This window comes from Amblyraja radiata, chromosome 10, assembly GCF_010909765.2.
Source record: "Amblyraja radiata isolate CabotCenter1 chromosome 10, sAmbRad1.1.pri, whole genome shotgun sequence".
NCBI classification, from domain to species: domain Eukaryota; kingdom Metazoa; phylum Chordata; class Chondrichthyes; order Rajiformes; family Rajidae; genus Amblyraja; species Amblyraja radiata.
The window spans coordinates 2,264,302-2,408,480 of NC_045965.1; the positions used below are offsets into that span (position 1 = coordinate 2,264,302).

General features: G+C 43.6%; 2 protein-coding genes across 4 annotated transcripts in view; both read left to right on the forward strand.

Moving 5' to 3' along the window:
• The first annotated feature begins 21,051 nt into the window (after positions 1-21,051).
• Positions 21,052-95,751, forward strand: kif14 (kinesin family member 14). 2 transcript variants are annotated; one of them, XM_033027887.1, is made up of 30 exons: positions 21,052-21,157; positions 22,814-23,863; positions 26,283-26,537; positions 28,947-29,028; positions 30,295-30,393; positions 36,883-36,935; positions 43,034-43,064; positions 43,207-43,314; positions 45,741-45,857; positions 48,344-48,462; positions 51,395-51,567; positions 52,457-52,604; positions 58,152-58,215; positions 59,674-59,858; positions 60,374-60,476; positions 62,457-62,617; positions 65,034-65,181; positions 66,890-67,036; positions 68,206-68,341; positions 68,742-68,835; positions 70,058-70,196; positions 74,655-74,749; positions 76,083-76,174; positions 78,894-79,118; positions 79,399-79,583; positions 80,424-80,582; positions 82,086-82,208; positions 87,788-87,862; positions 90,824-90,962; positions 93,729-95,751. In XM_033027887.1, exons 2-30 carry the CDS (start codon positions 22,824-22,826, stop codon positions 94,118-94,120), a joined length of 4,887 nt encoding a protein of 1,628 aa, XP_032883778.1. In that variant the 5' UTR covers positions 21,052-21,157; positions 22,814-22,823; the 3' UTR covers positions 94,121-95,751. The 2 variants fall into 2 exon arrangements, with proteins under 2 accessions (XP_032883778.1, XP_032883779.1); XM_033027888.1 differs by having other exon boundaries at positions 82,086-82,205.
• Positions 95,752-104,882: 9,131 nt separating this feature from the next.
• Positions 104,883-144,179, forward strand: part of LOC116977450 (adhesion G-protein coupled receptor D2-like) — a 316,744-nt gene continuing 277,447 nt past the window's right edge. For both annotated transcript variants that reach the window (XM_033027889.1, XM_033027890.1), the window contains exons 1-12: positions 104,883-105,297; positions 106,236-106,277; positions 106,372-106,405; positions 106,496-106,729; positions 115,781-116,422; positions 126,383-126,577; positions 132,045-132,130; positions 133,158-133,442; positions 135,469-135,580; positions 139,020-139,154; positions 142,360-142,465; positions 143,783-143,933. In XM_033027889.1, the coding sequence (XP_032883780.1) occupies positions 105,208-105,297; positions 106,236-106,277; positions 106,372-106,405; positions 106,496-106,729; positions 115,781-116,422; positions 126,383-126,577; positions 132,045-132,130; positions 133,158-133,442; positions 135,469-135,580; positions 139,020-139,154; positions 142,360-142,465; positions 143,783-143,933 (2,112 nt within the window). In that variant the 5' untranslated portion in view covers positions 104,883-105,207. The remainder of the gene's footprint in view (positions 105,298-106,235; positions 106,278-106,371; positions 106,406-106,495; positions 106,730-115,780; positions 116,423-126,382; positions 126,578-132,044; positions 132,131-133,157; positions 133,443-135,468; positions 135,581-139,019; positions 139,155-142,359; positions 142,466-143,782; positions 143,934-144,179) is intronic.

Genomic DNA, 144,179 nt, shown 5'->3' on the forward strand with positions numbered 1-144,179 from the left:
TTGTTTTTCCTTCTTTTACGGCTGCTCTTCCTGGGACTACCCCGTGCTCCCACGGTTTCCCACTCCTTCTCAACACTTTCTTCGTTATCCTCTCTTCCACTGGCCTCCATACCACTAGACCCACTCTCTCCCTGCTCTCCTATCATTTTGTAACAGCAGGGAATAGTGCCAGAGCACCGTTTACCGGACCTATACAGGCCGTCGGCCGATACCCCGATACAATATGCCCTCCGCGTCTGCGACGAGCCGCCGCTTCCTCTATGTGTAAAACTCCTTGCCACTCCTCAAGATAATGACTTTCCTACGTCTTCCGAGGAGAACCGGCCAGGCGCATCGCTCGGTCGTTCTCCAAGTAGGTTAGTCAGAGGGAAAGAAGATTTAAAAAGAGCGCCAAAGGCCCAGGTTCAAGTAATTTACAAATTAGCCCTAAAGTAGTTGATTAGGTAACAGATAGAGAATAGTTGATTTGGCAACTGTAGAGGTGAGGCCTTGTTGAGGTGAAGTGCCTTGGTGAGTAAACTGTGAGTATTTGGCTTGAGAGTCTTCGGCGAGGAGACCGAGGTAAGGAGGCCACACTTGATCGAAATTTGTGATTTTTGCCCACTGAAGAAATGGCAGGCAAGTTGGTGCAGTGTGTTTCCTGCAGGATGTGGGAAGTCAGGGACACCGATGGAGCTTCTGGAAACTACACCTGCAGAAATTATGTTCAGGTGCAGCTCCTGCATGAACGTGTTGGGGAACTGGAGAAGTAGCTGGATGACCTCAGGGCCATCCTGGAAAACGAGAGTTTCCTGGACAGGACCTACAGTGAGGTTATCACGCCAAGGATACAGGAAGAGTGAAGGCGGGTGACTGTGAGAAAGGGGAGTAAATGTGGAGTGCAGGAGACCCCAGTGGCTGTGCCTAATGAAAACAGGTACGCACTCTTGGGAGCTGTCGGGGCAGACGACGCTTCCAGTCCGAGTGGCGGACAGGTTGCTGGCTCCAATCCTAGCGATGAGACTCGATCGGCGAGACCGACGTCGGGCAGAGCCATAGTAGTGGGTGACTCCATTGTCCGAGGTGCGTACAGGAGATTCTGTGGCAGCAGGCGAGACTCGAGGATGGTGTGTTGCCTCCCTGGTGCCAGGGTCCAAGATGTCACGGACCGACTTCAGAACATCCTCGAGAGGGAAGTTGAACAGCCAGAAGTAGTTGTGCACGTGGGCATAAACGACATCGGGAACAAGAGGAAGGAGGTTCTGCTACGTGAATTTAGAGAGTTAGGAAGAAGACTGAAAAGCAGGAGTGGTTATCTCTGGATTGTTTCCAGTACCTCGTGCTGGTGAGGGCAGGAACAGGGAGATAGGAGATATGAATGTGTGGCTGAGGGGCTGGTGCAGAGAGCAGGGATTTAGATTTATTGACCACTGGGATCTCTTCTGGGGTAAGGGTGACCTGTACAAAAGGGACAGGTTACACCTTAACTGGAGGGGGACCAACATTCTGACAGGCAGGTTTGCTAGGGCTACATGTGTGGGTTTAAACTAAATAGGGGGGGGGAGGGATTGACAAATTGGGAGTATAAAGATGTAGTTAAAGGGGAAGAGAGTACAGGAAAAGTTACAAAAGACCCCCGAATTAATGGGAAGGAAAGTTTGAGAAGGGATAAGAGAGTAAGGTCAGGGCAGAAGGGAAAATCGGAAGTGTCAGTATTACAGTTGAGCAAAGGGGACTATGGAGCCATGAGGGAGGAGCTGGTCAAAGTTGACTGGAAAGATAGCCTAGCAGGGATCACAGTGGAACAACAATGGCAGGTATTTATGGGAATAATACATAAGGTGCAGGATCAGTTCATTCCAAAGAGGAAGAATCATTCTAAAGGGAGCAAGAGGCGACCGTGGCTGACAAGGGAAGTCAAGAACAGTATAAAAATAAATGAGAAGTATAACATAGCAAAGATGAGCGGAAAGCCAGACGATTGGGAAACTTTTAAAGAGCAACAGAAGATAACTATAAAGGTAATACGGAGAGAAAAGATGAGGTACGAAGGTTAGCTAGCCAAGAATATAAAGGAGGATAGTTAAAGCTTCTCTAGGTATGTGAAGAGGAAAAATTAGTTAAGACAAATGTGGATCCCTTGAAGACAGAAACAGGTGAATTTATTATGGGGAACAAGGAGATGGCAGATGAGTTGAACAGGCACTTTGGATCTGGCTTCACTAAGGAAGACACAAACAATTTCCCAGATGTACTAGTGGCCAGAGGACCTAGGGTGATGGAGGAACTGAAGGAAATTCACATAAGGCAGGAAATGGTGTTCGGTCGACTGATGGGACTGAAGGCTGATAAATCCCCAGGGCCTGCATCCAAGGGTACTTAAGGGAATGGCTCTAGAAATCGTGGACGCATTAGTGATCATTTTCCAATGTTCTATAGATTCAGGATACGTTCCTGTGGATTGGAGAGTAGCTAATGTTATCCCACTTTTAAAGAAAGGAGGGAGGGAGAAAACAGGGAATTATAGACCAGTAAGCCTGACATCAGTGGTGGGGAAGATGCTGGAGTCAATTATAAAAGATGAAATAGCGGCACATTTGGATAGCAGTAATAGGATCGGTCTGAGTCAGCATGGATTTACGAAGGGGAAATCATGCTTGACTAATCTTCTGGAATTTTTTGAGGATGTAACTAGGAAAATGGACAAAGGAGTGCCAGTGTACCTGGACTTTCAGAAGGCATTTGATAAGGTCCCACATAGGTGATTAGTCGGCAAAATTAGAGCAAATGGTATTGGGGATAGAGAGCTGACATGGATAGAAAATTAGTTGGCAGACAGGAAACAAAGAGTAAGGATTAACGGCTCCCTTTCAGAATGGTCGGCTGTGACTAGTGGGGTACCGCAAGGCTCGGTGCTGGGACCACAGCCATTTACAATACACATCAATGATTTAGATGAAGGGATTCAAAGTAACATCAGCAGAATTGCAGATGACACAAAGCTGGGAGGCAGTGTGAACTGTGAGGAGGATGCTATGAGGATGCAGAGTGACTTGGACAGGTTGGGTGAGTGGGCAGGTGCAGTTTAATGTGGATAAATGTGAGGTTATCCACTTTGGTGGCAAGAACAGGAAGGCAGATAATTATCTAAATGGTGTCAAGTTAGCAAAAGGGGAAATACAACGAGATCTGGGGGTCCTTGTTCATCAGTCACGTGCCTATTATACCAAAGCAAGTGGCAGCAAAATGATGATCACCAGGCTCAGGGAAATTAGTCCCTCATTCACTGGATGGCCCACAGTGGAAAGGAGGCTATAATGGGGGGAGCGAGAAAACATAGTGATAAAGGGGAGGTGGTGCTATGCTTGCAACACAAAGAAGAGACATTCCCAGATTTTATAGCCCGATTTAAAAGTGGGAGGAACATGCCGGAAGGTCTCTAGCTGAAAATGGGCCTCTAGCTGTTCACACTTTACTAAATTGTTTGCGGCCCCGACTGGCTCAAGCTTTTAAATGGGCAAAATAAGCCGTGGGAGAATGTGATCACAGCGCTTTGTGAACATGACAGAGGAAGGGGACAATGGCAATTAAAAGATACAACATGAGGTACACGCTGGAGATGTGGTAAGAAAGGGCATTGGGCTGGAGATTGCAGATGTTCCCCACAGCTACAGCAAGGGAACGCCTAACAGGGAGGGTGTCTAGCCCCTTCCCGTTACTGGAAAGACAGGCTCTATGCAAACTGGGAGCAATTAGCGGTGACCCCTCATTTGTTCTCTGGGGTCCCGGGACTAGGAATAACTAGACTAAGAGGGGGTGTGGGGGTGTGTGGGGGAAGGGGGTGGTGTGGGGGGGAGAGGGTGGTGTGGGGGGGAGGGGGTGTGTGGGGGGAGGGGGTGGTGTGGGGGGGAGGGGGTGGTGTGGGGGTGATGTGGAGAGAGGGGGTGGTGTGGGGGGGAGGGGGAGGTGTGAGGGGGAGGGGGTGGTGTGGGGCGGAGGGGGTGATGTGGAGAGAGGGGGTGGTGTGGGGGAGAGGGTGTTGTGGGGGGGGGTGTGCGGAGGGGGGTGGTGTGGGGGAGAGGGTGGTGTGGGGGGGAGGGGGTGGTGTGGGGGGAGGGGTGATGTGAGGGGGGGGGGTGGTGTGGGGGAGAGGGTGTTGTGGGGGGTGGTGTGCGGAGGGGGGGTGGTGTGGGGGAGAGGGTGGTGTGGGTGGTGTGGGGGGAGGGGATGGTGTGGGAAGAGGGGGTGGTGTGGGGGGGAGGTGGTGGTGTGGGGGGGAGGTGGTGGTGGGGTGGTGTGGGAGGGGGGGGTGGGGTGGGGGGAAGGGGATGGAACGGGGACGGGTAAAGAGGAGGTGTGGGTGTGTGGGGGAAGGGGGTGTGTGTGGGGAGGGGGGAAGAGGGGGTGTGGGGAGGAGGGGGAGGGGAGAAGGGGGGAATGGGGTGTGTATGGGGGGGGAGGGACTCCACTCAGCAACCACCAGCCGCAGCACCACACAGCACCTCCTGACTCCATACAGCGGCTTTCCCGACTCGTCTCTTGCAGACTCAATTAACACGGCTAGTTTACTCAGCCCCTCCTCCGGGACTTTATTCTCCAGTGGGTGCCGGAAGGAGTGTTACCTTCATGGTGGCTGACAGGCGAATCTGCTGATCTCACGATTTTTTAAACCTTCGTAACTTTTCTCATATTTCACCGATCGGAACAAATCTTGGTGTCTTAGAGTAGAGGAGAACGGTTAGTAAGGTGGCGAAAAAATCCTAGCGATTTCGGGTAGCATTTTTGCGCGAATTTAATTACAACGCAGATTGGAAGTGGTCAAGATGAGAGTTTTAGTAATAGTAGATATAGATGGGCCACCTCTCTTAAAACCAAAGGGATCAATTTGAGGTGGGAGACACCTCTGAGTCACACTTAAAAGTAGCTACTAGACCTCCAGAAACAGTGAAAGAAATAGGAGAAATTATAAAAAGGCTGAAGGACAAACAGTCAATTCATGTTTTAAAGTTGCAATTGACACAGAAGGAAAGATCACATGGAATGGTCAGAAAGGAATGGGACACTATTTATGAAAAGCAACAGCCACCTACTGGGATCCGCCAAGGTTACCAATGGCTCTGGACAAAGTACCCTTTGAACTATGGGCAAAGCATAAGAATCATGTGGGACGAGTGCATTCAGCCCCTGAACATAAAGTGACTTTAAAAAAGGGTGCTGCCTTGCCATGTTTAAAACAGCATCGACTGACCCCGGAGGCTGAAGAAGGGATAGCTAGTATAGTCATCATGTCTTTATTACAACAAGGAGTATTAGTGAAAACATAAAGTCCGTGTAATACTCCTGTTCTGCCAATCCCGAAGACAAAATGAATGGCGTTTTGTCTAAGACCTGAGAGCTATTAAAACAAAATAGTGATCCCTATTGCTCCTTTAGTACCTGACACCAATATTATTCTGTCATCTACACAGGCAGAAGCCGACACCTTTACAGTAATTGACCTATGTTCAGCATTTTTCTCCATACCCCTGCATAAAGACAGCCAGTTCCTGTTTGCTTTTACCTACAAAGATCAACAATACATCTGGACTAGGCTACCCCAGGGATATACTTGAAGCCCAGCCGTATATGCAAGCAGCAGTGAAAAATGATCTGGAGGAATGTCAATTATCAGAGAGGTCTACTTTGATACTCAATTAAATTGCTGCAACATTTGACAGGAAGAGGGCATAAAGTATCCCTGGGAAAATTAGAGTTCTGCCAGCCTAGTGTACAGGATCTGCCTGGGATTCCAGCTGCAGGAAGGCAGAAGGAGATTTGGAAGTAAAAGCAATAGAGAACGTCCCAGTACAGAAGAAAAAGGGGGACATTCTCCTTCTTGGGCATGGAGGGTTACTGCAGACAATGGATCAATGACTGCATGGAACTAGATGAAGCATTGCGTTCAGCCACCTTGCAGACTGAACACTCCAGAGTAGTATGGACTGCATGCAGAAAGAGACCAGGCGTTTAGAAATCTAAAGAACGCTATGGTTACTGCTCCGGCGCTGGGATTGCCAAATTATATAAAGCCCTTTCAACTCTATGTAAATGAATCAAAGGGGTTTGCAACTGGGAGCCTGGCTCAAGAACATGGAGGGGGAAAAAGACCGGTAGCCTATTATTCTGTGGCTTTACCAGCTGTAGTAAATGGCATGCCTGCCTGCTTACGAGCTGTAGCGGCGACGGCTAGAATGATAGAAAAATCAATCCCCATCGTTCTTGATCACCCGTGTGTAATGACTGGTCCTCATGTTACACAGCATTTCACAGCTGCTAGAAGAACAGGATATGAAGTTATCCTTTTATCACATCAGATCAGATCAGATCAGATAGCCTTTATTGTCATTCAGACCGTCTGCAGTCTGAACGAAATTTCGTGCCTGCAGTCATACATACAATACAATAAAAAACAACAATAAACACATATTAACATCCACCACAGTGAGTCCACCTAGCACCTCCTCACTGTGGTGGAGGCAAAAATCTTAGGGCTGCAGTCTCTTCCCTCCTCCTCTCCCTCTGCGCTGAGGCGATACCCCACCGGGCGATGGTACAAACAGTCCCGCGGCTCACCGAACCCTGCAAACGGGCCGGTTCAAACACCGCGGCCCGGGGTGGTCGAAGCTGCTGCCCTCCAGTCCAGCAGACGCAGCCGCTGGCCCGCGGCTGAACCCCGGACTCAGGTCACCGCCGCCAGAACGCCGTCCCAGCCACCGGAGCACCGTTCCAGCCCCGAGCCGGATCGCCCTCTCGTGAGTACCGTTCCTCCCTCGAGCTGAGCCGCTCCGACGGGAGTGTGGTTCCACCCTCGGGCTGGGCCACTCCAACGGGAGTGCCGTTCCACCCACGGGCTGGGCCACTCCAACGGGAGTGCCACAGCCCCTCACGGGAGAGTCTCGGCCCCTCGCCAGGCCGCCCTCACGGGAGCGCAGTTCCAGCCCCGAGCTGGGCCGCCCTCACGGGAGCGAGCCCAGGGCGAGTCCCGTCAGGCTGCCTCCGGAGTCCCGAGCTCGCCAGCTCCGCCATTAGGCCTCAGCGCAGAGGGAGGCAGAGAAGGGGGACACGACAAAAAGTCGTATTCCCCCGAAGGGAGAGACAGAAAACCCCGTTTCAACCCCCCACATAAACACAACCTAAAAACCAAAAACGCAACTAGACAAAACGGAAAAAACAACACAAAAAAGTAAAGACAAACGGACTGCAGGTGAGCCGCAGCCGTTCCCAGCGCCGCCACATCCTAACTATACTTACCAGCGATCGCCTGCTGTAAACACAATTACTTTTGTACCACAGCCAGAAGAAGGATGTGGCCATGATTATCTATTGATGGAGAAGCCGCTGCCACTCCCCAGCTGGACTTACAGAGTCATCCGATTGATAATCCTGATCTGGGCCTATTTACTGATGCCTCTTCACACCGACCTAGTGATGAGATTATTAGCAGGATATGCAGTAGTCACACCACACCAAGTGCTGGAGGCATATGCTTTACCATCCAGAACATCCGCTTAGGCAGCTGAGTTGTATGCCCTGACACATGCCTGCATATTGGCAAAAAATAAAAGTGCCGATTCTACACCGATTCTCGCTATGCGTTTGGGGTTGTACATGACTTTGGGCAGTTATGGAAAAATATGAGGATTCATCACATCAACAGGAAAGACTACTTAGCATGGTCTTAAATTTATTGGATGCTATTCAATTGCCATGGCAAATTGCAGTTATTAAATGCAAAGCTGATACAAGATCGGATGATGATGTATCAAGGGGAAACAGGTCAGCTGATTATGTAGCCAAACAGGTTGCCCTCAGGCAAACCCCGCAATTACAAGCACAAAGAAAGGTCCCGGTTAACATTGATGTAACCCAGTTACATGATGCACAGAGCCTAGCATCACTTCAGGAAAAGAATTCCTGGAGCAAAGCAGGGTGTTATCAAGACCCCATTGTCTGGGTCCACCCTGATGATGATACAATACAATTGATGATACAATTTATTTGTTGTCATTTGAACCTCATTGAGGTTCAAACGAAATTTGGTTTCTGCAGTCATACACACAAGAATGGTAAGTAAGTCCGCAGGCTCCGCGACTGGAGCCCCAGGTCGTTCCGGTTGGAGGCCGCCCATGGTGCTAGGCCCCAACGACAACGGAGACCCGACAGAGAAAAGACGGACTGCAGAGTCCGCTGCGACGTGAGTCGCGCCGCCCACCCGGATGGTCGGGTAGTTTGCCCCAGGAGCTTATTTTTGCCCTTGTCCCGCGTAGCCCATGGACAGGCTCATATGGGAAAAAGGGGGGATGGTACATGCATTGTCCCAACAATGGTAAGCACCAGGTATATCAGTCTTAATTGATAAAGTTGCAAGAACGTGTCTGTAGTGTATTTTGGGTACTTGGAACTGACTCAAAAGAACTCTCAGATACAGGAGTAAACTAACAAGCTTCTTTATTCCAGGACGCCACCTTGAGTCTCCTCCAGCGCATGTGTCCCCTTACACAAGACATAACATATGCTAATTACATTATATACATTACACTGCTCCCCCTTTAACTTGGAGGCAGGTTACACCATTTACATTATATACATTACATTGCTCCCCCTTTAGCTTGGAGGCGAATAACACCATTTCTAGTACATTAAATATAATTGATTAACACACAGTTGCAAAATTATATTATTGCAGTCATCTTACATTACATCCTCATAACTGTAATAATCGTACTAAAACTTAGCACTTATAATGGTTCATTCCACTCATCTTTCTAATCACTCTAGCTCTACCTGTATCTGCCTCTTCCCTTTTTAAATATCCTAATGTAATTTGCAGATTTCTTCCTGTTCTTGAAATTCTTCTAAAGTTAACATTTCCTCTGTTTCTGTTCTTTATTTGTAGGTGGGATCTGACACATGACTGCAGGTTTTCGTTTTTCAGTCGCTCTCTGTCGCTCAATTTCCTGGCGCTATGTATTTATCTGCTCTTGGTGTATAATGACATTCTGCAATGCATAAACATTTGTCCATTGCTCAGTGAAGGAAGCTCCATGCTGGACTATACTGAAGTGTCCTAATCGCAATCGGTCCTGCATACTTTTGTCTCGACCGACAAGCCTCTCTTCTTTAGACTTTTCTGTTAACAGCTTTTTGCTCATCGTCACACATTTATTTAACCGTTCTTTGCAACGTTTAAGCCTTTTCTGCTGTTCGTCTATTTGTCTTCTTAAATCACCTTTCTGGTTATTCATCAAGAAGTAGGATCTATACTGTCCTTGCCATATAACAGTGGCTTTGATTTGCGCTCTGTATATTTCTCTTACTACATAAGCACGGTAGTGATACTGCACTACAACTGCTGTATAAATCGGTTTGAGGAAGTCTTTCCTATATCATTTAAACCTTTTGTATCGTTTCAGCCTTTTCTGTTGTGCATCTATTTGTCTCCTTAGGTCTTTCCTATACCAACTCATACGGAGTACTGACTGCACTTTTACAGTAGCTCACTTTTGCTTAACCCTCTGCCTAACCACCATATTCTTGTAGGCAGTTTGTATGGTAATAGTTGCATCCCTCATTGACTGATATTGCACAAACTGGGAATGCCCTATTTTGCATGCTTTGTACCATCTCTGGATCGAAATGACTGCTTGTCGCATAGCTCTGTACCGTACCCTTAATCGGTAACCACGGTATGCAGCTTGCAGAGTGACTACAGCCGCCTTTTGCATCAAGAAATGCTTTCTTGTAATGCACATTCTTATGAATGACTTAATACAGCGTGCTGCCTTGGTTTTCTCTACCAATACTCTGGCTTTGATCCCACGGTATAAGGCCTGAATACACACCACTGCTTCTCTCAAACTCTTATACTGTCTCACTTGGACATCTCTTATCTGGCATGCTCTGTATCGTTGCTGTACAGCAATGGCAGACCAGCGTAGTTTCTTAAAATACTGACGCTGTTTATACATCTGATAATAAGTCTGTATGACCTTGACAGATTTATGCATGCCCCGCAGTTGCCTTTGAACAAGCATTCCACGGTAGGCTGCCTAAAGCAGTACAACGCTTCTGCGTACCTTCATGTAAGTTTTGCGATCACTTTCCATTTGAAGGTGTGCCCTATAATGGGTTTGTAATGGGTTTATACTATTATACTATAATGGGTTTGTACTATTATAGCTGCCAATTGTAATAGACAAGGATGTTCATTATCATCGCTGTTATTTGCTTTGGTAATTGAACCCCTTGCGGAAAAAATAAGAACACACCCGGATATTTACGGTTATAATACAAAACACTCAAATAACATAATATCTTTATACGCCGATGATGTACTATTGTACATCACAAAACCACAAATTAGTATACCAAACATATTAGATTTAATTGAGGACTTTGGATCCTTCTCAGGATATAGAATAAACTGGAACAAAAGTGAAATTATGTTGATAAAACCAAAAGACTCAACACACCTCCGGAAATTCCCCTTTAAAATAGCCACAGAAAAATTCAAATATTTGGGAATTGAAATTACTAGAAACTACCATGATATGTTTAAAGCCAATTATAATCCCTTACTTAAGAAACTAAATAATTTGATTAAATTCTGGAAAACACTTCCGATGTCCCTAATAGGCAGAATAAACGCTATAAAAATGATCTTTCTACCACAAATCCTATACCTGTTTCAATCAATACCTATATATCTCCCAAAAAAGTTTTTCAAAAAATTGGATTCAGACATTACAAATTTTATATGGGATTATAAATCCCATAGAATACAAAGAGCACACCTTAATAAACGAAAAGAGTTGGGTGGTCTAGCGCTCCCCAACTTTATGTATTATAATTGGGCAGTAAATATTAAAAATATGATTCACCTGCTGGACAACTCTGCCCAGCAGGTGGACTGGATTGTAATGGAAAGAGAGGACTGCTCTCCGTGTAATATAGGAGCGACTCTCCTCTCACCAATACATCTGAGTAACAAAAATTATAATAAAAATCCAATTATACATAGCACAATTAGAACATGGAAACAAATAAAACAGAACCTAAAATTAAGAAACCTATTTCTTTTAATACCAATAGTTAATAATCCATCGTTTAAACCATCAATTATAGACAAATCATTTATACAATGGGAAAGAATGGGAATCAAAACACTCGGAGATCTGTATGATTTGGGAAAATTACTATCATTTCAACAACTACAACTGAAATATAATTTGAAAAATAATCAATATTTTAAATATCTTCAAATTCGTGATTATCTGAAAAAATACACAAAAGACTATCATAATATGCCTACAGACTTACTGGATGAAGCAATGAAGACAAAGGCGGAATCAGCGAATCTAATATCGTACTTATATAACATCATCTTAAACATAGAAATACCCACAACTGATGGAATTAGAAGAGACTGGGAACAAGAATTAGCTATAAAAATTTCAAAAGAGAGTTGGGATAATCACTTACTACAGGTGCATAAATGTTCGATCAACGTACGACATACTCTCATCCAATTCAAAACATTACATAGACTATATTATTCAAAAACTAAAATAAATAAATTCTTCCCTAATGTCTCACCCATCTGTGATAAATGTCTGTGTCAAGAAGCTACCATAGCGCATTCTTTCGTTTTTTGTACAAAAATTCTGGAATGAAATATTTGACATCTTTACAAAATTAATTAAAATAAAACTGGTACCAAACCAGAATGGATTATTTTTGGAATATCGGAAGGTAACCCTGAACTAAACGTGTTTCAGAAGAATTTACTCAATTACGGGCTAATAATGGGGAAAAAGCTCATACTTAAATTCTGGAAAAATGCGCCTACACCAACAATAAAAATGTGGATATCAAATATGTTTGAAACACTACATCTGGAAGAGATGAGATTCCTCTTAGCAGGCAAAGCAGACCACTTCCAAAAGACGTGGTCTACGTTTTTGGAACTATTATAAGCATAAGGTGCAATAGTAATTAATAAATAAATAAATAAATAAACAAATAAAAGGTGCCAGGATCTGGTAACGGGGTGTAAAAAAACAACAACAAAACCAGACTTGGTTGGTAGTCCCCTTTCTGCGGAGTTTAATGTTATAATAGAGCGATTGTTTCTCCTTTCTTTTTCCTTCTTTTCTAGGGTCTTTTTTCTTTCTTTACTTCCTCCTCTAACTTCTTTTCTAAGGGGCTTTCTTTTCTCAACACTCTCTTGCACCTTCACGACTCTTGCGCACTTTCTTTACTTTCTTTACTTCTATCTTTTTCTTAAAGCTCAAAAAATGAAGCGGTACAAAAAATGTATTAAGACATATGTGTTGTGTAGTATTGTAATTTACCGTACTTCTAATAAAAATAATAAAAAATAAAAAAAAGACTTAATGACAAATTAAAAAAAAAAAAAGAAGTCACCTAATTAGTAAATAGAGTCCACTTGTGTGTAATCTAATCTCAGTTTAAATACAGCTGTTCTGTGAAGGCCTCAGAGGTTTGTTAGAGAACATTAGTGAACAAACAGCATCATGAAGCCCAAGGAACACACCAGACAGGTCAGGGATAAAGTTGTGGAGAAGTTTAAAGCAGGGTTAGGTTATAAAAAAATATCCCAACCTTTGAACATCTCACGGAGCACTGTTCAATCCATCATCCGAAAATGGAAAGTGTATGGCACAACTGCAAACCTACCAAGACATGGCCGTCCACCTAAACTGACAGGCCGGGCAAGGAGAGCATTGATCAGAGAAGCAGCCAAGGTAACTCTGGAGGAGCTGCAGAGATCCACAGCTCGGGTGGGAGAATCTGTCCACAAGACAACTATTAGTCATGCACTCCACAAATCGGGCCTTTATGGAAGAGTGGCAAGAAGAAAGCCATTGTTGAAAAAAAGCCATAAGACGTCCCGTTTGCAGTTTGCCACAAGCCATGTGGGGGACACTGCAAACATGTGGAGGAAGGTGCTCTGGTCAGATGAGACCAAAATTGAAGTTTTTGGCCTAAATGCAAAATGCTATGTGTGGCGGAAAACTAACACTGCACATCACCCTGAACACACCATCCCCACTGTGAAACATGGTGGTGGCAGCATCATGCTGTGGGGATGCTTTTCTTCAGCAGGGACAGGGAAGCTGGTCAGAGTTGATGGGAAGATGGATGGAGCCAAATACAGGGCAATCTTGGAAGAAAACCTGTTAGAGTCTGCAAAAGACTTGAGACTGGGGCGGAGGTTCACCTTCCAGCAGGACAACGACCCTAAACATACAGCCAGAGCTACAATGGAATGGTTTAATCAAAGCATATTCATGTGTTAGAATGGCCCAGTCAAAGTCGAGACCTAAATCCAATTGAGAATCTCTGGTAAGACTTGAAAATTGCTGTTCACTGACGCTCTCCATCCAATCTGACTGAGCTTGAGCTATTTTGCAAAGAATGGGCAAAAATTTCAGTCTCTAGATGTGCAAAGCTGGTAGAGACATACCCCAAAAGACTTGCAGCTGTAATTGCTGCGAAAGGTGGTTCTACAAAGTATTGACTCAGGGGGGCTGAATACTTTTGCACGCCACACTTTTCAGTTTTTTATTTGTGAAAAAATTTGAAAACCATGTATCATTTTCCTTCCACTTCACAATTATGCACCACTTTGTGTTGGTCTATCACATAAAATACATTTACGTTTGTGGTTGTAACGTGACAAAATGTGGAAAAGTTCAAGGGGTATGAAAACTTTTGCAAGCCACTGTAATTTCAAGAAAATGCTATATGGCCAGCATATATCTGCAAGATGCATATTACTCTGTGGCTGTGCATGGTAATGATCGGAGATACTTAAAATTTAACTGGACGAGTCAAGAATGGCAGTTTAAAGCATTGCCGAATGGTTTAACCTCAGCCCCTAGACTATTTACCAAATTATTAAAACCAGTCTTAGCACTGCTAAGAGCTCAGGGCCATTTGGTAATGGCCTATTTGGATGATATTTTGATTGTGGGGGACACTTGGGCTACAACAGAAGCATCGGTGTCAATAGTCAAGCTCACATTCGAGAGGCTGGGATTTATTATACATCCAGATAAGTCCAAATTGTCACCAAGCACAGTAATTGATTACTTGGGTTTCACTATTAATTCAGAACACATGATAGTGACTCTGCCCAAGGATAAAAGGCTGCAGTTAATTGAGGGTTGTATCAAGCTCATTACACAGCATCAACCATCAATTAGGCAGGTGGCAAGCTTGCTTGGCAAACTAATCGCTTCATTTCCAACTGTGCAGTTTGGTCCACTGCATTATCAGCAATTGCAGCGAGCAAAGGTACAAGCATTGAGGAGACATTCAGGGCATTTTGACAGGCCCATGCAATTACCAGTTACAGCTATTACTGAAATATAATGATGGATCAAGAGTGTCTCAAATGTTTCCATGGAAATTCTGGTTGAAACATCTACCATTATTCTGCAGACTGATGTAAGTGCTCTAGGTTGGGGCGCTACTGATACTATTTCCAGCTGTGGAGTTAGATGGAATGTGGAAGAAGTACCATTGCTCCAAGCACATGGGATCAATTACCTGGAGCTTTTAGGTAATTTTATGGGCTTAAAGCTTATTGCTCTAATGTGTAAAACTTGCATGTGCAGGTACTGATTGACAACACTACAGCATTAGCATACGTTAATCACATGGGTGGAATCAAGTCAGAATCTTGTGATTGATTGGCAAACGTTATCTGGAACTGGTGTATTAGCAGAAACATTTGGCTTTCGGCAATCTACCTACCAGGTAGATTCAACATAATAGCAGACACCAGGTCACGTAAATTTAATGACAATATAGAATGGATGTTGAATCGTGACAAATTTAATAAAATTGTTGCACGATTCAGGGTGCCAGAAATTGACTTGTTTGCATCTAGACTTAACCACCAGTTACCTAAATATGTTTTCAAAAAGGAACTGCAGATGCTGGAATATCGAAGGTACACAAAATTGCTGGGGAAACTCAGCGGGTGCAGCAGCATCTATGGAGCGAAGGAAATAGGCGACGTTTCGGGCCGAAACCCTTCTAATTTTCTAAAAGGGTTTCGGCCCGAAACATCGCCGATTTCCTTCGCTCCATAGATGCTGCTGCACCCGCTGAGTTTCCCCAGCAATTTTGTGTACCTAAATATGTTTAATGGGAACCAGATCCTGGTGCTGTAGCGGTGGATGCATTCTTGCTACATTGGGGTGGAATGTTTTTGTATGCAATTCCTCCATTTTGTCTCATTAGTCGATGTCTACAAAGATCAAACAGGACTCCGCTTCAGGAGTATTGGTGGTACCAGACTGGCCTACACAACCATGGTACCCACTGATGTTAAAAATGATCACAAAACCTCTTATGATTATTCCGAAACAAGAAAACTTACTTGTGCACCCTGTAACTGGTGATTCGCATCCTTTACATGATCGTATTGGTTTGTTGATTTGCAGATTCTAAAGAGGCCATATCTCGGAAGAGGACTATCAGATCGTACTGTGGATGTTATTGCGGCAGCCTGGAGGGATAGTACCCAAAAACAGTACATTTCTTACATAAGAAAATGGGAGGTGTTTTGCTTAAGGCAGAATATTACATACCACACTGCAAACATCCCAGATATGTTAGAGTTTCTGTCGACTCTATTTTGATTTTAAGTTAAGTTATAGTGCGATCAATACTGCAAGGAGTGCCCTATCTGCATATTTATGGAGGGAATCAGATCAATATCTTGTAGGGTCACACCCTTTGGTCTGTAGGTTTATGAAGGGAATTTTCAATTCCAAGTCTCCTAGACCCAGGTATACAGTAATCTGGAATGTGAGGGATGTGCTGATGCTCCTTCGTCAATGGACTCCTATTTCAGCTCTGTCTTTGGACAAAGTTACCATGAAGGTAGTTTGCTCATGGCACTAGTTTCAGCACAAAGAGTGCAGACATTGCAGAAACTACGAATAGATGGAAATAGCAGCAGATGCCATTACATTCTATGTCTATGATTTACTAAAACAGAGCAGACCTGGAGTAAGTAGTTTTTTTCAGCATATCCTACGGATCCACGACTATGTGTAGTGTCACATTTACGATGTTACATTGAAGCCACCAGAACCTTAAAAGGTGCAGAATCAGCATTCTTTATCAGCCATAAAAAACCACATAAGAAAGTGTCGGTGCAGACTATCTCAAGGTGGCTGAAGCAGGTGCTGGTTGATGCAGGGATTGATACTGACAAATTTAAATCTCATTCCTCCAGGGCGGCATCAACATCAGCGGCCAAGGAATTGGACATTCCAATAGACCATATCCTCGCGGCCGCAGGATGGGCAAGTGAACGGATGTTTCACAAGTATTACCATAAAGAGATTGCAGAACCTGGGGTATTTGGTGGTGCTTTGTGGATTCAGTGTTAAGTTCCCCTCTGGGAGAGAGGGGTAAAATTTTTGCTGTGATAAATAAACCATTAACTGATTGCATCAATGTTATGGTTTTGCATTGTTTATTACTTTACTTATTCAGAGTCAATCAATGCAGTGAGACGCCTGGATTTGAATCTACAGCATAAAATCAGAGCTTTGAAATCTTCACGTAGTCACTCACGTGACTCCGAAGTAAAATAGTAAGATTAAACGAGAACTTACCAGTTTGAAGTTTGATCTTTATTTTATGAGGAGTTACGATGAGGGACTACGTGCCCTCCGCTCCCACCCCTCATAAAGGTCATCTGGAAGTTCTAGTCCTCACTTATCTTACTATTATGCTTCGGTAATTATTATCTGTGATTTCACACCGCTGCTTTGAAGATTGACACGTGTGCGGCTGGACGGGGTCTTCTTCACGTAGTCCCTCATCGTAACTCCTCATAAAATAAAGATCAATCTTCAAACTGGTAGGTTCTCGTTTAATCTTACTATTCTTTCTCTCATAGATGGAAAGGACCATATTTGGTGCTTCTAACAACTCGAACAGCAGAAAAAGTAAAAGAAAAATCCGATTGGGTACATGCTACTAAATGTAAACTGTATCACTTAGACAGAACCTTCGAAGAGAAGGAAACACAAGAATCGTTAAAGTTTATAATGATAAATAAGAGTATTAAAATGGAGACGTATTCCTTATTCATTATTTTTGTAGTATTAAAAACTTATGAATATACTAGCATTGTGTGGGATCAGAGAGGATGAGGGTGAAGGAGTATGAAATCGACAAACAACTTTCACACAAAAAACAGTGAATTTGCTGCTCTAAGTAAACATCTGATTAGAATGTTGGGTTTATGCCCATATTCCTTCGCATGCACAAGGAGGTATCTCTTTGCCTGCTCAAGGACAGGTTTCAATCAAAATTATAATTGGATATATATGGCTCCATTTGTGCAACTGGTTAATGAGAGAAAATATTATTATCCTTTCTTAATATAAGTGTTGATCATAAAAATCAACAAGGAGGGAACTATGGAAGAAAAATTAATATCCTTCTTTATTTGATTGGAATTGAACAAGGTAACAAAATGGTGTTTTAGAGAAGAGTATTGGAAATCTTTGTTCTGACCAGGTGTAGAAGAGAATCCGTGGGAAACAGCAAAGAAAATTAGATGTTCTTAACTCCTGTTTGGGATATGATGAAGGGTGGATTGTAATGTAAACATGAAATAGTTTAGCTGATAACGAAGTTTGTTTACACTTCTGCAGAGTTAAGTGGATCACCCGCGCCCCCTACCGCTGGCAGTGTAGATATGTTGCAGTAAATGGGAGGCTTATGATCGGCTCAGAATGGCGATGGGTCGCTTGAAAGATCAGATAGAATAATGTCAAGATTCCCTTATATTGTGTTTGACTTGTATTAACCATCTGTTGTTGAATAAGATTACAATAAGCAGAAAGTATATTATGACTGATGAAATAATTAATACCCATGTAGTAGATAGTAGTTATAGAAAAACATATAGCCAAGGATGAAGTATATTTTTGTATAGTTGTATCGAACAAAAAACAAAAGTTATTTACTGCACAGTATAACTGTCAGCTAATTCTGCTGTGAAGTCAGAGAACTGGTGAGCAGTATTCTGCCGCCATCTCTCCATGATATCATGCAATAAAGTCTCTTGAAGCAAATCTGCGACGTCTGGAACTTTTCGTTTTTCGGTGGTGGGAAAGATGCTGGAGTCAATTATTAAAGAGGTAATAATGGGGCATTTGGATAGCAGTAAAAGGATTAGTCCAAGTCAGCATGGATTTATGAAAGGAAAATCATGCTTGACTAATCTTCTGGAATTTTTTGAGGATGTGACATGTAAAATGGATTAAGGGGAGCCAGTGCATGTAGTGTATGTAGACTTTCAGAAAGCCTTTGATAAGGTCCCGCACGGGAGACTGGTGACTAAAATTAGACCACATGGTATTGGGGGTAGGGTGTTGACGTGGATAGAAAATTGGTTGTAACTTTAAGGAACACAAAAATAATAATTTTCTGTTTTGATTCGTTCCTTGGCACATTCTTTCAGTTACCAATAAATTGTTATTCATCTTGATTTATTTAGGAGAAAACAAATGTACTTCTGAAATATTGTTTCTTTTCATAGTTTTGTACAGCTAAAAAATGTTTTTTTCAAATCTTTTGCAGAAAACATTTTAGTGCAGCAGAAGGGTTGTAACTAGAGATAGACCCAAAAAGCTGGTGTAACTAGGCAGGGCAGGCAGCATCTCTGGAGAGAAGGAATGGGTAACGTTTCAGGCCTTCTTCAGACTTCGGATTCAAAGACTTCCTTCTGTGATACATCATTCTTTGAATTTAATGCACGGAGACATACAATTTTGAAGAATTCTAAAGGGCAGAACAAGACACTTTAGACAATCGACTTATTTTGCTTTTAGTTGCGAAGATGTGAAACTGGTTTTGGCAGTCAGATGCCCATCGGTCCGAGCTGAAGCTTATAGCCCCAGTCACCCGCTGGGCAGTGGAATTCATCAGCGGAAAGTTGACCCAGAACGAAAAAATACAAAAAACAACTTTCATAGAAAGGTTACTGAGTGCTGGAGTAACTTAGAGGGCCAGGCAGCATGTCTGGAGGATATGGATAGGGACATTTCGGGTCTAGAAGGGAACTGAGATATGTTTACAGTGCATCTTTTAACTCAGCTTCAACCCTTGTAGCCCATGTTTTCAGTAAAGTCGCTTTGAAAGCAATATTCTAGAGGTGTGTAATAAAACACAAAGTGCGGGTGCAACTCAGCGGGCCTGGGTTGTTCAGCCTCTCTGGAGAACATGGATAAGTAGGTGGACACAAAATGCTGGAGTAACTCGGCGGGGACAGGCAGTATCTGTGGAGAGAAGAAGTGGGTGATGTTTCGGGCGGGGACTCTTCTTCAGATCCGAAATGTCACCTATCTCTGGAGAGAAGGAATGGGTGATGTTTCAGGTCTGAAGAAGGGTCTCGACCCGAAACATCACCCACTCCTTCTCTCCAGAGATGCTGCCTGCCCCGCTGAGTTACTCCAGCACTTTGTGCCTATGTGAGGTTATTCACTTTGGTAGCAAAAACAGGAAGGCAAATTACTATCTAAATGGCGTCAAGTTGGGAAAAGGGGAAGTACAACAGGATCTGGGGGTCCTTGTACATCAGTCTATGAAAGTAAGCATGCAGGTACAGCAGGCAGTGAAGAAAGCGAATGGCATGTTGGCCTTTATAACAAGAGGAATTGAATATAGCAGCAAATAGATCCTTCTGCAGTTGTATAGAGCCCTAGTGAGACAACACCTGGAGTATTGTGTGCAGTTTTGGTCCCCTAATTTGAGGAAGGACATTCTTGCTCTTGAGGGAGTGCAGCGTAGGTTTACAAGGTTAATTCCAGGGATGATGGGACTGTCATATGCTGAGAGAATGGAGCAGCTGGGCTAGTACACTCTGGAGTTTAGAAGGATGAGAGGGCATCTCATTGCAACATATAAGATTGTTAAGGGGTTGGACACGCTAGAGGCAGGAAACATGTTCCAGGTGTTGGGGGAGTCCAGAACCAGGGGCCACAGTTTAAGAATAAGGAGTAAGCCATTTAGAACAGAGACAAGGAAACACTTTTTCTCAGAGAGTTGTGAATCTGTGGAATTCTCTGCCTCAGTGGAGGCCGATTCTCTGGATGCTTTCAAGCGAGAGCTAGATAGGGCTCTTAAAAATAGCGGAGTCAGGGGATATGGGGAGAAGGCAGGAACGGGGTACTGATTGGGGATGATCAGCCATGATCACATTGAATGGCAGTGCTAGCTCAAGGGCCAAATGGCCTACTCCTGCACCTATTGTCTATTCTTCGGTTTAAACCAGCATCCGCAGTTCCTTCCTACACATGGATAAGTAGTCAGAATGTACCCTTCTTCAGACTGAATGTCGATCGGTACCTTAGCTCCAACTGTTCCGATTACTGCAAATTCTGTGCTTTCAAATTAAAGTTTTAGTCCACTAACGCCGCCTGCCTACCTACTTGCCGGGCCTGGGATCTGGCGCCGTCCCCCAACGCGCCGCGGGGACCTGGCGCTGCCCCTCACGGGCCTGGGGTCTGGGGACCTGGCGCTGCCCCTCACGGGCCTGGGGTCTGGGGACCTGGCGCTGCCCCTCACGGGCCTGGGGACCTGGCGCTGCCCCTCACGGGCCTGGGGTCTGGGGTCTGGGGCCTGGCGCTGCCCCTCACGGGCCGCGGGGACCTGGCGCTGCCCCTCACGGGTCTGGGGTCTGGGGACCTGGCGCTGCCCCTCACGGGCCTGGGGACTGGGGACCTGACGCTGCCCCTCACGGGTCTGGGGACCTGGCGCTGCCCCTCACGGGCCTGGGGACTGGCGCTGCCCCTCACGGGCCTGGGGTCTGGGGTCTGACGCTGCCCCTCACGGGCCTGGGGTCCTGGCGCTGCCCCTCACGGGCCGCGGGGGAGGGGCACCGGCCGCCGCCGCAACGTCACGGGCCTGGGGCCAGCCAATGCGCGAGCGGCTGTCAGATTCGAATGAGCGAGGCGGGAGCGCGCGTGGACGGACGGGCGGGCGGCGGCGAGTGAGAGGTGGGCGCGCGCGTGCTCGCGCTCCTGCCTGGCGGCTGTGAATCAAAGAACGAGGGAGGGGGGCGCGCGCCTGACGGGTGAGAGGGTGAGGGAGGGAGGGAGGGGGGAGTTATGCGCCGGCCGGGGTCGCGGGTGAGGGGAGGGGGTGACCGGGCCGGGCCGGGCCGGGACACACGGCGCCTCCGCCGCTCCTGCCCTTTCTTTGTGCCCTTCCTTCCTTCCTTCCTTCCTCATCCTCAGGTCTTCCATGTCCTCCCCCCCCGGTCCCGCCCCTCAACTTTACTTTAACTTCCACTCTGCCTTCAAATTCCCCTGGACACCTCACTCCACAGTCTGAGGAAGGGTCTCGACCCGAAACGTTACCTGTTCCTTCTCTCCAGAGATGGTGCCTGTCCCGCTGAGTTACTCCAGCATTAAGTGATATCTGAGTCCCACAGTAGTTATCTGGATGACTCTTCCCCCCACCCTGCCGCTTACTCTTAGGGGGCAAAAACGCTATCCCCTACTCTCAATTCCTCGGTCTCTGCCACACCTGCACCCAAGGTGAGGTTTTCCACTCTAGGACATGCCAGACGTCCTCTTTCTGTAGTAAATATAGTTTACTCCCTGCTGTCATAGTTAGATCCCTCACTTGCATCTCCTCTCTGATCTGGAGTTCTGATCTCTCCCCCTCCCTCAAACAGAGCAAGAATAGATTACCCAGGTCCTCGCCTTTCACCCCACCAACCCACATGTCCAAAACATCATCCTACGACATTTCCGTCACCTCCAATGTGATCCCACCATCAGTCACATCTTCGAATCTCCACCCATTTCCACTTTCTGTAGCAATTGCTCCCTCCGCAACTCTTTGGTTCACTCATCCCTTTCCACGCAATCCACCCCCTCCCCAGGTACTTTGCCCTACATTCACAGGAGATGTACTACATATCCCCATAACTCCTTCCTCACCTCCATCCCAGGAACCCCAGCAGTCCTTCCAGGTGAAACGGGGATTCACGTGCACCTCCTCTAATCTCATCTACTGCATCTGATGTTCCCGATGTGGCCCCTTGTACATTGGCTAGACCAAGCGTAGACTCTGACAGTTTTGCTGAACACTTGAGCTTAGTCTGCCAAGACCTACTGGATCTCCCAGTTGCTAATCATTTTAATTCCCATTCCCATACTGACCTTTTTGTGCAGGGCCTCCTCCACTGTCAGAGTGAGGCGATGTGCAAACAAACAGCATCAGAAATTATCTTATATAGCTTACATTTCTCCCCTCCACCTCCCCTTCTACCTATAATCCTTCCTCTGGCTTCACACTGCAACTCACTCGGTCACAGGGAGAATGTGCAGACGCCGTACAAGCAGCATCCACAGTCAGGATTGAACCTGGGTCTCTGGTGCTGTAAGACAGCAACTCTACCGCTGCGCCATTGTGCTGTCCACTGAAATTAAGTATTAATTAAAACACCAATTGAAGATTGTGGCAGGATCTTTAAAGCTACAACCCTATTATAAAAGATGTTCTGAAGATTGCAGGATGGGTTCTTGATAGATTGCGTAGAAGTGCAGTATATTTGTAAATTTCGGTTTTAATTGCCTTGCAATTTCATTTTGTGCATTTATGTGAAGTTTATAAGCATGCCTATATCTACTGATGGTACTTCTCCTTTGGTGTGGATTTCTTGATTAGTTGAAATTAGAATAGTTGCTTTTAGGTGATTTTTTCAAACTCCATTTTCCAGAGATCACACCATGGTAATTGGTATGTTACGATCAGTGCCGAATAATCCAGGCAACATTCTGAAGAAAGGAAACAGAAGATTTGGTATCCAGCATCTATCCCAAGAACAGGATAGCCAGACACAAGAAGAGTCAACATTTTCTCTGGATAAAGGCAATGATATTGACAAGACGTGTGTTGTGGCTTCAGGAATTCCAGGAACACCTATGCTGTCTAAAACTGAGAAGTTATCCCTTCAAAGAAGAAAAACAGTCGATAAAGGAAATCACCGTGTTCACGATGAAACTAACATAAATGTTGGTGTGGGTGAAGGAGAAAAAAGGCTTACTTTGCAACGCCGTATTAAAGTGGGTAACTCAAAAAGAACTATCTCTATGCAGGAACATTCACAAGGTAAAATACTAACAGCTTCAACTCTGGGCCAAAGTCATAATCTATTGCAACCAAAATACACTGATGTGATAGGTTTTCGATCCTCTGCAGAACCTTCATTGATGCAAAAGGTGACAGATACCAGAAGTTATCCTGTGACATTTCCAAAGCATGCTTCAGTTAGCAAGGACCAAGAAAATGTAATAACCGTCAAAAAAGAAGAGACTGTGCACAAATGGTCAACTACACTTGTTAAAAAAGTGACAGCTGGTAAATCTACTGATAATGGTAACAAGCAAAAAACAGACAAAAATACCTTTAAAGTATTTACTGAACAAAATGTGTTTAGAACCAGGACCCCAACTAGTGATGGAAACAAATTAGCAATGAAGCTTGGTGATCAGCAAGGATCAAAACACCCAGCTAAACTTTCTGTAAAAGCAATGGCCAAAGGTTTCCAGACCACGGAGCCAAAAGTAGATTGTGAGATCAATAACATGAAATACTCTGGAATTTCAGAGAATAATGGACATCAAAATCCACCTGAAAGTGGTACACTTGCAAGAAGTCTTCCACAGGCAGAGGTATCGTCGCAGAGATCATGCACAGGGAGTGAATGCTCAAATGGAGAAGACAGTGCTGTGACCGTGGCTGTCCGCGTGAGACCTCTCAGCAACAGGTAAATGAATGAAATAAAGATAGTTAAAAAAAATTAGATTGTTTGATTAAACTTCTCAACTGTTCGCAGAACTTAGGCTCTTGAAGTGTTTATGAAAAGTGGGCTTTGATCAATATATTTTTTCTCACCTTAGTGTAGTTTGCATATGGACGCAAATTTGTGTTTTATTAACTATAAGGTCATGTGATAGGAGTAGAATTAGGCCATTTGGCCCATCAAGTCTACTCCACCATTCAATCATGGCTGATCTATCTTTCTCCCCGAACCCCATTCTCCTGCCTTCTCCCCATAACCCCTGACACCCGTACTAATCGAGAATTTATCTATCTCTACCCTAAAAATATCCTTTGTCACTGCTGCGCTAGAATGCTGAAGTCCAATATCGAGCAGAAGCTGGAATGTTACTTTTGCATGACAATTCTATTGTAATGCCAAAACAATTTATTTGTAGAGGTAAAGGAGCTATGTTCTGGAGTTGGGAGTATGATTTTAAATTTGCCTATCATTTTAGTAGATTTAAATGCTGTTGACAGGACTAGACTGGTTTAATGTGTACCTGTTTTTTGGGACACAGTTGTTACTATATATTTGCCTGTGTTCATGCAAGTAAATCAACAGGTTTCTATCGGTGTAACTTGGATCATCATCAGGAGCGAAGATTCTTAGGTGTTCCTTTTTTCTATCGCTTCTAAGAACAATAAATTAGAGTCTCTTTTTTCTTGCGTATCGCGTGCACAGCCTAAAGTTGTCGATCAAAGGTCGACATCCAGGCCAGGACAGCATCAATTACTGGGTGGATGGCTTTGATGCCCCCAGGGAAAAGCCTCAGTGGGCAGTCATTCACGATGTGTAGGATGGCCTGGTATGGATGTCCGCAGTCGCAAGCAGGGCTGTCTGTCATCCCCCACTTATGCAGGTGATGGGCTGTTCTTGCATGGAGGGTGCTGATTCTGTTCAGGGTTAGCCATTGCTTGCGATGGAGGTCAAAACCCGATGGTTTCACTGTGGGGTCTATGATGACCTCTCCGTTGATGGTGTTGGCATCTTTCCAGGCTCTGCGCCACTCAGTCTTGCAGTCAAGTCTTCCAGGGATTTAACGGAAGACCAGAAGGTTTTGCGGGACTTCAGGCGCATGTTGGGCAGATTGTTCAAGTCAGCGTGGATGGGAAGGTCAGGGTTAGCCTCAATGGTGCACCAATCTTTCAACATCTTCTCCCTTCTGCGTATGCTGGGAGGGGCAAAATGAGAGAGGACAGGGAGCCACTGCAAAGGTGTCCCTGTGATGACCCGCACTGCAGAGTTAAGGACAGTGTCAACTCGTTTGGTGCGGTAGCTATTAGCCCAAGCTGTTGAGCAAAACTCGGCTGTTGAGTAGACTAGGGCTAAGCTTGTGGTACGGAGGGTGTGTGCATTGGATCCCCAGCTGTTGCCAGCAAGTTTCCTGATGATGTTGACCCTTGCTTTCAGTTTATCAGCCACCCTCTTCAGGTGTTCACGATAGGTGAGGGTGCGATCCAGGGTGACTCCGAGGTACTTGGGGAATTCTTCATTCTTCACCGGCTTCCCACAAAAGGACACTTGGAGCTTTGCATTGGTGAACCGATTGCTGAGGTGAAAGGTTGTCTTAGATGGGTTAGGGCAGCTCTCTTGTAGCTCCCTTGTAGGCAAGGGCATATCATCTGCATATGCAAACTTCCTGGACACGGTAGTTGGCATGTCACTCACATAAATGTTGAAGAGTAGGGGAGCTAGGACAGAGCCCTGGGGGAGACCGTCATTCAGGGTCCGGACAGAGCTGGTCTGGTTCCCAAGTGAGACCCTAAATCTACGGTTGGTGAGGATGGATGAGAGGGCACGCCTGGTGATTTGGCACTTCAAGATTCTGCACAAATAAATAGATAAATTATAGTGACACTGTTGTTTCAGTTGTAGTCACCTTGACATGGAGTTGATTCTGGTTGAAAATATATTTTCTTGAGACTCATTCCATTTTATTCCTCCTCCCCTGGTCCTAATGCCAGCTCTATTTAAAATTGGGAAGCTCCATTCTATACCATTCAACAACAGCTTTTTACAGGTATAGTGCTTATAAATGTAGCTAATTTGAGGTTATGAAGGGGCATGGATTAAAACAATTCTTATCGCAGAATGTAACAGTCAAGAGTTTTGTTGTCATAGATGTCCCAAATGGAAAAATTAAATTCTTACTTGCAGCAGCACAACAGAATATGTAAACATAGTACACTGTAAAGACCATGTGCAATCGCCATGATGTTAAAGGGATTGCAATGTTGATAACAGTCTAAAAGACAACGTGTTTATTTGCACACACATTGATTTGACATTCTTTACATTATTTAGAGAAGATACGGAACTTTCTCCAATGTTTATATTTAACACATCTCTCGTTTTTATTCAGGGAAAAAAATGAAAATGCACAAGTGGTAGTGTCCATGAAAGGACAGGACACAGTTGTGAAACATCCAGACAGCAACCACACTTACTCATTTGCTTATGACTTTTCATTTTGGTCGTTTGATGAATTGCATCCTGAATTTTCAAGCCAGGAAACTGTGTATAACAAAATAGGACTCCCTCTGCTAGAGAAAGCTTTTGATGGGTACAACACTTGTCTCTTTGCATATGGGCAGACTGGCTCTGGAAAATCATATACGTAAGTTGAATTACACCTTCAATTGTTGGATTAGAATATATCTGACTATATGTTGTTGTCACCCGAATCACTGATGAATGTGGCTGATGGTTAACCAAAGGAATGTTTAAAATTAAACTTCTAGCTTCTCATGTAATAATTCAACATAATATATCCTGATTAGATAGCCTTCTCATCTAACACAAAGTGTATAAGATTCAACAGGCGTTTTAAACGTATTATTTCTTGAAATAAAGATTCACAATGCCAGCAACACCTAATCCTTGTATACTCTTCACAGCAAGAGCAATTTAATTTAATTTGCGATTGGTTTGATTTATAAATTAGAATCTTAAATATCAGATTATCAAATTGGTATTATTTACATATGACATAGTGCATTCAGAAAGTTTTCACACCCCTTCACTTTGTCCACATTTGGTTATGTTATAGCCTTATTTTAAAATGGATTAAATTCATTTTTTATTATCATCAATCTACACACAGTACCCCAGAATGAAGAAACGAAAATAGGTGTTTAGAAATTTTTGCAAAGTAATTAAAAAGAAATAACTGAAATATCACATTTACATAATTATTCAGATCCTTTGCTATGACACACAAAATTGAGCTTCGGTTCATCCTGTTTCCATTAATTATCCTTGAGATGTTTCTACAGCTTGATTGGAGTCCACCAGTGATAAATTAAATTGATTGGACATGATTTGGAAAGGCACACACCTGTCTATATAAGGTCACACAGTTGACAGTGCATGTCAGAGCAAAAGCCAAGCCATGAAGTCGAAGGAATTGTCCGTAGACCTCTGACACAGCATTGTGTCGAGACACAGATCTGGGGAAGGGTATAAAACAATTTCTGCAGCATTGCAGGTCCCGAAGAGCACAGTGGCCTTCGTCATTCTTAAATGGAAGAACTTTGGAACCGCCAGGACTCTTCATAGAGCTGGCCGCCCGGCCAAACTGAGCAATCGGGGGAGAAGGGCCTTAGTCAGGGAGGTGACCAAGAACCCGATGATCACTCTGACAGAGCTCCAGAGTCCCTCTGAAGATGGGAGAACCTTCCAGCAGGACAACTATATCTGCAGCACTCCACCAATCAGGCCTTTATGGTAGAGTGGCCAGACAGAAGCCACTCCTCAGTAAAAGGCACATGACAGCCCACTTGGAGTTTGCCAAAAGGCATGAGAAACAAGATTCTCTGGCCTGATAAAACCAAGATTAACTCTTTGGCCTGAATGCCAAGCGTCACGTCTGGAGGAAACAAGGCACCGCTCATCACCTGGCCAATACCATACCTACGATGAAGCATGCTGTGGGGATCTTTTTCAGTGGCAGGAACTGGGAGGCTAATCAGGATCAAGGGAAAGATGAACGCAGTAAAGTACAGAGAGAACCTTGATGAAAACCTGCACCAGAGCGTCCTGGACCTCAGACTGGGGCAGAGGTTCACCTTCCAACAGGACAACGACCCTAAGCACACAGACAAGACAATGCAGGAGTGGCTTTGTGACAAGTCTGAATGTACTTGAGTGGCCCAGCCAGAGCCCGGACGTGAACCCGATCGAACATTCCAGAACCAGGGGCCACAGTCTTAGAATAAAGGGGAAGCCATTTAAGACTGAGGTGAGAAAAAACTTTTTCACCCAGAAAGTTGTGAATTTGTGGAATTCCCTGCCACAGAGGGCAGTAGAGGCTAAGTCACTGGATGGATTTAAGAGAGAAATTTAGATGGAGCTCTCGGGGTAGTAGAATCAAGCGATATGGGGAGAAGGCAGGCACGGGTTATTGATTTGGGATGATCAGCCATGATCACAATGAATGGCGGTGCCGGCTCAAAGGGCCGAATGGCGTCCTGCACCTATTTTCTATGTTTCTAACATCTTTGGAGGGATCTGAAAATAGCTGTGCATCGACGCTCCCCATCCAACCTGACAGAGCTTCAGAGGATCAGCGGAGATGAATGGGAGAAATTACCCAAATACAGGTGTGCTAAGCTTGTAGCGTCATACCCAAGAAGACTTGAGGCTGTAATCGCTGCCAAAGGTGCCTCAACAAAGTACTGAGTAAAGGGTCTGAATACCTATGTAAATGTGATATTTCAGTTTTTTCTTTTAAATTACTTTGAAAACATTTCTAAACACCTGTTTTTGCTTTTTTATTATGGGGTATTGCGTGTAGATTGATGATAAAAAAATGTTTTAATCCATTTTAGAATAAGGCTGTAATGTAACAAAATGTGGAAAAAGTGAAGGATTCTGAATACTTTCTGAATGCACTGTACATGCTAACTGATCTGATCTATATTCTCAGTTGCAATATTTTCTTATGTATAACTGTAACTATTGCTTCATTTTACTTATAATTCATTAAATTAACTTCTGATCCTTAAACATATCTTTTGCTTTGAAGAATGATGGGCTTCAGTGTCAAGGGAGTCATTCCAAGGTTCTGTGAACAGCTGTTTGCCAGGGTAACAAAACCTGACCAGCAGGTTAGTATTCTATTGACAAATATTCTTAACTACGAGTCATGTTTCATACCTAGTCGCCTTCAATTTGCAGAGAATTTAGTAGATTTTTATTTAGAACATCTGTTCAGAAGTAAACTTTGATTTTTGCCCCAGAGCAGAAATCCAAATGCAGACTTTTGTGAGGCTCCAGTATTTTTTAAATTCTCAGCCACATTTACTTGCCAATGGTGTGCGCTTGGCCTAAATCTGATTGAAGGCTGGTGACTGGCCTTGAAATCTAGCTGGTAGACTGGCTGCAAATTACAAACAAGTAAAGAGGCCCAACATGCAATTTACTTATCTATCTGTCCAATTTCAACAGGTAGAAGGGGTCAAATTCTCCTTGAAGAGTAAAATTAAAATTTTCTTGTCGAAAAAATATTTTGATTTGTTCATGCAATTATTTTATTTATCTGATTGTAATCTAACATCATTTCAAATGTTATTTTTAGCATTTGAGCATAACTGGTATTGTGGTGTTGCCAATTTCCAATTACGCTTAAATTAGCTTGCAGACCATTTCCTGTTGTGGAGATTATGACATGGGTTATGGCGAGACATTCTGTATTACTTTCTATAAAGGATGTTAGTGACCTAAATAGGTTTTTATTTCGTAAGGGAGGTTTCATAATCTTACCAATTCCAGGATTATATAACTATATTTAAATTGCCCAGGTACACTGTTAGATTTAAACTAATTTCATTGAATAATTAGTCCAAGCATCTGGATTACTGTTGCAGAGATGTCACCCCATTGTCCATAGCCTCTGTCACAATCTGTTAACTTAAAGCCCTGTCCCACGGTACGAGTTCATTCCAAGAGCTCTCCCGAGTTTGCCCTGATTCGAACTCAGAGATTTACGGTAATGGCCACTCGTCGGTACTCGGGTCTCTCATGGACATTTTTCAACATATTGAAAAATCTTCACGAGTCTGCCCGTGCTTACCTGCCATTAGCGAGTCTTCCCGAGTACCTGCCGTTACCGTTACGAGCCGCTAAGAGACGTCCCTGAGCTCCGACGTACCCGCTACGTTCATTCTCCGTGCTTACCACGAGTTTGATTTTTTTTTTTAACTCGGGATAGCTCTTGGAATGAACTCGTACCGTGGGAGAGGGCTATTATGTTGCTTGTGTGTCTGGATAGTTCCTGGAAAACCTCTCTACTACAATACATTTCGAGGGGGGTCATTGTTGCCGGGACTGGGAACTGAAAACTGTTTTGTTAACCATATTTTTTGTTTTCAAAGGTTGCTTACTGCATTGAAATGAGCTACTTTGAAGTCTACAATGAGAAAATTCATGACTTGTTGGTTGGTGGAAATGGTAAAATGGAAATAAAACAATCTGTAAGTCTGAAGAAAACAGTTTCCTTAGTTAAAGCTTGTCTTTATTAAATTAATTTTATTTCAGATTTAAAAAAATCAATCCTGTAAATACAAATACTTTCTTTCCCATTTCCTTCTATTTTACATTTATTTGTTTAAGATTTGCATTATTGCTTAGCCCAGGAGTACTGGGAGTGAGCTGCTGTTTTACAGTTGAGGTGAAGTGAATTATTGTTTCCTCTTGAACCTTGCTATAATCTCTCTTTTCATTATCCTTTCCATAAATTGCGAAATGTAGATGGAGAGAAATCAATTGTGCTAATTGGGATTAAATTAGGAAACACTTCTTCACAGCGGGAGATATAAACTTGGAGACTGTAGTCAGTTGTTAAGTTGATGTTGAATTATGTTGATGGAATATTGTCTAAGGATGTGGGACAAAGACAAATACAAATACATCAACATGGGTCAGCCATGGCCGTTTCAGTTCAGTTTCAGTTTATTGTCACATGTACCGAGGTGCAGTGAAAAGATTTTGTTGCATGCCAACCAGTCAGTGGAAAGACAATACATGATTACAATTGAGTCATCCACAATGTATAGATACACAATAAGGGAATAATGTTCAGTGCAAGGTAAAGCCAGTGAAAGATAGTCTGAGGTTCCCCAATGAGGTAGATAGTAGTTGTGGTAGGATGGTTCAATTGCCTGATAACAGCTGGGAAGAAACTGTCCCTGATTCTGGAGGTGTGCATTTTCATATGTTTATACCTTTTGCCTGATGGGAGAGGGGTTAACAGGGAGTGGCCAGGGTGCGACTCGTCCTCGATTATGCTGCTGGCCTTGCCAAGGCAGCGTGAGGTATAAATGGAGTCAATGGAAAGGAGGTTGGTTTGTGTGATGGTCTGGGCTGCGTCCACAATTCGCTGCACTTTCTTGCGGTCTTGGATGGAGCTGTTCCCAAACCAAGCAGTGATACTTGATAAAATGCTTTCTATGTGATACAATGCTTTCTACAGCACTACTGTAGAAGTTGGTGAGGATTGTTGGAGACTGGCCGAACTTCGTAACCCTTCTAATGAAGTAGAGGCGTTGGTGTGCTTTCTTGATTGTGGCTTCAATATGGGTGGTCCAGGAGAAGTCGTTGATGATATTTACTCCTTGGAATTTGAAGTTTTAAAGACACCTTTGCAGAATTGGTTGGATGTGCAAATGGTCTTCTCTTCCTATATTCCATTATATGCATTGATTAACAGGACAATAGTCATTGATTAATTAGAGTTTTAGAAATTCTTAGAGTTTGGTCTATGATCATTTCACTTAAACCAGCGAAACAACATGAAATAATGCCAAAGAAAGGAATAAGGTGCTGTAGTAACTCAGTGTGCCAGACAGCATCTCTAGAGAACATGTAGGAATATTACAAAATGTTGCGATTTAAAAAATCAAGCTTGTAATTTATCCCATCAGATAAAGCATAAAAATAACTAATTTGATACCTAATTCATTTTCATACTCGGAAATTAGCATCTTGTTCCCGGTTGCTTTTCCATTGACTTAACACAAAAGCTGTGACCGAGGACAGTCAATTGACATAAAAGCCCTTAACTTTCTTAAAAATTAAGAGAACTATGACAATAGGCAATATGTGCAGGAGTAGGCCATTCGGCCCTTAGAGCCAGCACCGCCATTCAATGTGATCATGGCTGATCATCCCCAATCAGTACCCCGTTCCTCCCCATATCCCCTGACTCCGCTATTTTTAAGAGCCCTATCTAGCTCTCTCCTGAAAGCATCCAGAGGACCTGCCTCCACCGCCTTCTGAGGCAGAGAATTCCACAGACTCACCACTCTCTGTGAGAAAAAGTATTTCCTCATCTCCGTTCTAATTGGCTTACTCCTTATTCTTAAACTGTGGCCCCTGGTTCTGGACTCCCCCAACATCGGGAACATGTTTCCTGCCTCTAGCATGTCCAAACCCTTAACAATCTTATATGTTTCAATGAGATCCCTTCTCATCCTTCTAAACTCCAGAGTGTACAAGCCCAGCTGCTCCATTCTCTCAGCATATGACAGTCCCGCCATCCCGGGAATTAACCTTGTAAACCTACGCTGCATTCCCTCAATAACAAGAATGTCCTTCCTCAAATTAGGGGACCAAAACTGCACACAATACTCCAGGTGTGGTCCCACTAGGGCTCTGTACAACTGCAGAAGGACCTCTTTGCTCCTATACTCGACTCCTCGTGTTATAAAGGCCAACATGCCATTTGCTTTCTTCACTGCCTGTTGTACCTGCATGCTTACTTTCATAGACTGATGGACAAGGACCTCCAGATCCTGTTGTACTTCCCCTTTTCCCAACTTGACGCCATTTAGATAGTAATCTGCCATCCTGTTTTTGCTACCAAAGTGGATAACCTCACATTTATCTGCATTAAACTTCATCTGCAATGCATCTGCCCACTCCCCCAATGAAATTTTCAGTTATTATAGATTGAAGCATTCTGAAACAAATATGAACATCTTACTTGGATGACCTGAAATTAAAGCATATAATTAGTTAGTTACCCAATTGTAGCTAATTACAAAATTGACCGTTGTGAAGGAAATAGTAATAAACACTCAGACTGCCTTGAAAATTGAAAAATGTGCCTTAACCTTTTTTCCCTGTTGCCATCCGGGCAACCTAGGCAGCTTTTTAGGTTGCCAAATGACAGTTTAGGTGGTTTGCATGACGCGTGCGATAATGTGCTCGGACAAAGTGTGTAGTCACCAGTCGGAATTATGCTCAATGAAGCATTCACGTATTATTTCTGCTTCAAATAAAGTCACAAACTAAACATATTCACCAATCAAGACATGATATATACCATAATGACATGCAGCAAAAGTATAATACAGTATCTCAACTCTTTTTACACATTGCAATTAATGCAATTTCTATTAGTTCTTTCCACTTCCAAACAAAAATGTGGTTGGCTTATTCAGCGTCTGATCAACCTTTGTCAATTAATCCTGGACCATGGTAACATATATGCTTAAACATGCACACTACAGATTGATGCAAGCATGTTTTCTATGAAGGACTGAAAATTACCATGACATGGCCATAGCATGGGTCGTTATTGCTATTGGCACAGAAACACTCGCTTCCGACATAATTTATCCATACCAAAATATACAGGTTGCATGGAAATTTCTAAAAGCATTTTATGATAATGGCTGTTAAAACCGACAATACCCATTGGACAGGTTAAACATTACACTAACTGACAAGAGATGGCCAAAGGACTTAACTGCAGCAAATGTTCTTTTGGTAATATGTTTTAAGGTGTCAAAACGCCACTTTACCGGACATTCAGATTAGATGCACGTGTTGTGAACAGCAATGAAGATACCCTTTTTGTATGCACCAGATTTAAAAAAAAATTATTGATAAACGTTGTTTCCATCATTCCCACTTCTGAATTAACGTTAAAATTTCAACTGAAATATGTCCTGACCAAATTTGTGATGTATATGACCAACTGTAGAAGTAAAACCTGGATAAATCCAACGTATAGTTGTGAATGTTGCTCATTAACTAACTACAGTACTGATACTCCATATTAAGAGCATTGATTTGCCATTAAAATGAATTCTGTAATAACGTGTCAACGGTAGCAGTGACAATCAAACACTGTGGTTTTAATGTTTCACGTGTTCACAATTTAATTTATCCATCTTTATGGACTAAAACAAATAATAACATTGGGAATTAAAACACATTTGATTGCATTCCGTTATCAAAGATAGTCAATGTTCACTCTGAAGACATTTCCAGCACAATAAGATCGGGGGGGGTACCAAAAGATACAAGGTGCAGGGGAACGAAGGGTCGGAGCGAATGACGGGCCCCGCACAGCAGGTGCAGCGGCCGCGACAGGGGCTCCATCTCCCGCACCCTGCCCACCCTGATAGTGGCCGCTGCTTGCAAATCCGCTAACGGCGATAACCGCTTTCAAACCAAACCCTCTCGCGCGCCGAGGCTGTGAATAGGGAGGGAGGGGGAGGCCTCTTTCCGCCGTCTGAAGCAGCTGCACCAAAGATCCTATGGCTATAGGATCTTTGAGCTGCACCGCTCGGCCCCGCACCTTCCTGTTGGCTGGCGGAGGAAGGGAGGTGGTGGCGAGGAAACCCCAACCGTCTCCCCCTTTGGCGGCGGCACTTGGCGGTGGACAGGGCCGGCCAAGGCAACTGGCCGATGTTGTCCGAGGAGCGCTGACCTTCCTTCCTCCCCACCTCGCCCTCTCTCTCTCTCCCTCTTGTACGCCCCCCTCTTATCCTGGGACCCCTCCTCTCCATCCCGCATTGATCCCCATTCCCGCCTCTATGCAGTCCTCACTGACATCCCCATCTACCGCCGCCCCCAATCTATTCATCCTGCCCTGATCACCCTATCCACCTCGTATTGATTCTCCTGCCATTCCCCATCCATCCTACACTGGTCCCCCAATTCATCCTGTACTGACCCCCCTTCCCATCGATCCTGCACTGCTCCCCCATTCATCCTGTACTGATCTCCTCATTAATCCTGTACTGATCCCCTCATTAATCCTGTACTGATCCCCTCATTCATCCTATACTGATCTCCCATTCATCCTGTACTGATCCCCATTCATCCAATACTGATCCCCTCATTCATCCTGTACTAATCACCCATTCATCTTTTATTGAACCCACCATTCATCCTGTACTGACCCCCTCATTCATCCTGTAGTGATCCCCAATTCATCCTGCACATACCCTCCGATCCACACTGTACTGACCCCCCCCCCCATACATCCTGTACTGATCCCCCCCATTCATCCTGTGCTGATTCCCCCCCCCCCCATCCATCCCGTACTGATCCCTCCATTCAAGAAGAATGGGGGGAACAGTCTGAAGAAGGGTCTCAACACGAAACGTTGCCTATTTCCTTCGCTCCATAGATGAATTTCTCCAGCATTTTTGTTCAACCCATTCATCCTGCACTGAACCCCCCATTCATCCTGTACAGATTCACCCATTCATCCTGTACTGATCCTCCCCATTCATCCTGTGCTGATCCCCCCCCCCCATCCATCCCGTACTGATCCCTCCATTCAAGAAGAATGGATGGAACAGTCTGAATAAGGGTCTCCACACAAAACGTTGCCTTCCTTCGCTCCATAGATGAGTTCCTCCAGCATTTTTGTTTACCCCATTCATCCTGTACTGATCCACCCATTCATCCTGTACAGATCCAACCCATTCATCCTGATTCAACACCACTGACATCCCCCGTGCTCTCCCCTCACAATTTTACATACTCCAACCAACATGTACTAATTCACCTGCCTCAATCCATCCATTCCGCACCGATTGCCTTTTCACCCCCCCCCCCGGATCTTATTGTGCTGGAAATGTCTTCAGAGCGAACATTGACTATCTTTGATAACGGAATGCAATCAAATGCATTCACACAAGAATTCACAATTTAACATGATTTTTAAATCTCACTTTGTCATGAATTTATATGCCAAATGGAAGGAATTTAATGTTTAGTTAGCATAAATTAAACCAGAAACATCCACTCTCAAGATAATCAAAATCATTTTTTTTGCACAATACATCTGACTAAAACTGTACTGTGGATATTTATTAGGAAAATATTGATCATGGATAGACAATAACACAAAATATAGATGATTTAGATGTTCTTATGACATGATTGTGCAAACAAATAATGAATTTGATTATCTTGAGAGTGGATGTTTCTGGAATGTGATCGATTGGAATGTTGCCGTTGCCATAAATTTTAAGCCCATATAGGCAGGCAAGACCTGGCCGATTCATATGGGGGCCTAAATAACATTTTTCGCATCATAAGATTAAAATGAAGCCACACCAAAAAGCAAGATAATATGTTAAGTAAATAACATACCTTTAGGTTTGTCCTACACTTGCGATCCGTGATGTTGAAGGCGTTAGAAGTTGCAAGAACATGGATAAGTAACGTTTCAGGTCGGGACGCTTCTTCTGACTGACCCGCTGAGTTATTCCAGCACTCTGTGAAACATCCCCTATCCATGTTCTCCAGTGGTGCTGCCTGACCCGCTGAGTTACTCCAGCAATGTGCCTTTTTTTGGTAAACCAGAATCTGCAGTTCCTTGTTTCTCTATGATATAATGCCAGTTCAATTTTTCTCTCAACGCAAACCCATGGAAAGCAAAGCTGACTGCTCATCTACAGCCAATGGTTGGTGAATTAATAATGAATGTAGAAATTAATGATTAGGTCTGGAATCCACCTGGTCTTTGAGTCTCTTTGCACATGGACATGCTTCCATAGAGTTGTTTCTAATTAACAGCAGTAAAAGTAATTTCCCCCTAAAATTTGACTTCCTATGAAGAGCTCAACTGGTTTTAATGGTTTTGTCATGATGTATTATCGACTGTGTTGCAAATTCTGTGTTATTTTGTCGACTCTTTTCTTTGTTATGTGCAGCTGCGAGTGAGAGAACATCCAGTCTTCGGACCTTATGTGGCCGATCTCTCTTTGTAAGTCCATGTGTTGATACTGAAGTGTTGATAATGAATGTTGCTTTCATAGATACTTAGTCAAGTGTGGTAATGGTGACAAAATAGGAAACAATAGCTTCTTTAAAAACTGGAAATGAATGAGAATTTGTCATCTGTGGGGTAGAGTGGAAATATCATTGTGGAGTCATAGAATCACAAAGAGATACAGCATGGACCTCTTTTCTATCCTTTAAAAGGGATTTGCCTTTCAAAGTGTTTGTACCATGTATGGGTATCTTTCTTCAATGATATTTCCTTCATCCACTCCATTCTTTCATTCCGGAGTCTTACTGGATAAAGATTTTAGCTGTTCTTCCCATTGCCGACAGCATATCCGTAGCCTGTAGAAAGTTTCTGACCCGATATGTCACCTGTCCACGTTCTAAAGAGATGCTGCCTGGCTCACTGAGTTATTCCAGCACTTTGTGTCTCTTTTATACACAAGCATCTGCAATTCCTTGTTTCTAGTGTAGGGGTTTTGCGTTTCCCTTTTCTCCATTTCGGGTCCAACTGCCCGAGTTATTCTCTCCCTTGTCGGAGGGTCAAACGGCCACCACTCCATTCGAGCGGTTTCCAAGAGAGAGAATACAACAAAAGGGATTCCCCTAGGCTCTAGACCTCGGAATTATGGTGGGATATGATAAAAAGGTTGAATTGACCAGAGTGTGCTGATGAGAGAAAACAGAAACCAAGATGGACTCAAAGCAAGTCTAAAATTTACAGGCTTTATTAAACAATGAGAAATCGAATCTCACCAACACTACATAATACGTGGCTAAACTTATGCTTTAAACTAAGACTATGGACGGAAAACTATCGGGCACGTCGTAAAACTTACTTTACACAATTTTACCCCCCCTTGACCTCTTTCCCCTTCTCAACCACTATCCTATTTCGGGAATTTCACCAGGTCACCGGGATACTCACAGCTAGGCCGATGCAGGCCCACGAGCTGTCCAGCAGAGCAGAAAGAGAGCGAGTTCTGGCTTGACTCCTGTTTTTATACCTGAGCTTCCTTTGAAACCCCGAGGTGGTCCTCTGGATAAAAGGGTTATTTTGATGATTCCCAGTTTCGATCTGGCATGAACAATAGGCTTCTGATGATAAGGGGTTTGCTGATGTCATGATCCCTCAGCCTGATCGTTATCCCATCGCCTGGATGGGCTCCTATTGTCTCGATGGATGAGTCATCCAAGATGGTGGGAGTGAGGGTTTCGGCCCGAAACGTCGCCTATTTCCTTCGCTCCATAGATGCTGCTGCACCCGCTGAGTTTCCCCAGCAATTTTGTGTACCATCCAAGATGGTGATTGTGCTTGTGCTGGCCTGTTTACCACCGTCTGCTGAGGCTTGGTTCCTTCCTTTGTGTATCCAAGATAATCTCGTTATCTCCGTCTCAGCCTTTCCTGCCCACGCCATTCGCATAGTTGTGTGATGCCCAAGTCCACAGGCCAGACAGGTTTGAAACTTGAAACTGATTCTTTCTGTGGATTGGGGTTTTTTCCGTTGCAGCCAGCAAATCTGTCTTTTTAAAATATCCATGTCCTTATCCGAGTTCTTCCATAATTTTGGAGGATTTGCCCCAATAACTTACACTAGCATATCCCTATTGTTGCTCAGAGTTGAAAAGTTAATGGGGTATGATGGATCTGTTGCTGAACAGTTCTCGAGCAGAGACTGCAGTGTAGTACTTTGCTCAGCAGAGCACAAGCTACAGCACATCTCTACACTCGCATTCTTTGTGCACCTTCAATGTATAGGAACAAACTGCAGATAGACACAAAATGCTAGAGTAACTCGGGTGAGGCAGCATCTCTAGCGAGAAGGAATGGGCGACATTTTGGGTCGAGACCCTTTTTTAGACTGATGTCAGGGGAGGGGGCGGAACAAAGATTGAATGACAGTAAGACTAGTGGGAGAACTGGGAAGGAGAAGGGGATGCATGAAGACGCTGCTTCACCCGCTGTTACTCCAGCATTTTGTGTCTACCTTCGATTGAAACCAGCATCTGCAGTTCTTTCTTACACAAAGAAACTGCAGATGCTTGTTTAAACTGAAGATAGACACAAAAAGCTGGAGTAACTTAGCCGGTCAGGCAGTATCTGGAGAAATAGAATAGGTGACATTTTGGGTCAAGACCCTTCTTCAGATTGAGAGTCAGGGGAAAGGGAAATGAGAGATATAGTTGATTAATAGGACTGGATGTTACAATCCCTAAGGTTCTTCACCACAACTGACACCCGGTATTCTTGGGGGTGACCACTAGGTGATTTTGCTACCAATCAGACACATCTTCAGTTGTGTACCTCAACATCACTGGGTGTTTCGGCCTTTTATCACAAGACACCCTCAGTCGAGGCAGGCCCACCGCAGGGTGATCAGCCCTGGGTGTGTGTCTTATGGTCAGCCTCTAGATGGTCACGTGGCAGCCCAGACAGCATCTTTTCTCTTCAGCCACAACCAGTGACTGCTCCATTCTGCTTTTTTCCCTCCATCTTCCTCTCTACCGCTGATTGTGGCTAGTTGGGCTCTGGACTCGTGTCCATTGGTGGAACAATACTTGGTTGAGCTTCGCCTGGGTGCTGATACCCTGTGGACTGTGGTGGTCAACCTGCCACTGGACTTCACTCGACTGATTTAGCCTACCTCTTAGAAGGTAATGGTCAATGCGAGGCCCCACACCAAGCTCTCCCTGGCACTTTTCCCTGCCCTGGTGGTGGGAAGTGATTATATAGACTGATTATAGAGAGATCTGGAACAAATGAATGAAACATATATAAAAAAGTAACGGTGATCAAGGAAACCGACCATTGGGCTAGGTGAAAATAAGTTACAGACAAGGAGACTCAACAAGATGACTTTGAACCTAGTACAACAACTTGGGTGGGGGAGGGACAAAGAGAGAGGGGATGCAGGGGTTACTTGAAGTTAGATAAATCAATATTCATACTGCTGGGTTGTAAGTTGCCCAAGAGAAACATAAGGTGCCGTTCCTCCAATTTGCGTTTGGCCTTTGACCAATTTGTATTTGCTTGTATTTTCAATCTTTGATGGGAAATTGGTCTGGTGAACACCCACCATGTTAACCTGATTAAAATGCAGCACCTTTTGGAAAACAATGGCAGGAAGGAGGGTTTTGATTTGGTTTAATTAGCAGTTTAAATGTTTTCATTGTACATTTTTCATTTATTTTCTTATTTTTTATTTTTGGCAGGTGATTAGTTGTGAATACACATTCACAAACATTCATTTTAAATTGAGGGATTGACACGCAGAGATCAAAGGTGCAGGTTTCTAGGTTAATTGCTTGTCCCTAGTGTGTAGCATATATTAGTGTTCGGGTGATCGCTGGTCGTCATGGACTCAGTTGGCCGAAGGGTTTCCACACTGTATCTCTAATACTAAACTGAGTAGTGCAAGATCTGGCCCAAGTTTCACAGTTCAAAGGTGCATCTTTTCCACCAGGTGTTCATAAGCATTGAGAAGAATATTGTGTCCATGAAAACGTTTGACAAGATTCTGCATGGTAGACTGCTCTTAGATTTGGCATGGTTCTGCATGGTAGGCTGTACTGAAAGCTTAGATTGCATGGGATCCAAGGAAAGAGAGCTGAATGGATAGAGAATTAGCTTCATGGAGGGAAGCAGAGGGTGATGGTGGAAGGTTGCTTTTCGGACTAGAGGCCTATGACAGTGATGTGTGGAGGCCTGTGACAGTGGTGTGTCTCAGGGTTTGGTGTTTGTCATCTAAATCAATGATTTGGATGAGAACGTACAAGGCATAATTAGCAAGTTTGCAGTTAACACTAAAGTGGGTGGTATTGTAGATAGTGAAGATGGTTGTTAGAAATTGCAGCAGGACCTTGATCGGTTGGGCAAGTGGGCTGAGGAATGGTTGATGGAATTTAATACAGAGAAATGTGAAGTGTTGCATTTTTGGAAGTCTAAGTACAGGACAGTGAATGGTAGGGCTCTGGGGAGTGTTGTGAAGCAGAGGGATCTTGGAGTGCAGATACACAGTTCCTTGCAAGTTGCATTACAGGTCAAGATGGTGGTCAAAATGTCTTTTGGCACATTGCCTTCATCAGTCAGAGTATTGAGTATAGATGTTGGGTGGTCATGTTACAGTTGTGTAAGATATTGGTGAGTCCACATGTAGAATATTGTATTCAGTTAGGGTCACCATGTTATAGGAATGATGTTGTCAAGCTAGAAAGGGTGCAGGGATGTTTTAAGAGGATGTAGCCAGGACTCCAGGGTCTGCGCTATAGGGAGAGGTTGAGCATGTTACGACTTTATTCCTTGGGGTGCAGGAGGATAAGGAGTGATCTTATAGAAGTGTATAAAATCATTGAGCGGAATAAATACACAGTTTTTTTGGCCCGAGTCGGGGAATTGAGAATCAGAGGACATAGGGTAATGTTTTTACACAAATGGTAGTGGGTATATTGATCGAGTGATCGGGCTGCCGAAGGAGGGAGTTGAGGCAGATACTATCATAACAATTAAGATATATTTGGGCAGGTACATGGATAGGAGAGGTTTAGAAGGTTATGGGCAAAATGCGGGTAGGTGGGACTATTGTAGATGGGACATGTTGGTCGGCGTGGGCGAGTTGGGCAGAAGGGCCTGTTTCCGCACTCTATGAAAGCTTTGCACATTTTTGTACAAACCCTTGCTGATATTTGTGTTAGACATTCTTTTCCAATGGTGTGTGGATGAGAGATGAGGGAAAGTGCTAGATCTTTAAACTCTCAAAGGGTTCATTTGTAAAGTTGAAGAATCATGGCAGCACACATATGGAAACCATGTTGTGACTGTGCATAAGCAATCAAGTTTGTTCTGTTCCCCAGCTTTTTCCTCTTCCTTCAAACCCTACCTTTTCCCCTCCTCTCTGTGATAAATCCAGTTCTATTTTAGCTGTATTATGGTCACATGTACCTAGGTACAGTGAAAAGCTTTGTTTCGTATGCAATTCAATCAAATCAGATGAAACTACACGTAACTTCAATCAAGCCAGACACAAGTACAGTAGAAAGAGCAAAGGGGAAGATTCCGAGAGCAGAATAGTTATCAGCATTGTAGCGCACCAGTCCATAGACAAAGTCTAATGTCAGCAATATGATTGAGGGGAATCGAACTGTACCCTAGCCTTTGGACGAAGAGGGGACGAAGTTGTTCCTGAGTCTGGTTGTGTAACCTTTGGTACACAGAATTGCTGGAGGAACTCAGCGGGTGCAGCAGCATCTATGGAGCGAAGGAAATAGGCGACGTTTCGGGCCGAAACCCTTCTTAACCTTTGGCTGCTTTCCTAAGGTTGCATGATATGGATGGGGTCAATGATGGGGAGCATGGTCTGTGCAACAACTGCAATTTTGTGCAGACTTGGGCGGAGCTGTTCCCAAACCAAGCTGATTTGTTTTGCTTTGAAAGCCACAATTGGAACCGCTTACACCTATTTCAGTGGATCCCACATCTTATTGCTCGGAAGATTATGAGACTAGTGTGGGAGTAAATTCGTAAAAAGGCTGTGATTTTTTTTTTTCCAGATGGTTAGGGATAGGAAATAAATGCCAAAAAGGTTGTCTTATTCTAAATAAAATAATTTCAATTAATTGATGTCATAACTGAACATATCTGTCAAAACAGCCCTCAAAAATAATAATCCCAGCTTTTTCATCTAGCAATGCAGGTGATGCAACGGGAACAAAGACCAGCCCAGGCCTTCACATCCTTTCTATAAAGTGGTGGCTAGAATTAGATGCAGTACTCTAATTGCTCTCAAGCCTGTACTTTATTGAGAAATAAATGGAGTAGATATTTTATGTATTGTCCGAATTGAAACATCAGTAGTGAAAGTAGCTCAGAAATGTTTTGGAAATGAAGAACTAACTTGTCTATTGGTTTGAAAAATGAAAAGGCATGTTAATTTTTTTCCACGTCTTTAGACTTCCCAGCTCATGCCGAATTTCAAGTTATTTCCTATTGTTTGCGAAAGAATTTCCCCAGCTTTGATATAATTTCTTGCAGTGTGCATGTTCTGCCTCAATGCTAACTTTGGAATTCTTTCTATTTCTTAGGAATGTTGTCACTTCTTATGCAGATATTCATGTGAGTATTTTATGCTGTTATTGGAGGTCTAAAGAAAATTATACTCATCTGTCGTGTATAAAAGGCTGTTTTTGCATAATTTTCCTAATTTATTACAACCCATTATTGCAGATACTTTATTTGTTTAATCTTTCCCTATTAGGGGTGGCTAGAACTAGGGAACAAACAAAGGGCCACAGCAGCCACAGGCATGAATGAAAAGAGTTCCAGGTCTCATTCTGTCTTCACACTTGTCATGACCCAAACTAAGGTACAAACTCATTTCATTTAAGCTTGTCAATTTAACTTTTGATGTATTTATCCCAGCTGATGACAATTTAGCTGTATTTTCTTTACATGTTCCTCATTATTAGGAGTCCTTGAGACTCTTGAAAGGCGCCCATAAATAAAATTTATTATTATTGTTGACCATTTTTAGCCAACTTCATGATCTTCTTTATGAATTTTCACTAAACTAAAGCCCTACAACAGATTTTGCCTATCCATTCATCATATAAACAAACACTTTTTTTCCCAGGATGGTATCCCACAAGTCAGTATTTGAGTATTTTGCTATTAAAACATGGTTTCCACCCTCAAAAATTATAAAACTAATGTTTATTCTTATTTGGAGGAAATGTTTTCATGTGTATGGTATCAGTATCAGTATCAGTATATCTTTATTGTCATTTTCCTGAGTACTCACATACCCAGAGGAAACAAAAAAACGTTGCTCAACCAGTGTCCATTCAGTGTGCAGTACAAATAACAACAAATAACTAGAAATAAAAAACATATATCATGAACAAATTAAATTAAACACTCTACTCTCTACTAAACATCAACAGGCGTTCCGATCGACAGCTGCTGCAGTGTGTCCAGGTTGATGGTTGGTGCGCGATACTTTGGCAGGGGGCTAAGTCAGTTTATCAGTCTTATAGCCTGCGGGAAGAATCTGAGGAGCATCCTGCTGGTTTTGCAGCTAATGCTCCTGTACCTCTTCCCAGATGGCAGGATGGAGAATATGTGATGCGATGGGTGGTAGGGGTCTTTGATGATGGAGATGGCTCTGTTGATACATCTTTTTGGTATTTTGGTATTTTGGGAGGTCAAGTGTAAGAGGAAAGTATACATTAATGGCAAGACCCTTAACAGTATTGATCTACAGAAGGATCTTGGGATCCAAGTCCATAGCTCCTTAATGTGATAACAGAAATAGATGGTGGTAAAGAAAGCATATGGCATGCTTGTCTTCATCAGTAGGGTGAGCGTGAGTTTAATGATGAGTCAGAATATAGGAAATAGATTGATGATCTGATCAAATGGTGCCAGAACAGCAACCTTGTTCTCACCATCAGTAAAAACAAGGAACTGATTGTTAACTGTAAAAGAGGAAGGCAGAACTTCTACAAACCTGTATTCAATGGGTCGGTGGTGGAAAGAGTAATCTACCAAGGGACTTCCTGGGTGTGCATAGCTTTGAAGATCTGTTCTGAGCTCAGCACACTGATGCAATCATAAATAAAGCCCATCAACGCCTCTAATTCCTCAGAAGATTGAGAAGATTTGGTATGTCGACGAATACTCTCTTGAACTTCTATAGGTGTTCGGTAGAGAGAATATGGTTGCATCATGGCCTGATTCGGCAACTTAAATGCCCAGGCACGAAGGAGATTACAAAAAGTGGTGCATCACAGTACTGACTTTCCCACCATCGAAGGGATGTACAGGAGATTCAACCTTAAAACCACAGCCAGCATCATCAAGGACCATGCTCACATTTCACTGCTGCCATCGGGAAGAAGGTATAGCAGTCTGAAAACTAACTTCCAGGTTCAGCAACAGCTCCTTCCCAATAACCATCAGGCTAGTAAACTCTACGAATTCCAACTAAACTCTGAACTATGAACTGGCTTGGTTGTACTAGGGACTGGGCTTTATTTAGGTTTTTTGCACTATATAGGGCATTTTATTTATTGAACTTTTTTTAACATTTGTTTTTGTTATATTATTGTGCACTGTGTTTACAAACCTGTTGTGCTGCTTCAAGTAAGTATTTCATTGTTCCATTTCGGTACATATAACAATTAAACACTCTTGACTGTTGAGTCTGATTTGGAGTATTGTATGCAGTTCTGATCCCCAAATGCAGGAAGGATGTGGAGGCTTTGAAAAGGATGCATAAGAGGTTTACCAAAATGCTGCCTGGATTAGCTATTTGGCGTTAAGTTAGGTGTGGCTGAAGGGCCTGTCCCTGTGCTGTACTTTTCAATGTGATACAGATTTCATGCTACATGGAGGGGGTATGGAGCAGCACTGGTATGACACCTTCATTTAATAATGCAACATAAGCTACGGGACCAAACTTTACCTTAAACTCCCAGAACACGAGTCATTTATTCTTTTGCTTTCATGGAATACAGTATTGGAATATGATTTTTCTTTTTATTTCTTTATAAATGGCCCATTGTTTGCATTCTCTTTGCTGTAAAACATTTTTCAAGTGTGCTTTTTTTTTGTCTTGATTAATTAACATTGACAAATTGTTGTAAAATATATTTCATCCTTGGCTCATAACAGCCGTTCCTCAGACATACAAGTCCAACCATGTCAAGTGTTGTGTAAATATGACTGGCGATGCGTGTTACCAGTGAAAAACTGTCCCGCCTATTTATGTACTTTTCCATATTCCTGCAGACTGAATTTGTAGCTGAGCAGGAGCATGAGCATTCTGTAACAAGCAGAATAAACCTGGTGGACCTTGCAGGAAGTGAACGTTGTTTTACATCTCAGACCAGCGGCAACAGGCTCAAGGTCAATGCTTTTCCAGCTCTATTTTCTAGTAAAGATAGTATTTGTCTGAATAGCCCCCTAATACCGCCGTAGGTTTTTCATTCTCTATCAATTTCTTGTTATTGCAACTGGGACTCTTTTAGTTATTCTTCAGTAAGATTAGTTGATTCGTAAGAATGTTTTAGTTGGTTCATAATTCGTAACGTCATTCTGAAAGCACTTGTATTACATGGGTTGCAATGTTTTCAGCAGGTAGTCCACCATCACTTTCTTGAAGGCAATGGAGGGTGGGTAAACATGCCCATGATACCCACAACTGAGTGACTTGGCTTTTGAAGCTGGCAAACTTCTTGTGAGAGCGTAGATTGATTCAGTTCATCCATCTGGCCCCACTAGTAAATGTCATTGGTGGGAGAGTTTGTTACTAATATTTAATTGGATTATTATGTAAAATGTTCAATTTTGGATGTTTGTTTTACAAGTAAAGTTGAGTAGTTCTCAACCTTAAAGTGATTAGATTTGTCATTAATCCTCTTGTATGAAATTCTGCACACATGAATGATGAGAGAAATTGTTTTCTCAAACATCTTCTCTGTTACGGTAAATGTTAATTTATTTGGTAAGGATATAAACTAATCTCTTGTGATTTAGCTGATTTGGCAAGGAGACTGCTCTATGAAAGGACACTGACATTGGTGCACTTGTTGTGTTGGTATATCAGAGGATTGTCTGGGACAGTTATAGTCACATCTCTCCAGTGCTTTGAAATACCTGTTGTAGATCATCCCTACCTTGTTACAGAACGGCAGAGATCATGACCAGAGGCATTGGCAGCTTATAACCCAACTTGACTTCTCTAACTTCAAGTAACCCCTGCTTTCCCTCTCTCCACCCCTTCCCTATCCTAGTTCCCTGATCAGTCTGACTGTCTTCATGACTACATTTTATCTCTGTATGCTTCGTTGTCAGCTTCCCCTAACAAATGATCTATTCTACATTTTCCTTAAACTGCATCCCCTTTGATGTCTCATTTTCACACCTTACTCCTCCATATCTCTGTGTCTCCCTCTCCCCTGACTCTCAGTCTGAAGTAGGGTCTCAACCCGAAATGTCACACATTCCTTCTATCCAGAGTTGCTGCCTGTCCCTCTGAGTTAATCCAACATTTTACTTCAGCAACCATCCTGAGACTGAACCCACGGAAAGCGACTGGCCCAGAGGGTGTCCCTGACTGCATCCTAAGGTCTGCATGGACCTGCAGGTAGGAATATTGGTGAACATCTTAAACCACTCCCGACTCCAATCTGTGGTTCCCACCTGCAATAAAACCACTGTCGACCAAAGAAAAACTGTCAAAGAAAAACAAGGTAGCACCCTAAATAACCACTGTGCAATGACTTATTGATGAATAGGTAGCACCCTAAATAACTACTGTGCAATGACATATACCATCATGAAGTGCCTTGAGAGGGTGGTCATAGCGCATATCAGCTCCTGTCTGCCAGACAGCCTTGATCCACTGCAATTTTCTTTTCCATTGCAACATGTCCATAAGCAAATGCCGTCTCCCTGGCTCTTCACATCCCTAGAGCATCTGGAAGACAAGAACAGCTATATCATAGAAACATTGAAAATAGACGTAATTGGACAAGCTGTCCTGTTCCAACTACATTGACACCATGTCCTAGAGAGCTCATCAAGATCTCCATTTCTCAGGAGACTAAGGAAATTAAGCATGTCTTCTATGTCTTACTAATTTCTGCAGATCCACGAGAGAAACCATCCTATCCAGATGCATCACAGCTTGAAGTGGCATCTACTCTGCCCCAGATATCTCCGAGAGTGTGGACACATCCAGTCCATCACGCACACCAGCCTTCTCTCCCCATCTCCACGACATTCACCTGTCATGGGAAAGCAGCTGACATAATTGAAGACCACTCACATTCCAGTCGTTCCCTCTGCTCCCCTCTCCTGTTGGTCAAGAACAGTTACTTGCCTGCTGTACTCAGACTCTTGAATGAACCGGTCATATCCTAAGGATAAATTCTTTCTCTTGCACTCTCCATTTCACCTCCAGCACATTTTGTGTATCTGCACTTTCTCTGTAGCTGTGACACTATATTTTGCACTATACATTTTCTCTTTTGCACTACCTAATATACTCATGAGTGGTGTGATTTGCTTGGCACACTCAAAGTTTTTCACTATCTCAGTGCAAGTGCTAAAAATAAATCAATACAAATCCTGTGAACCACAGTTTTCATTTTGACAACCTCTTGAAGTATTTCCTTAGGAGGAGAACTTGGAGCTGCAAACTTGCCTCAGCTATTGTTTTCCTTTGTTTTAACCGCACTCGGTTTGATTTGTTTATTATTAAAATATCCGACAGTCTCCTTGCCAGCTGGAATATTGTACGTTTATGATGCTTTGTAAATGACACATACACCACTAGAGGGCAACCCTTTAACATAACAAGCAGCTGAATTTTATCATCTTTATTACAGGAGGGTGTGAGCATAAATAAATCTCTCTTCACCCTGGGGAAGGTGATTTCTGCACTTTCGGAATATTTTCAGGCAAAGAAAAAGGTCTTCATCCCTTACAGGGAGTCTGTGCTAACGTGGTGAGTTTTAATCACGGTATATTGCTACCATCAAATGTTTAGTTTACAGATACAGCATAGACACAGGCCCTTCTGCTCACCAACTCTGTGCCATCATCCACGCACTAGTTCTATTGTACACACTAGGGACAATTTACGGAAGCCAATTAACGTACAAACCTGCGTGTCTTCAGAATGCGGGAGGAAACCAGGTCATCTGGGGAAAACCCATGCGGTCACAAGGAGAATGTACAAACTCTGTACAGTTAGCTCCGTAGATAAGATCGAACCTGGGTCTCTGGTGCTGTAAGGCAGCAAATCTATCACTGCGCCACTGTGAAGGCATGTTTATGGTCCCATGACCTATTCTTTGTTTTATATATATACTAGACCAAGTGGGACCCATTCGGTTGTGGGGAGGGGGGCGTTCTGCGGCGTCACAGACACACACACACACAAAATTACCCCGCACACACACACACGCACACACTAACCACCCCCCTTGATATTATACTAATATTCATTGGCTCCTTTTACCCCATCCCCGCCCTATCCACTGATGCATAGCCCCCAACTCACAGATGCGTCTAGAGAGGGAGGAGGGCAAACAGTGAGGACACAGTGAGAGGGGCAGAGACAGAGAGGGGGAGGGGGGAGGTGGGGGGGCAGGGAGAAGTGGGGGGGGGGGGGGGGGTAGGGAAGAGGGGAGAGGGAAGGGGGGGGGGGGGGGGGGGAAGAGGGCCCGGGGGAAGGGGGGGAGGGGAAGTTAAATCGGTGAATTCCAGGAGGTAAAAAACGGGGAAAAGCAACATAAGAAAATAGTTTAAAAAGCGCGGAAATCACGAAGAAATCTGCTGTCTTTGAAATTAAATGTTAAACGTTAAATGTTAAATCTGGAAGTCTTTAAAGCAATGTTAATGTATTAAAAGTTTCGAAGTTCAAGCAAAAAAATGAAGTTCAAATGAAGTTCAATCAGACTCTTATCTTTCAAAATGTGGAAGTCAGCATGAAGCATCGTTCATCAGTGAGAATAACTGTTGGGAATTTTCTGGAATGATGAGCCGGGGAGCTCACAGGAGTACAGGGAAGCTTGCTGTACTCGGGGGATCTCAGGGGAGCTTGAGTACAGGACCTGACTTGCTTGTCTTTTCAATAACCGGGGTCTGGGGGCGTGTGGAACACAGCGAAAAACCGGGGGGGGGGGGGGAGAGGGGTCGGGGGGTGACGTCACTCGCTGCGCGTGGAACACAACGCAGAGCAGGGCCATTGTGATGTCATCAGCGAAAACTGGTTTTGTTTTCAAAGTTTTGTCTGATTATTGAACATTTTGATGAATAACTCGATAAATAAAGCATTAATTTTTCAGATAAGACGATTTCGGAGTCAACGGGATAAATCTCTACCGTAATATGTAAATTTTTTACCGTTAGCGCGTAGTTTCTTCCCCAAGATATACACGCACACACGCACACACGCGAGCGCGCGCACGCACGCACGCACGCACACACACACACACACACACACACACACACACACACACACACACACACACACTCACTCACACTCTCACACTCTCACACTCTCACACTCTCACACTCTCACACTCTCACACTCACACTCTCACTCACACTCTCACACACTGGGACCCGTTTGGGGTGGGGGGAGGACAGGGGCGGAGAGGGGATAGGGAGGGGGAGAGCAGTGGTGGGGAATAGGTGTCAACCAAAGGATTACGAGTTTGGCGGAGAGGGGTCACGTCACTCGCATCACGTGGAACACCATTGTGACGTCATCAGCGAGACCATCTCTTTTATTTTCAAAGTTTTCTCGGATTTGTGAACATTTTCATAAATTACTCAAGAAATAAAGCATGAATTTTTCAGGTAAGGCGATTTTGGACGCCAGGAGGAAAATCTCTACCGGAATATGTAAAAATGTTACCATTAGTGCGTCGTTTTGTCACGAAGATGTGATTATACACAAACAGATAAGTACACACACGCACACACATCCAAGATCAGAGTTTTATAGTTATAATAAAGGATATAATGATATGATATATATATGGGGTGGCGGTGGTGCAGTGGTAGAATTGCTGCCTTGCAGCGCCAGAGACCCGAGTTCAATCCTGACGACAAGTGCTGTCTGTACAGAGTTTGTACGTTCTTCCCCGTGACTGCGTGGGTTTTCTCGGAGATCTGCGGTTTCCTCCCAAACTCCAAAGATGTACAGATATGTAAGTAAATTGTGTGTGATGGATTCAAGATGGGTTTATTGTCATATGTACCATAAGGTACAGTGAAATTCGAGTTACCGTAAGGCCACACCGAGTGAAAAGCAATAAGACACACAATCACATAATATAAAATTTAACATAAACATCCACCACAGCGGCTCCACATTCCTCACTGTGATGGAAGGCAATAAAGTCCAATCTCTCTCTTTCTTTCTTCTCTCCAGTCAGGGCTGTCGAATTATCTGTGTTCGGGGCCCTCAAAGCTCTCGCAGCCGGCGATCCGAGGTCCTCTCGTCGGGGTGATGGGGCTCCCTCGTCGGGACGGTTGAAACTCACCATGGCTTGGAGCCCCGACAGTCTCTAACCAGGGACAGTGATGTTTAAACCGTGCTCCATGATGTTAAAGTCCACAGGGCCGCGGTTAGAGCTCTCCACAGGTGATCCCCGGCAAGGGGATCGTAGCTCCATGATAGTGTTAATGTGCGGGGATCTCTGGTTGGTGGGGAATCGGTGGGCCGAAGGGCCTGTTTCCATGCTGTATCTCTAAACTAAACTAAATAGAAATTGGATATAAAAAATTACAAATCTGTTCCTAAAATGAGTGTGCATGGGGATATTTCACCATACTGTGCAGTTGGCAGTTGTAAATCTTTTCTCATTTGCAGCTGCTCAGTCACATTTCAGACTCTGCTTTTCTTTGCCATTTATTTGCTGCAGGTTATTGAAGGACAGTCTTGGTGGCAATTCGAAAACAGCTATGATAGCTACTATCAGCCCTTCAGCTTCTAATGTGGAGGAGACTCTGAGTACACTTCGATATGCCAAACAAGCTCGTCAAATTATCAATGTCGCAAAAGTGAATGAAGACTCAAGTGCAAGATTAATTCGAGGTTGGCTGACATTTCTCATTCAAATGAATTTGTATAGTATGTACATTGGTACAAGTTATTAAAATACAAGGGGTTATTAGGAGAAAGTACACTTTATAATTTTAGCATTTTCTCATTTGTAAAACTATTGAAGGAAGCTTATGGTGAATGCAATGCAACTCCATTTTGTTTTAATTGCAGTTTTGTATACAAATTTTAAATTATTAGCCATTAGAAGCCAACTCTATAAACCCTCTTCCTTTGCTTTTGTTGGCATTTAATATATACTGTTTATTGTTTTTGCAACAATAAAGTGTACTTAGGAGCTTATTCTTATGATTGTATTAGCTGCTTGCTAATCACAAAAATATTTGCATAAATGGATAGAGACACAAAGATTACTTTGGTCATCAATAACATCAGTATGCTGTTGTATGGAATTTAAATTGTATTTGTTATGCTCAAGCTCTAATAGGGAAATAAGGGAGAGTATTTAACTTCAAATAGTAAAATGTGGATCATAATTGGATTGTAAAAATTGTTTTACTTTGTGACAATTGAAATTAGTTTTGAATCTGAATTAATGTTATGAATTATGTTTCACCACATTTTAACTGGTACACTTTCACAAGCATGTAATTTTGGTTAGAGCTCCACGGAATATGATGGGGAATAATCAACTCTTCAACTGTCCAGCAAGTGAATCTGTGATTTTGTGTTTATATGCATCCATTTGTTTGCTGGTTATGTTGCTGTTAGCTTCACAGATGTTAAAGTGAAATTTATTCACATCTTTAATTCAGCCTAATCATTAAAAGCTCTGTATTTGTTATATTTGGTATTTTGACATCTCAGCATCGTCATTTGAATCTAATTCCAACTTGTTTCTTTTTATTTCTTGTTTAATCAGATCTGAAATTAGAGATTGAAAAGTTGAAAGCTGTTCAGATGAGTAGCCTAGGAATGCAGTCTGCGAGATACAAATTATCCCAACGTGAAATAGAAGCCTTAAAATTGAAGCTTCGTCAACAGGAGAGAGAAATGGCAGAAGCACACAGGTAAGATGGTAAATCAGACGCACAAGATATAAAATATTTAGGATGGAACAATGAGAGAATTTGAATTCACTTTATTTAAGTGCCACTTACAATCAGTCGCTGTTGCTGCAGGCATACCTTTCAAATGAAAAGTCTTCTTACCCATCACATACTTTTCCCCATCATTTAAATAAGTGTATCCCTTCATTGTTGCTTGCTTGCTGTCGATTGTATTGCAGACTACATGGCTCGTTTGCTGTCACTTTGCAGACTGAAACTGATCCAGTTTTTCAAATTGTTTTCTAGTCGTACAACTGTTCTTGCACACGTTGTTATAGCTGTTTTCTACTTTTGTGTTAAAATAGAAAAATAAATGGCATGTAAATTTCTTTTAACATTTTAATCACACATTGATAACAGTTTATGTTCATAAACTGTCTTTTGGTTTTACCTTCTCATAACTATTTTGCATTTATTCAATTATTTAACCATTGCAACCGGCGTGGGGGAACCGCCATGAGGGTAGGGGGAAGAACAATGGAGGAGCCAGGGTGGGGGAAACTACCGTGGGGGGGTGGGAGATAGAACAAAGGAGGACCTGGCATGGCATACTTTGTAACTTTGTCAGTGCCCTTTATGTGGTGACTATTTGCATACCTTGGGTATGCAAGCAAGGAATTTCACTGCCTTGTCACATGTCTTCTTAGTTTCGTGTCCATCTTGTTACAAATGGTGACCGCTGTAAAGACGAGTGGAAACGCACTAAGTCTTCACTACTGTTTTATTACTAATCACACACATTATTATTCATACACATTCCTGCCCTAGCTGTCTGTGGTCTGTCACCGGAGCTAGAGAGCGATCTGGAGGTGGGGAGGTTACAATTATACTGGTGATATGGGGAGTGGTTAGTAATGGTGAGGTCACTGTGTTAAAGGAACATGCACTAGTCTACATCCTTCCCCTTGGAAACAAAGCAGTACAGCAGTGACAGGGCGACCACGACTCATACGCTACAAGCAGTTAAACACACACACAGTCAGGCAACAGTTAAACAAATTCCCCGTAACGTACAGGCGGTTTGACCAACCGCCCGGAGCGGGTACGCAACCCGCCCTCCCCCTCCTCCGCAGGAACTGCAGGAGCAGGAGCAGGAGCGGGCGAACGAGCCGGAGAACGGGCAGGAGAGGGAAGGTGCGGAGACCGGGGAGGGGAAGCTGGCACAGGGCCGGGCACGCGAACTGGCGAGGGCGGGCTGGCAGCAGGGGAGCGGGGCACATAGAGCTGAGAGGGCAGAGTTCGGGGCATGCGAGGAGCGGCAGGCAGAGAGGAAGAAATCGGGGGGGCGAAAGGGGCAGCAGGAGGCGGAGCGGGCTCATTGACCAGCCGCAAATGCTGGCGGGACCGGCGATAGATGGTACCCTCGTGGTCGACGAGGTAAGACCGCGGTGAGCCGGCAGAGCCAACGACAACCGCCAGACGGTAGTGGCCGGAGAGGGACTGCATCCGGACGACCTGACCAGGGAACAGACGCGGAAGGGGACGGCAGGACTTGTCGTGGGTGCGTTTTTGTATATCTTGCTTTTGGGCAATGCGCTCCTGGACAGCATCAGGGCGGAGGACAGAAGGGACCGCTGGGACACAGGAATCGGAGGGCGCGTGGTGCGGGACATGAGCCGCTGAGCAGGCGAGCCCAGGGCTGGGTCACGGGAGATGTTGCGGAGGTTGAGGAGGGCCAGGTAAAAGTCCGACCGGGAAAGTCTGCAGTGCTCCAGCAGCTCCTTGGCACTGCGGACGGCGCGCTCAGCAAGGCCGTTGCTCTGCGGGTACTCGGGGCTGCTGGTAAGTGACGAAAGTTCCAGGTGGCAGCGAAATCGCGGAACTCCGCACTGGAAAACTGGCCACCGTTGTCCGACTGCAAACTCGCAGGGGAGCCAAAGGTTGCGAAGTGGCGGCGCAGCTTGCCAATGACAGCAGCAGATGTGAGGGAGGGCAGCTGGTCCACCTCGAACCAGCTGGAGTAGAAGTCCACAGGGACCAGGAAGTGCTTGCCACGCCACTCGAAGATGTCAGTGGCGACCGCCATCCATGGCAGATCGGGGGCAGGCTGTTGCAGAAGCGGCTGCCGTTGCTGATGGGGAGAGAGGCTATTGCAGGTGGAGCAGGCGGAGACCCTCTCCCGGATGTTATGGGCCATGCCGGGCCAATAGAACTGGCTCTGGGCCTGGGACAGAGTGGCCTCGGACCCGGGATGGCCGTTGTGGGCGGTTTGAAAGTAGTGGTCCCGCAGCGCAGCAGGCACCACAACCTTGTGGCCCTTCACCACCACTCCGTCGTGCAGCACAAGCGTATCCCGGACCAGGAAGTAGGGCACGGCACCGGCCGGCAAGGTTGAGGGACGGTCAGGCCAACCACGCCGGATGACGTCGGCAAGCTGTTGCAGGGCAGGATCTTTGGCAGTGTGCTGGACCAGGGACTGCATCTGCTGTGAAGGCACAATATTAATGTTTAACACCATCAGGTCAGACGAATCGTACGGGTGTCGGGCAGTGGACATCAGCGGTGCGCGGGACAGCGTGTCGGCCACGAACATGTCCTTGCCCTTGCGGTACACGACCCGAAATGTGAACCGCTGGAGCTGCAGCATCATTCGCTGCAAGCGGGATGAGGCGACGTGGATCGGTTTATTCAGGATCGTGACCAGCGGCTGGTGATCGGTTTTGACAGTGAAGGTGTTGCCCAGGATGTAATCCTTAAACTTCGAGCAGGCAAACACCACGGCGAGGAGCTCTTTCTCGATCTGAGCATGGGGTCATGGTGCGAGAAGCGTAGGAGACAGGCAGCTGCAGTCCATCGTAAAGCTGCAGGCAGGCGGCACCAAGACCGAACTTCGAGGCATTGCAGGTGAGGACAATTGGACGCTGCAAGTCGAAGAACTTGAGAGTGGGGGTACTAACCAGTCTGGACTTCAGGATGTCAAACGCATTCTGGTGCTTCGGGAACCAAGCCCAGGCAGTGTCCTTTTTGATCAGCTCCCTCAGGGGTGCACTCAGCTCGCTGAGGTCGGGAATTAACTTCCCCAGGTAGTTCACCATGCCCAGAAAGCGCTGCAGGCTGGGCACGTCGGCGGGTGCAGACATCCCAGAGACCGCAGCCGTCTTCTGCGGGTCGGGCTTCAGCCCCTCAGCCGAAAGGTGTGCTGAAGGTGGTCAGGTATGAGGAACGTTCATCCAGCGGTATCTGCCGGAAAGAGCTTTTGGCATCGAGGACTGGGAAGACAGTGGCCGGGCCAACCTGTGCAGCGACGTCCTCCACCGTCCGCATGGGGTAGTGCGGTCGCTCGATGGCAAAGTTCAGGTCCTTGGGGTTTATACAAATGCGAAGCTCACTCTTATCCTTCTTTGCAGCAACAACCATGATGGAGGCCCACCGGGTGGGATCACTCACCTCCTTGAGGATGCCCACGGCCACCATGGTGCGCAGAGTCGACTCCACCTTGTCCTTCATGGCAAAGGAGACGCGGTGTGGAGGGCGGACCACAGGCTCGACACCCGGGTCGACAACGATCTTGTAACTGCAGGGCAGCCTGCCCAGCTCGTCGTCTAAATGATCAGGGTACTCACACAGGGGGTCCAGGAGGGTCCGCACCTGGTGGATATCGCGGTGAAAGGAGACCAAACCGAGGTCCTGGCACGCACGGGCGCCCAACAGCGTGATGTTCTCAGTGTCCAGCAGATAAAAAGTGAGGGGCCGAGCGGCCTTCAAAACCTTGCAGATAAGAGTTGCCTTCCCGACTGGTACGAGCACGCCTCCCCCGTAGGCATGTAGACGGGAGTTGCCGGGAGTGACCTTCTCCCCAGACCTTATCTGTTTGAAGAGGCTCACTGACATAACATTGGCCACCGCCCCCGTGCCGACCTTTGCTGGGAAGGTCAACCCATTCACAGTAACACGCACTGAAGGATCCGTTATCAGCGCAGGTGCACTCAACAGTGAAAAAATGCTTGAATCATCATGGGAGGAACTGGTATCAGAATCAGGGAGTTCGTCCGACTGGTACTGTGAACCGAGCGTGCTATCAGCCTCCCAAGGTTGTTTAGCATTCTCCTGGGAGCAGGAACAGGCTTCCCGCGGGAGCGGCAAGCGGCAAGCGGCAAGCGGCAGAGAAATGATTTAGCTTTTTGCAGAAATTACAAGTCTTCCCCAGCGCGGGGCAAACATTAAACTGATGTGATGCAAAGTTGCAGTTGGGGCAACGGCGCGGGCTGCCACCCGAGGGGGCGGGGGAACCACGCTGGCGCTGCGGGCCATCTACCCGCCGGCGTCCAGAAACAATGGCAACGTTAACGTCCTGAGCTGCAGGCTGCACGGAGGCTACAGCCGCCGCCACGCGAGAGGCGTGCAGAGCCTCGTTCAAAGTCAGATCTGGCTTCCTTAGAAGTTCAGCCCGCAGTTTCTCGTCCTGTAGACCAAACACCAAGAAATCCCGGGTCATATGATCGGGGGTCAGCGCGCCCAGGCGGCAACGCCGTGCTAGATGCCGTAGCGCGGCAATGTAGGTGTCAATGTGCTCACCGGGTGCCTGACGCCGATTGAAAAATTTAAACCGCTCTAGAATGCAGTTGGTGGGAATGTCGCACAGACCGGTGAATTTAGCCAAAAGACATACCGGGTCCTGAGCATCCTCACCAGCACCGTATTCAAACGACTCCGATCGCCCCAGGGCTTCCGGGCCAGCCAAGTCGAGGAGCAGGTGTGACTGTGTCGTGGGGGTGGCATCAGGATGGGCAATCGCAATGTAGTGCTCAAAGTCGCGTCGGAAGACAGCCAACCGATGGGAAATGTCGGAGTCGAAAACTAACATATCAGGCTTGCGACAAGAGTTGGCCATGGTAAAGACACGGTGGAGAAACAATGAAGGGTAGGGAACTGGGCGAAAAGTAAATAAAACCCGACAAACAGGAGGCGCATGGTACTACTATGACACCATGTAAAGACAGGTGGAAACGCACTAAGTCTTCACTACTGTTTTATTACTAATCACACACATTACTATTCATACACATTCCTGCCCTAGCTGTCCGTGGTCTGTCACCGGAGCTAGAGAGCGATCTGGAGGTGGGGAGGTTACAATTATACTGGTGATATGGGGAGTGGTTAGTAGTGGTGAGGTCACTGTGTTAAAGGAACATGCACTAGTCTACAACCGCGCTGTCATCGCCCGTCCTGAAAAGGACGCAAGCTTCCGGCGACAATCAGTGGAAGCCATCACTTGTCGCAATAGATGATGGTGGTAGCAGAACTAGCTCAGGATACTTCCAGTTTCCAGCCCCGCGACATAGACGCTTCTGCTATGGGGCCCTTGTCACATGTGACAATAAAGTATTCCACTCCATTGTTTTATTCACACTTTTTATAATGTCTGCATGCATAACTATGACAGGGGTCAAATGCTTCTTGTAATCATCGGGTCTAAGTGACAAAAGCTTTGTTACTTTTGTTATTAACATTCTCTGGCTGATGCACCACACTTTTCTCATACAAACTGATGTGTGATGCCATTTATAGGAAATGGAGGGAAAGATTGGACGATGCAGAGAAGAGAAAACTTGAAGAAGCAAGAGAACTGCAGGTTAGTATATTTTTATGGTTAGTCAAGTTGTCCAAGTCAAGTTAATGAGCAAAGAGGCCCTTCTGCAGTTGTACAGAGCCCTAGTGAGACCACACCTGGAGTATTGTGTGCAATTTTGGTCCCCTAATTTGAGGGACATTCTTGCTATTGAGGGAGTGCAGCGTAGGTTTACAAGATTATTTCCCGGGATGGCGGGACTGTCATATGCTGAGAGAATGGAGCAGCTGGGCTTGTACACTCTGGAGTTTAGAAGGATGAGAAGGGATCTCATTGAAACATATAAGATTGTTAAGGGTTTGGACATACTAGAGGCAGGAAACATGTTCCCGATGTTGGGAGAGTCCAGAACCAGGGGCCACATTTTAAGAATAAGGAGTTAGCCATTTAGAACGGAGACGAGGAAACACTTTTTCTCACAGAGAGTGGTGAGTCTGTGGAATTCTCTGCCTCAGAAGACATTGGAGGCAGGTTCTTTGGATACTTTCAAGAGAGAGCTGGATAGGGCTCTTAAAAATAGCGGATTCAGGGGATATGGGGAAAAGGCAGGAACGGGGTACTGATTGGGGATGATCAGCCATGATCACATTGAATGGCGGTGCTGGCTCGAAAGGCCGAATGGCCTACTCCTGCACCTATTGTCTATTGTTATTGTCAAGTGAGGTCACTTCCATTTTGCTGTTGCGGAATAATATTGCGCTAAAATAATATATTCAGTGTTCTGGGCATTCAGATCGTTCACAAAATGAGTAATCCAACAAAAGTTACTCCAGCTGGTAAATCTACTTAAACTGTCTAATTTTGAGCACCCAGCAAAAGTCCAGGTTTTGGATGGAGTGATGCTCCAGTAGTTTTGTGGGAGATTCTCAGTGCAGCTTAATGATTTTACTGAAGAGCTTCCCATTGTTTTTCCAGTAAGGGTTTCGGTGGCTTTGCTCTGTCAGATTGCTGGAGAATATTAGCAAAAATGCCAAAGAAATTAACTCCTTGGCTTCTTTAAATGTCGCCGGCTCTGCCACTGAATCTGAAAACCTACTCCAGGTCTTCATCTCTGTACCATGTCCCATATCTTGAAAGCAATACATCTTGTGTAGGAAGGAACTGCAGATGTTGGTTTAAACTGAAGATAGACACAAAATGCTGGAGTAACTCTGAAGAAGAGTCTCGACCTGAAACGTCGCCCATTCCTTCTTTCCAGAGGTGATGCCTGTCTCGCTGAGTTACTCCAGAATTTTGTGTCTAAGCAATAGATCAGTAAGTGTTTCAAATATATTTTGATTGATAGCAATTTGAGAGTTGTTGGTAAGGATGTGAGAGTATTTTTCAAAACGATTTGTGATGGGGGGGTGGCAAAAAAAAATCTTTACAGATACAATATTAAAATCCTGCTATTAATCGAACAATTACTTTTAGTAGTAGGGGAAGAACATTTCACCTGCTGACAGGAAACTCTTTCCACAGAAAGCGGGGATTACTTTTAAAGTGGATAACAGTTTACCAAACTTGGTAAATTTGAATGAAGATCCACAGATTTCGGAGATGCTCTTGTATATGATAAAAGAAGGCTCTACAAGAGTGGGGAAGCAACAGCCAAACTCCAAGCATGACATTCAGCTGTCTGGGGCACTCATTGCTGATGATCATTGGTGAGTTGGATAATTCTGAATTTTCTGCACAGCTCAACATGGAGAAAATTATGGCCTATTTTTCTTCTAAACATTTTACACCAATTTCCTTTTGGTATGCGATTGGAAATATTGAAAAGTTGAAATTACAATTTAATTTGTGTGGACTTAAGAAATAGGTCAAACGACCAGGCATTTGGATTGCAGCATCACATGTAACAGCAGTGACACAGAAGTGGCAACCTTGATTTACTTGCTGAAATCTTGCCCTGCGTTTGAACCCACATGATACAGTGCGATTCTTCATAATATTTAATGGGAAGGCAGGATTTTCTTTTACTCCAGTAGGATCCCAAGTGGGTTTGATTTTTATTTTACTAAAACCAAAGATCCTGAGAAAGCAAATTATGAATATAGTGAAAATAAGCTGATTAATATACGTTAATATGCTTTAAAATATTAATTTGGTTTTCAGAGTGTACTTGAAATGTATAATCTTATCTCTAAAATATTCAATGCATAATTCTTACTTGCAGTATCATACAAAACTTAAAAGGTGCAGTTAGCATTGCACCAATAGGAGATGCAAATACATACGTCAATGGACACCATATAACGGAGTCAACAGCACTGCATCATGTAAGTAACTTTAATGTGATGTATGTTAACTGAACAAGCTTTCCTACCAAGCACCATTTATATTTGTTTTGCTCTGCATAGCATGGGTGTTTTTTATGTCATATAAGACATAAAGTAGTTGTTGTCCTGTTTTAAACAGAATATATAGTGTTTATGTTCAAAATAAGAGAATGCCTTTAGGCAACTATTTTTGGTCAATGGGGAAAATATGGCTTGAATGTATAATGCTCTTTTATTTTGAGTTGCATCAAAGTTGAACTGTTCTTGGTGGGAGAGATCTCAAATTAATTTAGTCCATAATCATGCATGGACATTTCATGTAAAGGAGAGCCTCAGAATAGGTTGCCTGCTTATCTATTCAGGAAGAGAAATGACATGACTGTTATGGAGAGAAAGTACTGAATAGAGAGTGGATCAGAGGGTAAATGGAATAAAAACAGAATGCAGGAAGAATTCAGGGGATCGAACAGCATCTGTGGAGGAAGAGAGTTGGTCGATATTTTGGGTCAAGATACCAGGACTGAGAGGGAACGGGAATGATTACTGGTATATAGCAGAATGTAGAAGGGTGGGATAGAGGCTGGTTGGTCTTACATGGAACCAGATGGAGAGGGAATGAAGGGCAAATGGAACTATGTTGAGGGGAGGGGGAGTGGGGACTGTTTGGATAGAGAATCGTGGGTGATAGGTGGAACCAGATGAGGATGGGATGATGGATGCCTTGTACCAGGGGAGGCAGGGAATGGGAGGGATGAACAATGGGGGAGTAAACTACATGGCAGGCGAATGTGCGGGATGAGAGCACAAAGGATTAGGATTGAGGATATACATTTTGAAGAACTGGTTAAATGCTCAAATTTAAATGAGAAAATCTGACTCCAAGTCAGATTTCTCAAATTTCTCAGTAAGTTGCAAAGACTAAAGGGCATAGCTTCAAAGGTTTCAAAGGTTTTTTATTGGAACGTGTACCAATTAAGGTACAGTGATATTCGTATTACCATACAGCCATACTAATAAAAGCAACAAGACACCCAACTACATAAAAGGTAACATAAACATCCCCACATTCCTCACTGTGATGGAAGGCAATAAAGTCTAACCATCTTCCCTCATTTTTCTCCCGCGATCGGGGGAATCAAGCCATCCGTTGGGGGGCGATCGAAGCTCCTGCAGCCGGCGGTCGAAGCCCCTGCATCGGAATGATCGAAGCTCCCGCGTCGGGGCGGTCGAAGCTCCTGCGGCTTGGAGCTCCCAAAGTCGGTTTCTAACCAGAGACCACGAGCTCTACGATGTTAAACTCAGCAGGCTCCCGCAGTTGGAGCTGAGAGGTCAATCCCTGGCAAAGGGATCGCCAGCTCCGCGATGTTAAAGTCCTGCAGGTTCCCGCGGTTGGAGCTCCCGAAGTCGGCCTCCAGCAGAGGCCTCCAGCTCCTCGATGTTAGGCCGCAGTGCGGACAGAGATACGATACAGAAAAAAATCGCATCACTGTCAAGGTAAAATATTTTTTTAAAGTTTCCCCCAACCCCCACCCCCCCACCCCCCACATAAAACAAGCTAAAGAGCAATAAAAACATACATTTAACACATACTAAAGAAACAGCAAAGAAGGAAGGGACAGACAGACTGTTGGCGAGGCAGCCATTGTTGGCGCCACCCGGTAGCTTTAAGGTGAAAGGGGCAATGTTTAAAGGAGATGTACAGGGCAGGTTTTTTTTTACATAGATGGTGGTTGGTGCCTGGAATGCGCTGTCGGGGGTAGTGGTGGAGGCAGATATGGTAGTGGCATTGTGGAGGCTTTAGGATAGGCATATGAATATGCAGTGAATGGTGGGAAATGGATTATGTGCAGGCAGATGAGATTAGTTTAACTTAAGTCATGCTCTGCAAATGTTGGTTGAAGAGCCTTCCCTGTGCTTCCTGTTCTATGTTCTAGGTAAGATATTTGGTACAGTTATAAATATATATTGTACATTTTAAAGGGCGACAGAGTAATACTTGGTGGAGATCATTACTTTAAATTTAATCATCCACTGGAAGTTCAGAGTGGGCAAAGAGCATCTTCAGCGAATGCACTCCATCGAGACGCTCCAAAAGACTTTGAATTTGCAAGAAATGAACTTATGCAAGCTCAACAGGCAAGGTAAAACAAAATTCTAACAGCTATTTCTGAATATTTGGTTAATTGCTTGAAAATGTGAGTGAGCTTCATTGATAATTGATCTTTTTTGACTGTGAATGCAAACTGCAATGGGGGTATTTCTCGTAGTAAAATACTTGCATTACTACATTCAGGACACCATTTCTGGCACTACTACAGCTATTGGAATCTGCAGCAAAAAAACAGAGTATTGGAGGAACTCAGTAGGCCAGGCAGAATCTATGGAGGCAGAGGGCTGGTCGATATTTTGGATTGAACTCATTACAGAGTCCTGATGCAGAACTCGACCAAAACAAATGTAACCATCTTCTGCCTCCATAGATGCTGCCTTTGCTCAACTCCTCCAGCTGATTGTTCTCCCCCCCCCCCCCCCGCATTCTATATTTGTCAGAAGCATGTAATAAGCGAGTTACATTATAATTGTTTAAGAAATACAAGTAAATGTTTTTTCCTTTAAACTGATTTTTGATCAAATGAAATAATGTGATATAAAACTCCTCTAATCCACTATTCCTTTTCCAATTTCCTCTGGCATCCCAAATGTGTACCATTTCAGCTGATTGTCTATTCAACTTTAGGGTCCCACCAGTATTTTCAGTGCTTATAAAGATTAATTAATAATTGTTTTACAGATGTGGGTTGCAAAATACACACTATAGTCTGACAAATTTAGTGGTTACTGAATGGTGATTTTGAAAAGGTAAAGGGGACATATGGATTTTCAAAATATCTATCTTATTGCTGTGGAGGAAGTTCACTGATAATCTTGTATTCATGAACTTGAACATTTTAGTATTTTTAAATTTGTTAGTTTGTTGTCTACTCAGAAGTTACAGAGTTTAAACTTCTAAAAATGCTTGAGGTGAATTCATGGGAAAAGTAAAGGACTTGTTAATGTCATCTTGGTGTTACTTTTAGGAAGTGCAGGAAAGAATGTTATTCAGGTAATACCCTTCATCATGCATCTGTACTCTGTGGATGGCTCGATTGTAATCGTGTTGTCTTTCCGCTGACTGGTTAGCATGAAACAAAAGTTTTTTTTACTGTACCTCAGTACATGGGACAATAAACTAAACTCAAACTCAGCTGCTTTATCCAGCACATTTAATTTGTGTCACCACCAGTCATACCGAACAAGGCAGAAATTTAGGAAATACGAGATTGATGTAATGTACTTCTGTGAAATATGCTGATCTGTGGTCACAACTGCTGCGGTAAATCAGTGTCATGGAGTAATATTTCCTAGACAGAAAAATAATCAAAACATCAAGGATAGTCAAGCAGATATATCCAGGAAGGTACACGTCCAGCCATTTGAGCCAGTGGTAATGCAGTATTGTCATGTATTTTGTGACTAGTTTGTTCATCAGTCAATGAAAGTAAGCATGCAGGTACAGCAGGCAGTGAAGAAAGCGAATGGCATGTTGGCCTTCATAACAAGAGGTGTTGAGTATAGGAGCAAAGAGGTCTAGAGTTGTACAGAGCCCTAGTGAGGTCACACCTGGAGTATTGTGTGCAGTTTAGGTCTCCCAATTTGAGGAACGACATTCTTGCTATTGAGGGAGTGCAGCGTAGGTTCACCAGGTTAATTCCTGGGATGGCAGGACTGTCATGATGATAGAATGGAGCCGCTGGATTTAGAAGGATGAGAGGGATTCTTATTGAAACATATTTGATTATTAAGGGTTTGGACACGCTGGAGGCAGGACACATGTTCCCAATGTTGGGGGGGGTCCAGAACCAGGGGCCACGGTTTAAGAATAAAGGGTAAGCCATTTAGAATGGAGATGAGGAAAAACCTTTTCACACAGAGAGTTGTGAGTCTGTGGAATTCTCTGCCTCAGAGGTCGATGGAGGCTGGTTCTCTGGATACTTTCAAGAGAGATCTAGACAGAGCTCTTAAAGATGGCGGAGTCAAGGTATATGGGGAGAAGGCAGGAACCGGGTACTGATTGTGGATGATCAGCCATGATCACATTGAATGGCTCGAGGGGCTGAATGGCCTACCCCTGCACCTATTGTCTATTGTTTATTGTCTCAACCTATATTGCCACTGCAATATTAATTAAACAATTACCTCACCCGATGTTGATTTCCACTGAGAATTATATTAAAATTTAACATGATGGGCTGGTAGCCAACCCAAGGGGAGTCCTACATAGAGAAGGGTTATCGATAAATACTGGGGGATGTTTTAGGGAAATTTGTTACAGGTTTGCAATGTCACACCACCTTCAGGATGAAATCCACTCTTTTTCTTTTGGGATGTTGTATAATTCAAAACTATAGAGTTGAGGGCTGAAATTCTATTCTAATTTTGAAAAGTAAAACGTTGATGTTAGTTCACTATTTTTAGTAACTTTGCAACTCCAATTTTTTCCTGCAATTGTATTTACAGACTTGAAGTTGAAATCGAAGAGGCACGTTTGCAAGCTAAGCAAGAGATGATGCAGGGTATCCAACTTGCAAAACAAATGGCTCAAGAGGAATTATGCAGTCAAAAATCTCTGTATGAAAATAAAATAAGAGGGCTTGAAGAGGAATTGGTAATTTTTTTAAATTCTAATGTGGTTATTATTTGTTTATATTGGAAATCCGGGAGGCAAATTAAAAGCCCATAATACTGGAAACACTCAAGTCAAATGTCATTTGTGGAAAGAGAAACACTTAGTATTTTGGGTTAATTAGTTAGTACAAAACATTTCATGGTTTCTCCCTCCACAGATGCTGCCTGACTCCGAGTGTTTGCAGCATCTTCTGTTGTTATTGTTCACCTTATTTTCCGTCAGGACCTTCATACTGCTGCAGACCAAGTCAGAATAAAAAAATACTATGGGAGAGTGAAACTGTTGAGTAAAGTTCAGTGGAGATTTAATTTAACATTAAAATTTCACAGAAAGATGCACCACGTTACTTTTATCAAATCTCTAATTCTGTGTATATCCCACGTTGCATGTGTATGTGTTCCTGTGATTCTCTTTGGGATATTTAGCCCTTGCACCTGGCTTATAATGCAATAAGGTCTTGGCTGATCTTTTTTCTTTCCATCCTTTTTTTGCATTTTGCACTAAATGTTTTGTTACAAATACCTATGAGAGAGAAGCGAGTGTTACCAAACTACTGAATTCACTGGTCGGAGTGGAACCCTCTCCAAGACGGACGTAAACCTCACTGTTTGATCTGTTTTTACAAAATGTTAAATGGTCAGCTCAACATAGATTACCAAACCTACATCAAACCCAAACCTATTAGGAGCAGACGAGGGCATTCGATCCAATTTGAGATCCCAGCTACCAAGACAGATTTGTACAGCAATTCATTCTTCCCCCGCACAATTAAAGCATGGAATAGTCTTCACCCTACCATAGTTACCCAACCAGACGCAACTAAATTTAAGGTAGTTCGTCTTCTCCAAGAACCCTTTTTTGTTTAAGTCCGCCCTCCGCCACCTCCAGTTTCAATTCCATTTGGAATATTTTGGAGGACCAAGAACCAAGAATCCAATGCCACTTGCACTAACTCCATATTGTTTCATTTCATTCAATATCCCAATGTGGATGCCTCGATCGCAGTCATGTATTGTCTTTCCGCTGATTGGTTATTGCGAAACAAAAAGCTTTTCACTGTACCTTTGTACACGTGATAATAAACTAAACTCAAACTCAATATCTATCTGTTTTAAGTTTACTCAAAGACTGAGCCTGCACTGCCCTTTAGGGAAGAGAATTCTTAAGGCTCATTATCTACAGATAATGACATTTTTTGTTTTGTGCTTTCTATTGTGTTTTCCAAAGGGGATGACTTCACATTTTTCCACCATGGCAGAGCAATGACCTGAAGCGTTAACACTCTCTTTCTCTCCACAGACGCTGAGTGACCTGCTGAATATTTTTACATTTTTGGTTTTCTTTTGGTGTATTACACTTGATTTCTCCATCAAAATGATTGATGTAATTGGGACAGCTGGGGTCCCATGCTGATCCCTACAGCCCCCCCATCAGCAATAGCCTCCCAATCTAGCCTCCTCTCTGTACTGTTCACGAACCAACCTTCCATTCCCACCTTTTATGAAAGGGATATTGCATTTGACAGAATGGTTGGAGCTTTTCTAAATTAGCACTAGCAGAATAGAGGAGCCAGTGTTGTCTATCTGACTTTTTCTAACTGGGAGTGAGCGCTGTAGACCTTGATTAATTTTTCTTAATGTAAAAACTGAATAATTTATGCATTGTCTAACTTTTCTTGATTGGTCAGGTGAATGAAAATAGAAAAAAGAAAGAAATAGAGCTACTGAATGTAAAAAAGCAGCTTCAGCAGGAGATGAATATAAACAGACGACTTGAACAAGAGTTGGAGATGAACAGGAAACGCCTAGAAATGGAAGCTTCAGCCACAAGACAGGTACGGTGATATTAAAACATCTTTTAACCATCTATAAATATTAACCCTACTCGTACTTTCTTTAGATTCGGTACTTTCGGAAAATGGCGTCTTATCTGCAATGGAATCCTTGACTTGTCTTGTGACTTAAAATGTTTCAGATCTTTTTTTAGTGAACATGATTTGTCGTTTGCGTTTGGATATATGAATGATTTTCCAATTTTGAAATAAAGATCCACTATAAATAAGCTGAATTAAAAAAACATTTTAAGGATTTGGATTACAACTGGGAATATTAGCAACAAGTCAAAGCATTGTTTTCTCTGCAATAAGGACACCAGATCCATATTGATCAAAAACAAATTGTTTTCGCAGTGGAGAGGTAATTGTATGTAAAATACATCATAAATTATAATCCTTGGCTGTTAAAAGCCAGGATATTTAAATATTAATTGAGGAGTCATTTTTAATGTATTCTGACTTTCAACTGAAGGTATCTTATACCTTTAGAAGGCCTTTAACAATCATGTTCTTAGTATGGATGTCTTTTTCAGACATACCTTGATTCAGTCTGGAGAAGGTTCTCGACCCGAAACGTCATCCATTCCTTTTCTCCAGAGATGCTGCCTGTCCCGCTGAGTTACTCCAGCATTTTGCGTCTATCATTTTCAGACAGATGTTTAAGAATATTTAAGTTTGTCCATCTGTAATAGGCTTCAACATTTTATGAGCTGTATTTCTTCTGTGCTTTCTCCCAATTTTTGTGATAATTATTTCTGTCATCCTCTTTTAAAAACTTATGGTTACATTGACACATGTCATCCATATGATCATGAATCAGACGTGAATTTTGTAGGAGACTTTCAAGGTGATTCTACCTTGTGATCCAGTCCATTTCTGCTTTCTCCCAGTGTTGTGCTATTTTGGGTGCAGTGACAATTGTTGGAACCCTTCCAGGATTGGACAACTCAGCATGAAAATGCAATCAGGGCCCAGAACCTGCTATGTTACTGCTTATTGGTTGCTCAGAATTTAATTTACACATACAATTTACATACTTAATTGTTTTTTGTTTTTGTTTCATTGTATCTCTTATTTTCATGCCATTGCGGAGGGCAAGTGGTGGGTGCTTTGGGAAGTGAGTGCCTAATTGTTGACTTAAACGGTTGTGCTCTAAAATACTCTCTCAGGCTCTGCAAGATCATAATATACGGCACGTAAAGTTTCTGGATGCTCTGGAAGCAGAGAAGAGAAAGATGGCACAAGACTTGGAGAGGATGCAGCAAGAAAAGAGATGGAAGACTCGAAATATTACTCCATGTACAAGTATGTTACATTTTTAAATATTACACAATGACTGTGCAAGCTACTTGCATCAATCTCTACCTTGACTGGACTTTTAATCTCAATTTATGATATTCAGAGAAAATTGAAAAGATGCTCACATTGTACATCTGATGTTTGCAGTCCCAAGATTCCAAAGTCTTTTTGGAGTGATCAAGAGGAATTTTAGAGCATTAAGTTGCATCTCCCATAGTGCAGAATAATACTGTGAACAATTTTATAAAGTACTGATCAAACTGAGAGAGACAGCTGGTAAATATTTTTTTTTAAAACCAATTGTACAATTTTTGCCCTGTTCTGACCAGTTTTTATGTTACAAATAGAATGTTTTATGTATTTTCTTTAGCAGGCCTAGTTATTTATTTCTATTTTTGTGTTTCAGACCATTCATATTGGAACTCTATGAAACTTTCAGTGATGGTTCAAGAAGCGAATACCATTAGCAACAACTTGAGGAAGCATACTGTTTTCAGTAGGTCAGCATCGCCAAAATAGCCCCCATATAAAATACACAATCTGCTTACTGCTGAACACCCTTCACACTTTTGATTCTCATGTCAAATTATTGCTGTAATTCCTTTTTACTTGACATTGTAAACATCTGAATTAGAAAAATTATTTCAAATCATTTTAAACAATGCATCCTTATATAGTTTAGGATTCAGTCTGATTATATATTTGTTTGTATCTACATTGCCCCAATTCAATTAAATGTCAATGAATAAATGTAACTAAGCAAAGTTAACCCTTTGCCTTCATGTATACAATCTGAGAATGCAACAAACAGCTGGTGTCGTTCATACCTTTTCTTTACAGATAAGGTAATAGTTAATAGTAGGGAAATAGATAAGAAATATTGAGCTTGTAGAAATTTCTTTTATTTTCAGTATTTTCAGAACATTGTGTATAATATTAAAGCTAATATGCAAGAAAAAAAGATTATTTGAAATAGTCTACAGCCTATTTAAAAGTTAAGGACAAAAAACCTAATTTGCTATGAATTTATGACAGATATAGAAAGTGCTGATTTGTGCATCCATTGAGGAGAGCATCTGTACTTGTTTTTCAATGTGTAATTTCTGCTTTTGGCCGATGAGCCACTAACCCCATAATGTGGATAGGAAAGAACTACAGATGCTAGTTTACACCGAAGATAGACACCAAATGCTGGAGTAGCTCATCGGGTCAGGCAGCATCTCTGGAGAAAAGGTATAGGTAACATTTCGGGTTGACTGGAAACATCACTTTTTCCTTTTCTCCAGAGATGCTGTCTGAGCCTCTAACCCCATTATGATGGATTGAACGATTATTACACATAATTATAAAATGAAAATAAACTCAAAAGAACTACAGAAACTGGAACTCTGGAAATAAAAAACAAAATATGCTGGAAGCATTTAGCAGATCAGGCAGCACATGGAAAAACCATTCATGCTTTGAGTCGAGGACCCTTCGTCAGAATGGGAAAGAGAAATACAAATCAGTTTTCTGTAGGAGATAAGGTGTGGGAGGGATGTATAGGACACATGCAATGTATCTGATAGGTGAGTCCAAATGGTTTAAGTGGCCAGTCACCAGCACATTAAGCTGCTTTGTCTGTGTAATTTAATATAAATGGTGAGCCTGTGGGGCCATTTGTATTTGAGATGTCTGGAGCGTAAGTTTGACCGAGTTTGAAGTTAATTTTATTTTTTGTAGACACGAGCCTGACAACACGAATGAAAGCCTTCAAATTCCAATTCAGGTTCAAGTTAAGAATACTAAATTGGGCATTAGCACTTTCTGGAGCTTGGAGAAATTTGAATGCAAGCTGGCGGCAATGAGAGAAGTCTATCAGGTAAAAATTCACGTTTCAGTTATGAATGATTAGAATATCTGGCTTTGTTGTCTGCCCGCACTCGATCATTTCTCAAACTTTGAACAGAAAATATAAATAAACAAGCAGCCACTTTATTGCATTTCACAATTTGAGATTGCTGATACAAGTCAGTAGAATCTATTTGACAGATTGATCCAAAATAATAAACTAAAATTCAAGCATATTTGAACAGAATTATTTAGAGGCACTCTTTTTAAAAAAAATAATTTGTTTGAGATTACACCAAAATTGAAGCTATGCGTATTTGTTCTGAGTTGGGGTCAAATGCAGGCGCTTCATAATATTGAATCGTATTACAGAGAAATAATTTGTAAAGACTTTTGCAAGGACATCCATACCTTCCTGAGAATTGTACAAAGGAATAATATTATTTTCCATTTTCTTTGAAGCTTACATATCTTCATTTTCTTTCTTACCCTTTGCTATTACTTAATTATTTTAAACTTTTAATTACCTGTTTTGTTGGCCTTTTAGATTGTTTATTTTCAATTCTGTCCATTTTTTGGCCAAACAATTTGTCTTCTGGGTTATGATTAGAATCAACACGTCTCGCGTAAGTGATGTATGCATGTTTTTATCTTAAAATACTTGGCTGAGATTTACAAGTTGCACTTTATAAATGAAATCAAAAAGAAAACTTTAGTTTTGTTAATATGATTTGATCTGTTAAGTCTTGTGGAACAGTGATGCAAATTAGTATTGTAACATTGAACCATATAAGATTTCCTTTGTTATGTTTGAACAAAGCCCTTGCTATTGTGCCACATTTAATTAATTGATGGTTATTTATTTCTGCCTATTATTATGCAGAATCCCACACTTCGTCAAACCTTTCTATCCAATACTACATCACAGATCCAATGTTGTCTGATGGGCAGCTGTTTCTCCGATTTGTGCCCTTGCTGTTGTGGCTTGATAAGCAGTGGTGTAAATGTAAAGTCAATCCTTTAAAAATCAAATGGTATCCATGTGCCTGGCATGGGGGATTCATGGCCCATACAGAAAGCAATCTGGAGCCATTCTGATAAAACAAATCCAAACATCCCAAACCATTAGTCTGGGCCTCGATATTAGAACCAGTCCTCTAGCTTCTCCCACTGAAGTTTAATCAATAGGTGAATATGTGGATTTTCCAAACAACCTTTTCAGATCTTGAACATACTTTGTACACTACAAAATGTTTGAGAATTTATTAAGCTTTTATAGAAGTACTTGGCAGTATTTTGTGCCTTTAAATTATGTAATACCCTCTATGTTTTTGACGTCTTTTCAATCTCACTTTTCGCTCCACCTGTGTTTCTTGGCATGGAGTCATGGTCTGGGGGAAGGGATGAGGAGGTCATCAAAAGCTGCTGCCTGGCTTCTGTTTGGGGAGTCTGCAGTGAAAAGACATAAATCAAAGCTAGTGTCAGGCCTTTCAGAAAATTAAATTATTATTTTAATTGTGGAGGGAGTATAGGATTGGAATTCTCTTTTCCAAAGGCAACAGATAAAGAGACAATTGATAATTTAAAATCCATGTTAGATTTTTGTAAGACATTAATTGGTTATCGTTGTATGGATTTGGATTGTACATAAATTATGCTCTCGTTGAATAGAGCCGCAGGTTTTTCAAACATTTCCTTCGTATCCAGTTTTAGTTTAAGAGATAAAGCACGGAAGCAGGCTCTTCGGCCCACCGAGTCCGCACCGACCAGTGATCCCCGCATATTAACAATATCCTTCACACACTGGGAACAATTTTTACATTTACACCAAGCCAAATAACCTATAATCCTGTACGTTTTTGGAGTGTAGGAGGATTTGAGTATAGGAGTAAAGAGGTCCTTCTGCAGTTGTACAGGGTCCTGGTGAGACCACATCTGGAGTATTGTGTGCAGTTTTGATCTCCTAATTTGAGGAAGGATATCCTTGCTATTGAGGCAGTGCAGCGTAGGTTCACAAAGTGAATCCCCGGGATGGCAGGATATGAGGAAAGATTGGAAAGACTGGGCTTGTATTCGCTGGAATTTAGAAGGATGACAATAGGTGCAGGAGAGGCCATTCGGCCCTTCGGCCCTTCGAGCCATCACTGTGATCATGGCTGATCATCCACAAGCAGTACCCCGTTCCTGCTTTCTCCCCATATCCCCTGACTCCGCTATCTTTAATAGCTCTATCTAAGTCTCTTGAAAGCATCCAGAGAATTGGCCTCCACTAATTTTAGGCAGGGAATTGGCCTCCACTAATCTGAGGCAGGGAATTCCACAGATTCACAACCCTCTGTGTGAAAAAGTTTTTCCTCATCTCCGTTCTAAATGGCTTACCCCTTATTCTTAAACTGTGGCCCCTGATTCTGGACTCCCCCAACATCGGGAACATGTTTCCTGCCTCTAGCGTGTCCAAACCCTTAATAATCTTATATGTTTCAATACGATATCCTCTCATCCTTCTAAATTCCAGAGTATACTATCGTAGCCGCTCCATTCTGTCAACAGTCCCGCCATCCCGGGAATTAACCTCGTGAACCCACGCTGTTCTCCCTCAATAGCAAGAATGTCCTTCCACAAATTTGGAGCAGAAACTGCACACAATACTCCAGGTGTGGTCTCACTAGAGCCCTGTACAACTGCAGAAGGACCTATTTGCTCCTATACTGAACTCCTCTTGTTATGAAGGCTAACATGCCATTCGCTTTCTTCACTGCCTGCTGTACCTGTATGCTTACTTTCAGTGACTGATGAACAAGGGCCCAGATCTCGTTGGACTTCCCCTTTTCACAACTTGACACCATTCAGATAATAATCTGCCTTCTTGTTTTTGCCACCAAAGTGGATAACCTCACACTTATCCACATTAAACTGCATCTGCCATGCATCTACCCTCTCACCCAACCTGTCCAAGTCACCCTGCATCCTCATAGCATCCTCCTCACAGTTCATAGTTCATCCTTCTAAATTCCAGAGTATACAAGCCCAGCCGCTCCATTCTGTCTCCATTCTGTCACAACAGTACATATTACATCTATCGCAACAATTGTAAATCTGCTTTGAAATTTATAAACTTAAATTACTGGGAAATGTTCTCCTGCCATCTAAAAATGGGTTTTGCTTTGAATTTGTGCTTGAAGGAAAATTATTTTTGTTCTCACCGTGGGAACATTGCAGATACCACATGTGTTGTTAACTTCATAACAAGAGAAGTTGAGTATAGGAATAAAGAGGTCCTTCTGCAGTTGTACAGGGCCCTAGTGAGACCACACCTGGAGTATTGTGTGCAGTTTCGATCCCCTAATTTGAGGAATGACACTCTTGCTATTGAGGGAGTGCAGCGTAGGTTAACAAGGTTAATTCCCGGGATGGCGGGACTGTCATATGCTGTGAGAATTTAGCGGCTGGGCTTGTACACTCTGGAGTTTAGAAGGATGAGAGGGGATCTTATTGAAACATATAAGATTATTAGGAGAATGGCCTCCTCCTGCACCTATTTTCTATGTTTCTACTCTAGGGCCTAGTGGAATCAAGGGAGATGGGGAGAAGGCAGGCTCGGGTTATTGATTGGGGACGATCAGCCATGATTACAATGAATGACGGTGCTGGCTCAAAGGGCCGAATGGCCTCCTCCTGCACCTATTTTCTATGTTTCTATTAAGGGTTTGGACACGCTAGAGGGAGGAAACATGTTCCCGATGTTGGGGGAGTCCAGAACCAGGGGCCACTGTTTAAGAATAAATTTGCAAATCTGCAAATTTGCTAATGTTACTTTTAATCGCTTCATCTAAATCATGAATGCATATTGTAAATAGCTGTTGTCCCATCACTGAGCCTTGCGGTTCCCCACAAGTCACTGCCTACCAGAGGGGATCTCTGCCCCCTAGAGGGGATCTTATAGAAACGCATAAAATCATAAAAGGACTGAGATGAGAAAAAAAATTTTCACCCAGAGAGTTGTGAATTTGTGGAATTCTGTGCCACAGTTACTGATTGTGGATGATCAGCCATGGTCACAATGAATGGCGGTGCTGACTCGAAGGGTCAAATAGCTTCCTCCTGCACCTATTTTCTATGTTTCTATCTCTGAGGAAACCTACATGATCACGGGGAGAACATACAAACCCCGCACAGACAGCACCCGTAGTCAGGATCAAACCCGAGTCTCTGGCGCTGTTGGGCAACTCTACCGCTGCGCCACCTTGCCTAGATCAATATGGGCTACTTTTATCATTGTATTTTATTTTATATTTGTATTTCATCGTATTTGATTTTATATTTGAAAAATGCACTTGATTTTACATCTTGATATTTAAGTATAGCTCTCTCCGATGTCTTTTCTGTGGCCAACGTAAAAAATTGTGAAATAATATGGTACACAACATCCTGTTTTGTCTTATTGTTTTCTCCTTGACAATAGTGGAGCTCTGTTTATTCTCCCCAACAGGGCACCAGGCATTCTGGAGATGAAGACATATTTTATGACCCAAATGATGACTGGGAAACTGACTTGACGCTCTCTTCCTCTTTCTCCAAGAGACGGTGCGCAGTTTTTAAAATCTACTTCCTTCTAATTTAGTTGATTTGAAAAGTTCAGTTATTTTCAGATGATATTAATATATACAATACAATACAATTTATTGTCATTTGAACCTCAAAAGAAGTTCAAACTAAATTTGGTTTCTGCAGTCATACACCAAGAAAAGAACCAAGCCACACAGCCAACACAATTTACACAAACATCCATCACAGTGAATCTCCTTCTCACTGTGATGGAAGGCAAAGTAATTGTTTCTCCCCTGTGTTCCATTTCTTCTCCTGATGTTAAAGCCCCCAGCGGGTGATGCCAAGTCCCACGGCTGTTAAGGCTACGCCGGGCGATGTAAGGCGCTGCTCCGGGTCTTAATGTTGGAGCCCCCGGCGGGTGATGGCAAGTCCCGCGGCCGTTAAAGCCGCGCCGGGCGATGCAAGGCCCCGCTCCAGGTCATTTTGAACCCCGCAACTCGGGCGGGAGAAGTTGCCGTTGCGGGAGCTCCGAAAAGCGGTCTCCCACCAGTGACCCGCGAGCTCCCAATGTTACCGTCCACCAGACCTGCGGCTGGAGCCTCCGAGCTCCGGAGTCGGGTCACATCAGCACGCCACCACAGCTCTCCACACTCCGAAGCCGGCCAGCCCCACGATGGTAAGTCCGCAGGCTCCGTGACTGGAGCCCCCAGGTCGTTCCGGTCGTAAGAAAGAACTGCAATGCTGGTTTAAATCGAAGGTAGACACAAAATGCTGGAGTAACTCAGCGGGACAGGCAGCATCTCTGGAGAGAAGGAATGTGTGACGTCACCGATACGTGACCCGAAACGTCACCCATTCCTTCTCTCCAGAGATGCTGCCTGTCCCGCTGAGTTACTCCAGCATTTTGAGTCTACCTTTAATATATTTTGGGATTGATCAGCAAAAGGCAGAAATTGTTTTATTGTTGGGGTTGTGTAGATTGGTCCAAGAACCTGACGGTTGTAGGAAGGTAGCTGTTCCTGAACCTGGTGTTGTGGAACTTCTGGCTTCTGTACCTCCTACTGATGTAACAGTGAGAAGAGGACATGACCTGGATGGTGGGGATCCTTCACAATGCTGCCATCTCAAGGCAGTGCCTCGTGCAGGTGCTTTCAGTGGTGGGAGGGCTGAACCCTCTGAGCCCACCCTTTGCTGCCTCTTGTGTTCCTGAGTATTGAATCTATATTTGTGTGTTGCATTTGAGTGTACTTGTATCTTGACTTGGAAAGCAGTCCATCAAACTGCATTTAGATATTTTGATTCTGATGCTGCCTAGATAAATGTGGCAAATGAAGTATTTTATCTAACTACTTCTCATTTCTCCACTTAGAAGCAAAAGTTTTTTCAAAAGCAAACGAATGTCTGGATGTTTAGCAGGAATCCAAGCACTAACCAGTCAAAATATGCAGTCAGCACATACAGGTATTTAAAATATTATTTTATAACCATATAACAATTTGTCTTGTACCTATACTGAATGCTGCTTTATTGTCTTCACTGTTGCAGTTGTTGAGGCTAATTTTATCAATTTATTTTGGGAGATTTATTTACCTCCTTTTCCTGTCCCAAAGTTCTTGTCCTGATTTATTAATTGATTGTTGGAATGTAGATCAGGGAGCAATGATAAGACTTGGTAAGCATCTGTTCTTCATGTGGGAATCGAAAAATCCCAGTGAGTGGCAAAATGAGGACTAGTCTTAGAAAAAAAGATTTGCATGAACATCTTGGTGTCTGAAAATGAATGAATTATTCTTTATTATCACATGTGACGCCCAAGGTATGCAAAGAGTCGCCACATAAATGGCGCTGACAAAGTTACAAAGTATCCCACGCCAGGTCCTCTGTTCTTCTCCCATCCCCCCTCACAGCGGTTCCCCCACGACGAGTCCTATTTTATTCCCAGTGGTGTGTCCTGTGGCTCCCGCATGGCCCGTCCTCGACCGCCACACCGACCTTCGCCACGAACGCTGCCGGGACCCTCCCGATGCCTCCACGGTGCCGGTCGGCTTTTCGGCATCTGTCACGGCTGCCTCCTGGGAGACTGGAAATAATTGTTTTTTAAGGATCATTTCAATAGAATTAATGGAGTGCAACAACTGTGATAACTGGAACAAATTAACATTCTTAGAGACAACAAAACAAACAATTATAAAGACACCAAATGTAAAGTTGTTCATTTTGCAAGAAATATTTAAGAAAGTATTTAAAAAAAAAACCCCCATATAATCTACATAGTGAAGGACTGTAAACATCTGAGAACAGAGGGGTCTGGGCGTCATAGCACATCATTTGTGGAAGGCTGGTATTCAGGCAGTGCAAGTGATTAGAAAATATATTAGAAAAGGATTTTAACATTCCTAATATTGACTGAGCCTGCCTGAGTGCAAGGGGCTTAGATGGAGTAGAATTTAAAAGCATCCAAGAATTTTATTACATGGCCTGCAGATAGTCCTTTGAGAGAAACTGGCAGTCCTCGATCTTATCTTAAGAAATGAAATATGTAGTTAAAATGTTAGTGGGGGAACATTTTAGAAACAGTGACTATAATTCTCTGTGTCAAAGTGGTTGAGATGGTCATAATGGATAGGAGTAGAATTAGGCCATTCGACCCATCAAGTCTACTCCGCCATTCAATCATGGCTGATCTATCTCTCCCTCCTAACCCCATTCTCCTGCTTTCTCCCCATAAATTCTGACACCCGTACTAATCAAAAATCTATCTATCTCTGCCTTAAAAATATCCACTAACTAGGCCTCCACAGTCTTCTGTGGCAAAGGATTCCACAGAATCACCACCATCTGACTAAAGAAATTTCTCCTCATTTTCCTAAAAGAACGTTCTGTAATTCTGAGGTTATGACCTCTAATCCTAGTCTCTCCCACTAGCGGAAACATCCTCTCCACATCCACTTTATCCAAGCCTTTCACTGTTCTGTATGTTTTAATGAGGTCCCCCCCTCATTCTTCTAAACTCCAGCGAGTACGTTCAGTGCCGTCAAACGCTCATCATAGGTTAATTTACTAATTCCTGGAATGATTCTTGTACACGTCCTCTGGACCCTCTCCAGAACCAGCACATCCTTCCTCGGATAAGGTGCCCAGATGGAATGCATAAGGATGAATAAATCCCGGGGCTGGATTAGATCTGTCCCAGGAAAGCAAGGGATGAGATAGCTGGATGCTTTGATGGTGTACCCTGCTTTAAAACAGTTGTATTGTTCTGGACAAGGTGAAACAACCTTTTTAAAGAAACTGAAAATCTGATCTACTAATAACCAGATGTACTAGTTTTTAAATGTTATTATTTTACAGAGAGGAAATGCTGAGGAAATACCGATTATTCAACCTTGCATCTATTAAATAAGGAACTTCTGATGCATTGTCTGTTTTCTGATGTGTGCAGTGAATGTGTCCGATTGATCAACAGCTATCATTTATCTAGTGCAGATAAATTACATCTATCTCAACGATTGCAAATCTGCTTTGAAATTTATAAACTTAAATTACTGGGAAATGTTCTTCTGCCATCTAAAAATGGGTTTTGCTATGAATTTGTGCTTGAAGTAAAATTATTCTTGTTCTCACCGTGGCAACACTGCAGATACCACATGTTCAGAAGGGTTTCCGCCCGAAACATGGCCTATTTCCTTCGTTCCATAGATGCTGCTGCACCCGCTGAGTTTCTCCAGCATTTTTGTCTATGTTCAGTTGCTTGCCTTGTTGAGGTTGAGGCAACAATGGGTCTTCTATGGTAGGATGAGGAATGCAGGGAGCCTCTGAGTTATCTCTCCGGGGCAGAAGTTGCACAGCAGATAGTTGATGATTTGACCTGCTTTTGTGTGTTTCCTGGAGGCTGGAAGTGCTGCTGTTGCAAAGTTGATGGAGCTCATGAGAAACTTCACCCCTGCAATGGGTTTATTGTAGATTTCCCCAAAATAACTTGTATTTTCCCATGCTGGACGTGATGTGTAATATTCCATGTAAGTCACCTGCTGAAGCAGAATAACCTTTGTTTAGATTTGATGAACATTTTAAGTGCATTACTTCTTACTTTATGTGTACCAGTTCGCTTTTATTATTGGCCTGGCTAGAATTAAAACACGGTTTCAAGTCATTTCACCTTCTTTCCATCTGAGAACAGAGTTACTGAACATGTCTCAAAGTATGTGCCCAGCATCCTCCGAATCAAAGTTGCCTGCCATTTGTAAGGAAATTCTGGGCACAGCTGTTGATTTTCTGGGAAGAAATCATGTATCACAAGAGAACATTCCTGACAGACTTGTTACTGATCTCCTTGCTGTGCATCAGGGAACAATGGAAATTTCCAATGCCTATGAAAAGCTTGATGAAGGGAGTCAAGAAAATTGTAAGTCTACAATTTCATTTTTTTTAATGTATTCTCCTTCTCTGGAAGTACCTGGCACATATTTAAGGAGAAGATTGTTTAAAAACTTATTTGCAATAATATCATGAAATATTTATTTTGAAACAATAGGACTCCTAACTGTGTAAGGGTTGGAGAGAGGAAAGCAAACTGCAATATTGACATTGAAGCAGACCTGAAATCATTTTTGGTTACTTTTGTTTAATTGACATACATAACTTTAGACTAACATCTTGCTTTAAATTGCTCACTTTTCTTTTAGTGTTCACCAATAATCAAGCTATGCAGACATGCTGCATCAGAGTGACATCAAATTTTGAAAGGGTGACCATTCTAGTGAAGCTTTGGATAGACAGTGGCCCACAGGACACTTGCTTTGGGATGATTGGTGATGAACTGCTTGTGGAAGTTAGAACATTGGGACGAAACTTACAACTGCTATTGCAGGTAGGCAGGAGAAAATAGAAGAATATGCAACATTCAAGATAATGATTTCAGGTTTTTTTTTGCACGATCTTTAATGTAGATAATTATAAATCTTCATATACTTGAGACCAAACTAATTGTAATATACATATTCAATCATGCAAGATCACGCCTTCATGTTAAAAAGATCCATCCAGCTGTCAATCAAAATCCCCCTTCACCTGTATCCACCTATCATTTGCCCAACTTTGTTCCACCAGCACCTCTCTTCTAGCCCCCCCCCCCTTCCAGAAAGGCTGTCTGACCTGTTGAGTACTCCAGCTCTCTGTCTTTTGTAGGTTTGGTGCATAAAGAGGAGGGCCATGAATAACGTTAAACAAGACCTGATGTTTTAAACTGTTCACTGCCTCGTTTTTTTATTCACGATTGGCCATGACCCGAATATACTCGGGGGTGACACTGAACAGGTTAAATTCTGGCTGACCAAATCATAATTGTATTGAGTTTATTAAACAGGACCTTGTTGATTTTATTTTTGTTTCAAATTTCTGCTAACTAGTCTTCTAATTTACTTTCAACATCTTTATACTATACCAGGCATAACCTGAAATCTCCTTCAGGACAATTTATTTGCAGAAGCTGCAATAGATAATTGAATATTTGGAGTATTTTATTTTCAGCATACCTTCTGCTATTTGTCACATTTTTGTTTTTTAAGTATCAGAATTGTTTTATACTTGTATTTTGTCCAGTAAATTAATTCTAAACGCTGGAGAAATGGTTGTTAGGTCTTGTTAAATAATTTAAGTATAATTAATTCAATACCTTGTTGCAAACTGATGTCTGTTTGCATGTTTCCAGGGCTGTGATTCAGATATTTCCTCTATGGTGGTGGAAGCTTGGAACAAAATAAGACAAACAATTAGAAGACTTGCAAAGCACATAGGTCACTTGGCAGCCTTCTTGGGCATGGAGTTGCATTCTGACGAGGAGAACATGGATGATTCACATAGTTACAAGGTGATTTTTGAATAGCTTTTGAATAGATTTTGAATAGCTGAAATCTTGCAAGATTGAGGTCAACTAATCAAATGATTTTTCCCCAATTATACATTTTTGAAATATTTTTATTTAGCATGACACTACATCAACCAAAGGTATATTTTGAAATGTTTGCATCTCTGAATATCAAGTAACAATTCTACAATAATCTGGAACCTTCATTAGAAGGTTTGCCAAATCCATTGTTTTTATTTTCAGCCTGAGAGTTGGTCAACTTTGCATTCCCCTTATTTTGGCCCCTGATCATCAGCAGAAAATGCCCATTTATCTGGATGGAATACAGCTGTAAAGAAACAGCTGAAAATTAGCTTGCAGCTTAATTGTCGCCGGTATAAACCTTTGCTTGTATGCATTGTGACCTTTAGGTACCACATCTATTTACATTTAAACACATTGACTCATTTATCTGATGTGTAGGAAGGAGCTGCAGGTGCTGGTTTAAACCGATGATAGACATAAAGTCCTGGAGTAACTCAGAGGCAGGTCTGAAGAAGGGTCTCGACCCGAAACGTGTGGCCCATCACAATGATCCATTGATACATGATGTTTTTTTTGCATTATTTTCACCCCAATTTTTCACTCATTAGGGCCTGCTTTCACATTTGCATACCTCACGTAATTTTCTTAGATTTTACATTGTTTTGGTTTTATAGCCAAACAGATTACTATGACATTTCACTTGAGGGGAAAAAACATGCTTCAGCATACCTCCTAAGTTCAAACATTTGGTAGAGAGTTTCAACTAGGCTAAGTGGGACTCGTTGGGTCCCAGTCACATGTGAGACCTTGTCCCCCCCCCCAACGCAACTAATTCCCCAACTCAATATTCCACCACTCACCTGTTCCCCCAATGCAACTCGTTCCCCCAAAGCGATATTCCACCACTCAGGGGTGAGGGAGGGGGGGGGGGTGTGGGGAAAGTGGGGGGTGGGGGGGAAGGGGATGTGGCGTGTGGGGAGGGGTAGGGGGGTGGTGAGCAGACGCAGCTCGCACTCTGCTCACCCCGCACTTTTAGCCTCACGCAGCAGGTCCCGGTCCCACTCAGGTTTTCACTCAGAGGCTTCCGATTCAAATGAGCAGCTTCGGGCTGGTCGTGCTGGTTGCCGCAGAAGCAGTCCGCAGGCTGTGCACTCCCCGCAGTCTGCGCGGGCTGCTCAACACCCTCCGCCACTTCAGCTTTTTATTCTCCTCACCGCGTTATTGACAGGGTGTTCCGGAAAGGGCGGTTTTTACGGTTATTAAACCTTCATAACTTTTGTACTATTTCACCGATTGGAACAAAACTTATTTAACTTGCAGCAGAGGAGAATGGTGAGTAAGGTGATGAAAAATTGTAGCGCTATGAGGGATAGTTTTTACGCAAATTTAATTACAACGCACAACGTGGTCAAGATGAGAGTTTTATAGCAATAGTATATGCATGATCATTTTAAGCTAATTCCAAAATTGGATTTACTTCAGAGAAATGTTATGGCCAGTTTTTTTGAGGGAGCAAGATCTGGAATGGAGAGTCTCCTGGATATTGGCTTAAAAAGAATAAAAGAGCATCAGAAGATGCTGCAAAAAGCATCATCAAATATGGAGGTAATCTGACCTTTTTTATATATCTATGTATGTGTATGTGTGTGTATGAACATAGTCATTAATGTTTTTATTGATAATGTTGGTTTGTATTGCACGTGACATACTAAGAATGTGAATTTGTAAATTAGCGTGCAAATACTAAAGGGCCTGTCCCACTTGATCGACCTAATCTGTGAGTTTGCAGCGTGGTCGACACGAGGTCGTAGGAGGTCTTTGTAACTCTCCTTCAGGCTCGAGAGTGATCTCCGCGTACTCGAGGCCTCAGCTAGGTCGTGGCGTTTTTTTTCAATATGTTAAACCATGCCCGCGAGTAAAAAACGGTCGCCATGGAAAAAAATCGATATTTTTTTACTCGTAGGTTTAGTCGTAGTAGGTCAGCGTGTTAGTCGTAGGTAATCGAGGGTAGTCGAAGGTAGTCGTAGATAGTCTTCATCATAGTCGAAGGGAGGTTGAAGGAGACCGAAGGAGGTGGTCTTCACTCTCCATTATTCGGTGTCCAATTTTCCCGAAGTTAGTCGAAGCTAGTCTTCAACATAGTCGAAGGAGGTCTTCTACATAGTCAAAGGAGGTCTTCAACATGTCAATTTTTCAAACTCTTCTAAACTCGCCAATTAGGTCGCCCAAGTGGGACAGCCCCTTAAATCAACAAACTTACATTTCAAACAATAACCTATCACACAATACAATATTTGTTAAGATAAGTGAAATACCAATAGCATTTAATACAAAACATTATTGGACAAACCATTCTACAGAATCTGAGCAGTGATGCTTAAGAGGATGAATTCAAACCGGGCAGGCTTAAGAGGATTGAATTAGACAGGGGAATATAAAGAAAGGAAGAAATAACTCAATCAGGTGATTAGAAGGGCCAAAATGGGCCACAAAATAGTTTTGGTGAATCAAATTAAAGAAAATTCAAAGGCTTTATGTACCTATATTAAACATAAGAGGATAACCAGAGCTCAAGTATCAAGATGGGAATTTGTGCTTGGAGTCTGGAGATGTAGGTGAGGTACTAAATGAACACTTTTCACACAAGGAGAAGAACATGGACAACAATGAGGTCAATGTGGAGAATAATAATATATAAGGGCATCTTTAGATTAAGAAGGCGGAGGTGCAGCTCTTCTTGAAAAGCATTAGGGCGGATAAATCCCCAACACCTGATAGGATTTATCCCAAGTTATTGAGAGAAGCAAAACATGAGATTGCAGGAGCCTTAATGAAGATGTTTGAATCTTCTCTCGACATAGACTGGAAAGTAGGACTGGAAAGTAGCTAATGTTCCTTTATTTAAAAAGGGAAGTAGAGATAATCCAGGGAAATATAGGCCGGTGAGCCTCACATCAGTGGCAGGGAAGCTATTGGAAAGGATTCTTTGGGATAGGATTTACTTCCATTTGGAAGAGAATCGGTTAATTAAGGACAGTCAGCATGATTTTGTACATGGCAGGTCTTGTCTTACTAACTTGACTGAGTTTTTGAGGAGGTGACAAAGGTGATTGATGAGGGTAGGGCTGTGGATGTTGTCTACGTGGATTTGATAAAGTTAAGGCATTTGATAAAATCCCCCATGGTTTGCTGATCCAGAAGATTAAGATGCACGGGACTAGCAACAAAATGGCAGATGGAGTTTAATCCGAGCAAGTGTGAGGAGGTCAAATGCAATGCAATTAATTGTATGACGTGAACAGCATTGACGTGAAGAGGTATCTTGGGGTCCAAGTCCATTACTCCCTGAAAGTAGGACACAAGTAGATAGAGTAGTAAAGAAGACTTATGGTATGGTTTCATAGGTTGAGGCACTGAGTATAACAGTCAGGAAGTCATCATGCAGCTTTATAGGACTTTGGTAAGGCTGCATTTGAAGTATTGTGTGCTGTTCCGGTTGTCACATTGTAGAAAGGATGTGGAGGCTTTGGAGAGGGTGCTGAAGAAGTGTACCAGAACACTGCCTGGATTAGCTGGCTACTAGGAGCGGTTGGACAGACTTGGATTGTTTTCTTTGGAACGCTAGAGATTGCAGGAAGACTTGATGGAATTATATAAAACGATGAGTGCCAGAATCAGCAGCACTCCTATCCCTTGTACTTATTTGGTTGCATGGCAACATTAAACTTTTTCTCTTTGTAAATAAGGGCACCGAGTGGGTTGCTCATTGGAAACATTTAATGTTATAATGTTGCCTTATAACTTTGATCCCAGCAATGTACATTCATCACTTGAGATATCAAATTAACCTCAGAATGCCATTCGTTTAAGGGGACAAACAGCAGCTTTCATAAAAATGTTCATTGTTTAAGATCACAACCATTCACAGTCTCCTCAAGACCATGTCCTTACCATGCGTGATCCCTTGCTCCTTGTGGTACCATTTTTCACCTGGTGATATATTTTGTACATACTCTGTGCAAATCTCTGCTGTAGAATCAACACCTAATTGCACAATCGTTACTCGTGTTTTTCTTCTTTCCCTTTGGAATTTTCTTCTGACACTTTCGTCTTCTTTTTACCTCTAACCTTTGTCATTTACTCCTCCCATCTGACAATCAATCTTCTCATCTCTTTCCACATAACATGCCTAACTTTGCCCTACCTCCAACCTTTCTCTCCCCCCCACTCTATCCGTTTGAAGAAGGATTCCGACCTAAAACATCGTCTGTCCATTCCTTCCACACATGCTGCCTGACCCGATGAGTTCCCCAGCACTATTATTTTTTTTAACTCAAGGTTCCAGCATTTGCAGTGTACCAAACAGTTGTCCTTTGCCAAAACATTTGCCAAAATAATTTTGCAACTATTGATCAGGTCTTGCATCCACTTCATTTTGATATTCTCAGTTTAGCTAACTTTTTGGCAGCTTAGCTTAGACAGTTATTTGTCCTAAATGAGATACTGAAACAGACCTAATCAAAGTAGAAATGGCATCCCCTTTGATTGTACTGCTCTATATCACTGCACCTTTTCAAAGGTTTCAAAGGTCTTTTATTGTCACATGCACCAATTAAGGTACAGTGATATACGAATTACAATATAGCCATACTAAAAAAGCAACAAAACACACAACTACATAAAATTTAACATAAACATCCACCACAGCGGATTCCCCACATTTCTCACTGTGATGGAAGGCAATAAAGTCTAATCATCTTCCTCCTTATTCTCCCGCGGTCGGGGCAGTTGAACCATCCTTTGGGGCGATCGAAGCTCCCGCAGCCGATGGTCGAAGCTCCCGTGTTGGTTTGCCTGCAATCGTTGATGTAATGAACCAGACCATCACTGTCCAAAGCCTTCCTTTTAATGTTCACCAGAATGGTGCTGCAAATCTTGCTTGTTCCTTCCCTTAAACTTTCTGGTCGCAATCTGCAGATTTCCTTCTACTCCCATGCCCTGTTGATTTACCTTAATTTCTTTGCTTCTGCCCCTGCAATTTCTTATCTATGTGCTCCATCTCCACTGTGTCAGCTGAAGCCATAACATCAGATATCACATTCTTATTAATGCCATGAATTCTATAAATACCTCATGTCTTAAATGATATTGGAATAGAGTCACGGAGTCATACAGAATAGAAATAGGCCCTTCGGCCCAAGCTGTCCATACCCATCTACACTAGTCCCATTTTATTTGGCATATATTCATTTGAACCTTTCCTATCCATGTATCTGAATAAATGTTCTGTTATTGTACCTGTTATTGTAACCACGTCCTCTGGCAGCTCGTTCTGTATACCCACCACCCTCTGCAAAAAGTTGTCCCTCAGGTCCCTATTAAATCTTTCCCCTCTCTAATTAAATTATTCCCACTAATTCTTGATTCCCCAATCCTTGGGGGAAAATAGATTGTCTACATTCACACTATCTATGCTCTTCATGATTTTAATACACCCTCCAAGAAAGATACTCCAAGGAATAAAGTCCTAGCCAACCTCGCCCTGTACTCAGGCCCATGAGTCCTGGCAACACCATAACTCTTTCCAGCTGAATGGTATCTTTCCTATTGGTATATGACAACTTGAACTCCAAGTGAGGCCTTGCCATGTCTTGTACAACTTCAATATAATGTCTCAACTACCTTACTCAATGCCCTGACTGATGGATTCACCATATCTAAGATATCTAAGCATATGAGCAGGAATAGGCCATTTGGCTCATCCACACCTGCTCAGTTTTTTGGAAATAGCATGAGTTTGTTGCTGTTCTCTTTGGTAATATTTGAATATCTTCCTTTAATCCAATACTATTCTTCACTATCTTTGATTTCATTTATTAACCATGATTGGACCACTGTTATTGTGAGTTTTTTCATTCTTTAATGAAAGAATTTCAGTTTATTTAGTGCAGTTCATGACATTTTTGTTTATTCTCCAGTGTACACTTTGTCTCCCCATTGTAATCAATTTGTCTCTGTCATATGGTTTAACCTACAAATCTTGGTTGGTTCTTAAATTTGCAGCTGTAAAGCATTAACATCTTTCTTGAAACATAGAAACATACAAAAATAGGTGCAGGAGTAGGCCATTCGGTTCTTCAAGCCAGCACCGCCATTCAATATGATCATAGCCGATCATCTAAAATCAGTACCCCGTTACTGCTTTTCCCCCATAACCCTTAATTCCTTAAGCCCTAAGAGCTAAATCTAACTCTCTCTTGAAACCATCCAGTGAATTGGCCTCCAATGCCTTCTGTGACAGAGAATTGCACAGATTCACAACTCTCTGGGTGAAAAAGTTTTTCCTCATCTCAGTTCTAAACTGCCCACCCCTTATTCTTAAACTGTGATCCCTGATTCCGGACTCCCCCAACATCGGGGAATTTTTCCTGCATCTAGCATGTCCAGTCCTTTTATAATTGTATCTGTTTCTATAAGATCCCCATCATCCTTCTAAATTCCAGTGAATGCAAGCCCAGTCGACCCATTCTTTCATCATAGTCAGTCCCGCCATCCCGGGCATTAACCCGGTGAATCTACACTGCACTCCCTCAATAGCAATAATGTCCTTCCTCAAATTAGGAGACCAAAATTGCACATAATACTCCAGGTGCAGTCTCATCAGGGCCCTGTACAACTGCAATAGGACCTCCTTGCTCCTAAAATCAAATCCTCTTGCAATGAAGGCCAATATGCCATTAGCTTTCTTCACTGCCTGCTGTATCTACATGCTTATTTTCAGTGACTGATGTACAAGCAAACCCAGATTTCTTTACACCTCCCCTTTTCCTAATCTGACACCATTCAGATAATAATCTGCCTTCCTGTTCTTGCCACCAAAGTGGATAACCTCGCGTTTGTCCACATTATACTGCATCTGCCCACTCACCCAACCTATCCAAGTCACCATGCAGCCTCATAGCATCCCCCTCGCAGCTCACTCTGCATCCCACATGGTTTGATCTGTCTTTTTGCATATCTTTTATTTATTTGTTCGATGTATCTTTTCATATCTCTCAGTTCCCTCTCCCATGACTCTGGCTGAAGAAGGGTCTCGATCCGAAACGTCCCCATTCCTTTTATCCAGAGATGCTGCCTGATCTGCTGAGTTACTCCAGCTTTTTGTGTCGATCTTTCTTTAACAGGGACTTGAGCAACTGAAGAAGAGGAGTATGGCACTGTCTGTATCGATTCAAAATTGTCTCATTGAATTTAAAAAGGTGAGGAATTTTTATAATCTTTGTAATTTGTGTTAATTTTTCTCTTCCGAATGTGCATCCGTGATCTGATGAGGTTTATTCTCACTGGAACAAGGGATGGGTCTGTTTTCATTTACCTCATCGGCACATTTTTAAATGCAATTGGATGATATATTTACAATTAGGACTTTTTAACTTAGTATCAAGTTTAAAATGGTGATTTATTCATAAATTTGCTTCAGACCAAGGTTGTTTGATTATCACCATGAATATACCTTTAAATGAAAATAACTGGGATTTTATGATGAGCATGGTAACGAGTATAGAGCCGTCATGATTTGCAACCTTTCTAAAGAAAAATAGCACGTTAACCTGACATCACTAATAATCACCTATAAATTCTGCTGAATGTTTTAGTGGCTGCCTACCTTGCAATAAATTAATTGAAATTAATTTTCCAGTTCAATTACAATATAATATGAATTAGACTATTTTTTGTGATTGACATCCCCAAATTCTTATTTACGGAGTCTTGAATCCATCTATAAGTTCACACCCAGTTATTACCGCTTGTGTTCAATGGCAATCTTATCTGTAGAAAACAGACTCTGTTATCTCTAGCACCACGTTCTCATTTCTGATTTAGCACAAACAATTTGTAGGTTAAGTCAGCACGGACAACAGAAAATCTGCAAGTTGCATTGAAAGAAGAATTTGTGATGGAGACCAGTTTTATAAATTGCTTGTTAAAGTCCATTTCCATTCTTGCTCTGTGAATGGACAAGATAATTTGTCATCATTTACCATCGTCCAACTGAGGGAACAGCATTTCTATTGTTGCTGCAGCAAGCATCTTGGCGCTTGGTTGTTATGCTGCAGTTAAACTTGACTTTTGGTAACACATTGCATTCAACTTAAATGGAAACTGAATGTTTATTTAGCGAGCACATTTGAAACTTGAAAATGTTCAGCACCCAAGAAGGGCATGCAATAGAAAATATTTGCAGTTTTACAAACTGAAAATATATTTTTTAGACATCTCATGTTTACAGAAAGTATTTCCTTTGAACAAGGAGCCCACAGGACATTTGCAAGGTCTTGTGATTTATTGAAGTGGGGAGAGAAAAGTTGAGAAGTATCGCTCTCACATGGCCCACTCTTTGTTACTAATTTAAAACCCACAAAGGAGACTGTCACGCTGAAATGTTTGGTTAGTAGACAAAGGAGTACGTGATTTTCAGTAGTTATGAAAAGACTATTTTGTCTGATGCAAAGAAACTGATATTTAAAATTCATTGTTCTGTTCATTTGGTCACTGCTTAGGTTTCCATGCTAACTTTTATTAATTGCCTGTATGTGTAATTAAATTGCATATTTACATTTATTTTTGGGGTCACTCAATGTAACCTTGTAAATGAAAAATATGTACAAATATGGCAAAATACTGGTTCTTCAATTGTTTTCTCATGTTGGTATTGCAAAATGCACTCATTTCAGTCCTGAAACAATGTTGTGTTTGGACACCAAATCCTGCTATAGCATCTTTTATCAAAGATGCTATTAAGTAATAATTCGGTCCAAGTATCATTTATTTCAAACCATTCTGGTTCTGAAAAGTACTAATTGAGCAGGGTTTCTGTATGTATCATGTTAATAAATTAATTTACAGGACCACAAATGTTATGGCATTAGGATATAAAATATTATCACTTCTATCATGCAGAGCAAGTGCAGGATGGTTTCTTGGGAAAGGCTGGCGGGTATACCATGGCATACCTTTCCTTTCAGTTTTCCTTCTATTTCATTCACCTCCACTTTAGAACCAACAGAATCTTTCTAATCAGCCCACACACCATGCTAATTCCTGGGATGAGAGGATTATCCTATCAAGATATTGAGTGTCGATTCTTTTTGAGTTTAGAAGAATGAGGGTTGATTTCATTGAAGCGTAGAAATACTAAGGAGATCATAAAACACAGGAGCAGAATTAGGCCATTCAGACCATCATCTACCATTCGATCATGGCTGATCGATTTTTTTCCCTATCAACCCCATTCTCTTGCCTTCTCCCCTTAACCTTTCACCCTTGCTAATCAAGAATCAAGCTCCGCTTTAAAAACACAATTTTTTTGGCCTCCACCACCATCTGCAGAAATGAATTCCACAGATTCACCGCCCTCTGGCTAAAGAAATGTCTCCTCACCTCCATTCTAAAGGTACATCAGTTTATTCTGAGGCTGTGCCGTCTGGTCCTATATTCTCCCACTACATGAAATGTCCTCTCCACATCCACTCCATCTGGGTAGATGTCAAGAAGTTTTCACTAGTGGGCGTGTCTCAAGCCTGGGTTCCTGTTTCAAAGTAAGGGGTCATCATTGAAAACCAAAGTATGTGAATATATCTTGCACAAGATACTAAACCATACCCTAGAGACTAACCATCAGAAGTATTTGGGATGGAGCTGGATAACCTACCTTTTGGAGGATGAGGGCTTTGGGGGTCTAGCACGTAGGAGGAGTTGAGGCCTGGGGTAGATCAACCATGAACATATCAGGCTGCTCCTATTTTCAGTGTGCTCTATCACTTCCCTGACCAGACAAATGGAGGAAGTGGTTTGTTTCCCCCTTGCCTCCTGCACCTCAAAGGGATCCTGGCTCTGTTATTTTACAGCCAGGTTTTTCAGCTGGGTCACTCCACAATGCAGGAGTGAAATTAACACCGACTGGGTCAGCCAATTTTGATAACATAAAACATAGGGTATTATATGTAAATAGAATGATGGACTAGCTTTCAGTAAGTCTGCCCGGTGGATGAGGAATTGCATTGTATGTGCACAAGTGAGTGAATAAAGATTCTTGATTAACTGGGCCTGTGAAATGGAAAGTTATAACTACATGCTGGAACCAGCATTCTGAGTTTACTGACAGTTTCATTCTAACCACTGATGATTTTGATTTTGTTCTTAAAACAATGTTGTGGAAGGAGCTGGATGGTGAAATCCAAGAAAACATGACTTGTTATGTTGACTCCCTGAAGACCTTGCTCACAGCTGCTGCTGAAATGGTGAAGTTTAATGAAAGTTCTGACAATTTGTACCAGATGATGACTTCAGTGATGAGAGGTAAAGTATTTAAAATTAACTTGGGCAATCTAACTAGAGGGACTTCTATCCAGAGTATTAAGATAGTGTTTTACTATGTACTTAAAACTTCTTAAATTCCCTTGTGGTAGCTGTTCTAGGTGTGGGTATATATCAGCGAGACCAAGCGCAGGCTCGGCGATCATTTCACTGAACACCATCGCTCAGTCCGCTGAGGCCTACGAAATCACCTTAAAGCTAAATAGTTTAACTCCCCCTCACATTCTCATACTGACCTTTCTGTCCTGGGCCTCCTCCACCATCAGAATAAGGCCAACGCAAATTGTAGGAACAGCACCTCATATTTTGCTTGGACAGCTTACAACCCAGCGGTATGAATATTGACCTCTAACTTCAAGTAACCCTTGCTTTCCCTCTCTCTCCATCTCTCCTCCACCCTAGTTCTCTGACTAGTTTCACTGACCTCCCTATTAATCTTACTGTTTGTATGCCTCTTTGTCACCTTTCCCATGGCCAACAATGAACCATTCTGCATTTCCTGGAACGTTGTTTGCTTTGAACTGTGGTTTTAACACTTTACATCCTCTTTGTACCCTTCCATATCTCCAGTTTCCCTCTCCCCAGTCTCTCAGTCTGAAGAAGGGTCTCGACCCAAAACGTCACCCATTCCTTCTCTCCAGAGATGCTGCCTGTCCTGCTGAGTTACTTCAACATTTTGTGTCTATCTTCCTTATATATTCCCTTGTCTGAAGTTTATCTACATTTGTAGTTTAATTTGGTGGTATCGTGAAAGTTCGCATTTTGGATTTGCAACTGCATTAATTAATTTGGTTCTTATGCTCGTGTATAGATCCTAATATGTGCAAACAAAATCCCAGAGCAGATATTTGTCTAACTCAGCCTTTTTATTTGAAATTATGCCATTTAATTTTTAAATGCAAAGAATAAATATAATAAATTCTCTCAAAAAGACTTGCTTTAAATGTTGTTTAAAATAAATGAATATTATTTCCCCCCTCTTGTCATTGTTGTGGTTGAGAATTCGCCTTTTCATTCTGAACCGTCAGGCAGAAAGAAGGATAACATGAGCACAGTGTTCCTATTATCATTTGTGTGTATGTTGTTCAATTGCTGAAGCAATAATTTCTGGAGTATGAAATCCAGACAGACATTTTTTGCCCATTTTGAATGCGGTGATAATTGTCATTGTTTTTTGATCCTGCGACCTTTCGGATAGTCATTTTGGAGCGTATTTCAAGTTTGAGGGTTTTATACCGAAGCAACCAAACACTCGAGTAAGTCTAAAATATTCCATCAACTGAAATATGAGAATCCTTCGAGCCTTATTACAGTCACATGTAGATTCAAGAGAGTTTATTATCATGTGTCCCAGATAGGACAATAAAATTATTGCTTTGCTTCAGCACAACTAAATATAGTAGGCATGAATAAATACAGAACAGATCAGTGTGACCATATACCAATGAATATATATATAAATACACACATAAATAAACAGATAAAGTGCAATGGGCTATTAATGATCAGAGTTTTGTTTGAGTTGAGTTTAATAGCCTGATGGCTGTGGGGAAGTAGCTATTCCTGAACCTGTTTGTTGCAGTCTTCAGGTTCCTGTACCTTCTACCTGAAGGCAGCAGGGAGATGAGTGTGTGGCCAGGATGGTGTGGGTCTTTGATGATACAGCCAGCCTTTTTGAGGCAGTGACTGCGATAGATCCCCTCGATGGTAGGGAGGTCAGAGCCAATGATGGACTGGGCAGTGTTTACCACTTTTTGCAGTCTTTTCCGCTCCTGGGCGCTCAAGTTGCCGAACCAAGCCACGATGCAACCGGTCAGCATGCTCTCTACTGTGCACCTGTAGAAGTTCGAGAGAGTCCTCCTTGTCATACCGACTCTCCGTAATCTTCTCAGGAAGTAGAGGCGCTGATGTGCTTACTTTATAATTGCATCCGTGTTCTCGGTCCCGGAGAGATCTTCAGAAATATGCACTTGAACTCAAATACATAAGGTGTGGAAACCTGGCTTTTTTGCAGCTCGCTGGTAGGTGAGAAATTATTTAATCATCATAAGTTGGGTTTTAACAATTCCATTTATGCACACAACCAAAAAAAATCTAGTTTCAGGAACCCAGATCTTCATTTCGTGAATGGTCATAATTAATCTGATCACAATAGATCCTACAACATGACTCCACCTCACTTTCCCAATTCCATTGTTTGGTAGATGATATCATACTTTCAAAAGGTGTGCAAGTCAGTGCAACTAGTCCACTTTTATTTTATGGTGGAATAATATTTGAGCCACTATCTTAATGTAAGTAAAACAATAGATGGGTTCTGTGCATATGGAATATGTTTTTTAATATTGTGAATTTCCTGAATATTCATAACATTTGGATTCTTGGATAGAACTGAACTAAACACAGTTAATTTGCCTTTAAAATAGGACCTATTTATTCATTTGTAATTCGAGATCAGATAAGGCTTATCGAGATCAAACTTGCTTATCTTGATTCTGTTCAGATTCATGATATCTAATGAAAGCCTTATCAATGAACATGTTTCCTCTGTACGTTGCAGTTTACTTGAGCTTTCCTAGATACTATAGATATTTTTACTCCTGTTGTTAATTTTAATTTGATGTAGGAAGATTACTTACTTTGAAACTCCAATTCCTCTGTTAACTGCATTTCTGCAACCTGAACATAGCTTCTCTTTACTCTAAAGGTATGGAAACCTTTAATCCATGTTTTTGGTGCTCTATACAGGTGATTTTGCAGCCAATGAGCAGCTGAAGAAGTTCATAGAGCTGGTTTGTTCATCAGTAAAGCATGTGGCTGGTAAATTTGGTGAGCTTTGGGCCGCCTCATGTCATGAGGCAAATGCATCCTTTGCCGGAAAAAGTCAGTGGGACACAAAAGAATCTTGGTTAGCATTCCGTGAAATCGACCTGGCTGCCAGCTCTCTCCTTGATTTACTTGAATACCTCCAGGATAAAGAGCAACACCCAAGATGCACTGACACCACTAAAAATGATGAAGAGAAGATCAATGCTTCTACCGATGTTAACTCTGCTACTCGGTGCAGTAAAGGAGTTAAAAAAAGTATATACACACTCCAAGGAAAAAAGACAATGAGTTTGAAAGATTACCTGCCTTAAATTTATCAAACATTATATATCATAAGCTATAAAATAACAGTTTAATTGTGCTTAAGTTATGAAAGGTTATGATCTGTAGAACCTGCTGTATATATTTAATGTTAGAAATGAAACAGTCACTTGTAATATTGTTGCTATTTATCACTGAACTTTTTCAATTCAATTTTTGTAAACTTTTGTTACCTTTGCCCTCTTTTTTTGTCTTGTACAAAATATATTTTGCTCACTTCCCTGAAGAGCTAGTACCATGTTTCACAAAAATATTTTCCTTATGTTCTTAAGCTGATGAGAACAACGGCAGGTAAAAGGGGTTAATATTCCATCCTGTGTGGATCAGCCAAACCTGTGAATCTGGAGATGAGTAGCTGCATCATGGGACCGTGGGTCAGGGTCTCAGTGGTACTGGCCTTGTTCTGTCAAGTGATCATGAGGCTTTTGAAGGGAAAAAGCTTTTGTTTTGTGATCCAGGCTGGACAATTGTTTGGATAAGTTCATACCTTTAATTTGCCAATGACTCTCAAAATATTGCCATATATGCAGATAAAATATTAAATTTCAGCTTGCACTGCTAATCATTTTAATTGCAATTTCTCATTTAAAATTGGCTATAGAGCTCTTCCTACCTCTCCCAAGCAAAAATGGGCAGTGTCCATCCAAGAATAAATCTTACAGGGAAAGAACATGTGATCTTGGAGACACAAGGAGAATCGTACTGCCATGTATTTCAGCTGCTTCAGTAATGTGAGTTAGGCGGTTATTATCTGACGCTTACATAAAAGTGAGATTTGTTGTTTTGGACAAAAGCACCAAAGTATGCCTGCAATAATATCTAAAACTAATAATGAATATAGTTTATTTCTCATAACACAGCCATTTAAATTAAAATTAAAGTAATTGAGTTGCAATGGCTTGTTACATTAACTGTTCACTTTAGATGAGTATTATGTGATGAAAAAACTTCTCTACCGCTGCAAAAGTAATGTAGGAAAAGGTCTTGGTCTGAAAGCTGTCCATGGTTTGCAAATTCTCTGAGTTTGTTGGAGTTGCTAGCGACCAGCAAAATGTGAATGGTGGTGCAGTGGATGGATCCTGATCTATATTGTGTGTCAGGCTATGCTATTCACATGTGCTTTACTGTACAGCACAACCTGGAATTATTATAATTATTTAATCGTTAAAATGCTTCTGGATAACTCTCTTCAGCATATACTCTTCTCATTTGTGAACATCTGGGAGGTTGTATTCAAAATATGTTTTTTTGTGTGTAGTCCAAAGAAAACAGTAGAGTATGGTAAAATTGGAGGCAAGAATGTAAACTGTGCTCAGGTAATTTTTTTTGTTTGGTTTGGTCAGGTTTATTTTATATGAATTAAAAAAAGATCTCTGGTTAAATTGACATGTCATTCCTTGTATTTCAAGAACCAAAGATCACTGTTCAGTCTTGCAAAGCAAAGGGTTAAGGAATACTGCATTGTTATAGCATTAAAGACTCTAATTTATTTACCCCATTTACCCCAGATGTGTCAACTTCACTGATCTGTACTCAAAAAGTGCCTTGCTGCTTTACAATTATGCAATTCAAGTGCAGGGAAACTTTCGCATTTTTAAATAAACTATTGCTTGCTTCTAAAGTAGAGACTCTTTCGAATCTTTCAATTCTATGAGTTTTATCAATTTAGAAGACATAATGGAAATTTTTTGTTATAAAAAATCTTCAGGTCGTTGCAATGGGAGATGAATATTTCATCTAGGTCAAAGAGTGTCATTCTTCATATCTCATGTTGTGGTTGATTCTGCTCTCTGCGTTTCCTTCCATGTTGGGTATAGATGAGGTCCATTCTGCACAGAATTTGCACAATGATTCATGGGGCAGTTCTTTGGAAGAGGACCTTTGTGAGACCTCCTTGTGGAAGACCCCTCTGATGATACCACATAGTTTTCCAAAAGGATAGCTGTGATCACAGCGATTCTCCAGCATGTCCTTTGTGGAAGAAGAACTTGTGAATTTGCAACTGAAGTTCCTCTATGCCAAGGTTTAGAACTTAATTGGGATATCATTGGCTCCCAAGGCCGCCTTGTTTTCAGCCAGCATGTGGGCTTGCCGACTGTCAGTCAGAGGTGGTGATAAGACGACTGGAATAGAATAGGTCACCTACCTCTCAAGTTGAGTTCTTTCAAATGTTCCTTCTAGCAGGCATCAACTAATCCTTGGTACCGGATAAAGTGGTCTCAGTTGGGTGGGTCAATGGGTATCTGGTCGGCATTCTAACGGTTATCAATGAACTGCTGGAGATCCAGTATTTTTTTTCGACGTATCATCTGATTTTTAAGTCGTACGTTTTTTGTCAGACTTTGGGCTTCAGGTTCCTTAACATTTTATCTTCTCCAGTTGGCTTATCACCTTGTGTTTGTGGTTAATTATCTCTTGGATCCATGGTTATTATCAGTAAACCACTCCTACTGTTTCCTAATGGAGAAGATAAGAGTCTCTCCACATATGATAATCATTGGTGCACTTCAGGCATCTTAGACATGCTGTGATTTCTCTCTGTTGTTGAGTCAAGTCGAGATTATTGCCCTATGCACAGACAATGAAAACTTGCTTGCAGTAGCGTCACAGGTACATCGGCTCAGACATCACACAAAACATAAATTATACATAAGTTGTACAAGACAGTGAAAATTAATAAGACAGTGCAAACTAAGACATTAGTGCTAAACACAATTAGAAAACAAGTCCATGGTAGTGAAAGAAGTCTATGGTCTTCCGTTGCTGAGATGTGATAAGGGTTAGTTCAAGTGGTTCAAAAACCTGTTGGTTGTAGGGAAGTAGCTGTGCTCAGCTGCACAGTCATGGTTATCAAGAGAGTAGAGCATGAGATTACGTGCATAGCCTTGAGGTGCACTGTTGAGAATGGCCAATGGGGAGGAAATGTTACCAATCTACACTAATTGAGGTCTACCAATGAGAAAGTCAAAGATCTAGTGGCAAAGGGAGGAATGGGGGCTGTGGTCTTGGAGCCTGGTGAAGATTAATGTAGTTAAAATGCACCAACACTTCAGTCTTGGCTGGACCTCCCCAGGGACTACGTTTTCCAGCACATTGTAGGCCTCTCCAATGCTTCCACCAGCTGTGCGTGCATTGGGGGTTGAGTTCATCGGCCCATTGCCAGATTAATACTGCGTTGATAATGGTTTACAAGCCTGTTTTCTATAGCTGGAGTTCTGGATGCAGACTTAAGTAATGAAACATCAAAACATGAGGTTTCAAGTGTTCTTCTGTTTGTTGCCTGCAAAATGCTGCTTCTCCCTGGTGCCATCTTGAGAAAAACAGCTGCGAGGAACTCTCTGAGAAAAGTTATCTTTATGCCATACTGGATACTGAAAGCTGATTTACTTTGGGCAGTATTTCTGTTGGTGTTGGGATTAGGTTGATGGGGATGACAGAGTGGATTAAATGGTGTTCAATCCAACAGTCATCAGTACCACCAGGTGATTGGGGCATCCTCATGATCTCTGAAGACAAAATTGAACAGTTGGCATTGCTCGGATTGGGGGTGTTACCATCTGGTCTTGAGCAAATCCCTGATAAAATGGGGTCATAGAGTCAACAGCGCATAAACGGGCCCCTCGGCCCAACTTGTCCATGTCGACCAAGATGCCCCATCCACAATAGTCCCACCTGCCCATGTTTGGCACATCCCTCTAAATCTTTCCTATCCACATACCTATCCAAGTGTCTTTTGAAGGTTGTATGTGGGTATATGGAACAAGCTGTCTCAACTACCTCCTCGCCTCGTTCCATATACCCACATAAACATGTGTGGAAAAAGTCACCCCTCAGATTCATGTTAAATCTTTCCTTTCTCACCTTAAACCTATGCATTTTGATTCTTGGTTCCCCTATTCAGAACTCTGCATTCACCCTATCTATTCTTCTCATGATTTTATGGACCTCTGTAAGATCACCTGTCAGCCTCCTCACTTAAAGATGTTGATTATCACTAGACTGATCCAAGCATTTTGTCAAAAGGACTTTGTTGGAATAAACATTTCCTCTACCCTCCTTGCTTCATCTATGCAAGTTATAAATGGCTCAGTCATTACATTGTTTGAAGCTCTTGTGTTTGAAATGGCAGTGTTTCTGGTTATGTGGCTGAATGCTTGAATGTAATGCTTGATATTAAATTATTGCATTGGAAAAGGAGAACAGTTTTACAATGTTTACACTAACAGATGTAATCACCCACAGTTGTGTTCCAAATTAGTGAATTTTGTATGATGTGATCTCACAGTGCAAGTAGGAAGTATTCTGAAAAGTGAGATGTAACGGGGAAGAAAACTGGTCAACCTGACATTGTTAATGTTTCTATCTATATTTGTCTGTCAATAGATGCATCTATAGTTAATGTATTTGCTGCCAAGGGTGGTAGGTTGGCAAAATGGGTCTTGGGCACCTTGAGCACCAACCACCTCTTCCCTATGACTCTGACCCACCTCTATACGTTACACGATTGTCTGTGGCCATCATTGACATCCTTACTGGAGAACTTCATAAGTGATAGGAGCAGAATTAGACCATTCGGCTCAACAAGTCTCCGCAGTCATTCACTCGTAGCTGATCTATCATTCCCTCTTATCCCAATTCTCCTGCCTTCCCATGACCCCTGACACCTGTACTAATCAGGCTTCTCTGGAAGACCACCAATTCTCAAACTACATGTGAACTACCGTGTGTTTTTCAATTCACTAGAATCAATGACAAGGTCTCTGTGAAGAGTCAGGAGTCGAGTCAAGAGTGTTTTACTGTCAAATGACCTGAAAAAGAACACTGGCATTCTTACTTGCAGCAGCTGGGATTTAGAAGGATGAGAGGGTATCTTATAGAAACATATAAAATTCTTAAAAGATTGGACAGGCGAGATACAGGAAAAATGTTCCAGATGTTGGGGGAGTCCAGAACCAGGGGTCACAGTTTAAGAATAAGGGGTAGGCCATTTAACACTGAGATGAGGATTTAAAAAAAAAAATTTCAGCCAGAGAGTTGTGAATCTGTGGAATTCTCTGCCACAGAAGGCAGTGGTGGCAAATTCACTGAATGTTTTCAAGAGAGAGTTAGATTTAGCTCTTTGGGCTAAAGGAATCAAAGGATATAGGGAGAAAGCAGGAACGGGGTATTAATTTTAGATGATCAGCCACGATCATATTGAATGGCGGTGCTGGCTCGAAGGGCCAAATTGCCTACTCCTGCACTTTTTAAAAAATGTTTCTATACACAATTCACTTGCATCCTAACACCTTCTTCCCAAGATCCACAAGTAGGACTGATTTGATAGTTACATCATCACAGCATCCTCTTCTCCATGGAACAAGGATATGGCAGACCAATTGAATAACTACTTTGGTTCCGTCTTCACTAAGGAAGACATAAATAATCTGCCGGAAATAGCAGGGGACCGCGGGTCAAAGGAGTTGGAGGAATTGAGTGAAATCCAGGTTAGCCGGGAAGTGGTGTTGGGTAAATTGAATGGATTAAAGGCCGATAAATCCCCAGGGCCAGATAGGCTGCATCCCAGAGTACTTGAGGAAGTAGCTCCAGAAATAGTGGATGCATTAGTAATAATCTTTCAAAACTCTTTAGATTCTGGAGTAGTTCCTGAGGATTGGCGGGTAGCAAACGTAACCCCACTTTTTAAGAAGGGAGGGAGAGAGAAAACGGGGAATTACAGACCAGTTAGTCTAACATCGGTAGTGGGGAAACTGCTAGAGTCAGTTATTAAAAATGGGATAGCAGCACATTTGGAAAGTGGTGAAATCATTGGACAAAGTCAGCATGGATTTACAAAAGGTAAATCATGTCTGACGAATCTTATAGAATTTTTCGAGGATGTAACTAGTAGCGTGGATAGGGGAGAACCAGTGGATGTGGTGTATCTGGACTTCCAGAAGGCTTTCGACAAGGTCCCACATAAGAGATTAGTATACAAACTTAAAGCACACGGCATTGGGGGTTCAGTATTGATGTGGATAGAGAACTGGCTGGCAAACAGGAAGCAAAGAGTAGGAGTAAACGGGTCCTTTTCACAATGGCAGGCAGTGACTAGTGGGGTACCGCAAGGCTCAGTGCTGGGACCCCAGCTATTTACGATATATATTAATGATCTGGATGAGGGAATTGAAGGCAATATCTCCAAGTTTGCGGATGACACTAAGCTGGGGGGCAGTGTTAGCTGTGAGGACGATGCTAGGAGACTGCAAGGTGACTTGGATAGGCTGGGTGAGTGGGCAAATGTTTGGCAGATGCAGTATAATGTGGATAAATGTGAGGTTATCCATTTTGGTGGCAAAAACAGGAAAGCAGTTTTGGTCTCCAAATCTGAGGAAGGACATTATTGCCATAGAGGGAGTGCAGAGAAGGTTCACCAGACTGATTCCTGGGATGTCAGGACTGTCTTATGAAGAAAGACTGGATAGACTTGGTTTATACTCTCTAGAATTTAGGAGATTGAGAGGGGATCTTATAGAAACTTACAAAATTCTTAAGGGGTTGGACAGGCTAGATGCAGGAAGATTGCTCCCGATGTTGGGGAAGTCCAGGACAAGGGGTCACAGCTTAAGGATAAGGGGGAAATCCTTTAAAACCGAGATGAGAAGAACTTTTTTCACACAGAGTGGTGAATCTCTGGAACTCTCTGCCACAGAGGGTAGTCGAGGCCAGTTCATCGGCTATATTTAAGAGGGAGTTAGATGTGGCCCTTGTGGCTAAGGGGATCAGAGGGTATGGAGAGAAGGCAGGTACGGGATACTGAGTTGGATGATCATATTGAATGGCGGTGCAGGCTCGAAGGGCCGAATGGCCTACTCCTGCACCTAATTTCTATGTTTCTATGAACTATGTCTTCTGTTGCTTTTTTATAAACCCTGCCTCCCTTTATATTGGTCTCCTCTCACCTCTATACCTAATGCTCTTGTCTAGCATGAGTCTCCCGTTGTCTGATTATTCCCCCTGGCATTCCAGTGGCACTACATCAGCAGCAGGACCTAAAGGTCATTTCTTCCTTGAACAATGCTGGAGTAACAGCGGGTTAGGCAGCATCTCTGGAGAACATGGATAGGTGGCGTTTCACAGAGTGCTGGAGTAACTGCGGGTCAGGCAGCATCTCTGGAGAACATGGATAGGTGGCGTTTCACAGAGTGCTGGAGTAACTGCGGGTCAGGCAGCATCTCTGGAGAACATGGATAGGTGGCGTTTCACAGAGTGCTGAAGTAACTCAGCGGTTCAGGCAGCATCTGTGGAGAACATGGATAGGTGGCGTTTCACAGAGTGCTGAAGTAACTCAGCGGTTCAGGCAGCATCTGTGGAGAACATGGATAGGTGACGTTTCACAGAGTGCTGGAGTAACTGCGGGTCAGGCAGCATCTCTGGAGAACATGGATAGGTGACGTTCACAGAGTGCTGGAGTAACTCAGCGGGTCAGGCAGCATCTGTGGAGAACATGGATAGGCGAAGTTTATTTGGGTCTGAAGAAGGGTCCCGACCCAAAACATCATCTATCCATGTTCTCCAGAGATGCTGCCTGACCCGCTGAGTTACTCCAGCACTCTGTGAAACGTCACCTATCCATGTTCTCCAGAGATGCTGCCTGACCCGCTGAGTTACTCCAGCATTTTGTCTTTTTTTTGCAAACCAACATCTGCAATTCCACGTGTCTACGTTGAGAACAATCACGGCGGCATCCTCTACCTCGGCCAACTCGTAATCGGCTTGAACAACCTCCCCATTGATTCTACTTGCGTCCTCCGCATAAAACCCGTTGCTGCGGCAACTTGTGATTTGTAGTTCTGCCTTCCTACACGTGGGATAAATTCTTTGTTCCGGTTCAACGGGGATCCAACCTCTCCCTTTTTAAAAATAGTTGACCATCGTTTGCGTGTGGCTTTCGCTGTGACCTGGACAATTTTTAGAATCTTGCACTACTTTCTTTGACGTGTGTGTAACTTTTGAGAAATCAGCGAATGTTGTTGACACACGTCTGGTGAAAGCTGAAGGATGCTACACCCCATCCTTCTACTGTGTCTCCGTGGGACCCTGTTCCATTCTTCCTGTGCCTCATCTGTTCGCACGGGGTGGGCGATGTTCTTTCCCAGGACTTCAGGCCGCACTTTGCGATTACTGGCCAGGCCACTCTCTCCCCGTCCCTCCTCTTCTTGCCCCTTCCCTTCATCCAGATGATGCCCAGTTGTCCCGCTCCGTGCAGTGAATCAGTCCCACTCATCCCCATCGCCTCTGGGATGACTCCATTTTTCATCAGCATAATGAAGGTATCCTCCATGACAATCAAAAATACCTGTTGAAAATATAAAACAAAGCAGGAAATGCTGGATGTACTCATCTGGTCAGGCAGCATCTGTGGGAAGAGAGATCGCTTCGATATTAGATCGAACTGACACGTTAACTTTGATTTATCTTCCCAGGGAAACCCCGATCTAACGCCCACCCATTTCAAGCTGCTCCTCCACACAAACGCAGGAGATGCAATAACTATCGTTCTCGTCCTTCACGCTCCCAATATACTCGGGCGAAGCAGTGATTTACTGATGTGTAGGGAACACCAGTGCTTCACTGGGAACGGTCTCTTTCTTCAGCAGGTCCGTCAATCCAGAAGTGCCCGTGTTATTTAATCCTTCAACGTGTCTTATCTGACCTTTCCGTGTTCTCCTTCCTTCTCTGTTGCGACGAAGCTGATTACGTTTGAGGAATAGCCTCTCTGTGCAGAAATAAGGAGCTGCAGATGTGGGTTTGCACAACGAGCTCGAGTAACGAACGTGCTCGCAAATTGGTGGAACAGCACCTAATATTTCACCTGGGCAGGTTACGTACCAGGGATATGAAGATTGACTTCTCTAACTTCAAGCAACCCTCTCTCCATCCCTCTCTCTTCATAGTTCTCTGACCAGTCTGACTGTCCCCCGGAATTAATGTTATCTCTGCATGCATCGTTGTCACCTTCTCCTGGCTAACATTCTACTTTTTCTCTTGATCCCCGTCCCTTTTGATCTCGTTTTCACGCCATACCCATCCATATCTCTGTGTCTCCCTCTTCCCTGACTCTCAATCTGAAGAAGGGTCTCGACCCGAAACGTCACCCATTATTTCTCTCCAGCGATACCGCCTGTCCCGCTGAGTTACTCCAGCATTTTGTGTCTACCGCTGGAGTAACTCAGTGGGTCAGGCGGCATCTGTGGAGGGAATGGACAGGCGACGTTTCGGGTCGGGACTGTTTCTTGTCTCTTTGCGTGACCCATTGTCCCGTTTGCCTCGTCCCACGCCTTATTGACAGTTAACTTCTGACCGCGATTTTAGTTCAAAGTTTACAGTCTCTTCTTTTCATCCAAATATCGTTTTACCTCCCAGCTTAAAAGCGATTGCTTCCCGAACGCGGCATCGCTTTTACGAACAAGTAACATAGGAGCCTTGACCCTGTTTCGCTTGCCCGACTACCTGCTTCTGTTACCCACGCCAGGCTTGTCAACAAAGTGCTCCGTTCCGCAGACCGACCAGGGGTGGAGTGTGTAGGAAGGAACTGCTGATGCTGGTTTACACCGAAGATAGACGCAAAATGCTGGAGTAACTCAACGGGACGGGCAGCATCTCTGGAGAGAAGGAGTGGGTGACGTTTCAGGTCGAGACCCTTCTTTAGCCTGAGAATCAGGGGAGATTGAGACACAGAGATAGGGATGGGTAAGGCGTAAAAACGAGATATCAAAGCAGACGTTGATCAAGGAAATGTTGAATGGTTCATTGTTAGCTGAGGTGAAGACGGCAAGGAGCCATGCAAACTTTCGAACTCTCTCGAGTTTTCCCCTTGATTCGAACTAGGATAATTACGGTAATAGCCATTCGTAGGTACTAGGGGCTATTTTTGTTTAAACTCGTGGACATTTTTCAACATGTTGACAACACGTCCCGACTTATGCCCCGAGTTCCTATGGTTGGCATTACGAGCCGCTACGAAACATCTACGGACTCCCACGAGCTCGCTACCGACATTCCCCAGTTCGAATCAAGGGGGAAACTCGGGAGAGTTCGTGAGTAACTCGGGAAAGTGGGACAGGCCCTTAACGTTAATCAAGAGGACAGTGAAACTAGTTTCTCGAGTGAAACTAGAGAACTAGGATGGGGGCGGGATGGCGAGAGAGGGAAAGCAAGGCTTACTTGAAGTTAGTGAAGTCACTATTTGTTTATGATTGATCCACAACAACACACACAGTGAAAGATCAGTTTTTATTCCATAATCAAACAGGAACATTTAAACTTCCAGCCATTCTTATCCAGCTCGGCGTGGCTTGTGTGAGAAAGAGAGGAACTGACCTTGCTAGTGTAAAGCCGTGTAGTACCGTAATACCATGTAAAGTGTGGCATGCACATATGTGTAGTGGAGATTATTAATGGCATGGATTAATAAGGGTTAATCTACACTGTTCATACTGCTGGGATGTAAACTGCCCAAGTGAAATACGAGGTGCTGTTCCTCCAAACTTAGCAATCGATGATAAGGAATTGTAGAATGGTCCATTGTTAGCTGAGGGGCGGATGGCAAGGAGGCATATAAACAGTAAAATTAATCAGGAGGACAGTGAAACTAGTCGGAGAACAAGGGTGGGGAGGGAGGAGAGAGAGGAGAGAGAGGGAAAGCAAGGGTTATTCATATCTGTGGAGTCTCGCTCACTGCTCCTACACCGACCTCGTTAAGCCGATGCATTCCTTCGAGTTGGATGCTGACAGCATCCTCCAACTTGTGTCTATAAACGTAACTTTGTTGAAGTCCCGTTGCGACTGTCTCGGTATCTAAACCATGGGCAGCGGTGATAGGTTGTAGTTGGCGGTGCAGTGTTTCGCCGCACTCTGCATTCGCTGTTGTGTGGGGCAGAGCCGGACTACTCTCCTGGGTGCGAGGATGCACCATCCCGGGGCTGTCTCCCAACAGCAGGGTATCGAAATTAAAAGCACGTTTGGCAGGATGGACATTTGAACCGACGAAAGCGAACGGGAGGTGGACGGGGTGGGAGGGAGGTAGGCGCTGGCGATGGGGAGCGGCGGTGGGCTCGGCCCTGAGTCTACAGGGGATGTATCCCGTGTCCCTGGACGACAACTCGACCCTTCTCCCAAGAAACCGGTAGGACACGGGGCGGCGCGTTTTACTGTTTGTGTACTTCGCGACTTGGAAGCGGCGAAACACAGTTGCCATTGCAATGTGGGTGGCCAGGGCTAGAGGCGACCTGGCCAGCGGTTTAAATTCCTTAAATAGATACAGAGTGCTGGAGTAATTCAGCGGGTCAGGCAGCATCTCTGGAGAAATGGGAATAGGTGACATTTCGGGTCGAGACCCTTCTTAAGACTGAGAGTCAGGGGAAAGGGAAACGAGAGATATAGACGGTGATATAGAGAGATTTAGAACAAACTAATGGAATATATGCATAAAAGTAACAATGATAAATGAAACAGGCTATTGTTAACGTTGTTAGGTGAGAACTAGCTTGCTTTAAAGCCATTCTAATGCGGCAGTTAAACGGATTAATGGGGAAATGTGACCTTCTGGGTTGATTTTTGAACTAACGAATGTTATTGCAGAAACTGAGAACTGCAGGTGCTGGTTAATACACAAAAGGACACAGAGTGTTGGAGTAACTCGGCGGGTCAGGCAGCATCTCTGGAGAACATGCTTCGGATCGGGACCCTCCTTCAGAAGATAGTGTGAACCTTGAGAAGCGGGGAGCTGATGTTAGTGGGATGATAGGGGTGGTGAGCAGAGTGAGACACCCTGTTTGTTCATTGTTCCCCTCGTCTGTGCGCCAGCGATAGTGAGGGTCGCTCACTCGGTCATGTAAACACCACGTCTGAAGAAGGATCCCGACCCGAAACGCCACCCATTCCTTCTCTCCAGAGACGCTGCCTGTCCCACTGAGTTACTCCAGCATTTTGTATCTATCTTCGGTGTAAACCAGTTTTGTCCTACACAATTTAAACACCACTCTTGCTCCGTTTTGTCCAGAATCCGCTCATCTCATAGAAACGCTTTTTTTTTTTGTCTTAAAAAAAACCTTTTCCAAACAGGAGATGGTCGTGGGCGCGAACTTTCCATGTGCGGCCGTTCTGGTAAATGAGACTACTTATTTTCTAAATCATAATTGTTCTAATTTGGTTTGCTGTGTTTATAATTGCTGGTGACATGTCTTTGCTTTGCCCGCAGTTCCTGTATGTGTCCGGGGCGCTGGTGGCAGCAGGTGAGTGGAGCCCGCGGTGACCAGGCTTTGAACACAGGGGCTTTGTTCGACCGGACAGTCTCTATTGAAGGTGTTTGTTTTCCTCCGCAGAGTCGCGGGTCGCGGCCGGGGACACGCCGTGTGTCTTTCACCGCCACTACTACTGTGTGTACCGCCCGGAGCGGCTGCGCTGGGCAGCGGCCGAGAAACTCTGTCGGCAGAGGTTCGGGTTCTTGGCCAGCGTCGCGACTGCCGACGACAACCTGAGACTGAGCGGCGCCCTGCGGTCGGTCGGGGTGACCGAGTCCCTGTGGATCGGAGCCAGAGTGCGGGCGGCGGCTCCCGGTGAGACGATTCACGACCACACCTTAGAGTGATACAGCGTGGAAACAGGCCCTTCAGCCCAACCTGCCCACACCGGCCAACCTGTCCCTACACTAGTCCCACCTGCCCGCGTCTAGCCCATATCCCTCCAAACCTGACCTATCCATGCAGATGCACCTGTCTGTTTCTTAAACGTTGGGATAGACCCTGCCTCAAGTACCTCCCCAGGTAGGATAAACTACAGATGCTGCTTTAAACCGAAGATAGACACAAAAAACTGAAGTAACTCAGTGGGACAGGCTTTTTATTTGTATGACTGACTTGGAAAATGAAATTCCTCGTATGTTGCAAAACACACTTGGGTAATAAAGTATTATTGTGATTGTGATCTTTGGAGAGAAGGAATAGGTGACATTTCAGTTCGAGACTGAAGAAGGGTCTCGACCCCAAGCGTCACCCAGAGATGCGGCCTGTCCGGCTGAGTTACTCCAGCTTTTTGTGTCTACCTCCTCTGGCAGCTTGTTCCATACACCATTTTGTGTGAAAAGGTTACCCCTCAGATTCCCATTAAATCTTTGCCCCTTCACCTTTAACCTATGTCTTCTGGTCCTCGATTCACCCACTCTGGGCAAGAAACTCTGTGATCTACACGATCTATTCCTCTCATAATTTTATACACTTCTATAAGATCACCCCTCATCCTCCTGCGCTCCAAGGAATAGAGTCCCAGTCTCTCTATAGCTCGTAAATCTTCTCTGTACCCTTTCCAGCTTGACAACATCTTTCCTATAACATGGTGCCCAGAACTGAACACAATACTCTAAATGTGGCCTCACATTGTGTACATATATGTAGCTGTACATGAAGTATACCTACATACTTCGGGTATAAAGCCGACAGGCTGAAGCTGCTACCAAGCTCTCATTCATAGCCTATGGTAAACTAAAATGCTGGAGAAACTCAGCAGATGAGGCAGCATCTATGGAGCGAAGGAATAGGTGACGTTTCGGGTCGAGACCCTTCTTCAGGCTTTGAACATAGCCTACAATTAATTCATCAGAATTCAAGGGGGACTAATGTAAATTGATGGAGGTTCAGTTCGTTCTAAAATAGTTTGACTATTAAATATATTCAAAAATGTCATGCTTTGTTGCATCATACATAGTACATGATTTTTTAAAACAGAGACATCATGCAATTATTGTTTAGCAAAATACCTGGCTTTATGTAGGTGGAATGTAATTTTCTCAGTTAAATATTTCCAAATAAAGATTTTAAGGTAAATTATGATCCCAACAATACATATTTCAGTTCCACCTTGATGTGGTGTTTATTCTTCCATGAATGTCCCTGAAACGACTCTTCAATGTATATTAATTGCTCACCCAAGTTGTTGAGGCCACTGTTGTTGGATGCAAGGATAGCTTGAATGGATTCCTGATAGCATCTACCCGCAGGGTAAAGGAAGCCCACAACACAAAGAATACTGGTCTCTGTGGGCAACTTTACGCAAGGACAGAGTGCCATCGTGGCTGGTAAACCACTTAAGTCGCTGATCTTTCAATCCCTATACCTCCTCCCTCGAATCTGGCCAGGGACTCCGACAGTCCTTTCAGGTTAGGCAGAGGTTCATTTGCACCTCCTCCAACCTCATCTACTGTATCTGTTATGGACTCTTTTACATCGACGAGACCAAACGTAGACTGGGTGATTGCTTCGCTGAACGCCTTAGCTCAGTCCTCCTGGACCTACATGATCTCCCGGTTGCCAAACAATTGAATTCCCCTTCCCATGTCCACACTGACCTTTCTGTCCTGGGCCTCCTCCATTGTCAGTGAGGCCCAACGGAAATTGGAGGAACAGCATCTCATAGTTCGCTTGGGCAGTTTACAACCCAACAGTATGAATATGATTTCTCTAACTTCAAGTAACCACTGTATCCCCTCTCTCTCCATCCCTCCCCCACCCAAGTCATACTAGCTTCAAAGTCATCTTGTCGTGTCTCATTGTCTGTAACTCATTTTCACCTAGCCCACAGCTAACAATGGCCTGTTTCTTTTATCATCGTTACTCTTTTGCATAACTTTCATTCATTTGTTCTATATCTCTCCACATCACCATCTATATCTCTCCATTCCCTTTCCCCTGACTCTCTGTCTGAAGAAGGGTCTTGACCCGTAATGTCACCCATCCTTTTTGTGTCTATCTTTGGTTTTATTCATCATCTGCAGTCCCATCCTACAAATCCTTACTTCAGTTGGATTCAGCTTTTTTGGGCCTGAGTTCAAATTCCCTCCCTGCAAGCTCACTGTCCTCACCTTCTCCATTTCATTTTTCCATCAAAGCTCACTAGAAAACCCTCTGATATTTATCCACTGAAACACTTTGGGATGTTTTAACTTGCTCAGGGTTGCGTAAAAGTATAGGTTCCCGATCCGAAACGTTGTCTCTCCATTCCATCCACTGATGGCCCGCTGACTTACTGAGTTCCTCCAGCACTTGTGTTGTGCTCAAGACTCCAGCATCTGCAGGTTCTTGTGACTCAAATGTCTACATGGTTGCTTTGACAAAAGTTGACTCCCAACGCGGTCACTCAGCTTTTGTCATGTATTAATATTATATTCATATTATTAATACGTCTTAATATTTGAACTAATTTTTGCAACTTTATTGAGCCAATGCTGGGAGCACTGCTGTCTATAAAAGAAATCTGGGAGGAGAAATAGAATCACCATTTTGTTATTTTGAGATATTCATAAGTAATAGGAGCAGAATTAGGACATTCGGCCCATCAAGACTAATCTGCCATTCAATCATGGCTGATCTATCTTTCCCTCTCAACCCCAATTTCATACTTTCTCCCCATAACCCCTGACATCCATACTAATCAAGAATCTATTTATCTCTGCCTTGAAGATCAGTGATGACAAAGTATATCAAATGCTGTACGTGGAGATAAGAGAGAGTTCAGATGCTGGAAACTGCGAGAGGAACTCAGCTGACCAGACCTGACCTGTTGAGTTCCTCCAGCAGTTTGTAGAATGCAGAACTTTTCTGGTAAATTGGTAGCGTGTAAGCCTGGGGCTTTCTAGTGTCAGCATAGAACTTTGAGTTTCATTCAGCGCAGCCTTGCTTGCAGGGTGAGGTCTATATAGTGAAAGCTAGCAAACGTCAAGTTCATCCCTGATAACTGGATATTGATAAAGAATGACTAAAAATTGGAAAGGCCTTTTAGGGCAGGACAGAGAGGCCAAATAAAGTCGCAGAAGCGACAGTTGTATTTAGTTACTGGAGTATCATGTGTTGCTATGGTTGGTGGATCTACCTGAGTTGAATGCCCTTCTTCACTTCCAACTCCCCCACCCCCATTCACCAAGATATTTGTATTCTGGTGCTCTGGTGATCTTTTTGACATAAACCATAAATAAAAAGCCACCTTTTGAGTGGTTTGGTGCCATGGAGCTCCACTTCTTTGTTCCACTGAACTGTGGAATGTGGATTTCCATTCCAGTGGATGACTGGGCTTTGTATGTTACATGACTGCCTGGAGCAGAGGCAACCTACTTTTTATTGGAATGAAGGGAAAATCAGAAAGCGAATCATGCTGGCTTAGTATCAAAGTATGTCTTCAAATGGCTGTCTGTGGTGGGTATCAGGAGAGGGCTGAAAGCAGCTTCCTATTTTGTTGGCATTTGCAGGAAGAAGACTTTGCTGAATTAATTTACAATTCTGATCGAAATAAGCTGATTTGGAACATCCTCCAACTTGTCATTCAAGTAAAATGTAAAAATGTAAAATAGACACAAAAAGCTGGAGTAACTCAGCGAGGCAGGCAGCATCTCTGGAGAGATGGAATGGGTGACGCTTCGGGTCTAGACCCTTCTTCAGACGTCTCGACCTGAAACGTCACCCATTCCTTCTTTCCAGAGATGGAGAGCCTGTCCCGCTGAATTATTCCAGCTTTTTGTGCCTATCTTCAGTTTAAATCAGCATCTGCAGTTCCTTCCTAAACAAATGTAAAAATGTCATATTTTTTATTGAAGGGCCGAATGGCCTACTCCTGCACCTATTGCCCACAAACCTTAAAGATACTTCAACAAAGCAACTGTTTTGGGGGATTTTAAAAGTTGAATAATATGCTATCAGAGTATTGTAACAGGGACACAGCCAGCACTTCATAATCTAGGTTAAAATTATGACAGTTAAAACTTTTACTAACTTTATCTATATTACTAAAAGTCTGATCTTGACCGCTTTTGGCTCGCTGTGGCGTGATTTCCAAGAAAATGCCGCCACCTATGGCCGTCATTTTTGGCCACCTCGCTCAAAGCCCCCCTCCTCCTTCCGGGATCGGAGGAATTTTCCCATCGATGAAAAATCAGAGAGATATTAATGTTTTTTTAAAAATTGCCATTCTCTCTGCTGCCCCTGCTGGTGGGAGGAGAGAGGGACTATAAAACCCAGAAGTGGTGTGCCTCACTCAGTCTCTGCAAGGTGGAGGAACCAAGAGGGTCACGTCTCTCTGAGTTCTGAATAACACTGAACACATGTCTACTCAACTGTGAGTGCCCTTAATGTGGTTTGAAAATGAAAATATGGCTGGTTTGAAGTAAAAATGCACTGCTAATGGTTGTTTGGGTTGAAGTAAAAATGCACTGCTAATGAAGTAAATATGCACTGCTAATGAAGTAAATATGCACTGCTAATGAAGTAAAAATGCACTGCTAATGAAGTTAAATGCACTGTTAATGAAGTAAAAATGCACTGCTAATGAAGTAAAAATGCACTGCTAATGAAGTAAAAATGCGCTGCTAATGGTTGTTTGGGTTGAAGAAAAAATGCACTGCTAATGGTGTAAAATGCACTGCTAATGGTGTAAAAATACACTGCTAATGAAGTAAAAATGCACTGCTAATGAAGTAAAAATGCACTGCTAATGAAGTAAAAATGCACTGCTATTGAAGTAAAAATGCACTGCTATTGAAGTAAAAATGCACTGCTAATGAAGTAAAAATGCACTGCTAATGAAGTAAAAATGCACTGCTAATGAAGTAAAAATGCACTGCTAATGGTGTAAAAATGCACTGCTAATGGTGTAAAATTGCACTGCTAATGAAGTAAAAATGCACTGCTAATGAAGTAAAAATGCACTGCTAATGAAGTAAAAATGCACTGCTAATGAAGTAAAAATGCACTGCTAATGAAGTAAAAATGCACTGCTAATGAAGTAAAAATGCACTGCTAATGGTTGTTTGGGTTGAAGTAAAAATGCACTGCTAATGAAGTAAAAATGCACTGCTAATGAAGTAAAATGCACTGCTAATGGTTGTTTGGGTTGAAGTAAAAATGCACTGCTAATGGTGTAAAAATGCACTGCTAATGGTTGTTTGGGTTGAAGTAAAAATGCACTGCTAATGGTGTAAAAATGCACTGCTAATGGTTGTTTGGGTTGAAGTAAAAATGCACTGCTAATGAAGTAAATATGCACTGCTAATGAAGTAAATATGCACTGCTAATGAAGTAAAAATGCACTGCTAATGAAGTAAAAATGCACTGCTAATGGCTGTTTGGGTTGAAGTAAAAATGCACTTCTAATGGTGTAAAAATGCACTGCTAATGAAGTAAAAATGCACTGCTAATGAAGTAAATAACTGCTAGAATCTGTTATCAAAGATGGGATAGCAGCACATTTGGAAAGTGGTGAAATCATTGGACAAAGTCAGCATGGATTTATGAAAGGTAATTCATGTCTGACGTATCTTATAGAATTTTTCGAGGATGTAAGTAGTAGAGTGGATAAGGGAGAACCAGTGGATGTGTTATATCTGGACTTTCAGAAGGCTTTCGACAACGTCCCACATAAGAGATTAGTATACAAACTTAAAGCACACGGTATTGGGGGTTCAGTATTGATGTGGATAGAGAACTGGCTGGCAGACAGGAAGCAAAGAGTAGGAGTAAACGGGTCCTTTTCACAATGGCAGGCAGTGACTAGTGGGGTACCGCAAGGCTCAGTGCTGAGACCCCAGCTATTTACGATATATATTAATGATTTGGACGAGGGAATTGAATGAAGCATCTCCAAGTTTGCAGATGACACGAAGCTGGGGGGCAGTGCTAGCTGTGAGGAAGATGCTAGGAGGCTGCAAGGTGACTTGGATAGGCTGGGTGAGTGGGCAAATGCATGGCAGATGCAGTATAATGTGGATAAATGTGAGGTTATCTACTTTGGTGGCAAAAACAGGAAAGTAGACTATTATCTGAATGGTGGCCGATTAGGAAAAGGGGAGATGCAACGAGACCTGGGTGTCATGGTACACCAGTCATTAAAAGTAAGCATGCAGGTGCAGCAGGCAGTGAAGAAAGCGAATGGTATGTTAGCATTCATAGCAAAACGATTTGAGTATAGGAGCAGGGAGGTTCTACTGCAGTTGTACAGGGTCTTGGTGAGACCACACCTGGAGTATTGCGTACAGTTTTGGTCTCCTAATCTGAGGAAAGACATTCTTGCCTTAGAGGGAGTACAGAGAAGGTTCACCAGACTGATTCCTGGGATGCCAGGACTTTCAGATGAAGAAAGACTGGATAGACTCGGCTTGTACTTGCTAGAATTTAGAAGATTGAGGAGGGATCTTATAGAAACTTACAAAATTCTTAAGGGGTTGGACAGGCTAGATGCAGGAAGATTGTTCCCGATGTTGGGGAAGTCCAGAACAAGGGGTCACAGTTTAAGGATAAGGGGGAAATCTTTTAGGACCGAGATGAGGAAAACATTTTTCACACAGAGAGTGGTGAATCTCTGTAATTCTCTGGCACAGGAGGTAGTTGAGGCCAGTTCATTGGCTATATTTAAGAGGGAGTTAGATGTGGCCCTTGTGGCTAAAGGGATCAGGAGGTATGGAGAAAAGGCAGGTAAAGGATACGGAGTTGTATGATCAGCCATGATCATGTTGAATGGAGGTGCAGGGTCGAAGGGCATAATGGCCTACTCCTGCACCTATTTTCTATGTTTCTATGTCTATGTAAAAATGCACTGCTATTGATGTAAAAATGCACTGCTATTGAAGTAAAAATGCACTGCTAATGGTTGTTTGGGTTGAAGTAAAAATGCACTGCTAATGAAGTAAAAATGCACTGCTAATGAAGTAAAAATGCACTGCTAATGAAGTAAAAATGCACTGCTAATGGTTGTTAGTGTTTTAAAAATGCCAGTGAAAGGGGGAGGGATTATAAAACCCGGAAGTGTGGGTGTGGCTCAGTCTCTGTATGATGGGGGAGGGAGAGGTCACAACTCTGTCTGAGCTGTGAATCAACTGAACACACTGAATGTCTACCGAACTGTGTGTGGTGTTTTGTGGGGTTTTATGGTGGTTTTATGGTGGTTTCACCTTGTTTGAAATGGTATGAAACTGCATTTGAATATGGTAGCCTTGCACCCTGCATGAAATGGTATGAAACTGCACTTGAATGTGATGTTGTTGCACCCTGCATGAAATGGTATGAAACTGCATTTGAATTTGGTGGCCTTGCACCCTCCTTGAATGGTATGAAACTACTTGAATTTGGTGGCCTTGCACCGTCCTTGAATGGTATGAAACTACTTGAATTTGGTGGCCTTGCACCCTGCTTGAAGTGGTAGGAAACTGAACCTGAATTTGTTGGCCTTGCACCCTGCTTGAAGTGGTATGAAACTGCACTTGAATTTTGTGGCCTTGCACCCTGCTCGAAGAGGTAAGAAACTGCACTTGAATTTGGTGGCCTTGCACCCTGCTTGAAATGGTAGGAAAATGGATTTGAATTTGGTGGCCTTGCACTCTGCTTGAAGGAATTTGAAGGAATAGCTGTGAGAACTGCCAGCCCACCAGCCGTGAGTGAGCTGCCAGCACATCAGGCTTGAGGGACTGAGCTGCCACCCCAAGAATCCATTTGGCCCACAATGTCCATACTAGCCCTCTGGAGACCAGTAGTCCCTGCAGCCAACAACACCCATACCAGCTCTCCAGAAAGTCCCCCCAACTGGCCACCAATATTGGAATTGGTGGAGTGGTGGAATATTGCGTTAAACCAACCCTCCCGTGTGAACATGGGACCCAACGGGTCCCACTTAGTCTAGTAACTTTATATAATCTTCATTATTTTTATTCGTTTTAATCCCTTCTAAAATGGGAGTATTTTTTATTAAATGTATTTATCTCTATCATATTATGTTGCACATTCCTTTTACAAAATTACACTATACCTAACTGAAACAAAAACATTTAATTTGTTATACTGGGAAATATTAATCATAGATAATTACTGTTAAGATTGGTCAAATGTCCTTGCATAATAATTCTCACAATTAACAGCTCAATTTACTGTTCCTCAATCAGCTACCAGGTTTCTTGTCGTGCTAATAGCTGGGAATTATATAACTTTAAAAGAACTTTCCCTTTAGGATAAGTAACTGTCTTTGCATAAATAAGAATTTTGAATGAATTTAGGTTATGATTAAAAAAAGATGCATTGGATATTTATCATTGTGCATTAATTAATGTGATCTGGGAGCATTTCACAAAGCGTAATCCTATTCCAAATGTGAACGTACAAAACAGCATCTCATATTTCGCTTGAGCATCTTACACCCCAGTGATATGAATTTTGATTTCTCCAAGTAACTCCTGCATTCCCTCTCTCTCCATCCCTCCCTCACCCAAGTCACACCAGCTTCCCATTCTCACCCTACAAAGAGCTAACAATGGCCTGTTTCCTTTATCATCATTACCTTTTTGCATATCTTTCATTCATTTGTTCTATGTCTCTCTACATCATCGTCTATATCTCGCATTTCCTTTTCTGGTGACTTTCAGTCTGAAGAAGGGTCTCGACCCCGAAACATCACCTATTCCTTCTCTCCAAAGATGCTGCCTGTCCCGCTGAGTTCCGCTGACTTTTTTGTATCTATCTTCGGTTTAAAGCAGCATCTGCAGTTCCTTCCTACACACAACTGGAGAATTGGTTGATTGAGATAGACAGCTGTCATGAGCAGAACAGCACAGTCCAATAATTATTCATCTTATTTCTTTCTTTCAGGTACCTTTGGTTCACACATTCTGACATTTGCCACCAAAACTGACACCAAATATGCCAAACTTCTCCTGCAGTTTCCTCAAATGCATTCCGTGACCATTTGTGCACAAGTGCAATTTGAAGCGAGCTACGTGGGAGTTTCCACTGTCTTCTCCTATTCAATTCCATCGTTTATCAACGAGTTTCAGCTGCGTGCAAACATTGTCCATGAGCAACAAATCCAACTCGCGCTGCTTGTCCACGGGGTCCACACGCCTTACTCCCAGGCGGTGGAGAATGATGGCAGATGGCATCACGTGTGTTTGAGCTGGAGCAGCCATGGTGGGACCTGGGCCATTGCAGCAGATGGATCTGTCATTGCATCTGGAGATCACCTGTACATTTCTGGAGATATAGGAGCAGGCGGAGTTTTCATCATTGGCCAAGAACAGGACACATTTGGCGGATCATTTAAGAAGGACGAATCGTTCATTGGGAATGTTACACAACTTCACATCTGGGATCGTCTTCTGAATGCCAGTGAGATCCACGTTCTAGCAGGAAATTGTTTGGTTGTTCCACTCGGATTGTACTTTCAATGGAACCTCTCTGTCTTTGAAGTTGAACCAACAGTGCAAATGCACAAAGGATTTTCCCAGTGTAAAGGTAAATTGATGAAGAATAACTATTTCTCTGTTTTGGGGTGGGAATGCTCATTTTAAAGACAAACTTTTGAGATGGAGATCATGTGGTGTCATCATGATATACGTAAAACTGTTTAGATTTAGAGTTTTGGATTATATGGCTTGATTGTAAAATAGGTTATTCCAATCAGCTTATATTCGTTAGACAGGTCACTGATACATCCTTCTCTCCATTCGTTTATTTATTATTATTGTTAAGGAAAGTAAGTAAGTTTATTGGCCAAATATTCACATACAAGGAATTTGCCTTGGTGCTTCGCCCACAAGTAACAACATGACATACAGTGGCAGTTACGAATGACTCACAAAACACTAAACATTAATAATAATAAAACATTAATGATAAAACAGCATTGATCAAGCATGTGAACCAACAAAATACCAGATCAAAGGGAGTCTACAGATATTTGGCTGTTGAGTAGAGCAACTACTCGTGAATAACAGTTTTTATGTCTGCCTGTGGCAGCTTTGACAGTCCGGAGTCGCCTTCCAGGGGGAAGTGATTCAAAGAGATTGTGGCCAGGGTGAGAGGGGTCAGAGATGATCTTGCCCGCTCGCTTCCTGGCCCTTGCAGTGTACAGTTCATCAATGGAGGGAGGGTTGCAGCCAATAATCTTCTCTGCTGATCGGACGATTCGCTGCAGCCTCCAGGTGTCGTGCTTGGTGGCTGAGCCAAACCAGACCATGATGGAGAAGGTGAGAACAGACTCTACGATGGCCGTGTAGAATTGGACCATCATTGCCTGTGGCAAATTGTGCTTCCTCAGTTGCCGTAGGAAGTACATCCTCTGTTGTGCCTTTTTGACTGTGGAGTCGATGGTAGCCCCCCTCTTAAGGTCCTTGGAGATGATGGTTCCCAGGAACTTAAAAGACTCCACAGATGTAACTGTGGTGTTGTTGATGGTGAGTGGGGTGAGGGTAGGGGGAGCTCTCCTAAAGTCTACAATCAATTCCAGTCTTAAGAGCATTGAGCTCCAGGTTGTTGCGATGGCACCAGGACGCCAGTTGTGTCACTTCCTGTCTGTAGGCAGATTCCTCCCCATCCTGGATCAGTTCAATCAGGGTTGTGTCGTCCGCAAACTTGAGAATCTTGACAGAGGTGTCTGTGGAGGTGCAGTCGTTGATGTAGAGAGTGTAAAGGAGAGGGGAGAGTACGCAGCCTTGCGGTGCTCCTATGCTGAGGGTCTGCGGGTCCGAGATGTGCTTTCCCAGCTTCACATGCTGCTTCCTGTCTGTCAGGAAGCTGGTGATCCAGCGACAGAGGGGTTCTGGCACAGTCAACTCAGAAAGAAATATTTTATTATTATTATTTATCATTTAATGAACAATTTAAAAATAGCCACGGAATTATCAAAGGTCTCCCATCATGGGGGAAGAGGCCAGGATACAACCTCCTATGAAATCAAGGACACGCCACATTTGCGATACAATTGTGTCGACTGTGGCCTGAGATATAAATTAAAAATACCCCAATGTTTTGGCAATCAGAACTGATGGAGATGCAAAGATTAGAGTCACAGAGTGATACAGTGTGGAAACAGGCCCTTCGGCCAAACTCGCCCACACCGGCCAACAATGTCTCACTTGCCTGCGCTTGGTCCATATCCCTCCAAACCTGTCTAACCGTTTTTTAAATGATGGGGTAGTCCCAGCCTCAGCTACCTCCTCTGGCAGCTTGTTCCACACACCCACCATCCTTAATGTGAAAATTGTTACCCCTTGGATCCCTATTAAAACTTTTCGCCTTCACCTTGAACCCATGTCCTCTAGTCTTCAATTCCCCATACTCTGGGCAAAATACTTTGTGCATCCACCCAATCTATTCCTCTCATGATTTTGTACACCTCTATAAGATCTCCCCTCATTCTCCTCAGCTCCATGGAATAGAGACCCAGCCTACTCAACCTCTCCCTATAGCTCACACCCTCTAGTCCTGGCAACATCCTCGTAAATCTTTTCTAAACCCTTTCAAGCTTGGCAATATCTTTCTTATAACACGGTGCCCAGATCTGAACACAATATTCTAAATGCGGTCTCACCAACGTCTTATACAACTGCAACATGACCTCCCAACTTCTATACTCAATAGTCTGACTGATGAAGGCGAAAGTGCCAAAAGCCTTTTTGACCACCTTATCTACCTGCGACTCGACCTTCAAGGAACCATGCACCAGTACTCTTAGATCCCTCTGCTCTACAACACTACCCAGAGGCCTACCATTCACTGTGTAGGTCCTGCCCTTCTTCGACGTCCAAAATTGCAACACCTCACATTTCTCTCTATTAAATTCCATCAACCATTCCTCAGCCCACCTGGCCAATCGATCCAGATCCTGCTGCAATCGTTCACAACCATCTTCACTATTTGCAAAACCACCCACTTTTGTATCATCAGCAAACTTGCTAATCTTGCCCTGTATGTTCTCATCCAAATCATTGATGTAGATGACAAACAGTAACGGGCCCAGCACCGAACCCTGAGGCCCACCACTAGTCACAGGCATCCAGTCTGAGAAGCTACCTTCAACCAGCTTCCTTCCATGGAGCCAATTTGCTGTCCAGTCGACTCTCTCTCCTTGGATCCCATGCGATTCTTGCCATCCAAAGTGATGTTTTTAAATATTCTGAAAGTGAGACCCATAAACCCAGGGGTGGTGCAGAGGTCGTTCATGACCACACGCTGAAGACAAAGACAGTCCAGAATTCGGCACTATCGTACCAGACCTGTTGTGCCAACAATGAATACATTTGTGTTTCCATATTTATCATTAAATTACTGTGGTATTCACTGGTAAGTGGTGAACACTGCCCAGTCCATCACGGGTTCTCACCTCCCACCATCGAAGGGATCTACAGTAGTCGCTGCCTCAAAAAGGCAGCCAGCATCATCAGAGACCCACACTCATTGCACCGCTGCCAACGGGAAGAAGGTACAGGAGCCTGAAGATTGTAACATCCAGGAATAACTGCTTCCCTATTGCCGTCAAGCTATTAAACACTATAACCTTCAAATAAGCTCTGAACTACATAACTTGGGGGCATTGCTTTTGTCTTTTTGCACTATTATTGTTTGTTTTTTATGTGTGTGTATATGCACGTGTGTGTGTATATGCACGTGTGTGTGTGTATATGCATGTGTGTGTATATGCATGTGTGTGTATATACTGTATGTGTATATATGTATATATGTGTAGGAAGGAACTGCAGATGCTGGTTTACACCAAAGATAGTCATAAAATGCTGAAGTAAGTCAGCGGGACAGGCAGCATCTCTGGAGAGAAGGAATGGGTGATGCTTTGGGTCGAGACCCTTCTTCAGAAGGCTGTGAAGTTGGGTCTTGACCCAAAACGTTCACACACTGAACTTTGTTTCTCGTTTATCATATTGTTTACAGTGACTATGTTTACATATTCGTTTGTGCTGCTGCAAGGAAGAATATCATTGTTCTATCTGGGACACATGACACTAAAACACTCTTGTCTCTTGACTGTGAAGTCTTGAGATGGAACAATAGGGAATACTGCTCCCCAGTGGTAGAAAGTCAGAAAGAAAGAAGTACAGTGACATCCAGATGAAATGGAAATGGAAATTAATCAATGGGGAAAAAAAGAACAAAATCGGTTGCCATGACTCGTTAAATTATTTTTTATTAAAAAAACACAAACAGTTTGCACATCATGAAGATTTGTAAAATCTAAAATATGTCAAAATCACATTGGTTCTTCTTTGAATACTCTCTATAATTTTTGTGATATGTAATAACTAAGAAAACATATTTTACATTAGCCATGTATTTTACTGATTGTGCACTATTAGTAAGCACACTGTTTGAGATTAGCAAATTGTTAATTATAGTTTTCAATATGTAAAATTGTTTCTTTTTCAGCCAAATAATTGTTGGAACGTCGCAATGCAATATAGAACAATAGCTTTATTACTATCACTATTACGAAATAGTATTCAGCTGGATTCAGTATTTAAATTTAAGTTTGTGCATCTCATTCCATTTATGCTTTATTACCTGCAAATTCCTTCATGTTTCTTAAACTTTCTGCATCTTGCTAAGATGGGAATGAAGAAATGTTCCCTGATACAGCCAGTCACTTGGAGGTTCAGTCTGAAGAAGGGTCTCGACCCGAAACGTCACCCATTCCTTCTCTCCAGAGATGCTGCCTGTCCAGCTGAGTTACCCCAGCATTTTGTGAATATCTCCGGTATAAACCAGCATCTGCAGTTCCTTCCTACACTTGGTTTAATGGACCCATTAATGTGGCTATTTCTTTGTTGCATTTTACCGATTAATGCCCTGAACATGGCACCTCCTTGTAAAGGCAAATTCTCTAGTGTTCGGCCAGGGGTGCAAGGCTCAACTTTGGGTTTGGTTGAAGTAAACAGGTTCACTATTTGGTTTGTCCTATTTGCCCTGGGGTTAATCTTCTAGAAGTCATGCGAATCTCTCACTAGACTTGCTATCCTACAACCAAACCCATCAGTGTACCTCATCGCCTGGCGAGACCTTCATACTGGGCTGGGTTGGTTCTGAACAAAGTGTCTCGATTCCTTCATTCGGACGACCGGCTCACGCCCGGTGACGGCTCCTGGTTACTGGCCTGGGTTGTGGTTAAAGCGTAGACACTGATTCCTGGGATAGACACAAAATGCTGGAGTAACTCGGTGGGACAGGCAGCATCTCCGGAGAGAAGGAATGGGTGAGGTTAAGAAACACTTGGACAGTTACATGGATAGGTCAGGTTTGGAGCGATATGGACCACTGTATTCTTGAGCTCCAACCTCTTTGCAATTAAGGCCATAGAGTCATAGAGCGATACAGTGTGAAACAGGCCCTTCGGCCCAACTTTCCCACACTGGCCAACATTCCCCTTCTACACTAGTCCCACCTGCCTGCGTTTGGTCCATATCCCTCCATACCTGTTCTATCCATGTACCTGTCTAACTGTTTCTTAAACATTGGGATAGTCCCAGCCTCATCTACCTCTCCTGGCAGCTTGTTCCATACACCCACCACCCTTTGTGTGCAAAAGTTACCCCTCAGATTCCTATTAAATCTTTTACCCATGAATGGAGAGCCACCAACATGGTGATTTAATTACAATCTAAGGGACCGTTCATTTGAATCTGAGGCATGCAGCATCTTCTCTGAATATAATGAACTTCTGGAATTCTCTGCCCCCAAGAGTGTTGGTGGTCAGATCGCTAGGTATAGTTTCGCTGGAGATGGATCGAAATTGGAACGTTTGAAGAATTAAGTGTTATGGGGAACTGATGCGGAAGAGTTGAGGCCAGGTTAGATCAGCCGTGATCATGTTAAATAGTGGGGCAGGCTGCATAGGGCTGAGTGGCCTACTCCTGCTCCTATTTTCTTGTGATTCTGCTCTCGGTCCAGCTACTGGGAAGTGGCTGAGTTTGATTACCTCTAATCATGGTTTTGTGTCTACAACAGTGGAGATTCAAACTTCTTTCCACTTGGAATTCCATATGCTTGTGAGGAAGGTTCCTGACCTGCACCATCACCAATCCATGTCCAGAGATGCTGCCTGACCCGCTGAGTTACTCCAGCACTCTGTGAAACGTCACATATCCATTTTCTCCAGAGATGCTGCCTGACCCGCTGAGTTACCCCAGCACTTTGTCTTTTTTTGTATACCAGCATCTGCAGTTCCTCGTTTCTCTCTAGGTTTTTTCTCTACTGTTCGTGCAAGTTTACACAATGCAGAAATAACTAGTCATTGATAAAGTTACTGAGAAAAATCAAATCTCTTCTATTGAACCCCACTTGTGAAAAGGAACAGGTTTAATGATTGTATGGGCAAAACACTTGTTTTAAACACATGTATTTCATGATAATTAAATAGCTTGCCTTCAAAACCTGAGATATCTGGCAACAATTTAGATTTGTGATCCTTTGAAACACATGTATTTCATTATAATTAAATAGATTGTCTTCAAAACCTGAGATTTTTGGCAACCTGGTTTAGATTGGTGATCCTTTAAAACAATCAGCTGATCTTCTGTTATATTGAACATTTAACATAGCTTAAGGTGCTAATAAATCAACCTAACCAGTGGCTGAAAACATTAAAGGTGCTTTTACAAAAGCAGCAGCTTTCCTATTAACCTCTGCAATACAGGAGTGCTCTGATGCTGTTAGGAAGGTTGACGGCCACAACACACGTCAATGTTGCAAGAATGGAAATATGGAAAGTTTCAAGAAATACAAGAGGACTTCACAATGGGCGGGGAAAACCAAAATGATCTACAATTGAAGGAAACACAGATGCTGGTTTACACCGAAGATAGACTGAAAATGCTGGAGTAACTCAGCGGGTCAGGCAGCAACTTTGGAGAATGGGTGACATTTGGGGTCGAGACACATGACTGTGTAGAAGATGGCACTGGCCACCAAAAGGCATCTCCTACGCTGGAATGAGATAAATCAGTGATGTAATGTTGAGGCATTATAAGGTGCTGGTAAGGTCATATTTGGGATAATGTGAGCAACTCTGGGCACCATATCTGAGGAAGGATGTGCTGGCTCTGCAGAGGTTCCAGAGGAATGAGCCCAAGAATGAGTAGGTTAACCGATGATGAGCATTTGTCAGCACTGGGTCTGTACTCGCTGGAGTTTAGAAGAATGAGCGGGGACCTCATTGAAACATACAGAATAGTGAAAGGCATGGATAGAGTGGATGTGGAGAGGATGTTTCCACTAATGGGAGAGTCTAGGACTAGAGGTCATAACCTCAGAATTAAAGGACGTTCTTTTAGGAAGGAGATGAGGAACAATATCTTTAGTCAGATGGTGGTGAATCTGTGGAATTCATTGTTACCGAAGGCTATGGAGGCCAAGTCAATGGATATTTTGAAGGCAGCGATTGATAGATTCTTGATTAGTACGGGTGTCAGGGGTTATGGGGAGAAATGCAGGAGAATGGGGTTAGGAGGGAGAGATAGATCAGTCATGATTGAATGGCGGAGTAGACTTGATAGGCGGAATGGCCTAATTCTATTATTCCTAATTACCTTAAATAACTACAATAATTACACCGCAATGGGCAAACTGTAGATGACCACAAGCTGTGTATCGGGAGACCAAGATACAAGCATTTGGCAATGGAGCTTCATACACATCACTGTGCTGTGTTAGTGATTCTAAATGCAGTTTAAGGTTGGTCCACCAGGAGAGGTAGTATCTCTCTCGAATGTCATCTGCAGATTTCCGCAGCAGATCATAGTTTGAGTTGTGTTTATTGTCATGTGCACCAAAATACAGTGTAATGATAATGTGGCCATAGTTATTCCAGTGTTGCCACCATCGCATTCCGCAGAGCTCCTCGTGTGCCATTGTGCATCCAACCCCACCTGTGACCACCCACAATCTTTGCTGTGTTGAGAGTCTTCCATGTTTTGTGTGACGTCAAAACCATGAGATTTAACTTCCGTGTATGAAGGAACTGCAAATGCTAGTTTACACCGAAGATAGACACGAAATGCTGGAATAATGGGCCTGTCCCACCTAGGTGACTTTTTAGGCGACTGCAGGAGAATATGCAGTTGCTACATGTTCGCGGGTGGTTGCCGGGGAGTCGTCTTCAGGGTCGTGAGGAGTTTCCGCATTCTGGGAACTAGTCACGGCCTCATTATGGTTGGCAGCAAAATTATGAAATGTTGAAAAATTAGCGGCGACCAGAATGAAGCCGCCATGGAGAGTAGCGAGAATTCTCGTGCCGTAGGTGGGTCGCCAGGAGGTCGAAGGTTCTCGTAGGTTCTTGTAGGTTGTAGCCATTGCTGACTGGTGAATTTCATTGGCTCATTGGGAAAAAAACGTAAGCAGTAGTTTTCAGAACCAAAGATAACCGACCTCTAATTTTAATGTCCGCCAAGCTTCACAGCCGTGTATGCCTGGCTTCTTAAAAGTTGTCTCCACTCCTTCTCCCTCCTTCTCCCCCATCCCCCATCTCCCCCTTACGTGACCCTTCCCATACACTGTGCTTTGACCATCTTAATTACAGCGCCAACCTTCCTGTTCATCGCGGTGTGTGTCTGTATCACATTGGCTTTGCACCGTGTGAATTTCACTCAGACAGCGCTCTTCCGCCTGCATAACGGGCTGGTAAAGGAAGGTGTGTGTGTGTGTGTATTCATGTGTGTGTTCATGTGTGTGTGTTCATGTGTGTGTGTTCGTGTGTGTGTGTTCGTGTTTGTCTCTGACAGTCGCCATTCCAGTTGCCAGGTTGGTGGGACAGGCCCATAACTCAGCGGGACAGGCAGCATCTCTGGATCTCGACCCGAAACGACACCCATTCCTTCTCTCCAGCATTTTGTGTCTGTCTTAGATTTAATTTGTGAATTAGTGAATGTCGTACATAACGGACATTTCCCTAACCCAATAATACAGAGGCTAATACATTGTATTCAAACCGGGCTTCTCCAGGAAGCAAACTTAGAAACATTTACCCTGATCTGCAAGAAAGTCAGACAAGGCTCTATACCTCATCCAATCAATACTCGGCAAAGTGTAACTCTGCAACATTATTTACAACTATTTACAAGGTGTCAGTCTGGTTTGCAGCCCTCCAATCCATTCAATGCATTTTGCACCTAATTGACAGGGTCTGCAGGTGTTCTTATTCTTTTCTTGCAACTTGTACCTAGGCTCTAGACACACTGGCACCACGCCGCAGCTTGTCCCAGCTCAAATTGACCAAATCTCCCAGCAGCCCTGAAGCTTTTACCCCATTTTAAAGTCCTAGCCTCTCCAAACTAGCCAGGATTAACAGCTCCACACTCTTAAATCTCTATTCTGACAGCAACATTTCTTACTTTAACTATGTTATTCCCTTAGCATGTATCTATATGCTGTAAACGGATTAATTGTAATCGTGTGTAGACCAAAATGCTGGAGAAACTCAGCGGGTGCAGCAGCATCTATGGAGCGAAGGAAATAGGCAACGTTTCGGGCCAAAACCCTTCTTCAGACTGATGTGAGGGTGGGGGGGGGGGGGGGGGGGGGGGGGGGGAGGGGCAGGAAGAAGAAAGGATGAGGAGGAGTCAGTGGGCTGGGGGGGAGCTGAGAAGGGGAAGAGAAGGTAGGGACTACCTGAAATTAGAGAAGTCAATGTTCATCCTGCTGGGGTGTAAACTGCCCAAGCGAAATATGAGGTGCTGCTCCTCCAATTTACGGTGGGCCTCACTCTGGCCATGGAGGAGGCCAAGGACAGAAAGGTCAGATATGGAATGGGAGGGGAAGTAGAAGTGCTGAGCCACTGGGAGATCAGGTTGGTTATTGCGAACCGAGCGGAGGTTTTGGGCGAAACGATCGCCAAGCCTACGCTTGGTCTCACCGATGTAGAGCAGTTGACATCTAGAGCAGCGGATGCAATAGATGAGGTATGAGGAGGTGCAGGTGAACCTCTGCCGCACCTGGAAAGACTGCTTGGGTCCTTGAATGGAGTCAAGGGGGGAAGTAAAACGACAAGTGTAGCATTTCTTGCGGTTGCAAGGGAAAGTGCCCGGAGAGGGGGTGGTTCGGGTGGGAAGGGACGAATTGACCAAGGAAATCGTAATTGTAATCGTGTATAGTCTTTCTGCTGACTGGTTAACACGCAACAAAAGCTTTTCACTGCACCTCGGTACACGTGGCTATAAACTAAACTGAATTAAACTGCTAGCGTTACGAAGGAATGTTTCAGCAGGACGGGGTACATCCGAGCTAGTCACAGTGGTGTGAACAGTTTCCTTGACCATGCGAGTCTGGGATTTGTGGCAACAGATGATGGAACTGCAGATGCTGGTTTACACCGAAATGCTGGAGTAACTCAGCGGAGAGAAGGAATGGGCGATGTTTCGGGGCAAGGCCCTTATCTTGCAGCTAATTATATTTACTTGTTTGTTTATTACAAAGGTGATGGATTCCAAACGACAGAACCGTTTGATGTTGCCTGGGTGGATGGAACGATGTCCTCATTTCACAACATCTCGTCAGATGTCGGGCGTCCGGTGAACAAGGGAGAGTGCGTAGCCTTCAACCCACTGAGTGCCGTGTGGACCTCTGAAGACTGCTCCAAACAGAAGCACGCACTTTGTAGATATGGCAAAGGTAAATGTAATCAAAGTATTAAATTTAAAATTACGTCACTTGCTAACAACAATCACTTTATTATGTGTCGGAAGGAACTGAGATGCTGGTTTACACCGAAGATCTACACAAAATGCCGGAGTAACTCAGGCAGCATTTTTGGATGGAAGGAATGGCTGACGTTTCGGGTCGAGACTCTCAGTCTGAAGAAGAGTCTCGTCCAGCATTTTGTGTCAATCAGTTTCTCATCCTAATCTGCCTAATTTAGTGAGATTTATTTTGTGTAGGAAAGAACTGCAGATGCTGGTTTAAATCGAAGGTAGACACAAAATGCTGGAGTAACTCAGTGCGTTGAGTTACTCCAGCTTTTTGTGTCTACCTGAGTTTTTTTTTGTATTTGTTGTTGGAAATTTGGAAATTATAAGGAGGTTATAGTCTATTTAACCCAGAGCTCACATGCTGGGGAAGCATGATGGGGGAAAATGGTCAACATTGGATGTTAGGAGGGTATTAAATAGGTGTTCCAATGTATTGAGCTATCATCGCTCAGCTAGCTTGGGTAGGGTCAACATTGGTGGTTGTAAATAGTTGAAAGTAATAAAGCTCACATTCTGATGGCTCACAACAGCAGGTTTCCTTATCTATTGAGGGGGATAGTTGTTTGTAGTTGTGTTTAGATTTTTATCCGTTGCAACCTTGAGATTGCACTGATTTGTATCTATGGTATCTACGGGATAGAGATTTTTAAGGTAATAGGAAGCGTGGGGTTAGTGGTAATTCTGGGGGAAAGACAAGGATGAAAGGTTACAGAGACATTGATTAATGGTGACTTCTTTCAAATCCAGAAGTAACCATTGTGTCATGAGAATATAAAATGCTGTAGGCACTGGGAATCTTTGAAACACTTTGGGATCTCTCAGAGCGCACTGTTAAGACCTTCAAAAGCCAACTTGTTAGATAAACTCACCACTCAAGTCAAGTCAAGTTTATTCGTCACATATGCATACGAGATGTGCAGTGAAATGAAAAGTGGCAGTGCTTGTGGATTGTGCAAAAAAAACCTTACAAAACAGAATGAAACAGAATCAGTAATTACATATTTGTGGGAGAAAAAAACGAAAAAACAGCCATTTTAAAAGGACACCACACAACAGTAAATTGGTACAGTAATTTAGTCCCTGGTGAGATAGGAGTTTACAGTCCTAATGGCCTCTGGGAAGAAACCCCTTCTCATCCTCTCTTTCACAGCATGGCAACGGAGGTGTTTGCCTCACCGTAGCAGATGGAACAGTCTGTTGCTGGGGTGGAAGGGGTCCCCCATGATCTTGTTGGCTCTAGATTTGATCTACTGATCTACGAGCTATTTTATTTTGTGCCTATCTAAGTAAAGCCAGATACAGGGTACGGATGCCACACAAAATTCCCTCCTACAGTATTTCAGTCTTGAATGTCATATATTGGTGGAAATATTAGCCAATAGTTTGGATAATGAGAAAATCAATGGATTTTACAAAAACAATTTTACCAGATGGGTTCATATTCAAGGGTAGACAGAAAGTGCTGGGTGCGGGCAAGCAGCATCTCTGGAGAGAAGGAATGGGTGAAGTTTTGGGTTGAGACCCTTCAAGAAATGTCACTCATTTCTTCTATCCAGAGATGCTGTCTGTTCTGCCAAGGCATTCTGTGTCTATCTACGGTTTAAACCAGCATCTGGAGTTCCTTCCTTCACATTAATATCCAAGGCTTCATTTTAACCTTCACTGAAAGGCAATGAGCTCAGTCATCACTAGAGGAAGCATCTGCTCTTTCTCTCTCCACATCTGTGAGGGTTGTGGTCTCCTTTTAGTCGCTGGTTCATCGAGTTGCTCTCAGTTCTCTCCTGCGTAGTCTCTTCTTTCTCTTCATATCTAACCTGAGGTTTCATTCGGTGGGACTCGCATCCAAATAATGTTGCGGCTGTTACATGTTACATGAGATTGAACAGGAACTCTGCGGGTTTGGGTACAGAGAGGGGTGCACTTACCTGATGGATCTTGAAAGGGCAGGAGCCGTGGCAAGTGTTGAGATTAGATAGTTCACATTGCGGTAAGGCTTTGCAGTGTGTCCGAGAGAAATGTTTGAGCAAACATTTGAGCAATGTTTATGCGGCTGTTGCCAGCACTTGAGGGTGTGAGCTATAGGGAGAGGTTGAGTAGGCTGGGACTCTATTCCTTGGAGCACAGGAGGATAAGGGGTGATCGTGTAGAGGTGTTTAAAATCATGAATGGAATAGATCATTGATGCACTGAGTCTCTTGCCCAGAGTAGGGGAATCGAGGACCAGAGGACATAGGTTTAAGGTGAAGGGGAAAAGATTTAATAGGAATCTGAGGGGTAACTTTTTCCCATAAAGGGTGGTGGGTGTATGGAACAAGCTGCCAGAGGAGGTAGCTTAAGAAACAGTTAAGGGCCTGTCCCACTTATGCGACTTTTTCAGCGACTGCCGGCACCCGTCATAGGTCGTTACAGGCCACCGAATATTTTCAACATGTTGAAAATCCAGCGGCGACCAGAACAAGGTACAACTCTTTGGGCGACTACTCACGACCATACAGGCTTCACCCTGCGACATGTCGCCAGGGTGTCGCCTGTATGGTCGTGAGCAGTTTCCTAGTCACCCAAAGAGTCGTAGCATCTTTCTGGTCGCCGCTGGATTTTCAACATGTTGAACATTTTCGGCGACCTATGACGGGTGCTGGCAGTCGCCGAAAAAGTCGCGGAAGTGGGACAGGCCGTTTAGACGGGTGCGTGGAAAGGACAGGTTTGGAGGGATATGGGCCAAACGTGGGCAGGTGGGATTGGTGTAGATGGGACATGTTGGCCGGTGTGGGCAAGTTGGGCGAAAGGGCCTGTTTCCACGCTGCATCATTCGATGACTCAAAGGTTATAACCAATTAACCATCACTGAAATTAACCTGCACGAGGAACATAAAATAATAGAGGTTCCTTCATCTGCAATGTATTCAACTGCACAGAGGCTAAAACAAACTGATTAGGGCCAGCTTTGTAGTGAGCTGCAATTCCAGGTCAAGGAACATGCTGATCTTCACAGCCCCGGCTCTTCAGTGAAGAATGAATACTGGACAAGTGACCAAGGAGCTTCAGGTGCGAGGTTCTTTATCAGTCAGAGATTGTGAAAATATACCTTTAGAAAGCAGAATTTACATTTAACAAAAATAGACACAGAGTGCTGGAGTAACTCAGCGGGTCAGGCAGCATCTGTCGAGAACATAGATAGGTGATGTTTCGGGTTGAGACCCTTCATCTTGCTTTCTTGAAGCAGCTCAACTGCCTCTGGATCCAACATTGTAATATACAGTTCCCAACGTGGGGCGTACGCCCCACAGGGGGGCAATTTGATTTTTAAGGGGGGCAATTGAGCGCGACTGAGTTCACTTTTTAAATGATAAGAATTATATATCACCACATGGGGGGGGGGGGGGGGGGGCATCAGGATTTTAGAGGTGATTAGGTGGGGCATGGCCAAAAAAAGGTTGGGAACCACTGGTCTAACCTCTCTGACGTTTCAAAAGCTGCTATTCCGTTTAAAGTTTGTGAGAACATTTTCTACGTTCACGAGAATGAGAGAGTTCTGAGTTTAGTTTAGTTTAGAGATACAACACAGAAACAGGCCCTTCGGCCCACCAAGTCTGCACCGACCAGTGTTCCCCGCACATTAACACCATCCTACACACACTGGGGACAATTATACCAAGCCAATTAACCTACAAACCTGTACGCCTTTGGAGTGTGGGAGGAAACCAAAGATCTCGGCGAAAACCCACACGGTCACGGGGAGAACGTACAAACTCCATACAGACAGCATCCGTAGTCGGGATTCAACCCGGGTCTCTGGCGCTGTGAGGCAGCAGAGTTGTGTTGCTGTTTGTTTCACTCTGATGTTGATTGTTTGAGAGTTAGTGCAGCAACATATGAATATTCTTCAGTGGTTGTTGTAACTGCTTATTTTCAGGGATATTTAGCCTGGGATCGGTAGCAATATTGGTTGTGAATATTGAATAAAGGATTGTGTCATTTTGGTGTGCGTAGAATGTTGACAGCTGGGATGTGAGGACATTTTGAATAAACCATATTCATGTTTTTGAGTTGATGTCTCAGTGTGCCTGATGGGCACCCTTGTGAACATGTCACACAGGGTGCATTCCAGAATCTTCTCGTGCTACAATATTTTATCTGTACTGTGCAACTGATGGTGAAATTACATATGAAAAATTGAGACTGAATATAGTTTTATAAAGAGGTTAGAAGGCGGAAGATAAGAAATTGTGAAATTAGAAATACAGCGTGGAAACAGGCCCTTCGGCCCCACCGACCAGCGCTCCCCACACATTAACACTATCCTACACACACTAGGGACTATTTACTTTTATACCCAGGCAATTAACCTACAAACCTGTACGTCTTTGGAGTGTGGGAGGGAACAAATGATCTCGGAGAAAACCCACGCAGGTCACGGGGAGAACGTACAAACTCCACATAGACAGCACCCATAGTCAGGATCGAACCTGGGTCTCTGGCGCTGGAATCGCTGTAAGGCAGCAACTCTACCGCTGTGCCGTCGTGGAATATAGAAATTATTTCGCAAGATCAACGGACTGAACTGTGTGTGTTGATGGCCGGGAGTATCCATTGTAAATAAGGATGTTGAAATATATATAAAACAAGTGTTACAAAGGCAGAAATAAAGTTTGTTCATAAGAACGAATGTGGGTAAGAGATTTGTTTTTAGTTTAACGTGTGTTTAATTTAAATTTGCTATTAACATAGAACATAGAAACATAGAAATTAGGTGCAGGAGTAGGCCATTCGGCCCTTCGAGCCTGCACCGCCATTCAATATGATCATGGCTGATCATCCAACTCAGTATCCCGTACCTGCCTTCTCTCCATACCCTCTGATCCCCTTAGCCACAAGGGCCACATCTAACTCCCTCTTAAATATAGCCAATGAACTGGCCTCGACTACCCTCTGTGGCAGAGAGTTCCAGAGATTCACCACTCTCTGTGTGAAAAAAGTTCTTCTCATCTCGGTTTTAAAGGATTTCCCCCTTATCCTTAAGCTGTGACCCCTTGTCCTGGACTTCCCCAACATCGGGAATAATCTTCCTGCATCTAGCCTGTCCAACCCCTTAAGAATTTTGTAAGTTTCTATAAGATTATATTAACTCAATGGACTGGCTGTACTATGCGCAGAGAAGAGTTTAATTCTCTCAGTTAGTCTCCTGGCGAATGGACAAAGAATGTACTTGCCAATGTTGTGAAACACTGTTGGAAGGAAGAGTTGCGAGATGATATCTCATGTTACGAGGAATCGAGAAATACCAGGGCAGCTTGCAAATATGTGCACATGGCAATGTTTGATTCCAAATGCTCAAAGGAATACAATCCCAGCAATGTGTTGAACACTCCTGTTATCTGTTTCTTTTTCAGAGGTTTATGAACAAATGCAAGTCTTTACTTCTCTACCTCCCTCTGCATTATACCTACACGTAAAGGAAAAGCCTACTGATGTTTCAGTAAGTAATTGAATAGGGGTTTGTCATTTTCATTCTGTATTATGGTTGTGTTATTAGAGCATGCCTTACTGCTTACAGCATTGCAGTGCACATACACTGGACGTGCGAAGTCGTACACACACACACACACACACACACACACACACACACACACACACACACACACCATCGACGGTCACTCAAAACGAGTATGACTGTCCTCTCATGGAGGACGCCTGTGCGTGACTGTTTAACGTAGGGAGACTGGTGCACAGACAGCCACCCCACGGTCCTTGACAGATCTGGGTCAGGATCCAGTGGCATGGAGTCCAAGACGACCAGAGACCCTTTTCTGCTGCAGCCTTCATCCGTTTTCCCAGCCGTTGTGACGTTCCACTAAAGTCAGCCATCGTCCTCCGCATGTTCCACCGTTGAGGTCTTGGTTGGATTGCTCTTTATCAGGGAACTCCCCCTTGACCTTACTGCTATGGGTGGCCCTACCAGGAGCATAGCTCCAGACGGCATCGCTCTCAGGATCTCAGGTCCACACAAGCTTCTCCACCACGACAAGGTGACAATCCACGGAGCGCGCGCGCACACACACACACACACACACACACACACACACACACACACACACACACACACACACACACACACACACACACACACACACACACACACACACACACACACACTGCCCACACTTCACATGCACACTCTCACACACCCTTGTGCACTTTTTTCACACCCTCATACACACACCCTCGCACGCCCACCACGGCGCGATTATACACACACACTTTACACAGGAACTAACAGGCAGCACAAGAGAACCATGAAGTGTTCATCAGCAAGATGACCACTCCTTGAACGTTCAAATAAAGTGCAACAAGCAGCAAAAGACAACTTGGAAGGCACACTGTCAGCTTGCTTATTTAATGCTATTTAGAGATACTTGTAAGACTATTTGAAACATACAAGGTTAATAATGGAGTCCATGTGGTGACGGTGTATCATTGCATATTACTGTTTATCATTGCTCCAGATGGCAGATTATCTTTTGCTGAACAGAAGTGATTACCCGCGAGATATGATGAGTGCAAATGTCCTTGCCAGTGTGTTAGTGGAAGCCGTGGATGAAAGTGGCCTGGGGCTGACAGCTGCCGACCTGCTGGCTCTGACACGGTTCCTCGGGAATGTTGCTCAGCTTGACTTTGAGGCAGAAGGGAACAATTCAGAAACAGTTCTGAGCTTGGCCACTAACTACGTGAAATTGGCTAGCAAAATGATAGATGCTAAATGTTCCTTGGAATGGCTCATGATATCCGAGGTGAGAATGCTGCATTTTATTATATTATAAAGCACAATAAAATATGTAAAGGGCCTGTCCCACTTACGCAACCTTTTCGGCGACTGCCGGCATCTGTCATAGGTCGGCGAAAATTTTCAACATGTTTAAAATTCAGCAGTGACTCTTTGGGTGACTAGGAGACCTCTCACGACCATGCAGGTGATCCCTGGCGACATGTCGCGGGGTGTCACCAGGGGGCATGTCGCCAGGGGGTCACCTGTATGGTCATGAGAGGTCGCCTGTATGGTCGTGAGAGGTCTCCAAGTCTCCCAAAGAGTCGTAGTGTCTTTCTGGTCGCTGCTGAATTTTCAACATGTTGAAAATCTTCGGCGATCTATGATGGGTGCTGTCAGCCGCCGAAAAGGTGGGATAAATGGGACAGGCCCTTTAGTATCTCGATAATGATGCCTCCACTAGTAAAACGCCAACCTAAAGTACCTCGAGATGAAGCTTATTTGTAACAAAGTTGAAATATATGAATTTTATGAGCACTATTATTTCCTGAAGGAATGTCGGAAAAATTGAAGCTGGGATTGAAGATGGAGCAATAAACAAACTGTTGGAGGAACTCAGTGGGCCGAGCAGCATCTGTGGGGAGGAAGGAAGTGTCCACTTTGCAGTTTGAGACGTGCATCAGGACGGGGAGGGAGGGGAGGAGAAGGAGCAGAGAGTGGGTGAGGGGAGGGGAGGGGCAGGCGAGGGGAAGGTGGGGGTGAAGGTGGAGACGGTTGCTGGAAGGGGAGAAGCAGCAACACAGGCTACCAGAGCTGGGATCTGATCATCAAGAAAGGACCCATTAAGGGAGAGGTGAAGGCCAGATGTGGAGGGGATCCAGTGGGTGGTGGAAGAGTGGAACCAGAATGTGAGCGGGTGGAAATGCATGGCGATGGTGTGTAGGGGGGAGGTGGGACGGGAAACAGAAATGGGTGGATCAGAAGGAGACAGGGTGGGGTCTACAGGAGATAAAGGTTACCAGAAATTGGAAAATTCAATGTTCATTCCATTGGGTTGTGTAGACATCCAGGTGGAAGATGACGTTGGCTCTAGTTTGTGTTGGGCTTCATCCTGGCAGTGTAGAAGATCAAGGACAGTGCGGTGGTTGTGGGAATGGGAGGGAGATGGAACTGGCCTGGAATTGTGTGTGTCAGGCTGCACTGTCGCTGATGGTGGTTGATGTTGGTATATGGTGGAAGTGATTTGTTTGTGGTAAATGCTCTATTCAAACAAACCCTATAGTGTATGAACGTATGCCATTTCGCTGAATACCTCCACTCAGTCGGCCTAAACCTACCCGATCTCCCGGTTGCCAAAACACTTTAAAACTCCCCCTCCCATTCCCACATTGACCTCTGTCCTGGGCTTCCTCCACTGTCAGAGTGAGACCCAACATGAATTGGAGGAACAGCATCTCATATTTCGCTTGGGCAGTATGAATATTGACTTCTCTAACTTCAAGTTGTGCTTTCCCTCTCTCTCCACCCCTCCCCCATCCTAGTCTCCAACGTCTGCCTGTCCCCCTGATTAAATTTAATCTCTTCTGCTAGCTAACAATGATATATTCTGCATTTTCCTTGAACCACATCCCCTTTGATGTCTTGTCTTCGCACCTTACCCGTCCTTATATCTGTATCTCCCTCCTTCCCCGATTCTCAGCCTGAAGAAGGGTCTCGGCCTGTAACGTCACCCATTCCTCTATCCAGAGATGCTGCCTGTCCCACTGAGATCCTTCACCATTTTGTGTCTAATCTTTGGCATCTGCAGTTCCTTCCAACACATCCGTATGGATGTTGTATGCTTTGAAAATTGAACAAAATATAACTTTATAACACATAATATAAAATGGACGGATTAGTTCATGTTCTTCACATTTGTGGCTTAAAAGGATTTGATAATGTACAAGTGAACTTTCGTGACTCTGCATCTGAGTCTCTTCATGGATTTCAAGTGTTGTTCATAAGTGAATGTGTGACGAAATGCTTATATTGTTACTTCTACTTTTCCACAGGTGATCCCTGGTCCATACGTTATAATTCAAAGTGTTGATATGTTGACTGAAAGGCTGTCCAGTATTTTGCTTTCTATTAAACCAAGTATTGTCCTGTCCACAGACAACATCGGTAAGTCTTATTTAGTTTAGTTTAGAGATACAAAGAAAACAGGCCCATCGGTAGACTTGATGGCCTCGAAGGGCCTCGAACAGCCTAATTCGCTAGAATTTAGAAGATTGAGGGGGGATCTTATAGAAACTTACAAAATTCTTAAGGGGTTGGACAGGCTAGATGCAGGAAGATTATTCCCGATGTTGGGAAAGTCCAGAACTAGGGGTCACAGTTTAAGGATAAGAGGGAAGTCTTTTAGGACCGAGATGAGAAAATCATTTTTTACACAGAGAGTGGTGAATCTGTGGAATTCTCTGCCACAGAAGGTAGTTGAGGCCAGTTCATTGGCTATATTTAAGAGGGAGTTAGATGTGGCCCTTGTGGCTAAAGGGATCAGGGGGTATGGAGAGAAGGCTACAGGATACTGAGTTGGATGATCAGCCATGATCATATTGAATGGCGGTGCAGGCTCGATGGGCCGAATGGCCTATTCCTGCACCTATTTTCTATGTTTCTATGTAATTCAGCTCCTTAACTTATCAACGTGAACTTTTGGAAGCAAATTTTGGCCTCCAAGTTTGAACTCTTTCTTTGGAAAGTAAGGCATAGATCAAAGATTGGTATTTTTCTCATTTCACTATATTTAATTGATAGACATAAGATGAACATTTCACTTTCTCATCTAGAGGAGTAAGCAGGACAATCGATCCCCGCACATTAACATGACTCTACACACTGGGGACAATTTACATTTATACCAAGCCAATTAACCTACAAATCTGTACGTCTTTGGAGTGTTGGAGGAAACCAATCTCGGAGAAAACCCACGTAGGTCAGGGGGAGAATGTACAAACTCCTTACAGACAGCACCTGAAGTTGGGATTGAACCCGGGTCTCTGGCACTACCTCTGGCGCCTCCTTGCCGCCTTTTGTGTTATGCTTAGCGATGGAAAGTTGGCATTCTTTTGGCTCGATATAATTTGTCAGAAGAGTAATAATGTGTGTGGTTTCGGGTTGACAGATGTTGGGAATTTTCTCCGATGACTTTCGATTATTTTAATACCAAGTAAAGCGAAATGATACCAAGGTTGTTCACCTCATTATTTTATACATTTAAAGTTGAATAAGGTGGGATATTTTCCAAATATTTTACAGTAACCTTTGAAAGGCTCGGATAGAGTGGATGTGGAGAGAATGTTTCCACTCATGGGAGAGTCTAGGACCAGAGGTCATAGTTTCAAAATTAAAGGATGTTCCTTTAGGAAGGAGATAAGGAGGAATTTCTTTGGTCAGAGGGTGGTGAATCTGTAGAATTCTCTGCCACAGAAGGCTGTGAGCCCATAACTGGATATATTTAAGGCAGAGATAGAAAGATTATTGATTAGTACGGGTGTCAGAGGTTATGGTGAGCAGGCAGGAGAATAGGTTAGGAGGGAGAGATAGATCAGCCATGATAGAATGGCGGAGTAGACTTGATGGGCCGAATGGCCTTCACTTGCCTGAACAAACTTTTGGAAGCTAAATTTGTCCTCCAATTTTAAACTCTTTCTTTGGAATCAAGTTTAGTATTATTCTCATTTCACTACATTTAATTGATAAACATTAGATGAACTTTTCACTTCCTCGTCTTGAGTAAGCAGTAGATATTGCAATATCTTTCATATATTTCTGAACTATCTTAAGTACGTTCCTGCACCCTCTACATTAATCGAGGGACTTGCTAGATTACAGATGTCTACACCTGTCATATGCTTCCTTATTTTCCTGATCAATACTTTGTCATCCAAGATTCCCTTACCTTGCTAGATCTTGCTTTTACCGTCACTGTTCAGTTTTTTATTTACTTTAGCGCGGCCACACCGAGCCCTCGTCGACCAGCGATCCCTGCACATTGACACTGTCATACACACACTAGGGACAATTTAACATTTATACCAAGTCAATTTACCCACAAACTTTTTCTCACAGAGAGTTGCGAGTGTGTGGAATTCCCAGCCCTGTCAGAATAAAGAATGGATCTTAGCAGCAATGGTTTGAATCAAGTTTTCTTGAATTGGACTGACAAAAGAACTTAGTTTAACAGAAGTGCATCATGTATCTACCTCAGCTAAGCCCCTTGCAATAAAGCGATTCCAGTTCATGTTCAGAATGTTGGAATTCTCCACTGCTGTCACCCTGTCGGTTTTACACCATTCTGCCTGGTATCATTATTCCTGATTGCCGACTTGTGATGGGCCGGGGAAGAGAGGAAGGTCCCTCCTCCCACTCCCTCTCCCCCCACTCCCTCTCCCCCCACTTCCTCTCCCCCTGCACCCTCTCCCCCAGCACCCTCTCCCCAGCACCCTCTCCCCAGCACCCTCTCCCCAGCACCCTCTCCCCAGCACCCTCTCCCCCCGACTCCTTCTTCCCCACTAACTCCCTTTCCTCCCTCTCCTCCCTCACTCTCCCTCACTTCTTCCCCATGCCGCTCTTCGCCCCCCGCTCTCCCCCCCCGCTCTCCCCCCCGCTCTCCCCCCCCGCTCTCCCCCCCGCTCTCCCCCCCCGCTCTCCCCCCCTCTCTCCCCCCCGCTCTCCCCCCCCCGCTCTCCCCCCCCCGCTCTCCCCCCCCGCCTCTCCCCCCCGCTCTCCCCCCCCGCTCTCCCCCCCGCTCTCCCCCCTCCTCTCGTCCCCCCCTCTCTCTCCCCCCGCTACTCCCCCCCCCCATCTCTCCCCCCCCGCTCTCTCTCTCCCCGCCCTCCCTCTCTCCCCCCCCCCTCTCTCTTCCCCCCGCTCTCTCCGATCCCCCCCCCCTCTCTCTCCCCCCCCTCTCTCTCCCCCCCCCCCTCTCTCCCCCCCTCTCTCTCCCCCCCCTCTCTCTCTCCCCCGCTCTCTCTCGCCCCCCTCTCTCTCCTCTCTCTCCCCTCTCTCTCTCCGCCCTCTCTCTCCTCTTCCCCCCCCTCTCTCTCTCCCCCCCCTCTCTCTCCCCCCCCCCTCTCTCCTCCCCCCCCTCTCTCCTCCCCCCTCCTCTCTCTTCCCCCCCTCTCTCTCGCCTCCCCCCTTCTCTCTCTCTCTCCCCCCCCGCTCTCTCTCCCCCCCGCTCTCTCTCCCCCTCGCTCTCTCCCCCCTCTGCTCTCTCCCCCTCTCCTCTTCTCTCCCCCTCGCTCTCTCCCCCCCCCTCTCTCCCCCCCCGCTCTCTCCCTCTCCTTCCCCTCCCCCTCTCTCAGTCCCCCCCCCACCTCGCTCTCTCCCCCCCCGCTCTCTCCCCCCCCGCTCTCTCCCCCCCTCGCTCTCTCCCCCCCGCTCTCTCTCCCCCCTCGCTCTCTCTCCCCCCTCGCTCTCTCCCCAGCTCTCTGCTGTACAGTAATGGCCAGCCAGTGGAATATTCTCTGCAAAAGTCCAGAAAAGACGGTTTAGGATGAGCCTCAGGGAGAGAAAGTGTACAGTATTGTGCATGACATTTCCTGTTTTCTCCTTGTAGATGTGCAGATGAAAGCCAGCCGACTATCCAGTGTGGAAGCTGGTCTTGTCTACAAACCAACGTGTCTTTCTGCTCGGGATCGAGTGGATGAAATCCAGGTTCCTGGTTCTGAGATGTCTCGACTTCTCACTCTAGGTAAGTGATACCGAACATCTCAATCCAGATCTCAAGCACGAGTTTTAACCAACTTAGTGAGGTTCTTTCTGTGGAGTTTCAGCCACCAGCAGCTGGTGGAAAGATACTACCTTGCATTGCCAGAGTTGTAGTCAGTCCAATCACATTATAAATCAGTCAGTTGATAGCCAATAGTCAATTCCCAGGGTGAGAAGGGACTGAGGATGGGCAATGAACGCTGTCATTGTTGATGTCTAAACCTCATGAATGAGCAATGAAAGAGGTTGAGAGGTTGAGGACTATTTATGTGTTCGTTAGGTTGGCTTTGGATTCATTTATCTTTGACTGCAGTAAATTGGTAGGGGTTGAAAATGTTACAGTGGAGAACAGTGGAGGGTGCCATGGTGGCGCAGCGGTAGAGTTGCTGCCTCACAGCGCCAGAGACCCTGGTTCGATCCTGACTACGGGTGCTGTCTGTACGGAGTTTGTCCGTTCTCCCTGTGACCTGCGTCGGCTTTCCCCGAGATCTTCGATTTCCTCCCACTCTCCAAAGACATACAGGTTTGTAGGCTAATTGAAGATAACACATAAAGCTGGAGTAACTCAGCAGGACAGGCAGCATCTCTAGAGAGAAGGAATGGGTGACGTTTCGGGTCGAGACCCTTCTTCAGACTCATTGGCACAGTATAATTTTAAATTGTCCCTGGAGTGTGTAGGACAGTGTCAGTGTGCTGGTCAGTGCGGACTCGGTGGATTGAAAGGCCTGTATCCGCGCTGTATCTCTAAGCAAAACTAAACTAAACACTGCTGGAGTATAGAGGCTTTGTTGTACTTCAGGGCAAATAGTACAATGTTGAGGGACGTAGCTAGTTTACTAAGTACTGGTTTAATCATCCTTATTAAATATGTTGGCGTGCCAACACATCTATACATAACTAAAATTCTGATCTTGTTACCTTCCGGTTTGTGCGGTCTTTCTATTTGCGCAAAAACGGTTCGCGATAGCGCCACAATTTTTTGCCAGTTCAATCACCGTTCTCCTATGCTGCAATTGCACCAAGTTTCGTTCCGAATGGTTGAATGTCGTAAAAGTTAGCGAAGTTAAAAAATTCTTAAAAGCCATGCGTGCGCAGATCGATCTCTTCTCCTGCCGTTCAATGCCATGCGGATTAGTCTCTTCCCCTGTCACTCACTGGGACGGTCCGCCCCTTCCGGCACCATCGCGTCTTTACTGGAGCTGAAGATGGCCGGCGGAGGTTTCCAACTGGATACAATTTTTGGATGGACCCGATGCAGCCCAGCCCCAAGCAGCCCAGCCCCAAGCAGCCCAGCCCCAAGCAGCCCAGCCCCAAGCAGCCCAGCCCCAAGCAGCCCAGCCCCAAGCAGCCCAGCATCGGAGACCTGACCGGACCCAAGCCAGCATCGGTGACCCTGCCCAGCCCAGGGTCGGAGATGTCGCCAAACGGAAAGCGGAGGAGAACGACCAGCGACCGGCGCCAGTAGTCCCCATCGCACCGCCAATTCCAGCCTCTGGTCCCCCTCGCTGGCTCCTCCCCGCCTTCCCCATGATGCCCCCCTCTCCCCCATTGCTCTTCCCCATCTTTTCTCCAAGCTTACTCCCCCCGCCCACATACCCCTCTCTCCTCACAACTCCCCCCCTGCCCACACCCCCCCACTCTCATCCCGCCCATACCACCCCTGCCAACAACCCCCCGCCCCTACACCCTCCCACCCACACCCCCACGCCCCACACCCCCCCCCCGCCCCCAACCCCCCCCCCCCGCCCACACACACACCCCCTCAACATGCACACCCTCCCCCACACATCCCTCCTTCCCCCCCCACACCCCTCCTGCCCACATACACACCTCCTCCCCCACCCCACACACCCCCGCTCCCACAACCCCCCATCCTCCAGGCAGCAACCTGGGCCACTGACCTAGTCATGGATTCAACTGAGTACATCAATTGGGGACTTCAAGCTGTGAACCCTGTTGTTCTGACATTAAATCTTAAAGCTGCCTGAGCAACAATGGGCACCAAACTGCAGGATTACGTGAAGGTGCAGTTGTATCACAGAAGGAAACCAATGTCGTCTGGGCGATGTGTGACCTCAGGTCCACCCTAGGATCTGAACTGCTTCGGGACTAAGGATGGGCAATGAACGTTGACATTGTTGATGTCCAAACCTCATGAATGAGCAATGAAAGAGAGTGAGGAATATTTATGTCAGAAGGATCTTTGAATTCATTTATCTGTCTTGACCTGAAATGTCACCCATACCTTCGATCCACAGATGCTGCCTGTCCCATTGAGTTATTCCAGCATTTTGTGTCTATTATTTATCTTTGACTACAGTTACCAACCACTAGCATTCTCTACATCAGTTTAAGTTTAGTTTACTATTTCACATGAACCATAGAAGCATAGAAAATAGGTGCAGGAGGAGGCCATTCGGCCCTTCGAGCCAACACCGCCATTAATTGTGATCATGGCTGATTGTCCCCAATCAATAACTGAGGTATAATAAAAAGCTTTTGTTGCGTGCTAACCAGTCAGCGGAAAGACTATACATTATTACAATTGAGCCATTAGATACCTGATCAGGGAATAACATTTAGTGCAAGGTAAAGCCAGCAAAGTCCGACCAAGGATAGTCCGAGGATCACCAATGAGGTAGATAGTAGTTCAGGACTACTCTCTGGTTGTGGTAGGATGGTTCAGTTGCCTGGGAAGAAACTGTCCCTGAATCTGGAGGTGTGCATTTTCACACTTCTATCTCTTTATGCCCTGATGGGAGAGGGGAGAAGAGGGAGTGGCCGGGCCGCGACCCGTCCTTCATCATGCTGCTGGCCTTGCCGAGGCAGCGTGAGGTATAAATGGAGTCAGGTTAGTTTGTGTGATGGTCTAGGCTGCGTCTACAATTCGCTGCAATTTCTTGGGGTCGGATGAAGTTGTTAACCTAAACCAAGCTGTGATGCATCCTGATACATTCTGGTAGGTCCAGTGGTGCTGGTGACACAAGGAACTGCAGATGCTGGAATCCTGAGCAAAGCACATAATGCAGGAGATACTCAGCGGGTCAGGCAGTATCTGTAGGAACTGATCCTCTCCACATGTTTTGTGGTGGTGTTGTGCTGCGTTATAAATGATTGTTATTCCAGGTAAATGCTGCAATCATTGTTGGCTGTTGCAAAGTGAAATACTGTGTTTCTTTCATTTCTAGGGTACAATGAATTGATATTTATACACGTTTACTACCGTAGTGTAGAAAATCATTTGGCACCTCACAACGTAGACTCTGTATTGGTGGCCGGAAGGAAAGAAAAAAGGTAAGGTTATGATTATAAATAATGCAGAACAAATTTGTTAATTCTATCATTGATGATTTTAAAAGTGAAATAGCAGACTGATTTGTAACTAAGTAAGTTTATTGGCCAAGTATTCACATACAAGGAATTTGCCTTGGTGCTCCGCCCACAAGTAACAACATGACATACAGTGACAGTTACGAAAACACTAAACATTAATAATAATAAAACATTAATGATAAAACACCATTGATCAAGCATGTGAATCAACTAAATACCAGATCAAAGGGAGGCTACAGATTTTTGGCTGATGAGTAGAGCAACTACTCGTGGATAAAAACTGTTTTTATGTCTGGCTGTGGCAGCTTTGACAATCCGGAGTCGCCTTCCAGAGGGAAGTGATTCAAAGAGTTTGTGGCCAGGGTGAGAGGGGTCAGAGATGATCTTACCCGCTCGCTTCCTGGCCCTACAATATCAACTCGCTTCCTTATCACTACAATATCAGGAAAAAACAGCCAAATACAGCCTAAGCTGGGACCCGGAGTAAATGTATTTACAGCTGAAGTGAGGATGGTTGAAAACTTCAAATTCCTAGAAGTCCATATCGTCAACAACTTCTCCTAGGCCACCCATATAGAAACAATGTCCGAGAAAGCACACCAACGCCTCTACTTCCTTAGAAGGCTAAGGAGGTTTGGTATGTCCCCTACAACTGTCATCAACGTCTACAGATGTGCCAGAGAAAGCATTTTATTAGGACGCATCACAGCTTGGTTTGGTGACAGATCCATCCATGAGCACATGAAATTGCAGCGAATTGTGGACGCAGCCCAGACCATCACACAAACCAACAAACCAACTGTCCCTTCCATTGACTCCATTTACACCTCACGCTGCCTCGACAAGGCCAGCAGCATCATCTACACCCTGGCCACCTCACTTTTCTCCCATGAGACAAAAGTTATAGAAGTGTGAAAACTCGCACCTCCAGATTCAGGGACAGTTTCTTCCCAGCTGTTATCAGGTAACTGAACCATCCTACCACAACCAGAGAGCAGTCCTGAACTACTATCCACCTCAATGGTGACCCTTGGACTATCCTTGATTGGACTTTGCTGGCTTTACCTTGCACTAAATGTTATTCCCTTATTATGTATCTGTACATTATACATGGCTTGATTGTAATCATGTATTGTCTTTCCACTGTCTGGACAGCACTCAACAAAAAGCTTTTCACCGTACCTCGATACACATGACATTAAACTAAACTGAACTATTTTATTCATTGCAAATTGAAACGCAGTGAGTTTAATGGGTCTAACTGTATAACTTTTGCAGTGAAAGCAGCCGATACAACGTCATCTATTATGATTCCAATTTGCAAGCAAGCCAGCTTCAAACAGCTGTAATCTCATCGACTGTACGTGATCCAGTCAGAGCAAGAAACATCCCCACAGCTGTGCAATACTCTCTGTCACATCGCCCTGTGGTAAGCAAACTGAGACTGGTCTTCAAAATGAATAATATTTAATAATAATAAAGGTTATAGTTCTGGCCGATTGGAATAGCTGAACCTTTGGTTGCATGCATTCCGTTCTCGGATAGATTTGATGATGTGTGCAATGGCAGGAATGATAGAGGCAGATAGGGGTGGTATCAGTCGGCAATCAAAGGCAAAGGCAATGATAGCCCCATTCCCACCCCCTACCTTCTCCCTCCCACCACCAATCTCCGC

Bases quoted from the DNA above. Each gene is read 5' to 3' on its own strand.
- kif14 (XM_033027887.1), top strand. From the start codon at position 22,824: ATGGTAATTGGTATGTTACGATCAGTGCCGAATAATCCAGGCAACATT. The intron at 26,538-28,946 runs GTAAGTTGAATT...TTTGCTTTGAAG, and splicing joins GGCTCTGGAAAATCATATAC to AATGATGGGCTTCAGTGTCA. The intron at 67,037-68,205 runs GTACGGTGATAT...ATACTCTCTCAG, and splicing joins AAGCTTCAGCCACAAGACAG to GCTCTGCAAGATCATAATAT.